Source organism: Lonchura striata, chromosome 23 (genome assembly GCF_046129695.1).
Source record: "Lonchura striata isolate bLonStr1 chromosome 23, bLonStr1.mat, whole genome shotgun sequence".
Classification (NCBI taxonomy): Eukaryota; Metazoa; Chordata; class Aves; order Passeriformes; family Estrildidae; genus Lonchura; species Lonchura striata.
This window is the reverse complement of record NC_134625.1, coordinates 4,848,614-4,989,759: the sequence shown is the minus strand read 5'-3', so window position 1 is coordinate 4,989,759 and position 141,146 is coordinate 4,848,614. Positions and strand designations below refer to the sequence as shown.

The 141,146-nt window shown below is 48.5% G+C and overlaps 3 protein-coding genes across 6 annotated transcripts in view; 2 read left to right on the top strand and 1 right to left on the bottom strand.

Annotated features, from left to right (window-relative positions):
- LOC110476556 (uncharacterized) overlaps positions 1 to 9,782 on the top strand; it is a 14,233-nt gene extending 4,451 nt beyond the window's left edge. Inside the window, exon 2 of the mRNA XM_021541632.2 lies at positions 9,629 to 9,782. Coding sequence (XP_021397307.1) covers positions 9,629 to 9,710 — 82 coding nt within the window. The 3' untranslated portion in view covers positions 9,711 to 9,782. The remainder of the gene's footprint in view (positions 1 to 9,628) is intronic.
- Positions 9,783 to 33,643: 23,861 nt separating this feature from the next.
- On the top strand, positions 33,644 to 106,867 carry GRAMD1B (GRAM domain containing 1B). Of its 4 annotated transcripts, none has more exons than XM_077788000.1 (19): positions 33,644 to 33,827; positions 62,104 to 62,314; positions 69,776 to 69,796; positions 79,028 to 79,112; positions 81,529 to 81,632; positions 82,334 to 82,429; positions 82,750 to 82,830; positions 85,378 to 85,493; positions 87,278 to 87,434; positions 87,997 to 88,186; positions 89,098 to 89,241; positions 90,669 to 90,787; positions 92,102 to 92,244; positions 92,837 to 92,940; positions 93,737 to 93,940; positions 94,088 to 94,178; positions 97,990 to 98,097; positions 99,764 to 99,881; positions 100,762 to 106,867. In XM_077788000.1, exons 1-19 carry the CDS (start codon positions 33,805 to 33,807, stop codon positions 100,849 to 100,851), a joined length of 2,205 nt encoding a protein of 734 aa, XP_077644126.1. In that variant the 5' UTR covers positions 33,644 to 33,804; the 3' UTR covers positions 100,852 to 106,867. The 4 variants fall into 4 exon arrangements, with proteins under 4 accessions (XP_077644126.1, XP_031362695.1, XP_077644128.1 ...); XM_031506835.2 differs by lacking the exon at positions 33,644 to 33,827 and adding an exon at positions 44,733 to 44,750; XM_077788002.1 differs by lacking the exon at positions 33,644 to 33,827 and adding an exon at positions 52,762 to 52,864.
- Positions 106,868 to 106,870: 3 nt separating this feature from the next.
- Positions 106,871 to 115,898, bottom strand: SCN3B (sodium voltage-gated channel beta subunit 3). The gene is made up of 6 exons (XM_021525829.3): positions 115,727 to 115,898; positions 114,163 to 114,326; positions 112,277 to 112,502; positions 110,613 to 110,751; positions 109,518 to 109,614; positions 106,871 to 109,088 (listed from the first exon to the last, which is right to left on the bottom strand). The coding sequence occupies exons 1-5, from the start codon at positions 115,779 to 115,781 to the stop codon at positions 109,551 to 109,553; spliced, it is 648 nt and encodes a 215-aa protein (XP_021381504.1). The 5' UTR covers positions 115,782 to 115,898; the 3' UTR covers positions 106,871 to 109,088; positions 109,518 to 109,550.
- Positions 115,899 to 141,146: the final 25,248 nt, after the last annotated feature.

Below are 141,146 nucleotides of genomic sequence, written 5' to 3'. Positions count from 1 at the left end.
AAAATCCTGAGTGATGTGAATTTTTTTTCCCCCTAAGAAACTGCTGATGCTGAAAAGTAAAAAAACAAAAAACAAACAAAAAATTATAAACAAACCACAAAACTTGCAAGATTAAGGTTATAGATCTTCTTCCATTATGGAAAAGTGACCCAAGTCTTTAGGGAAATTATGGAGGAGTTTCCTGGAGAAGAGGGAGCTGCTCCAGCCCTGGGCAGCCCTGGGGGGTTTTGGTCTCTCTGTTCCACAATGAGCAGCTCCAAATTTCGCAGTTCTCAGTTTTTCAGTTTTTGCAGAACTTTCACCTCGGAGGGGAGGAAATGGGGCTGCTCCTCTCTGAATTGGGAACTGGGTGTGTTCTGGGCTCATTTCTGCTGAAATTCATGATAAAATCTCATTTGTGTAAAGAACCGATGGCTCCACTGGGATTTCATAATGGAAGAGGCAAATCCTTTTTTTCCCCCCCATTTTTGCTTGTAACTGGAGCTGGTTAATTGAGGTTTTTGGGAGGAGAAGGGTTTTTGGGAAAGCTGTTGGTCTCTGAGGGAAGCAGCTGCTCTTCTCTGCTTTTGGTGGCTTTGGAAAACCCGTGAGCACAAACCTGAGTGATGTGATTTTTTTTTTTTTTCCCTAAGAAACTGCTGATGGTGAAAAGTAAAAAAACCAAAAAACCTGCAAGATGAGGGCTTTAGATCCTCTTCCATGATGGAAAAATGATCCAAGTCTTTAGGAATATCTATGTGGTGCCTCTTCTAATCCGAAATTTGAAAACACAGAGATGATGGCTTGGTAGAAACTTTTCCCTTTTTGAACCTGCAGGTTCAAATGAGGCCTAAAGTGCTCCCAAAAAAGTGATTTTTTTCTTTCTCAGCTGCTGCATGCCTGTCTCCCGGGGGTGCTGATGTGGTTTGTTGGCACTGCAGACTTCTTGCCATTTGTTTCTGGTAATCCGTGCCAAGTGACTGAATTGCTCCAGCCCTGGTTTTTTTTTGTTGTTTTGTTTTTGGCTGAATCTCATTCCTTTGTGCAGTAGTTTGTGGTTTTCTTTTAAAATATTTACCTTCCAGTATTCGTGTGGTTTAGGGCGACCAGTCACCCAAGAGTATTAAATAGGAGTGATTTACAAACAGCCCGGGACTGAAATACTGTTGATTTTATCTGGTCAGCAAATATTTGCCATTGGGTCATCTGAGATCTGTGCCTGCCGGTGGAATTTACCAATTAATTCCCATTTTCCTTATCTCAGCGCTTTTCCACGGATTCTGCTTCCAGGCCTTGGTAAATAAGATGTTGGTGAAAGGGCTTGTCTGGACAGGGTGGGAGGTTGGTGTTTATTATTTTGTGAAATGAATGAGGTGAGAGGAGAGGACTCTGGCCAGGCTGCCCCTTTTAACCCTTTGCAGCAAGGAGAGGTGATGATTTTACTGCAGGTTCACGCTCCAGCTCTGAGTGTGACACTGATTTTGGGGCTCTAGGTGACATTTATAGCCATACTTTGCCTTTTTTTGATCATTTCTAACGGGTTTAGACTGCAAGCGTGGCTTTACACCCTCCCCATCCGTGAGAATGAGTTAAGATGGGAAGATTTGGAGCAGGAGGTGCTTGTTTGGTTCTCAGGAATCTCTTGGAGACCCCAGAGCCTATCCAGGATTTAAAGGGGGTTACAACAAAGCTGGAGAGGGACATTTCACAAGGAAATGGGGTGAATTCTGTGAATTCTGTGATAGGACAAAGGGGAATTGTCACTACAGGAAACGTGAAAGCACAAGAGGTGCTGCTATTGCAAAGGCAACAAGGAGGAAATTTTATTTCTGACTCCCAACATTTACACTTCTCTAAAGGTGCCAGTGGATTGGAGGGTGAATGTGCCACCTCTCCAACCACACTGGGCAAAGCACCAGTACATCAAATTTCTCCGCCTCTATGAAGGAATTCAAAACAATAGGTTATTTCCAGGAAGTTGTGTGAGAAAGTTTTTTACAAGAATGAAAACTCAGAAGGCTTTAGAAAATCTTAAATCAGGGCGACAGGGAGTGGCCTTATACTGAAGGAGAGGGCAGGTTCAGAGGTGGGATATTGGGAGGAAATTCCTCCCTGTGAAGGTGATGAGGCCCTGGCACAGGTTACCCAGGGAGGATGTGGCTGTCCCATCCCTGGAGGTGTCCAAGGCCAGGCTGGATGGAATTTGGAGCACCCTGGGGTATGGGAAGGTGTCCTGCCCATGGCAGGGGTGGAATGGGATGAGCTTTAAGGTCCCTTCCAACCCAAACCATTCTGGGATTTTCCTCGTGCTCTGCAAGTCTGGCAGCCGGCAGCACCTGTGGGAATCTGGCTCTGGAGGTGTTTGGGCTTGGAATTTTCAGGCTGAAAGATTTAGTGATTTATTAAAAAAATACGGATATTGATCTAGTACCGATATCCAGCTGTGATGGACAGAAACTCTCTAACAGTTTAAAGTTAGACAGTGAGTGTTTATTGTGTGTGGGATCACTCCCAAATCCACACCGCAGCTTCCAGGTGATTATAGAGCCCTTTTATCCATACAAGTATTGAATACCCAAAATACAAATCCATATTCATCATTTTGGTACATCCCATTCCTCCCTTCCTCTGCTGATCACTCCAAAAGCCATTCAGCATGCGTGGTTTGTTCCTTGGAATGGGTCGGTGTCCCTTCCATGGGGAGGGGTCCCAAAATGAGGAAGTCAATGAAGTCTTCCTCCTTCTGACCTTTCCACCTTTCCAATGCCAATATGACAAATGAACTCTTGGTAGAACTCCCATTCCTTGTCTCCAGTTGGTTTCGGAACAGAGGAGGCCACAATTGTCTGATGTTCCTAAAAGCTCTTTGTCAGTTTGTGTATTCTTCATTATAAACCCAGCTAACTCAACATTGTGCTGACAAGCAATCAGTTATTAGTTAACTACTAACTCTTAACTTCATCAAGGCCTGCTCATTTATTTTAATTAACTCTGGTGAGGCTTATCTCTAACTCAAATCTTAGCTCTTCTAAAATCTCTAAATTCCTTAAAATTTACGTTTCATTAGGGCTGCCAAAGGACAACCCTGATGGGCTGGGACACCAAGGGGATTTCCGCCTGGTGTCCCTCCATCCCAAATTTCCTCCAGCACCAGGAGCCCCCGGCCATTTGCCATGGCTCAGTCCCTGCCCCACAGAGGGTTTGGGGTACAGGATTTTTCCAGGGGTTTGGGGTACAGGATTTTCCAGGGATAACGAGGCAGCAGGGATGGGAGGGATATTCCTGCTGCTCCCCGGGAAATCCAAGGTGGGGGATGCATTCTGCCAAGGAGGAGCAGACTGAAAGTGGGGAATTGAAAATTGAAATTGAAAGATAAAATTGTCTTTGAGGAGCTCCTAAAGGCCCCTGTGGGAAAACACTCACAGGGACTTTGCCTCTGCCACACCCAAGGCTTGGGTCTCAATCTCCTTTTATTGCCCTGTTTGTGCTGGCAAGGAAAGATGGGCCAGAAGAAGAATTTTTCAGAAGAAAATTTCCAGAAGAATTCATCAGGAGAATTTTCAAATGAAGACCCTTTGCACATCACCCTCTCAAATATTCCATTTTCATGATAAATCTTCTAGATTTACTTAAATTTAGCTATGGCTTAAAATTGTTTTTACACTGTCAAAACACTTTAAAAGGCATGATGAGAACTTCTTTGCCAGTTTGGAAGGAGCCATAAGTCACACCAGGTATTGGCACTGCCATCCTCTTTCTGGTGGCTGTTTTTCAGGCATCCTAATTATTTTATTATTTTATTTTACTGTTATTATAGATTTTAAGGCAAGTGGAGTCAAGTCTTTGTGCTTGAAGCTGTGAGAATAAAAAGAAGCCTTTAGTTGTTCCAAATAACCAAAAAATATTTGTAAATTTTAACTGAAACCTTGATGTGTTTGATTATAAACATATAATGTGTGTATAATTTGTTTGCATATGTTTCAATTCCCAAATCTGTCGGTGAAAACATTGATGTGTTTTGAATATTTTGGTAGATTTCATTTTTCGGTAGATTTTAAAACTGTTGCCAAAGTTGTTGAAAACATTTGAAGAATTTGTATCCCTGATTGCCAATTGTCAATTATTTGATTTTTTTTTGGAAGCAAGTAATACTGAACCCAAACGAATAAAGGCGTTAATTAAACAAAGTGAATACAAAAGACTCATCTGGGTTCAGAGCTGGAGTTCTCACTAATAGCTGGGATTTTTTTTTGGGATAATGCTCCAAACTCTTTAATTGATCCCATTTAGGGCATAGCTCTTTCTGTCCTATTTATTTCCTTATCCCACTCATTCTTCACTATAAAAAAAAAATTCTTGGATTAAAATTCTGCCAAAAACACCTGGAGGTATAAAAGCACAGTGGCTTTATCACCCACACGTGGAGGGCACAGGAGTTCCAGAAGGTTCTTAGTGTGCAAACATTGACCTGAGTGCCTGAACTTTGTGAAATTGTGAGAAATCTCTTCTGCTGGGAGAGCTGCTCAGCTCTGATGGGCTGTTCATGCAGAAAAACAGAAATCCTGGCTCTGCCTTATCCTCCAGAGACTGAAATCTCTGAATAAAATGCCTTTTCTGCCTTTTAAAATGAATATTAATAGTACGAAATCTAGTTTATAGCTCAGAACTTTCCAAGCACAAGAGAAATATTGAAATATTTAAGGCAGCAACAGTAAATTCAAATTTGCTTCAAACAAAGTGTGTGGGATCAGAACACCTGGGTTTAGTCAATAGAAAAATGGGGTTTTGTGCTTGGGTTTCCTGGGTAAATTGCTTGGTGGAGGAGTGCTAGAAGCAGAATCTTCAAATTTAATTGTTAAAAGGCCTGGTTAATCTGTGTTGAGGATTTTTCTTCATTTTCTAAACGAATCACTAATGAGTTTGCATGAGAATTAAGGAAAAATCACAGGGCACAAACCTCATTTTCATTTTCTTAGAAGCTATAGGGACAAAAGGGGCACCCTGGGCTGAAGATTTAAACCTTGTCCAAATTCAAGTTTATCACTGCTGAGCTTTGGAATGAGAGCAGCTTGTTTTGCTCATTTCCTGAGAGTTTTAGCCAGTTTTTTTGACATTCTCTGTGGTTACAAAATTGTCTGAATACTTCTTTCCTTGTTATTCCTCAGAACAGATCCTATCTCCTTTCATTATCCCATATTTTAAATTGTCACTATACTCTTCTAAAGGAACACTTAATAGCAGGTTATCCTCAAATGGACTGAAAAACATCACAAAAAGACAACAGGCTCTGCATTTCAACCACTCTGAGCATTTTAGTGAATTTAACAACTTCACTGCCTAACAGCCGGAAGGTTGAAATAATTTTATGTTGTGTGAAAAGCTCCCGAAGTTTTATGCAAAGCACAGCTTTCTGGAGGGACAGGTGGGTAAAAAGTGATTTTTTTCTCTGAGTTTTTAATTGCTCACGGTCTGGATATGAGGGGCTGAATTTCAATGAGCCGCAATTCCTGGCTCCTGTTAAATTTTAAACCTTCATTTGGAACGTGAACTTTATGGGGTGGATGAACAGGAGGAGGTCTAAGGTTCATTGTGGCTGTCCCAAAGGCAGTTTGCACGTGCTGCTCCCAGCACTGCTGGGCTGGGAGAGTCTGGGAATTCTCCTTGGGTAAGTTTGCTTCCATCTGCTCCAGCTCAGCTGAAATGGGAAGTTTGGGCGGGAGGGTTTTCTCTGCAGAAACAAGAAATTCGAGAAATAATCCCTGCAGTGCTTCCTCTGCGCAAAAGGGGAAATTCCTTTGGCAGAGGAGGGTAAATGTGGTTCCCTCTCTGCTCTTGCCCAGTCCCCTGGGCCATCATGAAGCTCAGAAATGCAAGAAAAAGTTTTATTTGCTTTTAGGAATGCATTGTTCTTCCCCAGCTGTTGATTTACAGCTGGGAGCCAATGCAGAATTCTCCTTCTCTTGCTGCAGGAGTTTTGTGCTTTCCTAAGCCCAGCCTCAGAGGCTGATTAAATTGGTTTTGCAAGGATTTTTTTCCCAAGGATCTATATTGGTTTTTCCAAGGATTTTTACAACTGTTGATCACTAATTTCACTTTTCTGCAAGCTTCAGCCTTCTCTCAGGACTGTAACAATGTCCTGTCTCGTGCTCTGGAGTGTCACAAAGAGTGGGCAATGCCAGGTGGTGTCTCCCAAATGCCAAATGTGTCCCCAGGCCAGGTGCTGCGCTCTCAGAAAGGTCATTTTTAATAAGGTGGAGCCTTTGATGGCCCCAGAGAAGCAGCTGGTCAAAATCAAGGTGGTTGAGGAAAATACTAAATGAAATTAAGATTTATTCCTTGCCAGAAACTGCAAATTCTTTGGCAAAAACAGAAGGGAGAAGAGAAAACCCGTCCCTTTGTTTTAATTATCAATTTAATTTATCAGTGATCAAGTCTAATCAGTACACTTCATGGAAACATGCTATTTGCAGTTTTGGTACTGTTTCCCCCAAAACTGTTGTGACTGGATAAAAAATTGCTGTTTAGAACAAAAAGGTGCAATTTGGTGGAGGTTTATTTCGTGCCATATTTGCATTTCTGCGATGTGCAGGTGTGTGTGCAGCGCAGCCGAGCTGTGAGTGCGAGCAGTGATATATAAATAAATTTGTTTATCATTTAGATCCTGCCAGCAGAGACGTTTATCCCAGTCTGAGCTCGCAGAGGAGTTTGTGCTGCTGCTTTGCTGAGATTTCAGGATGGAATCCAGCCCAGGAGCCCCTCCAGCCTCACCTGGAGGCAGAATCAGCTGCAGCAGGAACCCCCTGGAGCTGCCCCAGGGGGATTGAGGAGAACTCCACAGGATAAATGTGCAGGAAATTCAATTATCGCCCCCAAAACGCCCATTTCAGGGGGCACAGTGACATCTTGTGGGCTCAGCTTGCAAGTCTCGCCAGAAATTCAGCACTGGCTGCTTGAAAAGTTGATTTTTTTCTGCTCTTTTCTACTTCTGCCCAGGACTGGGGCAGGTGTAAACACCCAGCAGCTTGGGGCTGGGGTGTTTGGCTGTAAGAATTGATGAGCTGCTGTCCAGGTGATGTGCAAGGTCACTTTTGTGTTTCAGGAAGTTCTCAGGAAAGTGTCACACCTTGAGATTGACACCCCAAACTCTCGTGCTAGTTGTGAATCAATTTAAACTCGAGGCCTCCTGTTGGTTCCTCCTTTCAAGCCCAAATGTGGAACGTGAGTGTTGTGTTTTCCTCCCTCTGGGTTTACAGATGAGTGCTCCAGGGGTTATAAAGATGTTTTCTGTGATCTGGATTTACAGCTGAGTGTTCCAGAGGTTATAAAGATGTTTTCTGTGATCTGGATTTACAGCTGAGTGTTCCAGAGGTCACAGAAATGATTTCTGTGATCTGGGTTTACAGCTGAGTGTTCCAAAGGAGGTCAGACAGCTCTGTTTGTGTTTTTCTCTATCTAGATTTAAGATGAGTGTTCCAGAGTTTATAAATATTTTTCTGTAATCTGGATTTACAACTGAGTGTTCCAGAGGAGGTTACCCAGGTCTGGCTGTGTTTTCCTTGATCTGGATTTAAAATTGAGTGTTCCAGAGTTTATAAATACTTTTCTGTAATCTGGATTTACAGCTGAATGTTCCAGAGGAGGTTACCCAGGTCTGGCTGTGTTTTCCTTGATCTGATTTAAAATTGAGTGTTCCAGAGGTGACAAAGATCTGTTTTCTTCAATCTGGATTTAAAATTCCAGAGGTTATAAAGATGTTTTCTGTAATCTGGGTTTACAGTTGAGTATTCCAGAGGAGGTCAAACAGCTCTGTTTGTGTTTTTCTCCATCTGGATTTAAGATGAGTGTCCCAGAGGTTACAAAGATGTTTTCTGTAATCTGGATTTAAACTGAGTGTTCCAGAGGAGTTACCCAGCTCAATTTGGGTTTAAAACTGAGTGTTCCAGAGGTCCAAAGCTGTTTTCAACTGTTGTAATCTGGGTTTAAAATGAGTGTTTTAGAGGAGCTTCCTCAGCTCTGTGTTTTCCTTGACCTAGATTTAAAGCTAAATGTTCCAGAAGTCACAGAGATGTTTTCCTCAATCTGGATTTAAGATGAGTGTTCCAAAGGAGGTTACCCAGGTCTGGCTGTGTTTTCCTTGATCTGTATTTAAACCTGAGTGTTCCAGAGGTCACAAAGATGTTTTCTGTAGTCTGGGTTTCAGCTGAGTGTTCCAGTGGAGTTACTCAGCTCTATCTGTGTTTTCCTCAACCTGGATTTAAAGTGAGTGTCCCAGAGGAGCTCAGACAGCTCCGTTTTCTGTGATCTGGATTAAACTGAGTGTTTTAGAAGAAGATACTCAGCTTTATCTGTGTTTTTTGTGATCTGGATTTAATCTGAGTGTTCCAGAGGAGGTCAGACATCTATTTCCCCCAGTCTGGATTTAAACGGAGTGTTTTAGAAGAGGTAACTCAGTTTTATCTGTGTTTTTTGTGATCTGGATCCAAGCTGAGTGTTCCAGAGGAGCTCAGACAGATCTGTTTCCCCCAATCTGGATTTAAACTGACTGTTTTAGAGGAGGTTACCCAGGTCTACCTGTGTTTTCCTCAGTCTGGATTTAAAACTGAGTGTCCCAGAGGTCAGACAGATCTATCTCCCCCAGTCTGGATTTAAACTGAGTGTTTTAGAAGAAGATACTCAGCTCTATTTGTGTTTTTTGTGATCTGGATTTAAACAGTGTTTTAGAAGAAGATACCCAGCTCTATCTGTGTTTTTTTGTGATCTGGATTTAAGATGAGTGTTCCAGAGGAGGTCAGACAGATCTGTTTCCTCCAATCTGGATTAAATTGATCATTTTAGAGGAGGTTACCCAGCTCTATCTGTGTTTTCCTCAAACTGGATTTAAAATTGAGTGTCCCAGAGGAGGTCAGATAGATATGTTTTCCTGAATCTGGATTAAACTGAGTGTTTTAGAGGAGGTCACTCAGCTTTATCTGTGTTTTTTGTGATCTGGATTTAAGCTGAGTGTCCCAGAGGAGCTCAGACAGATCTGTTTCCCCCAATATGGATTAAATTGAGCATTTTAGAGGAGGTTACCCAGCTCTATCTGTGTTTTCCTCAGTCTGGATTTAAACTGAGTGTCCTAGAGGAGGTCAGACAGATCTATCTCCCCCAAGATGGATTAAACTGTGTTTTAGAGGAGGTTACTCAGCTTTATCTGTGTTTTCTATGATCTGGATTTAAAACTGAGTGTTCCAGAGGAGCTCAGACAGATCTGTTTTCCTCAATCTTAGAAGAAGATACTCAGCTCTATCTGTGTTTTTTGTGATCTGGATTTAAGCTGAGTGTCCCAGGGGAGGTCAGACAGATCTGTTTCCCCCAATCTGGATTAAATTGAGCATTTTAGAGGAGGTTACCCAGCTCTATCTGTGTTTTCTGTGATCTGGATTTAAGATGAGTGTCCCAGAGGAGTCAGACAGATCAGTTTCCCCCAATCTGGATTTAAACTGAGTGTTTTAGAAAAAGATACCCAGCTCTATCTGTGTTTTTTTTTTTGTGATCTGGATTTAAGCTGAGTGTCCCAGAGGTCCCAAAGCCGTTTTGTGAGCTCTGGGGGGCAGCTGAGTGTCCCAGGAGGTTGCCCAGCTCTGAGTGTGCCCGTTCTGTGTTGCAGCAGCCAGCAGAGCAGCCAGCAGAGCAGCCACGACGATGACTCTGCCCGCTTCCTGAGCCCCTCCGTGCCCGAGGACAGGTGAGTCTGTGCCTGGGAGCACCTGTGAAACCACACCTGCTCAGATGATTGGTTTTCCTGTTAGTTCTCACAGCTGCTTCACAAAAAAAAAAAAAAAAAAAATCAAAATATGGGATTTGAATTGGTCTTAGCGATGTCTAAAAAGGTGCATTTTTCATCCCCTGGAACACGGGACAATGAATCCAGCCAGAATTTTTGTCTAAAAACTGCATTTTTGAATTTGAAAATTGAATTTGAAAACTTAAATATGGGACAGTGCATCCAACTCCTGAAATAGCCAGAATTTTCTTTTGGGGCTCATTTCCCAAACTCCAGCTGCTGCAGCAACATCAGAAGTGCTGTGTGCTGGAAATTAGCCCCTCTGATCCTTCAAAACCCACAAATGGAATTTCCTGGGTGGATCCTGTCCTCAGCAGACACCTCTGAGCTTGGTTGTTTTGTTCACTTTTGATGTGTCGTGGCAGTCCTGCACTCTAGATTTAAGCTGGATTCATTTATGTGCAGCACCTGGGTGAGAACTGCTGTGAAGTTCCAGAAGAAACTTTAATTTGGGTTGATTAATGACCATTTCAAATTGCAGCATTGGCACAAAAGGTGTTGGAAACCTGATTTTTGTTGTTCATTTTGGTGCATGATTTATGGATGTTGCTTTGCTCAGAGCCACATGATGAGGAGTTTTGCTGCATCTTTAGGTCAACTTTTGAGCCTGAATCTGCTGAGTTTTCTTGTGCTGGGCATGAGCTGTGAGCCCTGAGTTATCATTGATTTATTTTCCTTGTGCTTCTCAGAGCCATCTAAGAAGAAATGTGATTTATGTTGGTTTAAAAACTGCATTTTTCATCAGCTTGAAAGTGAGAAGATGCATCCAGCCCCTGAAACAGCAGGGACTGATTCACTTGAGAGTGACTAGAAGGAGCCAATTAATATCCCAAATTAAAATTCCACATTCCACGAGGGGTTTTGGCTCAGAATCAGCACTTGGGAGTTGTAGCTCACCTTTTTCTCCAATTATCCGTCTCCCCATGGCTGTGGAGCCTGGACTAATTAACAAAACATCCCTAATTGACTGACAGGTAGCTGCAGGAAATAGAGTGGGACAGCAAAGCAGGGGGTTCTGAGGGCATCACCTCTGGGTGAGGTGAAATTCCATTTCAGCTGGAATTTCACAGCTCAAACAGGATTTGTTAACACAGTTCTGGGTGTAGCAGGAGGGAATCACTTGGAGGTGCTGCCCCTTTCAGATGGATTTTAAAGGAGCGTTTAGGTTGGTGATGACAATATTTTCCTGGCTGGAAGGAGCAGATTTCAGCAGCACAGGCAGATCTCAAAAGTATTTATGCAAAGCCGAAGCAATGCTGAGCCTACTGACCTCTTATCTTTAGAACCAGCAACGTTCCTGCTGCCTAAATTTAATTACAATTAACCTCTCTTTGCATGGATCCTAAAATTATCCACGTGATGGATAGTAAATTATCTTTTCTCCTGGTTTTTGGTCTCATTTGCTGATGTAATTCCCTCAGCCTCTGCTGGGACATTCTTCCTTTGGATATTGGTGGTTTGTGCTCATGAAACTTTACTAAAAAGTAACTCAAACACACTTTTTAATGTAAACTGGACAGGAGCTAGTGAGAAAGCTGACATAGTGGTTTGCTCTTATAAATAATACAGGTGAAGGTTGTTTCTGAGGTTGTTTTTGAATCTTTTAGATTCCCCCAGAAATTGAATGAGGAGGATTTATTTTTGCTGCTTTTAGTAGTATATTTTTTTTAACAGTAACAAAGATTCCTCCAAGCACAGATTTGAAGCTCTGAGCTTTTGTTTTGAAGAACTCCAAGGCAGTTCTGGTCCCTTACGCATTGAGTATTGTACACCAGCTCTTAAAAAAACCCCTAAAAACCCCACAGCCACCCAGGATTTCGTCAGAGCTGTAGGATGTGAGCAGAAAGGAGGGCAGGGAGCCACGTGCTGTGCCCTGGAAGGTGCACCTTGCCTTGGCACGCTGCCCTGGCATCCCAGAGGAGGGCAGGAACGGGAGGAGCCCGAGATGCTCAGAGCAGGGAACGAGCTGGGACAGTGCTGAGAGAAACTGCCCCAGCCAAAAGCAAAGGGCTGAGCTGATTCTGAGATTAAAAAAACCCCAAAAAAACAAAGAACACACAGCTGAGGATGGCTGGAATCCTCCCAGGCAGGATCCTCACCAAAGGCACTGCTGGTGGAGCTCCTTTCTCAGCGAGGCATTCCCAAGGGAGCTCCTGGAGGTTTTAGGAGCAGACTGAACATTTTTTCCCTGCTCTGGCTGCATTTGGGGCTCTCTGGCAACCCTTCCTCTGGAGCTGTGAGTGCTGCTGCCTGCCTGGAGGTGCTGCCATGGTGCAGAAGCCCTACCCTGGCACAGCATCCTGTGGCACGGTGGCCAGGCAGGTGTGCCACCCCTGCGTCTCCTGCCTGAGGAAAAAACTTTCCCTCTGCAAATCCATGTAAGTTCTGTCTCTGCCACGCCTGGGCTGTGCTGAGAGGGAGCCTCGCTTCGTTTTTGGGGTAACAATCTCCTTTCTGGGTGTTTGGAGGTGGAGGAATTTAGTGGGATGTGCTGGAAAGGGCACAGCACACTCTGGTGTGAATTTAGGGCTCGGTTCTTTGCTTGCTGATTGCTGGGTGAGTCACTTGTGTCCTATTTGTGAAATCAGGAGAATTCCTTTCTTACCTCGAGGGGAAACAGAGGTGGTGAATTAAGTCTGAGTTGCTCAGATGCTGAAACACCACTTCTGTGCAAGTGCTAATTCAGACAGAGGGTCCAAATAATTGTGCTCTATTTAAAATAATCCCAGGGGTGGGGAAGGCTGGGATTGAGCCACAGATTTGGGTGAGATGTGTGTACATAAGAGACCCCATAATCACTGAAAGGAGACAAAGTTATGCATTAATTACCTTGACTTTCCACCAAATTAACCCCAAATTCATGAGCCTGTCCCTTCTTGATCCAAGGACTTGTTCTGTGTCCGAGGCACCCATCAGGTTTAAGGATGCAAAGTGTGTTTTAATTAAAAATTAAGCTACTGAGGCAGAGGAAAGATCAGTCCTTAGACTCAGCCTAAGGAGGAGAGAAACTGTTGAAGAGAGGAGAGCATGGAAAACAAGGTTGCAAGTGGAGGAGAGGGAAGTGAGTGGCAGTTTATAAGGGACAATAAAAAACTATTTACACAAAAAAACCAAATAAATCAAACTTATTTACATTTACAGAGCTGTAAATCGAAATGATTTACACAGAGGCCATATCTAATGGAGGAAATAGGGAAGCACAGTTAACTGTAAAATCTCTGTCTTTGATATAGCCTACGTCTTATCTTAGTTCCTTAATCTGTGCAGCTCCTAATTCTGCAGTTCCAGGCTGCAGGGCTTGCTGTTGCTCTGAGCAATCTCATAAAGATTTCCCAAATAATGGATCCAAATTGACAAGACAGCTTGCAAGGGAATTGGGGGAAAGCTTGCAACAGAGACAAGCTGAAGAAATTCTGTTGCCTGCTTGAATTTTCCCAGGAAGTTGTGGGGAGAGCAGAAAAGAGGTCAAAGTTTGAAAATTGATAAATTCCATTTTTTTAATGTTCTTAGGGCTTGTTTATTCTGCATCTTTCTCCCTCTGTCCTTTTCTCTTTGGCACAGCATTCTGAGCCCCTTTTCCTGCAAAGATCTAGCACAGATCCTTGGTAGGAAGCGTCCTGATCCACTCAGACCCCTTTTACCCCTCACAGATGGATCTTCTTCAGGGAGGTTTTAAAACTGCTCTGGCCAGGACTTGGAGGCTGCTGAGCTCTCACAGGCTCCCTGATCAGAACCCAGATGCTTTTGCAATAACTTGGAATTGAGCTGGGATTTGAATCTAACTCCAAACTCTGAGCCAGTTTGACTTAATATTAAATACTGAGTTAACCAGAATGCTGAGTGTTTTGTTTTTTTTTTTTTAAACAATGGGTAATATTTAGATTATGTCCTTTTTCTGCCCCTTTCACCTCTGGCTGACAAGAGCAGCTTAAGCTCACCTCTGCTCCCCTTGGGTTGTGAGCCTGGCAGAGTCAGTGAATGAAAACACCATGTACCCTCTGTTCCTCAGATGCCACCAATGTTCTTTTCAGGATTTTTTTTGAAAGTTCTGGACTTTTCTGGGCTGGTTCTGACTCCTGTGGCCTGGTTTAGCCAAGATGAGACCAGCCCTGCTGTGCTGTGCCTGTCACTGGGTGCAGGGGGGGTTTCATGCCCCTCTTTTTCCTTCTCTGAGGCACTGGGCAGGCTCCTCACCCTCCCTTCCTGTTCCAAGAGCAGAGGTTTGTGGAGCCACACTTCATTCCAGGCTGGAAGCAATGGGTACCCCATCAGCTCCGTGTCCTGGGAACACTGGCATTCTTGGATTATAGTGGAGAAGAGGCTGGGATGCTTTCTGGGATGGACATGGTGGTGGAGAAGAGGCTGGGATGCTTTCTAGGGTGGAAATTATGGTGGAGAAGAGGCTGGGATGCTTTCTAGGGTGGAAATTATGGTGGAGAAGAGGCTGGGATGTTTTCTGGGATGGAGATGATGGTGGAGAAGAGGCTGGGATGCTTTCTGGGATGGAGATTATGGTGGAGAAGAGGCTGGGATGTTTTCTGGGATGGAAATTATGGTGGAGAAGAGGCTGGGATGTTTTCTGGGATGGAGATTATGGTGGAGAAGAGGCTGGGATGCTTGCTGGGGTGGAGATGATGGTGGAGAAGAGGCTGGGATGCTTTCTGGGATGGACATGATGGTGGAGAAGAGGCTGGGATGCTTTCTGGGGTGGAGATGATGGTGGAGAAGAGGCTGGGATGCTTTCTGGGGTGGAGATGATGGTGGAGAAGAGGCTGGGATGTTTTCTGGGGTGGAGATGATGGTGGAGAAGAGGCTGGGATGCTTTCTTTCTCAGTGTGAGTGACCCAAAGGTATTTCCCAGCGCTCTCTGAGTCTCCAGGTGTGGCTCACCTGCTTGGCAGTGCCCAGGCTTTGCTCCCACCAGAGCCCTGCAGTGGGGCAGTGCCCATGGCACAGGATGGGTCCCATGTTAGCGTGGTTGCCCTGCTCCCACGCCCTCTCAGGGCCGGTTTCCCAAGCAGCCCTTGCTGGGAGGTGCCAACTGGCTGTGGAGAGCAGGGTTGCTTGTTGAGGGGATTAATTCCGATTCGTTCTGCTCGCTCCTCCTTCCGCCCGGTACCGAGGAGAGAAGGAGCCCATTCTGAGAGGGGATGTGCGGCCACTCAGCCTGCCTGGGGCTCTCTGAGATGGTCTGAAAATGCTCCAATTGTTGGCCTAATCAAGGGCAAAAACAGGAAAGAGAGACAAAGCCATTGTGGGCTCCTGTTGCAGCACTGAAACATCAGTTCTGCTGTAAAATTAACCATCAGAGAGTCTCACAGAATTGAACCGGTCCCAGCCTCTCCCAGCCCGAGCTGGGGCTGTCAAAGATGCACAGAAGGAGGGTTCAGAGGGCAGCCTGGTGTTAATTCTGTTTGTGTGGCCAGGTTGGTGCAGGGAGGGGCTGCTTTGGGGTTTGCATTGCACACTTGGCAGTAAATGTCGAGGTCAGAGCTGCCCACCTGATCTCACGGGGATGCCTTGTTGAGCTGGGCTCTGTGGGATGCCTTTAGGGGCTTAGAACTCTCCTGCCAGCCTTACTGCATTGGTTTTGTGCTTAGAGACAAGGAGATTCTGAATTATCTCAGGGCCTGAAATAATTCCCATCACACCACAGCCCAACACCTGAACAGGAAAAGATTTTCACTCAGCATCAACTGAGTGTGCAGACTCCTGAAACCAGAGTGATTTAAATGCCTAAATAAATCCTTTAGACCTGTTGGAACCAAAATCTTTCCCATCCATCAGCCTGGAGTCCCCATGCTGGCATTGCCTGAGGGATCATCCATGGAGACACTGGAGAAACCAAACCTTCTGTTCCCACCTGGATCTGTGGGGTAGCTCATGCAGCAACCTATTAAAAATAACCTCTGGTTTCAGATAGAGCGGTGAAGAATGCACAAACCCAAAGGATTTGGGAATTTTGGCTGTACCAGTCATGCCAGCAGAATGAATGGATGCTGGAAAGGAGTTCCCTGAGAAAAAGCAGAGTGGGGGCACCCCCTCTTTGTGTGCCTGTCACAGAAACCCACCTTCCTTCCTGCTGGGAATATTCCAGCTGGGCTGGCATCAGAAAGCAAGATGTGAGTCACGCCATGAGGGTGCCTGGTGCTCCTGCTGCTGCAAAATAAAGGTCTGGGAGTGCATTTGTCCCTTGCTTCCACCCTGTGTGGGGTGACTGCTGAGTGCAGTGCAGTGGCACGAAGGTGGTGTTCAGGTGAAATGGGGTGGGATGGGCTGCAGCTCTTCAGGAACCCTTTTTTTTCTGACGTCTTTTCCTTGTGAATCATTGCAAATCCGGTTTGCTGTCGTGGCAAAACTATTTGGTTAATATTATTTTGGTGTAGAATTTCCTAGGGGATGTTGTGAGACCTGGTGTGCTGGTTAAGGGGAAGTGAAAAGTGATCTTAGACACACAGAACTCCATTTGTGGGTCAAACCAATAGAGAAGACAAATGATACGTGAGAATGCTCATGATAGAACACATCCCTTAGCTTCTATTGCAGCCAAAATCCAGTTTAAAAGGGGAGTTTCCCATTTCAGAAGTCTTCCTTGGAGGTGTAAATGTGTATCCACTTAATAAAACTGTAAAATGTGATGTCAGACATCCCAGCTGGACCACAGAGTCTCTTCTTGTGCTGAAGAGTCGAGTTAGCAGATGGAGCTGCTGCTGTCTGTGAGGTGTCAGTGCCATCTTTTCCCATTTTACAGAGATTTTTAGCTCAAAGCAGTGGAGTGGAAAGGGTGTCTCAAGGTAGGAGCCCCTTGGGTTGCTAGAGCTTTAATCTGCTCCTGCTTTTAATGAAATCTCAGAGATTTCAAGCTTCACTTAATCTTGGGGATGAGATGGGGCAAAATCTGTGAATTTGTAGTGACTTGTTTGATGTGCAGTGGGCATAGGAAGGATAAATGCACAGGTGAGGAGAAAGAGTGCAGGGATAAGTGAGACAAAACCCACTTGTGGAGCCAATACATTGGCAGGCAGGACTGGAGGGCAGGAAAAAATTTCCTTTTGTTCTCCCCCTTGAATGTTTGGAGGATCTGGGCCCACAATAAACTGGAGTTTGGCTGGTCACAGCCCTGGCTGAGGGAAGCTGAAGGCACAGGGGGATGCTGATCCTTCTGCCTAAGCAGCTGGAGGAGAAATTTGCTCTTGAGGCACACTGGTGCTGCCTCAGCTTTCCCTGGGACTGGGGCAGGTTGTGAGTGCTGGGAAGGGATCTGGGAATTGCTTCCTTCAGCTGGAATGCCTGTGCTGCTGTCCTTACAGAGACCTTTGGGTCTTACAGCCATCAGCTGTTTCTGAGTGCAGCTGCTCAATGCAGGGCATTTCTTCTCCATTCTCTGTGGGAACAGAAAAATTTCCCTCTCTGAACTGGGAATTCGAGGTGTTTTGCACTGGTTTGGTGAAGGATCCTCCTGCTCTTGTGTTGGAGAGATTGCTGTCACTGTGAGGCCCTGGACAGAGCAGCTCTCTCCTGACTTTGCAGTCAGCACACACACACACACCTCACCATGGCCTGTTCTGTGCTTTCAGTGCTGTAAATCTTTGGAATATGAAAAGATTTGCAATGGTTGCCTTGGGAAATATGAGCATCTTCACATTTCATAGTCAGCAGCCAAAAAGGAGAGGTACCAACCATTCAAGAGGAGCGTGGAACATCCTTTCATGGATTTTACCTCTGCAGGGCATCCCCTGGCTTCCCTCTGAGCTCAACATCCACACTTTTCACCAGTTTTTCTCCAATGTTTCAAGAGATTTGGGGAAAGCTGGGATAGTGGTAGTGGGCAGTCTGCTTGCTACATTCTGTCCTTGAGAATTTCATTCCAGTGACCATTACCATCCAACTCTCTGTTTCAACAGAGAATTCATTTTCAGCTCTCTGCATCTCAGCCCCCAGCAGCATTGCATCTGGCAGAAAGCTCCAAGGCAGCTGCTCCTTTAAACTGGAATTGCCTGTGATGGGAGAAATCTGAGAGCAGAGCAGAGCCCGGTGCCTCCTGCGCAGCTCCGGCTCCGTGGAGCTCCGTGCTCAGCTCTGCCCTCTCATCAGCCTCGTCACTGCTGCTTCCTCTGGGGCCAGGCTGCCGTGACCACAGCAACCCCCAAAAGCATCCCAGGGCTGCCCCATGGCAGCGCTGCACCCTTCCACGCTGGATTCCGAGGTCACGGCTCTGTGCTGCTTTGCCCCCTGCCCCACTGTGCGTGTGTAACCCGGCTGGGATTTTATCCTCTTTGGCTCCAGCGGTGTTTCCTCCCCTGCTGCTGCAGGGACGCTCCCTCAGGGTGCTGGGAGCTGGCCTGGGACAGGCTCCCCCCTTCCTGCCGATGACTGTAACCGTGTGAGTGCTCGCTGACCTCCGCCTTTCTTCTTCTGCTTCTCTGCCTCCCCGTCCATCCCCCTGGCCTGTGCAGAGTGTTTGTGGTGCATCTTGGTGACAAGGTGCTGGCGTGTGTGGGACAAGGTCAGGCACTGGGATGGCACCAGCCAAGCTCTGTCCTTGAGCCCCTCTGCTTTTTTTCCCTCTTCTCCTCCAACTTCAACCTAATTCTTTTCCTTGAGCTCTCCCTGCTGCCTGCTCTCCTTTGCCTTGATGAGCCCTGCCCCAAAGCTTTGGCTGCTGAGTGCTGGCTCTGCTGAACCCCTTCCTGCTCTTTCAGTGCCATTCCCATGGGAATATGGGTCTGTCTGGGGGTCTGGCAAAGCTTCCAGCGCTGTAAGAGTTCATTATTGCTTTACTCTGGAAAAAGATCTTTGCTCCAGGCTTAGGCTTCCTTAGTTTGGGCTTTCTGCAGCACCTGCCACCCATCAGTGCCCTGAGGAACCAGGATTGATGCTGGGCTCCCCAAGGGAGTGTGGCTCTGTGGGTTAGGGGCATCCTCTGCCTCTGCTCCTGTTGCCAACCTTTGTTCTGCCTTGTTGTTGATGCCACTGTCACCGAGAGAGCCCCTGAAGGGGCTGGGGGAGACTTTTGGTGCTGCTCTGAAATGCCTCTCTGCAGCCTCAAGTTGTGCTCTTTAGCTGCTTTCTTCTGTCTCAGGTTCCAGGGATGAAGATTCAGGATCTTTCTCCTCCCCTGCAGTCATCCCTCTAATGGCTTTTATTCTTAAAGCCAAAAAAATATCGTAGTGTGCGTTCTTCACCGCTCTATCTGAAACCAGAGGTTATTTTTAATAGGTTGCTGCATGAGATACCCCACAGATCCAGGTGGGAACAGAAGGTTTGGTTTCTCCAGTGTCTCCATGGATGATCCCTCAGGCAGTGCCAGCACAGGAACTCCAGGTTGTTGGACTGCATATAAAGATTTAGGTTGATGGATGGGAAAGATTTTGGTTCCAACAGATCTAAAGGATTTATTTAGGCATTTAAATCACTCTGGTTTCAGGAGTCTGCATGTTCAGTGTGATGCTGAGTGAAAATCTTTTCCTGTTCAGGTGTTGGGCTGTGGTGTGATGGGAATTATTTCAGGCCCTGGGATAATTCAGAATCTCCTTGTCTCTAAGCGCAAAACCAACCAGCCCACAAAATTTCTGCCCGAGGCAGTGACGTCTTGCTGCCTGCCCACAGTGGCTGCAAGTTCCTGGCAGTGAAGGCAGAAATTAGGAAATGACTTTCCTCTGAATTGACCAGAGAACAGGGATTTCTCTCTGAGGCGTGCCATGAGTCACAGAGTTCTCTGTTCTCTTTGCAGTGACTGAGCCTTTCCTGGGCTGGGAGAGGTTCTTGCACCACCTCAGGCAAAAGGAAGGTTGGGTTCAAGCAGGAAGGACAATGAGGGGAGGGAAAGAGCCAAAAGAGAGCACGAAAGCAGGATTTTTAAATTCTAATATTGCTCAAGAAAGCAGCAGTTACAATCTGAATCATCCCAGCTTCTTTGCCTTCCTGGTGCTGCCCCTCATTCTCCCTACACAAATATTCTTCCTATTCCCAAGTCTCTCTGGGGAATTATTTGTCTCCCTTTGATGCAGGGCTGTTTTCCTCCACTCTGTGATTCCAAGTAGCTGAAGGTGCTGTGCTGCTGCTCCACTGTTCTCTCCCTCCCAGGAGCCCAAACTCCAGGACAGAGGCTGCAGCCAGAAATGGCTCTCGGGCACTCTCTGCCCTGGCCATGGAACTACAGCTCCCATCATGCCTACAGATGGAGAAATGCATTTTTTTTTTTTTTTTTTTTTCTGGAAATGAAGCCTCATGTGACTTCCCAGCTGCTGCAGCACAGAGGGAGTCCCTGCTGAGGTTTTTTTCCCAGGGAGATGGAGGTGTGCCCTAGCTGGCAGATGCTGTGATGGCATCTGCAGCGCTGCAGATCACTGCTGCCTTCGGGGAGGACGCGGGACTGTGCCCACCTGCCACATTTTCCTGGGGATCTGTACACCTGTAACCAAGGTGCATACCAATGAAACTCTCTCCTCTTTCCATTCTGACATTCTCTCGAGCACTTCTTCCTCTCTCCCCATAACATTTCCTGATTTGTTTCTCATCTCCCTTCCCACTGGCTCTGTCGCTAACAGGTTTTGTTTTGCATGCATTTCACAGACCCAAACAGGGTTTTTTTTTGGTGCTTCCCTTACTCCTGCAGCCTTTTTTTTTTTTTACCATATGGGAGAATCACAGCGTGGCTGAAGTGGTGCTCACAGGCAGCAGGTTGAATTCTCTGCCTGCGGGTCATGCACCTTTCCTGGCAAATTAATCTGTCTGAGCCTCCTCAGCCCTTTGTTTGCACTGCATGGGCACTTGAAAAAGGGAATTTTTTAGTCCCTGGGAGTCTTTGAGAGGTGAGGCTGCTCGGGGGAATGTAGAGCCATACAGAGGATGCCCTGCTGGCTGTGAGCTGTGGCTGTTTGAAGGGTAATACTTACAAAAAGCAGTGTTCTCTAATTGTCAAGGAATTTTGGATGCAATTAGGAGCTCGAACTCTGGGCTAACACAACCATGGCTGTGGCTATTTATAGAGCCTGGAATTCCTACCCAGAGCTCAGGCATTTCACAGTGGGCTGTTCCCTTCCTCACTGGACTTCCTCAGGAGATGTTTCCTGTTTGCTTTTGAACTCAGGAGCTGCTGCAGCCACAGGGAGCCTCTGCTGTAAAGAGGCTGAAACGTGGAACTTCAACTTTTTCTGAATTGCAAAATTATGACTCTTTAGCTCAGGATTTGCTGAAGGTCCTTAATGAAGCTGTTGTGGTTTGGGTTTTGTTTTTTTTTGGTGTTTTTTTTTTTTTTTTTTTCCTTGCCACAGTGCTGTGAGCTTGGACAAAATTACAGAAGTAGAAATGTCATTAAGGGACATCAGTGGTTTAATGAAAGAGGGACTGGGGAGCAGAGTGTGTGGATTTGCTGTTTGTGGATCTCTGTGTCTGCACTGGATGCCTTAGGAGGTTGGAATAAGTGTTCAGGAGAGGGGTTTATGTCCCTGATAAGTCTGTATTTCATGGAATCATGGAATGGTTTGGGATGGAAGGGACCTTACACCCATCCAGTCCCGTGGCAGGGACACTTTCCACCATGCCGGGGTGCTCCAAGCCCTGTCCAACCCAGCCTTGGGCACTGCCAGGGATGGGGCAGCCACAGCCAGAGCCCCCACCCTGCCAGGGAGGGATTGCCCATCCAAACCTCCTCTCTTCCAGAGGAGTTGTGTGCTCTGAGCACAGAGGTGTGGTGTGCCAGCTTGGCTTTGTGCAAGCACGCATGAAACACGTGGCAAAATCCACATTTTCTGTGTGCCGAGGCAGGAGCAGGCTGGTGGCAGGGCTGTAAAATACTGAATATAATAAACCCCCATGGGTCTGATAGAGCTGTGAAATATTGAATATAATAAACCCCCATGGGTCTGATAGGGCTGTGAAATATTGAATATAATAAACCCCCATGGGTCTGATAGGGCTGTGAAATATTGAATATAATAAACCCCCATGGGTCTGATAGGGCTGTAAAATACTGAGTATAATAAACCCCCACGGGTCTGCCAGACCTGTAAAATATTTCATATACTAAACCCCCATGGGTCTGCCACAGCTGTAAAATATTGAATATATTAAACCCTCGTGGGTCTGATAGGGTTGTAAAATGCTAAAAATAATAAACCCTTGTGGATCTGCCAGGGCTGTCAGATATTGAATATAATAAACCCCTGTGGGTCTGATAGGGCTATGAAATATTGAATATAATAAACCCCGGTGGGTCTGATAGGGCTGTGAAATATTGAATATAATAAACCCCCACGGGTCTGCCAGGCCTGTAAAATATTTCATATACTAAACCCCCTTGGGTCTGATAGGGCTGTCAAATAGTGAATACCTTCGTGGGTCTGATAGGGCTGTGAAATACTGAATACAATAAACCCCTGTGGGTCTGATAGGGCTGTCAGATATTGAATGTACCAAACCCCTGTGGGTCTGCCAGGACATTAAAAACTGAATATAATAAACCCCCACGGGTCTTCCAGGGCTGTAAAATACTGATTGTACCAAACCCCTGTGGGTCTGCTGGAGCTGTAAAATATTGAATGTACCAAACCCCTGTGGGTCTGATAGGGCTGTCAGATACTGAATGTACTAAACCCCTGTGGGTCTGGTAGGGCAGTGAAATAGTGAATATAATAAACCCCCGTGGGTCTGATAGGGCTGTGAAATACTGAGTGTACCAAACCCCCGTGGGTCTGATAGAGCTGTGAAATAGTGAATATACCAAACCCCCGTGGATCTGCCAGGCCTGTCAGGTACTGAAGGCACCAAGCCCCGTGGCTCTGCTCCTGGGGCGGGCGTGTGACGGTGTCTGCGCCCCGGGCAGCAGCAGTGCTCTGCTTGTGCAGAGGCTGAGCTGCCCTCGGTGTGTCCAAACCCTGCCATAAATCCATTTGCAGCTCTCTGCCTGCTCCTGCTGCGTGCCTGAGCGCCGGGGGATGAATAAGCACTTTGAGGCAGCGATGTTCTCCCCTCAGAGGCTTGCACTTGCCTGCCTCCCTCACAGCCGGCTCTGCTCTGCCTGCCAGTGCCAGGGGAGCTGCGAGCGGCGCTCCTGGGGAGCCTCACGGCCTCAGGCTGATTTACAGGAGCAAAGCAGGTCAGGGGGAGCAAAGCAGCCTCCAGACTGATTTAGAGGAGCAAAACAGGCCAGGAGGAGCAGCCACAGCCTCCAGACTGATTTAGAGGAGCAAAGCAGGTCAGGGGGAGCAGCCACAGCCTCCAGACCGATTTAGAGGAGCAAAGCAACCTCCAGACCGATTTACAGGAGCAAAGCAGCCTCCAGACTGATTTAGAGGAGCAAAGCAGCCTCCAGACCAATTTAGAGGAGCAAAACGGGCCAGGAGGAGCAGCCACAGCCTCCAGGCTGATTTAGAGGAGCAAAGCAGGCAAGGGGGAGCAAAGCAGCCTCCAGACCGATTTAGAGGAGCAAAGCAGGCAAGGGGGAGAGCCACAGCCTCCAGGCTGATTTAGAGGAGCAAAGCAGGCAAGGGGGAGAGCCACAGCCTCCAGACCGATTTACAGGAGCAAAGCAACCTCCAGACCGATTTAGAGGAGCAAAGCAGGCAAGGAGGAGCAAAGCAGCCTCCAGACTGATTTAGAGGAGCAAAGCAGGTCAGGGGGAGCAGCCACAGCCTCCAGACCGATTTAGAGGAGCAAAGCAGGTCAGGGGGAGCAAAGCAGCCTCCAGGCTGATTTAGAGGAGCAAAGCAGGCTAGGAGGAGCAGCCACAGCCTCCAGGCTGATTTAGAGGAGCAAAGCAGGTCAGGGGGAGCAAAGCAGCCTCCAGACCGATTTAGAGGAGCAAAGCAGGCAAGGGGGAGAGCCACAGCCTCCAGACCGATTTACAGGAGCAAAGCAGCCTCCAGACCGATTTAGAGGAGCAAAGCAGGCCAGGAGGAGCAAAGCAGCCTCCAGACTGATTCACTGGAGCAAAGCAGGCCAGGGGGAGCAGCAGGGAGAAGCCGGGGGATGAATGGGTTGGCATGAAGTCACCGTGCTCCGCCAATCCGGGCAGGGCCACGCAGCTGCGGATGCCTCTCGCTGCTGGCACCGAGCGCACCTTTCCTGGGGCTCTGGCGCCTGCAGCCCGAGCTCGGCGTGCACCAGAGAGCTCCTAGGTCAGGCCCAATGGTGTGAGAGTGTTGTGTGAGGTGAGTGTGCCCCGGGGGACGCTGCTGAGCAGCCTGCGCCCCGCGTTCTGCTCCGCGCCTCTGGTATGGCTGTTCTGCACCACCGCTGCCTCACCTGCCTGCCTGTCCCCCCTCACTCTTTTCTTGCCTCCCCACACCCATCCCCCTGGTGTCTGAGCACTCCCCCTCTACCTGTGCACTGCCCAGAACCCACCTGCTTTCTTCCTGGCCTCCTGGCTCCTGAAATGCCCACTCGAGGTGGGTGGGCTGGGGTGTGGTGTGTGACTCTGCCTTCCTGCAGGGTGAGAGGGAGATGCAGGGCTGGCTGCAGGCTGGGCTGTCCCCTTTCTCTCTGGAAGCTGGGTAGTTCCCTGCTCACTGGAAGCTGGGTTATTCCCTTTCTCACTGCAGTCTGGGCTGTTCCCTACTCACTGGAAGCACGGTTGTTCCCTTTCTCAGTGGAAGCTGGGTTGTTCCCTGCTCACTGCAGGCTCGGCTGTTCCTGCTCACTGGGAGCTGGGTTATTCCCTTTCTCACTGCAGGCTGTTATTCCCTTTCTCACTGCAGGCTGTTATTCCCTTTCTCACTGCAGGCTGGGTTATTCCCTTTCTCACTGCAGGATGGGTTATTCCCTTTCTCACTGCAGGCTGGGTTATTCCCTTTCTCACTGAAGGATGGGTTGTTCCCTGCTCACTGCAGGATGGGTTGTTCCCTGCTCACTGCAGGCTGGGTTATTCCCTTTCTCACTGAAGGATGGGTTGTTCTCTGCTCACTGCAGGAGCTCAGCCTGGAAGGGAAGCTGGGAGCAGCAGGAGGAGGAGGAGCAGGGTCCTCTCTGTCCCTCAGCATCCCGCTGGACCCATGGGTGGTGGCAGGAGGGAGGATCTGGGGGTGTGACATTGACTCAGGTCTTGTGCCAGCCTCCAAACAAGTTCCTAACCTGGGGCCACCCGCTTGAGATGCTTTTTCTGCCCTTCTCTGGGAGGGCAGGATCTTGGGACTAACCCCAAAGTGACTTTCATTGTTCTCATCCTCCTGTCAGGTTGTTTGCCTTTTGTTCTTCATCCTCTTTTGACTTTCCCTTTCTCTCCCCTCCCTCCCTCCCTTCTCCCCTGCTGCTCTTTTTCACTGCAAGGCCAAGCAGAAAGCATGGAGACGTCTGATATGGCGACAGCAAAGGTAGGATGGAAATGCTGCCGGCCTCACTGTGCGTAAGTGGTTTCGCTTGGCACCTTCTTACTCTGTCTCTCAACCCTTTTCCTGCCCCTTGCCCACCCTCCCTGCTGCTGGGAGAGCCAGTGGATCAGTCTGCACCCTGCTGCTGGGCTGAGGATGGGCTTTGAACCCTGGCAGGATGTTACAGTCGTGAGGTTGGAGGGAATGCTGGAGGCAGAGGTTGGAGGTGGGAGGGAGGGAAATGGAGGGGCTTGTGGTCCCTCCGTGGCATCTGAAGAGGGAACAGGGATGCTGCTGGATGAGGGAGTGACACTAGATGGTGCTTTAGGGGCAGCTTTCCACTCCCAGGGACGGTTGTGTGAGGAGAAATTCCTTCTGGCAGCTTCTTGTCTGTTTTTTTTGGAAAGGATGTCGGGGGAGTGTCAAGAGCGAGAAAGTAATTCGAGCTTATGGATGCATCCACCCTTTTCTGTGAGCCTTCTCTGTTGCCTGTGCCTGGCTTTCACCGGGCTGTGGGCTCTGCTTTCCTGTGGGCTGGCAAACTGGGAATCTGGGAGTGGAACTGGGTGGATCCAGAGGGGTTTGTGAGGTGGGAATGGCCGGGAGGCCTGGGGAGCAGCAGGCTGGCACCGCTGAGAGGCTGAGCATCGTGGCACGGTGCCCTGAGAGCCAAGGGTTGGTCTCCTGGCCACCCAAAAGGACTCTCCTTGGGATCAGAGCAGGGGATGTGTCTGCAAAATGAGTTTGGGGTTTTATCTCACAAAGTGATGAAGCTCAGCGTGGCTGGAGGGAGCTTGTCTTTCAGGGCGTGGGGAAGGAACTATTAATTAATAATTAAAAATCTCTGCTTTTGAGGCTGCTCTGGCTGGATCCTCCAGCATGGCCACAGTGGCCTGCTGTATTCCAGGCAGAAATTCCTTCCTGGGCATAGAATTCCATGGTTAAACCCCTCACAGTTCTCATGGTTGAACTGGTCACACCTTGCAGGGCTCATAGCTAGAATCCCAGCTGAGCTTTCCCTGGCACATTTATTCCAGCTGTAACACTCCATCCTCTTCAATTCCACTTCCCAAAGCCTGGGTGATGCTGGGGAAGGTTTTGCCCCAGGACTGGGTTACTCCTTGATGCAGCATTTGAGTTTTTTAAGTGTTTATTAATAAATTGTATGCTGTGCTTCAGGATAAATGTTGCTTTATAAGGTGAATATATCCTCACTATCATATTTGCTGAAACCTCAACTGCTGCAAACCCTCTTCGAGCTGTAGGGCTTGGGAAAAAAAACCCACTGAGGGTGCTGAAGGGTGTGTGGCATTTCAGTTAGAGTTGTGGTGGCCTTTTGGGGAACTCAGTTTTATCTGTGGGTTGAAAAACAGACGTTTTCCATGGCAGAAACAACAGAGTCACTTGAAATTTGTTTTTCTCTGTACCTGTTTTTTGTAGTTTTTGGTTTTAATTAAAGGGAAATGTGACCTACAGTGTTAAAGCACCATCTTAGTGTGAATGTACTGAAAAAAAATCTATTTATCTTTTTGGAGAAATGGAAAACTGATTTGGGTTTGAACCTTCTAAAACAGATACAACTTGGGAATTAGTTATGTAGGCATTCCTGGAATGTGCACAGGTTTATTTCAACTTAACCTCAGCAAGTGCTGATCTTTAGTCCCCAATTCTTTATTTAAAACCCCAAAATTCTGTTTTCTTTGCTGACTCTGAGCCAGTTACCCTGTGAGGAGTTCAGAGCATTTAACAGGACATTGTTAATTTTGCTTACTTTCTGCTGAGGTCAGTCTGGAGGAATTTCTGAGGAGGTTGAAGGGATTTGTTTCCTCCTGCTGGAACACTCCAGCAGTGGCCCCTGGGATGTCAGGATGTTCTGCCACAGCTGCTCTCCACTCTGCCACCCTGCTGAGGCACCTTCCAGGCTGCCTCAAGAACTGGCATTTCTGCCATGCCAGAGGATGGTGTGTCCATCCCTCAAAAAAAAAAAAAAAAAAAAGGAGAAATGTGATTTTAATTCATTTTTCATCCTCATCTTGGGGCTTTTCAGAGCTCCATCCTGGGGGAAACATGTCCTCTCCTGAGCTGTTAGGGGGTGCTGAGTGCAGGCAGCCACGGTGCCTTTTTACAGCATCCCAGAGATTTTTAGAGATGATTTCCTTGGCTTTTAGGAGGCTGGGATTGCTTGGAGAAGTGTCTGCGAGAGAAGTGTTTGAATAAAACACTGCTAAATATTAAACTTTTACTTTCTGTGCTTCCAGCCTCTGTGCTTCCAGCTTCCCCCCAGGCCCTGCCCGGGGCGTGGCAATATCCTGTGCAAAAATTGCCTTTTTTTTCCTCCAGCACCAAGCCCCAATTCCTGCCTGCCTGTCCCTGTGTGCAGATGTTCCTGCCTCTGCAGAGGCCATGTCCAGCCCTGTTTGATCTGCACAGCACCATCAAGATTTGTTTCATCCAAGTAGGGGGCCAAGGGAAAAAAAATTAATTCTGCTTTTGTGTATTCCAGACCTAACTTTTTAAAATCCTTTTGACAGTTTGTACTTACAGGAAAACATCCAGTCTTTTTTTTTCCAACCCCCCCTTTTTTTTTTATTTTTTCTGCTTCTCCTGATCTCCCAAGTTTTCCTGCAGTTTGAGAAAGTTCTGCCTGGTTTTGGCTTTGCTGCTGTTTTTAGTGTTTGTGTGTGTGCTCCTGCTGCTTGATTTCCTCCTCCTGACTGGTGCTGGAGGCAGCCAGGAGCCCCAAGGGAGGTTTTATTAATGGAATTCTTCATCTGGACCAGGAATACTCAAAATGTTACTGGCATGAGGCCAAGATCCAAACTATCTTAATTCTTTTTGAAGTTTATGAGAATTTTTTTCCTGGGAGAAAGGACAGGCATGAGGCAGGACAACACAACCACATGAACTTGTCTTATTCTTATTCATTGTTTGTGCTGAGCAAATGATGCATCTAATTAAAAAATGAGATTCCCACCCCCAAATAATCCAAATGGAATTCTGATAAAATCATTGGATTTACAGCCTTTATGGCTGGAGGGGGAAATGAACCTCTGGTCTAACATCCTGTATAAAGGGTGAAAATGGTGAAAATATGTATTTATGGCTCTGTGAGGGCACCTGCACATCTTTCAGAGCTTCTGTTCAGCTCAGCTATTATGTTTATTTTCACAAAACATCAAAACAAACTCTTAGGAAACCCAGTGTTTACCCTTTTATGCCTATTTTTAATTTTTCTTAAGGAAAAAAGAATTTTTACCCAAATACCAATGCCTTGGGAAAGCTCTTCTGAATGCAAAACATGATCATGAAAGATATTTGCTACTTAAATTGACATTTATACAGATGAGGACAATGATGCTTTTTATAACCATTTCAAAATTCCAACCTGCAGTTGCACAGAGCAGTGAGAAGCAGGGATTTATAGGGCTTCCCTTTCCAAGACAGGGGCCAGAAATGGTTTTGGACCCTTCCACCCACAGCTCTGACTGGTTTTTTTGGTCCATTTTCCCCTTGCGTGGGATGGAGTAGGTAGATAATTAATCTGGAATTCATCTTGCATGTGACTGATAGGTATTCTTAGCTCTGAGGAGGTGGCTGTGCATAGCCCATCCCTCCTGATACCTACAGCTGCTTTTGGCTTGCCTTATTTTAACTTTAATACCTTTTTTTTTTTCCTTTTCCCCACTGGAATAGTTCCTGGGGGGAAAGTGAAGGGTTTATCCATGCAGCTGGAGCAGCTGGATCAGCCAGAATTTGGGGTTGGGAATACCTCAGTGGGGGTGAGCCACAGTCCCTCCAAGGCTCCTGCTTTGGGAGGATTTTTTGGCCAGCACATTACAGAGGTGGCCAGCCAGGCAATTAAACAAACACCTTCCCAGCCATCTCTTTCCTTGGATCATTTCCCCACCCCTCACGTTATTTGGATGAAAAAAAAAAAAAAAAAAAAAAAAAGGAAAAGTGCATGACTGCTTATCTCTTAATACCTTTCTTGCCTGAGCTTTGATTTCCAAACATGTGACTCTGCAGCATTAGTCTGTCCTAGATTTGCCAAGCTTGCAGGTCTCCTGACCCATTTTCCAGTGATTTGCCTTCCTCCTTGACAACCTGCAGGCCACAGTTGCAAAGCTGCTGGTGGAGAAAAGCCCAGCCTGTGGGAATGCAGAGCTTCCCTCTGGCTGCCCTGGCAGGGTCAGGAACCCCCTGGACAGAGCCCCCAGAGACACTGGCTGTGATCTCTGGCCATGGAAAAGAGTTTTCAATCTTACAGGATCAATTACCAGCTCTGAGTGTTTGATATCAGTAATAATTAAGTGTGGTACAGGTGCAAAAGTAAAATGTTAGGATTCTAGATGAGGGGTCCAAAGGGGACAAGCTGGAGGAAATTGGGTGTGCCTTGTCCTTTTTCTCCTTCTTCATGCCCTCCATGTCTCACTGTGGTGTTGGCATTTTTCTGTTGGTTCAGGCTGGGGACACACTGTCCAACGTAGGTGACAGATATTGGCACGTTCTTGTAAATGCAGCCCAGGGAGTTTCTGGTATTGAATGTTTGTCACATCCCACTGAGGGCAGAGCCCCACACGCTGCCCTGCAGGACAGAGCTGGGCAGGGCAGCAGAACATGTGAGAGATCAACAGAATAAACAACCTGGAAACCAGCACAGACCAATTCTGGCTTCTGCTTTGGCAGGGGGCTGACAGACAGAGACTTTCTACAATCTGGAATCATCAATACCTCAGATTCCAACACAGCCCAAAGCCAGGCCCAAGCTGCTGGAGGTGGCACCTAAGAAGGGCCAAGTCTGGGATTATGTGGGGTGGGATTTGAAGCTGTTTTTTCCCATGCTGTTTGTAATGGGGAAAGTTCTGTGCCTGACTTGATGGTTAAATGAGTGCATTTTGTTTAGAAATACACAAAAAACGTGCTGGAAAGTTGTTGTTGGACCAAATTCCCAAAGCAGAGATTTGGGGTGTCCCTACCTGCTCCCTTCAGAGCTCCTCATTTCAGTGCTACTCCCCCAATTTCTCAAACTTCACCCCGAGCTGCTGTTTCATTTCACCTGTCCTGAAATGATCCAAGCCCTCCAAAAGTGACTTTCTGCTGAATGCAGAGCTGGAGCTTTGCTGCTCTTCATCTCTTCAGGTTTGGGAGAACCAGGAAAAAATCTCTTTGTTGTTGCAAGGGCAGAGCTGTGGAACTGCCCCAAGCGCCCCCCTGGCCCCTGAGCAGTGACCAGGACAAGGGGAGGTGATTTTAGATTTTACAGATGGAGGTTTTCGTGTCATTCCACTCACAATTATCTGCAGCCACGGGGATGGGGGTGTGAGTGCAAAAAACAAAAAATAAATTGACAAAATAACCATTTAAAGCCCTTCAAGAGAGCAGAATCTTTATTTACACACAGCTGCCTGCTCTCTTTCCTCTACCACCCCTACAACAGCTGAATTCCTGCAGGATTTATAATCCTATCCCAGGACCAAACCCCATCAGAGCTGTGTGGAATAAGTGAGGATGTCCATCCCTGCACCACTCCCAGCCTTCACTTTTGGAAGAACTTTATGGCTAAATAATGAAATTATAGATTATTTGAGATACACTGCCCCACTCCCCACCTCCTGCTGCCTGCAGTGTGCTCAGATCCCGTGAGATAAATAAGAATTGCAGGGAAAATCAGCGTATATTGCGTGTAATTCAGTTTTCCATTAAGAAATCTGGTTTTCCATGAGAAAGTTTGGTTTTCCATGAGGAAATTCAGTTTTCCATTAGGAAATTCGGTTTTCCATTAAGAAACTCGGTTTTTCATTAGGAAAGTCTGTTTTCCATCAGGAATTTTGGTTTTCCATTAGGAAATTCTGTTTTCTATTAGGAAATTTAGTTTTCCACTAGGAAGTTTGGTTTTCTACTTGAAAATTCTGTTTTCCATTAGGAATTTTGGTTTTCCATTAGGAAATTTGGTTTTCCACTAGGAAGTTCAGTTTTCCATTAGGAAGTTTGGTTTTCTACTTGAAAAATTCAGTTTTCCATTAGGAATTTTGGTTTTCCATTAGGAAATTCAGTTTTCCATTAGGAAATTCGGTTTTCCATTAGGAAGTTTGGTTTTCTACTTGAAAACTTAGTTTTCCATTAGGAATTTTGGTCTTCCATTAGGAAATTAGGTTTTCCACTAGGAAATTCAGTTTTTGATTAGGAAATTCGATTGTCCATTAGGAAATTCAGTTTTCCATTAGGAAATTCGTTTTTCCATTAGGAAATTCAGTTTTCCATTTGGAAATTCACTTTTCCATTTGGAAATTCACTTTTCCACTAGTTTTCACAGCCTCAGGTGAACCTGGGGGCCTGACTCTCTCTCCTTCAGGAAGCTGCAGAGGGGATCTTTGTCAGGAGCTGTGGTGACAGGACCAGGAGAAATGGGTGCAAATTGAAATCCAGGTGACACGTCCCAGCTTCAGGAGCATCCATTCCAGGGATGGAGTTCTCTTTTTTGGCCTGAACAATCAGCTCATCCCTGCTCTGGGCTTGTCAGGGAATTGGAGTGGTGCTTTGGCAAATCCCCCCAGAAGCATCAACTACCAAATGTTGCAGCTCTGGCAGAGGGAGGAGGACACTGGGGCTCATTCTGCCTCTTCTTCCAGCTCCCCTGCATGGAGAGGACCTTGTGCTGGAAGAGAAAAGCAAACAAACCTCTCGCTGCAGAACAAGGCCAAGGGAACACAACCCACGTGTGTGAGGGGCCTTCACAGCTCCTGTCTGTTCTTGCTGGCCCCACAAACTGATTGCACACATGGGGAAGCATGGCCAGGGCTGAGGGGAGTCTGCAAGGGAGATGGAGAGGGGCTTTTATGAGAGCATGGAGTGACGGGGCAGGGGGGATGGCTTCACACTGACAGAGAAGAAGGTTAGACTGGATAATCAGAAATATTCTTTACTCTGAGGGGCATGGAGTGACAGGGCAGGGGGGATGGCTTCACACTGACAGAGAGGAAGGTTAGACTGGATAATAGGAAATACTCTTTACTGTGAGAGGGGTAACAGAGAAGCTGTGGATGCCCGGTCCCTGAAGTGTCCAAGGTTGACCAAAACGCTGTGGCAGGCGCTGTCCCTGCCGTGGCGTGGGGCTGACACCAGCTGAGCCTCGCTGTCCATCTGCACACCCGCGGCAGCCGCAGGGCCAGGGTCAGCTCCAGAGCCGGGGGCAGCCCCAAAGTCTGGGGCAGCTCCAGACCCAGGGGCAGCTCCAGACCCAGGGGCAGCTCCAGAGCCAGGGGCAGTTCCAGACCCAGGGGCAGCTCCAGAGCCGGGGGCAGCTCCAGACCCAGGGGCAGCTCCAGACCCAGGGGCAGCTCCAGAGCCAGGGGCAGTTCCAGACCCAGGGGCAGCTCCAGAGCCAGGGGCAGCTCCAGAGCCAGGGGCAGCCGCAGACCCAGGGGCAGCTCCAGACCCAGGGGCAGCCGCAGAGCCGGGGGCAGCTCCAGAGCCAGGGGCAGCTCCAGAGCCGAGGACAGCCGCAGAGCCAGGAGCAGCACCAGACCCAGGGGCAGCTCCAGACCCAGGAGCAGCTCCAGACCCGGGGACAGCCGCAGAGCCAGGGGCAGCCGCAGACCCAGGGGCAGTCGCAGAGCCAGGGGCAGCTCCAGAGCCGAGGGCAGCTCCAGAGCCGGGGGCAGCTCCAGACCCAGGGGCAGCTCCAGAGCCGGGGCAGCTCCAGAGCCAGGGGCAGCTCCAGAGCCAGGGGCAGCTCCAGACCCGGGGACAGCCGCAGAGCCAGGGGCAGCCGCAGAGCCAGGGGCAGCTCCAGACCCAGGGGCAGCTCCAGACCCAGGGGCAGCCGCAGAGCCAGGGGCAGCCGCAGAGCCGGGGCAGCTCCAGAGCCGGAGCAGCTCCAGAGCCGGGGCAGCTCCAGAGCCAGGGGCAGCTGCAGAGCCAAGGGCAGCTCCAGACCCAGGGGCAGCCGCAGACCCAGGGGCAGCTCCAGACCCGGGGACAGCCGCAGAGCCAGGGGCAGCTCCAGAGCCGGGTGCAGCTCCAGACCCAGGGGCATCTCCAGACCCAGGGGCAGCCGCAGAGCCAGGGGCAGCCGCAGACCCAGGGGCAGCTCCAGAGCCAGGGGCAGCCGCAGACCCAGGGGCAGCCGCAGAGCCAGGGGCAGCTCCAGAGCCAAGGGCAGCTCCAGACCCAGGAGCAGCTCCAGACCCGGGGACAGCCGCAGAGCCAGGGGCAGTCGCAGAGCCAGGGGCAGTCGCAGAGCCAGGGGCAGCACCAGACCCAGGGGCAGCTCCAGACCCAGGAGCAGCTCCAGACCCGGGGACAGCCGCAGAGCCAGGGGCAGCCGCAGAGCCGGGGGCAGCCCGGGGCCGGGAGGGGCCGCGGGCTCCGGCGCGGCGGGGCCGGGCGCTGCGGTGGCGAGCGGCGCGGGTGCCATGGCATGCTGCGGTCCCGCCGCCGCTGCACATGCTCAGCAGAGAGCCGGGCGGCTCAGCCCCAGCCCCGGCGCTGCTGCCGCTGCTGCGGGGAGCCCTGCGCGCCTCGCCGCGGCTCCGGGGGCGCGGGGGGCGGCCGTGCCCCGGCTCGGCGCATGGGGCTCGGCGCTCCCCGCGGCACGCTCGCCGGCCGGGGCTGCTCCAATATGTGCTGGGACCTCTGGAGCTGTCAGCGGGCAGACAAGGACACGGGCAGCGGATTTTCGTGGCTGTACTAATGAAAGGGTTCAAGCTCGCCTGGTAAGCGCGGGGTGGGGGGGATGCTGCGGCTCCCCTCCCTCCCCGAAATGGGGAAAAAGGGATGCGCTCCGCCAAGTTGCCGGCGCGGCCGCTGCGGCATCGCCGGGGGGATCTGGGTGCGGGGAGGGAGGGAGGCACCGGGAGAGGCTCCGGCGGTGCATGCGGCGCTGGGCCGCTGCTGTCCGGGCAGCTCCGCAGCCGCGCTGCGATGCGCGGAGCGCTCCGGCCGCATCCCTGCTCCGCTGCCGGGCTCTGCCTGAGCCGCATCCCCCGCGCTCGGGGTGCCTGGGCACGCAGGAAAACAAACACGGGCAGTTCTGGCCGGAGAAAGGTGGGGGGATAAAAAAGTGTTTTGGATGCTGCGTGCGTGGAATGGCTCCTGCTCGGCTTGTCCTTTAAACAGCGGCTTTTGGGGATGCTCCTCACTGGCGTGGTGCTGTAAGGACACAGACGGCAGAGTTCCAGGGAGCCCAGAGCTGCCAGCGAGGTACCCGAGTGTTCGGTAATTCTTTCATCGTCCCTGGATGTTTTGGGGGGAAACTCTCCAGGTTTGGCTAAGTGGGCAGTGAAAGAAAACATTGTGTGGGTGAAAGGCAATTGACAAAGCTCTGTGTGTGTGTGTGTGCCTGAAATGTTCCCGCGTAAGTATTTTGTTGGTCAAGTTTGTATTTTACAGGGTTAGTTAAATATATATGTAATACCTATGTAATAGAGGATACAATTTTAAATCTATATATAAAATATAAACTTGACCATCAAAGGCTTACATAGAATTCCGAGTATATCAAAACTATTTAAAATTTCTAATATGTCAAAACCACTTAGTTGGAATAAATAGGCTTTGAATTATGATGATGAAATTGATTTAGCCAGAACTTTATCAGATGGGAACGGTTCCACAGTTAACAGTGGAATGTGACTTCGTAATTTGGGTTGAATTGGATGACAAGGGCAATGCGAAGGCCTGTTTCTTTTCCTTAATCCTTTTTTTTTTTTTCTCCTGTAATGAAAAAGGAAGTAATCATAGACATAACAGCCTCCTTCTCAAGTGCGCTAGTTTGCATCAGGATGAATGTGGTGCTTTGAGATCCTCGCCTGTAAAGTGTGAGAAAACAGCAAAGTTATTTTGCATTTGTTATTTTACTTATTGTTGCTATTTTAATTTTATCTTCTTTTTTTCTGTGTAAAAAATAAAAGCACTACAGTATAGCACTAGGAAGCATCTTGTACTGGGCCCCAAGGGACAGACCCGAGCCAGGGATGACTCAATAGGTCATCTCTTTTTCTAATTTCTCTAATTCTGTCTTTTATTTAATTACTCTGAGAGCCTTTGAATTTTCCCTGTGTGTACATGGCTGTGTGTCACACAGGCTGTACAAATGATACAGATATTAGCATTTGAAAATATTATACTATTTAATTTTTTTTTTTACTTAAAAAAAAAAAGAAAGCCTCTCTCTCGCAGTGATCTGCTGCCTTGTGTGCTGAGGAGTTGCATAATGGCTCAGTGGAGTAGCAGGAGAGCAAAGCATGTGCTGGAAATGCTGGGAATGCTGGGATGGAGCAGCTCTGCAGTGACATGGCCCCTGCTGCATCCCAAACCCGGCCGGGAGATCGCTGCGTGCCGGGGCTGGGCAGCTCTGACCTTCCCTGCTCCTCCCAGTTTATCCCAGTTCATCCCAGTTTGTGCCGGCTCGCCATGCTGGAGCATCCCGGTGTTGGGGCTGGGCAGCTCTGACCTTCCCTGCTCCTCCCAGTTTATCCCAGTTCATCCCAGTTTGTGCCGGCTCGCCATGCTGGAGCATCCCGGTGTTGGGGCTGGGCAGCTGTGACGTTCCCTGCTCCTCCCAGTTTATCCCAGTTCATCCCAGTTTATGCCGGCTCGCCATGCCGGAGCATCCCGGTGTTGGGGCTGGGCAGCTGTGACGTTCCCTGCTCGTCCCAGTTTATCCCAGTTCATCCCAGTTTGTGCCGGCTCGCCATGCTGGAGCATCCCGGTGCCTGTGCGGGAGGAGCGGGGAGGCTGGAGGGGGTTCCTGGGGACATAAGCAGATTACAGCGCTGGGGGAAGTGCTGGCTGGGCTTCAGCAGGTGACGCTCTTCCCTCTCTGATCCTCGGCCTCCCGGGGGCTCTGGGAACAAAAAATCCCATAAAGTTCCCCATAAAAATGCCAATCAGTTCCCCTGGAATCATTCGATAAGTGCAACCCAAGCTCTGCCTCTTCAGCATCCCCCTTCATCCCAGTCCCAAAATCAAATATTCTGATTGCTTCCCTTATTTAATTATACAGCATTCTGGATCTCTGCAGCTGTCACTCTGTTCCCCCTAGATTATTTTGCTTATTTGGTTGTGCTTCAATATGCAGCACAGGAGGGTGAGTTAGGGATGTTATTTCAAGTCCTGCTTTGCCCAAATCTGTGTGTTTGTCCCTGCTGGATGGATGGGAGGAGCACAGATTTAAGGACAGAAAGAATGCAGGGCTCTCTGAGCCTGCTTGGGGTATTTAATGGGGGCTGGACATCCTTCATGCAAAATGAGCTTATAGGGTTAATGTTTGTATAAAGAAAAAACATCCAGTGCGAGGCCTGCAAACAAATCCTCTGGTCCTTGGTGCAGGAGCAGCACTGCTGGGGTTAACCCAGATTTCCTCCCAGAGCCATGCTCAGAGAGACACATGATTTCTGTCTGTACCAGGGAGGGACAGAAAGCTGTCAGCAGCAGCAGCCTGCTCTGACCCTTAGGAACTGGACCTTTCCCAGTTTTCAGTTTTCCCTGTCTGAAAACCTTTCCTGTTTTTCAGACCCCACGTCCATCCCGTGCTGTGTGACGACACCAAATCGCAGTGTGTGACATCAGGGAACCTCTGAGCCTGGCCTGGCTCAGGCTAGCGTGCTGCTCCCTCACGCCATGCCCTGCATTCTTGCAGCACCCACCTCACCCTGCCCAAAATGATCTCATCCCCAGGTGGCTGGTGCTCCTGGGGACAGCCAGAGGGGCTGGGTGACACCGGTGTGGCAGTGAAGGACAGGCTGTCCCTCACACTGCTCCAGCACAGCAGTGGTGCTGCAGCCCCCGAGGGTGCTGGCAGGACAGATGACACCAGCGATTTGCCTCATCACAGCCTGGTGACTTGGTTTAATTGGTCATTTTCGTGTTTTAATGCTCTCTCCGTCTTTATATTGTGACCTGGTGTTGTGAGAGCTTTTGCCTCCAGGCTGACATCAGTGTTATCTCACAGCTCCTCAGGGACTCTAATCAGCCAGGCCTCCAGCTTTAAATCTCTAAATCTCAGAAAGCCAAAAACCACAGCAGCCTTTCCCTCCCCTTCCATCTCAGCCTCTGCTGCCTGCCCTGCTCTTCCTTCTTAGGAGTTTTGGGGAGCTCCAGCAGAGATGGAAACTAATTTAGATCTTTGATGAAAAATGGAAATCTAATGCCAGAAGAGCATTGCAGGGACAAAAACAAGCTGGTAGCTGAACTTGATGTCCCATAAATGGGAGCAGAGTAAAAGTCTGCTCATCTGATTTTCCTTCTTTTGTGGTTCCTTCTGTATTGCTTGTGCTGCTGTGTTGGTTGGAATAGTTCTGAGCTGCAGAACCTGTGATCTGGAACCTACAGAGAAAAGAAGGGCCAAAGGCTCCACTAAAAATAAATCTGTAATTCATTTTTCTGCTAGTGCCTGTGGGTGAGGAAAAAAAAAAAAACCACAAAAAACTCTCAATGTTCCAACACCCTACTTATCTGAGGGAAGGATCTATTATGTAGTTGTGGGGGTGGGATGGGAACTAGGTAGGGTTGCAGAACAGCAGAGCTAAAATTAGAAGTTGTTTGATGTCAGGGAGCAGTGAAGATTGACTTCAGGCAGTTTCACTTCTGCATTCTGGAGGCTGCAGGGACCCTTTGTGCCTCCACCAGGCTGGCCCTGCCCTTCCCTGGCTCTGGAAATCGATGTCTCAGGCTGTGGAAGAGGGGAAGGAGGGGTTCCTGAGCTGTCCCACCCCGCTCTGCTCTTTGCCGCTTCTTTGAGATGTAAAATAACAGGTTGGTGAGACAGGGACAGGAGGGATGGCTCTGTCCTCACTTCCAGGCATCGCTGTGACACACAGGGGTGACAAACGTGGGTGTTTGGGATTCGTGGCTCCGTGATTACCCAGGAAATGATGAAGCTGCTTAAATCACTTCCAACTGCATGGTGAAGCTGCAAAGCCTTAAAGAACGTCTGCGTGCAGCGACGATGAACTTCATCCTGTGGTACTGCAAATGATCCCGAATGAAATTGGATTTCCAAATCAATTCTTCCTCAATTTTTGGAGAAGATTCACAAAATAGTTCTGTTAAAGTTACGTAATTGTGCTGCTGTGCCCATTGTGCTGTTCGACCTTCACATTACAGGTTCAAATGTTGCATTTTCCATCTTTCCTGTCTTCATTGATTCTTCTGCACCTACATCTTCTTTTATTCAGGGGGAAGAAATAGGTGCTGATAATCCCCGGCTAAAAACCACCAGGGCTGACCCACATACATATAAAATATGGTATTTGGGAAAGGAGAGGCCTTAGCTCCTTATGAATTCTGCAAATGGAGCTGAGGAATCACAATGTTCCTGTTGGCTGGTGCTGCGGCAGGAAGAGCAAACCTCATTAACGGGTCTCTCATCTTCCCCTGCATCCAGAACATTCTGACCTGGCCATACGTCCTGAATGTTCTGGCTGTCCATAAAGTAAGGTTTTTATCCTTTTCCAGCAAGAAGATGTCGTGCCAGGTGCCTGGAGGAACAGCTTGGAGCAGCCTTGGCAGGTTTATTCTGTAGATGGCTCTGTGAAGTCACTGAGGGGTAATTAGCAGGTTTTGTGCTCATTTCTCTGGCCTTGGTGTTATTTTTTCTGTCCTTTTCCACAGTGGGAAGCCCTAGGAAGCAGTGAGTAGCCTAATCCGAGTGCAATAAAGCCAAGGAAAAGCTTTGCACACAATTCCCTTGGCCAGGCTGTGCTCGTGGGCACCAAGGGAGGCAGAAATAGAAGCAGCATCAGCCCAGCACCAGTTTTTGTCCTGCTGCACAGTGCCACGCTGGATTAATACCTGCAGTGGCAACAGGCTGTGAAACACAAGTTTTATTTTAGTAAAAGTATGAAGTTACAGTGGAAGGACACCATTTGGAATAAAACCAAGGCATTTTCCAACCCTTGATCTGAGACTGGGTTTGCTGTGTGATAATAGACTAGCAAAAGCATCCCTTTAATATCTTTGTTTCTTGTGTGGTTGGTTCTTGGCATCAAGTTTTGATTTAAATTTGGATAAACATCTGTAATTTTGTCCTCTAATATGTATGTGAAGATTGAAACCACTCTGAAGACAGGCAGACAGAGCAGTTCTTTGACTTAGGCCATGAAGAAGCTGCACTTTGCAGAGTTTGCTGCAGCACCCAGAATCTCTCCCCCAGATCTCTCCTTGGGCTTCGGATTATTTTGGCTAATTGAATCCAAATAGTTTGTTTTGATGGGAAATTGCCTTCCCCTCTTATCAGATAGCAAGATCACCTTTCTTTCCGTCTCCAGGCCTCAGAAATGTCAAGTGAAGGGCAAACTGGAAAGGCTCAGGAATTCTGCAGCCTTTGCTCACTCAGGGCCTGGAGTTGAGGAGAATGAGGCAGCAGTGGGGCTGTTCCAGAGATTCTTTGCCCCACTGAAAAGCCTGAAAACATGGAAAATTCAGTCAGGAAGAGATAAAACGTGGAGCTGAGGCTGCTGGGTGCTGTTTGAGTGCTCAGTCCCTTCCAAAGGGAAGGAAGGTGCTGCCTGTGGGAGCTGGGGGTGACGAGAGGCCCTGATTGTGCCTGGCTCTGTCGTTGACCATTTTCATCCTGATGTTGCCTGTGCCCCACTTTCCCTGCCTGCAAAATGAGGCAAAGCAGTCTGCCCTTCTTTCTCCCCCTTCCTGGAGCAGAGAATTTCATGGGACAAGTGCTGGAAGGAGACAGAAATCAGTCTTCCCTTTCTTCTCCCCCTTTCTGGAGCAGAGATTTTCAAGGGACAGCTGCTGAAAGGAGCTGTTGGACAGAAATCAGTTGCCCCTTCCTTTTCCCAGTTCCTGGAGCAGAGATTTTCATTCCCTCATCTTGGGAAGGAACTTTTGGACAGAAATCAATCTCCCTTTCCTTCTCCCCCTTCCTGGAGCAGAGATTTTCGAGGGACAGCTGCTGAAAGGAGCTGTTGGACAGAAATCAGTCTCCCTTTCCTTTTCCCAATTCCTGGAGCAGAGATTTTCATTCCCACATCTTGGGAATGAGCTGTTGGACAGAAATCAGTCTCCCTTTCCTTTTCCCCATTCCTGGAACAGAGATTTTCATTCTCACATCTTGGGAAGGAGCTGCTGGACAGAAATCAGTCTCCCCTTCATTCTCCTTCTGCCTGGAGCAGATTTTCATTCCCATATCTTGGGAATGAGCTGTTGGACAGAAATCAGTCTCCTTTTCCTTTTCCCAATTCCTGGAGCAGAGATTTTCATTCCCACATCTTGGGAATGAGCTGTTGGACAGAAATCAGTCTCCCCTTCCTTTTCCCCATTCCTGGAGCAGAGATTTTCATTCCCTCATCTTGGGAAGGAGCTGCTGGACAGAAATCAGTCTCCCCTTCATTCTCCTTCTGCCTGGAGCAGATTTTCATTCCCATATCTTGGGAATGAGCTGTTGGACAGAAATCAGTCTCCCTTTCCTTTTCCCCATTCCTGGAGCAGAGATTTTCAAGGCACAAGTGCTGGAAGGAGCTGCTGGACAGTGTCCCACGTTTTGAAGTGTCTGATTCACCCCGTGTGTGTTGATAGTTGTGTGGGACTGAGGAGAAGCACTCACATAGCTGGAATTTCTGCTTCATTTCTGCTCAGCAAGTGGGCAGGGGCAAGGCCTGGAAGAGGCAAAAATTGCCATCAAAACCTTTGTGGTGCTCCCTGAAAAATCATTGTGTCCTGGTCAAGGCCTCTTTTGCTTTTTCCAGCTGAAATTCCAGATTTCTCTCTATTTTAAATATTCCTTTTGTTGATTGAGTAGCTGCTGTGTTTTTGCTTCCCCAGAACTCCTCTGAGTTCAGGCCCTGATTAGAAAGTCCATGTTAATGCATTATTATTTTAATTGATGCTTATTTATGACTGTTAAGTGCTAACTTCAGGATTTTGAACCTGTTTGAAGTAAATTGTAGAAGTTGCAATAATATATCCAAGGATAGAATATCCAAGCTCAGGAAATGGAAGCACCAAACCCAAAATGCTGCACAGAACTCATTTTTCTTCTGGGTGCCCTTGCAGAGCCATGTGCTGAATACAAGATGCTGGAATGTTCTCTGATCTTCTCCTTTCTGAAAGTTTTTCTTTTGGCCAGATTTAGGCCTGTGCTGTTGATTATATTTTGCATTTTCCAGTGGTTTATTCCCCTGTAACCATTTTTCCAGGACAGAATGCTCTCTGTGGTCACAGCCAAGTGATCCAAGGGCAGATGCTCTGCTTTTTTCCCAACTAAAAAAAGATGCAAAATGCTGCCACTCTCCTTTGACAATGTCACAGCCACTCCATGCATGTGGCAGACGAGCAGAGAAAGAGGAATTTGTGGATTTTTTTTTTTTTTGGGGGGGGAGATTCATATATTTGGAGTATATATTTTGAATAATTTTCAAACCACTCAGAATACCAGGTTTGGTAGAATGTGGTTTGGACCACAGCTAATTTCAGGCCTTGGATTTGGAAGGAGAAAAATGGAGGAGAAAATGAAGGGGAATGAAAAGGACTTTGGGGGGAAAATCAGGTGTATTTTGAGGAGTAGCAAAGATTTGGTAACGGAAGAAATGTCCAGATATGCACATCCAGTTCAAGAACATCTCCCTCTAATTAGAGTCATTCCCTTAATGAGATGCTGAGCAAATCAGGCTGTGCTGAAGGGACAGGAGGAGGTGGCCAGGCCGAGCATTGCAGAGCTCATTTGCAAGCTGCAGTGAGGACACAGAGATGCTGTGAACTAAAAGGTTTGCATGGAGACAGAGGAGTTTTAGAGAGCTGCTGGAGAGGCAGAGCTGTAATTTTGGTGTATTTCTGACCCCGCAGGACCAGAAATAAAGCAGCTCTGGAGATGTGGAAGAAGTGCCCTGTGCTCAGGAGGGGATTGGCTTGTGGCTGTGCAGCCCTCAGAGCTGGAATTTGGGGTTTTTTTTCAGAGCTGTCAGCTGTTAGAGGAATGTGATGCACAGCCTGATGCACATTTTGGGAATGAGGTTTGGGAGGCAAACCCGTGCTTTGCTGTAGGCCATGAAAGAAGGATGTGTCCTGAGGCCAGGGCTCACAGAACCTGAGCAACATTCAGTGCCTGCCCCAGGGTACTAAAGCTGCAGCATTGCTTCAAATACCTGCTGTAGTATTTTTCCAGCAGGAAGAACAAGTTCCCCATGGATTCTTTTCAGTTTTAAAAGCAGCTGATAGCACAACTGATCTGGGAAATAGAGCTGTTTCTAAAATTGTGTTGTTTTACAGCAAAAGAGGCTCTTGAAAACAGAGATTTGATGTGCTGGGAGATTTTCATGCTCCACCTCCAGTTTGGAGGAAGAAATTCCATCCCAAATAGTCAAGATGGACAAAGGGTAGAAGAAAGAAAGTGGAATTAGTCCTGGTTTGCAGATGAGGCTCATGGAGATTAAAGGTGTTTTTCCTTTTAATTGTTTATGAATAGCTGTGTATTAATTCCCTACTGGAAGCTTGGCTAAGGAGAGCAAAAAATTGTTATAGCTAAAACAATTCTCTAAAGAGAGCGAACTCTACTGAAGTAAGAGCCAGGATGAGAAATGCAAACATCCATCCCTATCTCCTGCACTTCTCACAGGGGACTTGCCCAAAGCTTGTGGGCTGAACCCTTCTGACTGTCCCAAAACCACCTGAATCCTTGTAACTGTCCCTAAACAACCTGAATCCTTAAAACTGTCCCAAAACCACCTGAATCCTTGTAACTGTCCCTAAACAACCTGAATCCTTAAAACTGTCCCAAAACCACCTGAATCCTTATAACTGTCCCAAAACCACCTGAATCCTTGTAGTTGTCCCAAAATCACCTGAATCCTTATAACTGTCCTAAAACAACCTGAATCCTTGTGATTATCCCTAAACAACCTGAATCCTTGTAATTGTCCCAAAACAACCTGAATCCTTAAAACTGTCCCAAAACAACCTGTGCCTTGCTTGTATTTGGAGATACCACAGTTATCCTGAGGACATCTGTTCTTTCAAGGATTACAGCCCATATTAGGAATTTGGGATGATTTGGATGTCACTTTGCAAGATTTCCCACATGGAACTCCAAATCCCATGGATGTCTGTGTGTGTCTTGGAAGTTTAGGGGACAAAAATGCAGCAAGTCAAAACAATCCTTGAAATTGTAACACTCAACTAGCCCTAATTTTGCAATCATAGCTTGTAATCAATGTAAGTAATTTAGAGTCCTATATTGCTGCAAACTGGGCCGCTGCCTCTTTTAAAAACTGGAAATAATAGTTTTAAATTATTTAAATTTAAAACAATAACTTAAATTGTTTTAAATTGTTTAATTTTAAAGAATGGAAAGCAGAACTGGAGGCTAAAAAAAGTGTGATATTATTGAGGTATTGTCCCATGCTCCTGCCAATGGGGTGTCCTGTACAGGGCCAGGAGCTGGACTTCAATAATCCTTGTGGGTTCCTTCCAGCTCAGGATATTCTGTGTTCTGTGGGTCTGGTTTCTCTTTATTAACAATTACCTATTGCTGTTCATGACCATGACAAGTGAATGAGTTTGTCCCACTTCTCTCCTGCTCCTGGCTGGGAGGATTTGACTCCAGCCTTGTTTCTTTCCCACAATTTCATATAATCCCATTGCTCATTGTTCAAAAAGAAAACAGCCCCAAACCTTTTTAGTACAGCTTCTCTTTCTCTTCAATATTTACATTCTTCAAATATTTGTTGACCACTCCACTTTGTTTACCCTTCAAGTTTGTTTTCACAAACGAGCCTCATGAGTGCCCTGATGTTTTTGTTGCTTTCCTTTGAACTCGTTGCTCTGTAAGAAAATCTGTCTGGTTCTTTGCCACCCTTCTAAGCGTGTTCCTGGTTGGGATTAACTGATCATACAGAGCAAATATTTCATCATTTATGGGGGGTGACTGATCAGCTCCGAGTCACATCATCCTCTCTGCTCCTATATCATGTCACAGGGACATTTTTCATTTGCTTTTTGCTCTTCCCTGTCCATCTATGCTTCTTTCTTGCTTTCTGAATTCTTTAAATTGCTGGCTGTGGCTTTGTTTCCTCTGCTGCACCTGCCTGGAGTAGGTACAAAGCCAAGGGCAGCAGCAGGGTTGCGTTCCTGCTTTCCCGGACGGGAATCAGGCACAGCCTCTGTTTATTTTTCTCCAGGCAGGTTTTTGAAGTGTGTTTATATACACTTTCAAGATGAGTCACATTGTTACCTTCTGCATTGTAGAACCTCCGAGGAGAAGGCCTTTCCCGGAGCTTGTATTTGGAAATACCCGAGTGTTGAAGGCAAATATTTCTATTTATTCTAAATATTTCCTGTTGCTGCCTGATTTCCCTAGCAGGGAAATCGATGCTTTGTGTTGCCTGAGAAGGTTTAGGAGGCTCAGGGTGAAAAGCCAGAGCTTTGTGGGAGCGAGGAAGTGGAATTTCGAGGTAATTGGGATGTTTATGTCCAGGCTGACTGCTCTGCTCCTTTGGCGTCACAGAAGTGCTCCCTGGTGGTTTGCGCCGCGGGGATATTTAATCAAGCTCTGCTCGGGATGCCAGGGCCCTGCAGCAGCAGCGAATATTTCATGAGGCTGTGCTCGGGCTGCCAGGGCTCTACCAGGGCGGCAGGACCGATGGGTGAGGGCACGAGAAGAGCAGGAATCCTGCAGTTTCTCCTCGGTGAGGGCAGCCGGGAGCAGCCGGGGTTAACCGGGCGATGCGGGACATCCTTACAGCCACGCTGGGAGCTTTTCTGCCAGCTCGGATGCCAGAGCCGGGCAGCGCATTGCAAAGGCGGCTTTGTTCCGGCCATGCCAAGGCGTTAGCAGAGCGGGGAATCTTTTTGTCAACTGCTTTGAGATGCCTCGGAGCAGCAGCAGCGAGGTGCCCGGGCGGTTCCGTGGTGCTCCCCCCGGCAGGATCGCTGCGGGCCGCGGGGAGCTCGCAGCGGAGCGGGGAAGAGCCGCAGGCGCCTCCCGGGAAGGGCGATGCGCTAACAGGTGGCCGTGGAATCCTTGAAATCCTCCTTTTTCATCTCTCAGGCAGGCGGGGGAATCCTTCCTTTGTGTGTGTGTGTGCTGGGAGGTCAGGCGGTTCCTCGGGAAAAAGGACGCGGGGTTGGGATGGAGATGCTGGGGTGGAGATGCTGGGATGGAGATGTTGGGGTGGAGATGCGGCTGGATGGGGGAATGTGTGTGGGGGTGGAAGCGCTGTGGGGGGAAAGCTGGGGAAAACTTAAGGTGGAGAATTGTTTGTGTTGGGTTTGAGGTGAAATTTTGGTGCTGCTGATCCCTTCTGTCTGCCCCTGCAGTGACACTGGAAGTCCAGTGGCAAAACATTTAACTCTGTGCTGAGGGAAGAAAAGAGGGATAACTAATGGAAGCACTACTGTGATGATTTCACAGGGACCTGTAATTAGGGTGAGCTCCTGTTTCTGATATTTTTCCTTGTGTGTAGGGCAGCCTTCTCTGAAAAGCTGTTTTGCTTGTCCCTTCATCCTCCCTGAAAAGGGGAGCTGATCCTGCTGAGATGCACTCAGGTCCTTGTCTGCCTGCTCTCCCCAGCCCTCAGCACGGTGCTATAACCCAAATAAATGCAGGAGTTCCTTTTATTAGTGCTCCATCTCGGAGACATCTGCTGGCATTATTGATGTGCCTGTTAATCTTCATTTTCAAGTGCACTGACTGCTGGATCCATTATCTGTCAGTGCAGAGCAAAGGCTTCTGGGGTAAAAGATGCCCCAGTGTCGCACTACGACACAAAATAACTCACACATTCACCCTGGATGTAAAAGAGAGAAAAGAGGAAACTTTATTTCTGGCCTTGCAATATATAGAATTCTAAAAGTGACAGTGGATTGGAGGATGAAATTGCCACCTCTCCAACCACAGTAGTCAAACCAACAGTTCGTCAATTTTCTCACAAAGAAGAATGCAAAACAATCATTATTTACATGATAGTGCATGAGAAGCTCTAGTAGGAATATGTAAACATCAGAAGGTATAGAAAACTTTTAGAAGAACTTTAAGACTTTTAAAAGAACCTCAGTGCAGGAGGACAGAACATGCAATGCACAGGAAAAACCAGATGGATTTAGTGCCAAGCAGGGGCTGACAGGGATCTCCAGGTGTGTGAGTGGTGCATGGTTAGAAATTCCAGAGAGTGGCAGCTCAACCATCCTTTCCCACTGCATCATTCCAGACTGGCAGCTTCCAGGTGGGATCTGCTGCCTCTCCGTGGTGCTGTGTGCTCTCCATTTCTCCTGACATCTTTCCTGCAGTGCCTCTCCGTGTTGGGACGGGATTCTCTTGGCCTCAACCGACAGGGAAAAACTGGTTTGCCTTGTGCTGCTCTTCCTGTTCATTTTCAGAGATCACACTGATTTAAAGAAGGCCAGAATTGCATTAAACACCCTCGTGGGCATCACTGTTTGTGAGCTGAGAGCTGTGCTTTCCTCAGGGATTTGGGACAGACCATGGCAGTGGGTGATGAGGAAACTGCCTAGACAGATTCTGGCCGTGCTACAAATGCCTGTCCTGGCTGGTGGAGGCTCCAGCTCTCGCTCCAGCACTTGTTGATGCTGAACCTCCCCACCCTTCCATCCATCCCTGCACCTCTCCTGCTCCTGGCTGAGCCTGGTGTTGGGGACAGCAGGTAGGGCTGTGTTTCCTGGTGAGGTGGGACCTGCTGCTGGTGAATGTCTTTAATTCTGTGTGGTTCCTTTTGTGCAATTAAGGAGAGCTAATTAGCTCCTTTTAGTGCAGTCTCCTTGCAGAGGTAGCTGACCTCTTGTTAATCCTGGATTAAGTTCTTACTAAGAACTGGCTCTTTGTGTGTCCCAGTTAAGATGTTGACACTTTGTTCTCTCTCTCCCCTTGTTCTCCTCCTCCCCCTCTTCCTCCCCATGCCTGTGAGCACATGATTCCCTGCCTCCTCCAGCCCCCACTGCTGGAGGAATCCATGGACTCTGAAAATGCCACTGCCAGCTCAGAAACAGTTTTGCTTGGGCTGGCACCTGTCTAGGAGCCCGTTTTCCCCAGGAGGAAAGGGAGAGTGCTTCTTGTTGCTTGACAGGGTGGGAATCCTGTGGGGTTTGAGGAGTAGCACCCGTGGGCTGAGCAGGAGTTATCAAACAGGACCAACACCCCAGGCAGAGACTCCCCCTGTCCCGTGCTGTGCAGTCAGGAGTCCACCCATTCATTCCTAAAGAGAGTGAATGGCAGAAAAACAGATGCGGATGAGCAAAAAAGCAAATTAAATATGTGCAAAATGCTAATTATCACCAGGCTACCCACTAGTGCTAATCCTGCTTGCACATCTCGAGGTTGTTGCACTGAGTTTTCCCTCAGTTTCCTTCAGTGTTTCTTGCCATTTCTGATGTCATGTCTTTCAAAGGCAAGGCTGGAAATAAAATGCAAGTGTGTCCCCCTGGCTCTGTTCTGAACTCAGCTGAGAAGCAGAGATGTTGGGGAATAGCTCTCCCAGTGGCTTTAAGTTTTCAAACCAGATCATATTAAAGGTGGGCAAAGAATGACGGGGGAGAAATGAGAAACCCTACATGAGGGTGCACATTGCTGCCTGACGTTCTGCAGACAGATTTTAAAGGCTTCTTTTTGTTCTGCACCGCTGGTGTGGCTTACAGGGAGGGTAGGATTGCTCTGGAGAGTTGATCCCAGCCCCAGCTGATGCTCTGCAGGCCTGGACATCCAGGCCCTGCTCTGTGTCCCATGGATCTGTCACCAGTCCCAGGCTTTAATTACTCGGCCAGTGCCTCATTTCCTCGGGGCTGGGAGATGCAATATGCATGACAGTGCTTGTGTTACAGCAGCAGAGCAGCCCTGCAGGCACTGCACTTTGGGCAGGGAGGAGGTGCTGCCTGTGGGACACCGAAGAGCCTGACACAGATGTGCCTGAAATTGGAGCATCCTCCCAGGCAGGGATCTCCAGATGTGGCTCTGTGTGAGAACCCCGGGCTTGGTCTGGGGTCTTGTCTGGTGGAAAAGTCTCTCCTCCAACCCGAGCTTCCAAAGAAAGGCTCAGCAGTCTCTGTTGTTGGGTCTCAAGTCAGTTTATTGCAAGTTATCTAAAAGATTTTCTTCTGGGGCTGCTGTGGTTTGCTCACAGCTCAGGCAGAGGCACACACACACCCTGACATCCTCTCTGACCCCGACTGCTTCTTCTCTCCCCACCCAGGGCTGCTGCTGTCTTTTATATGATATTTTACATATTACATGGTTACAGTTTTTCCCCAATACCTACTACCTATATTACAAAGTGCTTTTCTGCTCTAAACCAATCTGTGAGTGCCAACATCACCGAGAACATGGAGGCAAGGAAGAAGAAGGAGGAAAAACAGGATCAGCCCACTTTCCTCCATCTTAGAACTTCTGACCCCCATGTACAAAGTAAAAAGCCCCCTGTACAGGTGCTAAACCCCCCCTGTACCATACTAAAAAAATTTCCCCTCTGTTTTGTAACTACTTTTACTATCCTATCGAACCCTTTGTGACTGCTTGTTCCACCTCCAAAGTTGGTACCTCATTCCATGGCTCAAACTCAAAATCACAGCTGTTTCCAGCTGCCTGCCAGGGTCTAAAATGCCTCTGACCAAGGCCTGGAACCTCCAAAAATGTCTGAGGGACATTTTGAGTTCCAACAGCTCTGGTCCTGCTGTAGGGCTTGGTAGAGCTGTGGTGTGCAGGCTGGGGGTTGTGCCGTGTCATGCTCAGCAGGCATTGTCCTTCACACATGAAATAAAGTCCTTGTCTTGGGTCTTGAACAGCAGACTCTTGCAAGCGAACCCAGCTGACATAAAATGCATTCTTGCAGCTCTTGAACAAGACAGGAACTTGCAGCTTTATGTCAAGAAGAGCTTCCCTAAAGGCTCCTAAAGGTCCTCTCTCAGTGCAGTTTTATTTAACTTTTATTACCATGAAAAAAAACTGTCTTCAGTGCCAGGAATGGTGCTGCAGAAATATAAAAACTGTTTGTCCATCCAAGAGTTTTGGGTGAAACTTTGCAGATGTGACCAAGTTTGTGAAGCTTTTGAGGTGCTGCGTGGTTTTCCAAATTCCCCATAACTCTGCTCCTTGCAAACCATGCCAGATAATCCTAAGAAGATTTTCTCTAAGTAAATATTGCATTTTTACTACTGCTCTTTCAGTGCTTTTGGGAGAAGGACTTTTGTTTGGTTCATCTTCTCTCCTGACAGTGTGAAGGGTGGGTTAGACCTAACCTCATGTCTGTGCTGCCACTCCATGACCTGCTTTGAGCCTTTGTGTGTTCCAGATCTGAGGTAGCCATTATATTGAATTTATCATTTTGGGTCAGTGTAACTCATGTGACTGTTGAAAAATAGCATCTGTTCAAACCTCAAAATTCACCCAGACTAAGCATATCAAAATTTGTGGAGGCTGAGAATTATGTTTTTAACTATTTTCTTGCTTTCTGGAAGAGAAAAAAAAACCACTGAAACATCTATAGGCTGTCAAACAAAATGGGACCATTCAGATATCTCATTCCAAGTGCTGTGGAATGCAAAGTGTGAGGCTTGAATTGATTCTGGTTCGAGGTACAGAGCAGTGTTTGGGAGAACACAAACCCTTGCTTTAATAATGTTTGCCACAGATGGGTAATTGAGCCTTGAATTAGTTACAGTGGTTAGTTTTGTTTGCTTCCCAAAATAGGTTTCTCTTGTCTGGTCAGGATTCATCCAGCTTCAGCTTTCAGCACTTCCAGCTGATACCTGGTGGGATCAAGCCTGGATTCCAGGTGAGCATTTAAATCTTGCCATTCCTTGGCCTCCAGGCTGTGCTGAAAGGATGCAGTGCCACTGCCTTTGGTTCTGGTTGCTCTTCTCTGAGTTTATCCACATTATCCACTCACTGAACCTGGGTACAATCCTGGCCATGCTGTTTCAGTGGGAGTCACACCATCCTTGGCTCTGCTCTGCTCATAGAGAGTGGGAAAATTCGAATTTAAAATGTCATTTCCTCAAAATACCTTTCTAATTCTCCAGCTGGCAAACTTTGGGAGGCATTTGGAACAACAAAACTGACCTCAGGCTGATGGATGCAACAAACTTATGAGAACAGTGGCACTTAAACAGTGAATTCACGTGCACCTAGGTGTAATCTCTGAGTAACATGAGGTGATGGTGGTGTTGTGGTATCCAGGCAAAGGTGTGTATGGTAGTGCTGTTTTTAGTTTAAAATCATGTGCAGCCTTGGAATCGCTCTGGTCTGAGCCTGCTGGAGCACCTCCTGCTCCCACTGATGGGAAGATGCTCCTCTGGGAATTAGCACTCAGAGCTGGGACTGATTGGCAAGAGAAGAGAAAATGCACAACCCTGGGTGTGGAAGGGGCAAAATGCAACAAGAGCAGCAAAGGGCAGAGTGATCAGCATTTGCAGCATTCAAGAACAGCTCCTTGTGCTGTCAGTGGGGGTTGTTCACAGCACCCTGAGCCCAATAATTCAGTGTAATTCCACACGTGGACACTTGTGCTCAAATCAGGGGTGTCACTGCAGTGCCAGCTCAGTTCTGCACTATTTCCTTGCACACCCAAGGCCTGATTTCATAGGCTGGGAGGCAAAGTGCAAGATGGGTGATTGCTTTGCTCTCTTTTAATCCTTCAGTTTAATTTTTATTGTACTGAGAGGGATTTATTGTCCCTTACTTATTGTATTGAGAGGGACTGAAGTCTATCTCCTTATTCTGGCATAAATATGTCCCCAAGCAGGTTTGGAGTGATACAGTGTCCTCAAAAGAAACACCACCTACTAACGCTGAAAAAGCTGTAAACTTTGCTTGATAATGTTTCTTTAAAAATCCCAGGCCTGTTTACACATGGATAAGCATGGCAAAAGAAACAAACAAAAAAAGAAAAGAAACAAAAAAAAAAGAAACCAGATTAGCTTCCTAGACGGAGCCGGCTAAATTGAGTTGAGGTCACCTTAACTCTGAATGAGCGTTGTTTAATTCAGCTCAGATAATCCACGTGGCCACTTAATTAGGGTTTAATTTTCCTGCCCGTTCTTGCTTACACGCTTTGCAACTTTCTCCCAGCAGCGCGTGTGTGGCAGGGAGGACAAAACACAGAGCTTCCAACCTGGTGGATTTTAATTCCTAGGGTGTGTTGATGTCCTTGAAAAGCATTTAGGGTCACTTTTTTTGGGGGTTCCTTGGGGGAGATGCAAGCAGGGTGTGGAGGGAGAGAGGTGGGGACAAACACATTTCCAACCTGTCGGATTTTAACTCGTAGTGTTTAAATATTCAAAAAGTGCTTGGGGGTCTTTTTGGTGGGGGAGATGCGAGTGGGTTGGGCACATTAATGAAAAACGGGGAGGACAAATATGGGACAGGTTTCCAACCTGTCGGATTTATAACTCGAGCATTTGTTCAAGCCCTTGTAAAGCCTTTGGGGGTCTCTTTGGTGGGGAGATGAGAGTCGGGCAGGCATTCCTGGGTGCATAATGTAAAACGGGGAGGACAAACACAGCATTTCCAACCTGTTGGATTTTTAACTTGTAGCGTTGTTCAAGCCTTTGGGGGTCTCTTTGGCGGGGGAGATGCGAGTGGTACATTGTGTAAAACAGGGGGGACAAACACAGTGTTTCCAACCTGTCGGATTTTTAAAAACTCAGCGTTTGTTCAAGCCCTTGTAAAGCCTTTGGGAGTCTTAACTCGTAGTGTTTAAATCCTCTAAAAGCGCTTGTGGGTCTCTTTGGTGGGGGAGATGCGAGCGGGGCAGGTACATTGTGGAAAATGGGGGATAAACACAGTGTTTCCAACCTGTCGGATTTTTAACCCGCAGCATTTTCTCTGGCCTTTGGGGGTCTCTTTGGAGGGGGAGATGTGAGTGGAGAGGAGTGGGCACATAATATAAAACGAGGAGGACAAACACAGCGTTTCCAACCTGTCGGATTTTTAACTTGTAGCGTTTGTTCAAGCCTTTGGGGGTCTCTTTGGCGGGGGAGATGTGAGCGGGTTGGGCACATGATGTAAAACTGGGAGGACAAACTCAGCGTTTCCAACCTGTTGGATTTTTAACCCGCAGCGTTTTCTCAAGCCTTTGGGGGGGGGTCTCTGGCAGGGGAGATGCGGGCAGGGGTGAGCTCGTTATGTAAAACGGGGAGGACAAATTCAGCGTTTCCAACCTGTCGGATTTTTAACCCGCAGCGATTTCTCAAGCCTTTGGGGGTCTCTCTGGCGGGGGAGATGCTCGCGGGGCGAGCAGGGGTGAGCGTGTTATGTAAAACGGGGAGGACAAACTCAGCGTTTCCAACCTGTCGGATTTTTAACTTGTAGCGTTTGTTCAAGCCTTTGGGGGTCTCTTTGGCGGGGGAGATGCGAGCGGGTTGGGCACATGATGTAAAACTGGGAGGACAAACTCAGCTTTTCCAACTTGTCGGATTTTTAATCCGCAGTGTTTTCTCAAGCCTTTGGGGGGGGGGGTCTCTGGCAGGGGAGATGCTCGCGGGGCGGGCAGGGGTGGGCTCGTTATGTAAAACGGGGAGGACAAACTCAGCGTTTCCAACCTGTCGGATTTTTAACCCGCAGCGATTTCTCAAGCCTTTGGGGGTCTCTCTGGCGGGGGAGATGCTCGCGGGGCGGGCAGGGGTGGGCTCGTTATGTAAAGCGCTGCGCAGGCGTGTGCGCGGAGCGTGTGCGGCCGCACCGGGCAGCATCACCGGGGGGACGGGCATGGGCACGGCCGGGGCAGCGTGTCCGGTGCCCGCAGCGCCGCGCTGGCCCTGAGAGAAGCCGGGCAAGGGCCGTGCCATGCTGCAGGAGGTGAGTACCCTCCCGGCTGGCCGCACGGTGCATGAATGAATGAACCCCCGCGAATGCCGAGCGATCCCCAGTGAATCCCGCCCGGCTGCTGCTGCTGCGCCGCTCCACGCTCCCCAATGGCTGCCAGGTTAGTGCTGTCGCTGTCACACGTGTGTCACTCGGCTCCTGCGGCTCCTCCATCGCACACAGGCGCGCTCCGGGCAGATTAAAGCCGGAGTCCATGTTGGTTGCTGCTGCTGCTCTCCGTTCGGGGGACTGGAAAGCAGGCGGCGTGACATCATGGTGCAGAGATGCTTCGTTTCTTTTCCTTTCCGCCGGCTGATCCCTTTTATTTATTTTTTTTTCCATTTTATTTTATTTATTTTTTTTTCCTCTCCTTGTTCTCTCCCCCCACGCACGTGCCCTGCCTCTCCTGCAGGGCGGAATTGCTAAAACAGCCTTTTCGATTGTTCGGAACAATGGGCAAATCTGATTGTTTGGCTTCTTTTTTTTTTTTTTTTTAATTTTTTTTTTTCTTTTTTTCCTCAGCTTTCATTCCCCTCACCCCTCCTCATTTCCCCTTCACGCCCTGCTGTGTCCCCCATCCCCCATTCCCACTGTCCCCCATCCCCCATTCCCACGGGGACAGTTATTCCTGCCATAACATCTGGGTCCAGGGGAAGAGGGAGGCAGGAGGGGGTCGAAGCTGGATGCGTCACGGAGCTGCTGCAGGAATATGGTTGGATTTGTTTGCCCATGTGCTCTCCTGCCTCTACAAGGGCTCGTGGTTCCGCTCTGCCTTCCTCTCCCGGTGTTTGTGTATTTGCACGGATGGGGAGAGGCAGGATTTGGTTTGTGCCGCTTTTTCAGGCTCTGCTCCAGAGTCTGTACAGGTGGCTTTTTTTTAATATATTTTTTGGCAAGGGAGAACAGTAGGAAGTGAGGATTCATTGCACTGTGTGTGTTCACAGACAGGGAGAATCTGCTGAGTGCCCTAAAAAATAGCTTTTTCTTAGATTCCTGGTGGCTGGCATTGTCCTGTGCATCATGGAAATGCTGGTTCAGAAAAGAGAATATATTCTTGTCCCTTGTTCCATTAAATCACAAGCATCTGCAGGAGAAGTGGGTAGATTTAGGATGCAGCTTGTGATTTTGACTCAGTAGGATGGAAACTTTAGGTCAAATTTTCGGGATGTATTTTACAGCAGTGCAATAACTTGGAACCCCCAGCATTCTTCTCCAACATTTTCTTGGAGAATCCCTTATCTGATAAACAGCTGGATGGAGCCCCCATCTGATAAACAGCTGGAGGGAACCCCCATCTGATATACAGCTGGATGGAGCCCCCATCTGATAAACAGGTGGATGGAGCCCTCATCTGATAAACAGCTGGATGGAGCCCCCATTTGATAAACAGCTGGAGGGAACCCCCATCTGATAAACAGCTGGATGAAGCTCTCATCTGATACACAGCTGGATGGAACCCCCAGCTGATACACAGCTGGATGAAGCAGAAGGGAATCTGTTAAAGGGGGAGACAAGGTGGAGGCAGGTCCTCAGGACAAAGGGCATTTGTGGCTCTTGCACTGAGGGGGTCTGACCCTCTGTGGTTGTATCTCTGAGCTGGCCAGTGCTGCTGCATGGCTGGAGCAGAGCAGGGGGGGATGACGGAGGGGATGGATCACAAATCGTTGCGTTGTTATTTTCAGAAAGGTGAAGGGAGGAAACATCAAGGGCTGAACAAAGGCAATTTGTTTGATCCCAGCTTTGACGATCACAGCGTCTTCCATTAACTTGTGAGGGCTGTGCTGACGAGCTGTGGGAGTGAGTGGGAGGATGCAGAGCTCCAGCTTTGTCTCCTGCTCCTGCTGCACAGCGTCCCTGTCCGCCCCCACGGGCTCCCAGCCTTCCTCGAGCCTTCCTCAGGCTCGCTGCCACCAGGGCTGGTGTGCTCAGGGGGACAGTGCTCTGCTGGGGATAAAGTCCATGAAGCCTTGCTGGAGTTACAGCAGGGAAAAGTGCCTGAGCTCCTCTGGATGGAATCTGGGAGTCCTATCACACCTACATCCCCACCCAAATGTGGGCCTGGGTGTTCATCATCAGCTTCGTTGCTTTATCTCACTCTCCCTTCAAATAAAGCAAATATGACAGCAGCATTGCACCCCCAAAGAACTGAAAGATTCTGATGTTAGCTTGGAAATGACAAGGATTAAAATAAACAGCTTGGATTTATTTTAATTTTTATTTTTATCCTTTGAGCTGTCAGGTTTGCAAAATTTCCCGCACATCAAAGATGGTTTAACAGTGTCTGTGGTTGTTTTGTTTATTTTTTAAACAAGTCTTGTGAGCTCTGTCCTGCCCCAAGTTCCAGACTTGGAGATGTTGACGGGAGCATCAGACATTGCTGTTCTTGCTTTTAATTACAAAGGCTGTTGACTTTGTGGTGGGGAGGAGAGGAAAACAAAGCCTGGATCTGTTCTTCCTTGGGAAGTACAGCTGTAGAGTGGGTGACCTGCAGGTGACTGTGATGGGCTGTGTCTGTCACCTTCAGAGGGATGTGAAATTCTTACTTCTGCTATTTCCCCTTCCCTGCTTCCCAGATTTCTTTGTATTATCCATCATACTTCGTTTTACGTGGCTTGCCTTCCTTTGGAGCAAATGGAATGATAATAATTTGTGGCTGAGGGAGCGGTTTGGGGTGTGATTATAACCCGTGGTGGTTCCCTGCGCATTAACGACCCTTCCCAAGTTGCGACTGGTGCGTTATTTGATTTATTATTAAGATCTCTCTTGTTGCATTTCAGAAACATTTTCCAACTTCTCCTCGGGATTTTTGCAGTCACTCCAAGCAGGAAGGCAGAGCTTGCTTCCAGGCTGGCTGAGGGGGAGTTTCAGTGAGAGATGAGGCCGTTTGTCCATGGGTCTGTCTCCAGTGGTAACCAGGATCGGGTGATGCAAGGGGACAATGACATGGTTAATAATGCATCTGCCCATCCTCGCGCTGCTGGCTGTGGGCAGAAGGCAAATTCCTTCCTAATGCTTGCAGTGATTTGCTAATCCTCTGAGGCATAATAATTGCATTAATTTTATTTCATGAATATGTAAACATGTGATTGGATGTCATGGGAGGACAGCATTCTGTGAAATGTCAAAATAAGCAGAGTAAATCTTAAACAAAGCTGGACTTTCCTGCTAAAAAAACATGCAGACGGCAGAGTATTTTTATGATAATTTTCAAAGCACTTGTCATGAAACACTCCTTGGTTTCTGCACAGCCCTGCAGGTGTCATTGCTTTTTTGACTTACTGCTTTCTCTTTTGTCTCTCTTGCTGGGAGATGTAATAGAAATAGAACATTTTGTTATTGCTTGTAGAGCAATGGCGGGCCCAGGGAATTGCTCCAGGATCTGTGCAGGTTTTCATTCTTGGATTATCAATTTGAAGGGAGTGTAGGTTGGTGATCAAAAGTTGTTACCATCTGCTTGCTGTTTGGGAGACTGCATAATGAGCTTCTGAATCTCCTCGTTTTCCACTGATGTCAGACTGGATGGCAGAAAAGTATCTTTGTAGGCGTCTAATTAACCCCTCTAATAGCTGTTTCTGAGGAGAATTAACTCTTTTCAGTGCTACAGCCAGGCCTGAGGTGCCTTCTTGACCTTTCTGCTCTTTTCCAGACTATCAGCACAAGTTTTGTGTTGTCCTCCAGGATCTCCTCTGGTCTCGTTCAGGGAAGTGTAGGCACAGGCTCGACTTTGCACAGCCATGGATTTCAGAGAGAGAGGGTTCAATATGTGCTTCAATATGTGCATCTCTGCTGCTCTGGGGACACATTGCTCAGCACTTCCAGAACTCAGCTCAAATTGCAGAGCAGACCCCAGTTCTGGGCCTGGAAGAGCTCGTTACCAGCTCGGTGCTGCAGGGAGAAGTGAGTAATTGCAGTGTGACTCTTGGAAAGCAGATTCTTTTGAGAACTGAGAGGACACTTGTAGGCCTTTAAGCTTTCCAGATCAGGAGTTGGATGAGGAAATCCAAGGGTTGAGAAATGCCTTGTAGGGAATGGTGTGGGTGGTGTTTTTCTGCCCCTGAGAAGCTGGTGGTGGCCACAGCTGTGTACCTGAGGCTGCTGCTTGTTTAGCTGAGCTGCTCCAGTTGCAAAATTCTTCAGTTCTTTTCCTACTTCTGGCTGAATTCTTATTCACATCCTGCAAGTGGCAGACCCAGAGGGATTTGCTGTGTCACAGGTGCTGTGCCAATGCCCTTCTGGAGCTGGCTGCTGGCTTTGGGGCACCTGTGGTTTGGGTAAGAGCTGCTTGTGTCAGTCCCAGGGATGGCTGTGGTTTCAGAGCTGCTGGGATGGACAGACTTTTGTGTCACTTCAGGATGCTTGCGGGTCATTCTTGCAGAATGCATTTAGCAGACTGCAGCAAAGCCAGGTTTCTTGTGGAAAAATGAAAGCGTTGTAAAGAGTTCCTTTGTGGTTTTAAGGACACCAAGCCCAACTCGTGGAATATCTTTCCCAGAAGTGACTGCTTGGTGCAGTTCTGTTCATCACCTGGTTGAGACCCTTACAGGGAGTGTTCTGTTGGAGGAGAAATTTGGCCTTTCTGTGTCTTGCCTGGTGTCTCAGGGGCTGGTCCATGCCTTGCCAAATGTTCTTTTTCACCAGCTGAAGGAAAGTTTGTAGACTCCCAGAATGGTTTGGGTTGGAAAGGCCCTTAAACATCATCTGTCCCATGGGTAGGGACACCTTCCACTCTCCCAGGCTGTTCCAAGCTCCATCCTTGGAATTCCAGGGACAGAGCAGCCAGAGCTTCTCTGGGCACCATCTGCCAGTGCCTCCCCACCCTCACAGAGAAGAATTCTTTCCATTTATCCAACCTAAATTTCCTTTATTTCACTCTGAATCTATTAGTCCTTGTCCTATCACTAAAATTTCTGCTAAAAACCCCTCTCCAGCTCCAAGATATTGGCAGGCTACAGATTGTTTCCTACACTGCTGCAGATATTGATGCTTTTCCTCCACATCTGAGCAGAGTTTGGCCCCTTCCCATCCGCACCACGCTTGCTGATGGGGTTTTGATGAGGTTTTCCCTTTAGGGACAGCAAGGACATAAACCAAGGAGACAAACCCAGCCTTCTGTGCCTTCAAATGCTCTGTGCAGGGTTTTTCACCTCGGAGCAAAGGGGCTGCTGCTTAGGTGGGCTTGTTTGTGTTCCGTCCCTCACTTAACCTGTCTCATCTGCTGAAGGCTGCTCTGCAGGGGGACGTGAGGCCCTGAATGCACTCTGGGCAATTAGGTCTCTAAAGCGTTATTTATTACAATTATTTTGGTTGTTTTTTATTTTTTTTTTTTTTCAAAGTGGGTCAGGCTGTTTCAGGCGTTGATTCCTGGTTCAATTGCAGGCCGTGGTCGCCATGGCAACTGCAGAAAGCGTTCGTCATGGCTGTGCCTTGGGCTGGATTCAAACTCCAGGGAATCAGCAGCAGGGAGAGCTCGGAGGGGCTCGGGGCAGGGGCAGCCCTTTCTGTGCTTTCTGTGCCCATCCTCGCTGCCACGGAGCTCAGCTAACAGAGTCTTCCTTTGCTCTCCCTGTGGAGTCCTTCATGCAGAAATATTCAGCTTTTCCCAACCATCAGAGAGCAGGAGGGGAATTCAGCCCTCCTGGGTTTGAGATTTGTGCCACTGACTTCAGGGAGAGCCAAAGAAGGAGCCCTTGATGTTGTTTCCTCCCCCTATTTCAAAGGTGAGAATCCACACACACCTAACATGATACATGTGGATGGGTTTATTTTTTTTGGAAGACAGAATCTGCCCAAGGTTGTGCTTGGCACAGCTGGCACCAAAAATTTTGGCTGTGGCAGTGTGAACTGGGCAAAAATAAAATTGCCAGCTCTAAGCAATGATCTAAATGATCTAAAACATCAAAGCTGATGCTGCTCCTGTGCAGCTGCAGTGCTAGGGCATGCTGGGCTGTGATAAAAACTCACCTTCTGTGGGAACCCAGAGCTTCCCTCTGGCTGCCCTGGGACCCTGGCAGGGTCAGGAACTCCCCTGGACAGAGCCCCCAGAGACACTGGCTGTGATCTCTGGCCATGGAAAAGAGTTTTCAATCTTACAGGATCAATTACCAGCTCTGAGTGTTTGATATAAGTAATAGTTAAGTGTGGCACGGGTGCAAAAGTAAAATTTTAGGATTCTAGATGAGGGGTCCAAAGGGGACAAGCTGGAGGAAATTGGGTGTGCCTTGTCCTTTTTCTCCTTCTTCATGCCCTCCATGTCTCACTGTGGTGTTGGCATTTTCCTGTTGGTTCAGGCTGGGGACACACTGTCCAACGTAGGTGACAGATATTGGCACGTTCTTGTAAATGCAGCCCAGGGAGTTTCTGGTATTGAATGTTTGTCACATCCCACTGAGGGCAGAGCCCCACACGCTGCCCTGCAGGACAGAGCTGGGCAGGGCAGCAGAACATGTGAGAGATAAACAGAATAAACAACCTGGAAACCAGCACAGACCAATTATGGCTTCTGCTTTGGCAGGGGGCTGACAGACAGAGACTTTCTACAATCTCAGAATCATCAATACCTCACATTCTGACAACCTTGAGGAGCTCTGTAAGACCATAAAAAGACTAAAACAGCACCAAGCATTTTTCATTTTGAGCTCCACCTGCATGCTGTGGCAGCTGTACCCCGGTTTTGAGCTGCTCGTTCTGAGCTTTAATTAAGGAGCAGCAAAATCTCACAACTTCAAACTGAAAGCAAACAGAGGCTGGGCTGAATTTGGCTTGGTCTGTACAGAGCTGCTCTGAACCCAAGCTCAAAGTGAAACTGTGAACTAGCACAAAGTGAAAATGAGATGGAGGTTGTGTGTGGTAAACTCAGGTTTTATAGAGCTGTAGAGGAAAAATTAGTACATGTGTTCACACATGTGCTAGTCAGGGACATGGCTTCCAATTCTTGCCTTGTATTTTTGGGGACCTCGCACATAACCAGCTTATGTTGTCTCGAGCACACTGGGGGCAAGCAGGACCTTGGAATTTAGAGGTTTTAACTAGAAGTCTCCTTTTTCTACAGTCTATAAAAATGGCAGTTCAGAACCATTTCCATCTCTGGGACTGCTGCTGCTGAACTTGGAGTCACCAAGATAGCTCTGCTGGGCTGCCAAAATTGAGTTTAGCAGGAGAAGGAGCAGCAGGAGCACAGACACCCATTTTGACTGGATCAGCTGAAAATCTGAGAAGGAACCTGATGCTTTTTTAATACTTCAATAAACTCAGCCATCCCTGATAATTTTACTTCGTGTTATACCTAAACTGTGGCAGGCAGTGCTTCTGGGAGAATGGTCCAGATAATTTTTTTTTTGTTTTTCTTTTGCTTCAATTATTATTTGGAGGGATTAAATCTTGAATATTGCTGCAGTTATTGCTGCACTGGTTTAGCATTCAATATTCCTGTGCCTTGTCCAGGGAAAGGGAGGGCACAGGACAAGATGATGTGACAGTATTTCCCTTGGGGATGTGCCATTGCTCCTTGTCAAGAGCCCCAAGCCAAGGGGGAATTGCTCTGCACTGGAGCTGCCTTGGGGTTTGGGTGACATTTGAACAGGTTTTTATTGCTCTATATCTATATTTCTCTATATATTTCTATATCTATATTGCTCTATATCTATATTTTTCATCCTACTGGGTATAAACAGGGGACAGAGCAGAGTTTAACTTAATCCACCTTCCTGCCTACAGAACATTTTGCACATTTTCCCAAGCCCATCCAAGATCTGTAGGAAATTCCACACTTGGTAGGGGTGAAGGCGTCCTCTCAGGGGCTCCTGGGGAGCTCCATGCTGCTGTTCCTGCCTGGTGCCAGCTCCCAGGAAATCTGATTCTGGCCCTGTTTGCATAAGCAGCTTGGCTGAGTGCTTCCTGTGGGCTCTTCAGGGAAAGTTTCATCACTTGTTCATTGACACAAGCAGTAAGCAAATAAAGGAGAATTTACAAGACCAGTTCATCCAAAACCAAACCAATCCAAACCTGGGGACTGCTGGGGGAGTGTGTTACACTGGCTGCTCATATCTAACTAATGCTTGTAAAATGGTTTTGGCATCTTCAGAGGTAAGAATGGATGGATATGGTTTTTATCTGGGAATTAATGGAACCTCAGGCACGTGTTCAGCTCCTCAAGGAAGAAATGATCCATTTGGAGTACCTTGCTGTGCATCATTGTGATTGCTGTGTGCAATTTGGCTTAAATTAAGAGCCTGATTGTAACAATTCCCTTAATTCAGTCCCTTGCAGTTGTAATTCCTCCATCCTTTCCCTGCTGCCCATGCTGTCAGATGTGGCCTGTTTGGTGTTGCTCATGAGATAAGAGGCTCCTGAAGAAGTTAGCACAGATCCAATCCGTGCATCAGGCCCCTCTGTGACCAGCTGGAAAAGCCTTGAGGATGTCTGGTCAGAAATAGATTTGGCTCCTGAAGGAAATGAGTGACGGAGGGAAAAATGGGTGTAGTGTGTGGTATTTTGAGGAGTCTGGCAGGAAGGAGAGGCATCAAAAGAGAAGGAGCAGTGAGGAAATCCGAGTTTTCCTGTTCTGTATTAGTTTGTACTTTACTGGCTTGCTGATCTAGGTGTGCTGGGGCATTTGCTGAGGAAAGAGAATGAGAAGTTCCATTCCCCTCATAATTTCTGTAAAACTCAGACAGGCCTTGCTTTTCCCATTGTGAAAAAGGAACTTAATTTTTTTTTTTTTTTCTCATCACAAAGGCTCTTGGGTCACAGCAAACCGTTTTCATGCCCAGCTCTAACTGGTATGGAAAAAGCTGGTTCTGTACAGGAAATGTTGCATTGAATGTCACCACGACTCCCCAGCGTTTCTGATGCCCTTTGATAGGGTGTTTTCTGAAAGATGTGACCCCATTTTCATGCATCCTGTTGAGAAGAGCTGCACTAATAAAGGAGGCTGTATTGAGAACGTGCTGACTCCTCTGTTGTTCTTGAGCGCACATTGGATTTTTCTAAGCTCAGGTCATCGTTTGAAACTCTGAGAGCCCACCGGAGCCTACGAGTTCCCTCTCGCGAGCGTTGCTCTGTGGTCTGAGGGGCTGAAGGGTGGTTGGAGAAAGGCTCTGCCAGCAGTTCCTCCAGCCGTGCTAAAAGAGAACTGCCCAAACCCACGGGGGGCTGCGGGTGGGTTTGCTCAGGAAGCAGCTCGGGGTTCGGAGGTGCTCTAACCCCGCTCTCTGTCCCCTTCCTCCGCCCTGCAGTACCGCCAGTAACTCCAACCGCAGCACGCCCGCCTGCTCGCCGATCCTGCGCAAACGCTCGCGCTCGCCCACGCCGCAGGACGCCCCGGGGGACGCCATGGTGGAGAAGGGCTCCGACCACTCCTCGGACAAGTCGCCGTCCACGCCGGAGCAGGGCGTCCAGCGGAGCTGCTCCTCCCAGTCCGGCCGCAGCGGGGCCAAGAACTCCAAGGTGAGGGGCGAGCAGAGGGCGGTGGCTCTGGCCTCTGCCTTCTTCTTCTTCTCTGGCTCATTTCCCTCCCTCTTCCCCCATGGGATTTCTGAAGGTTCTTCTAACTCGGAGTCCTCAGACATCAGCACAGCTCTGAGGCTTCTCTAGTCAAGGTCCTGTTCCTTGGAGGCTCCATGGAAAGCCCCTCCGCCAGGGATTTTCAACAGACCTCAAAAATCTATTGCAATTACTTTTCATCACCTGGATCATGAAATAAATAAGGTTTCCCCTGTGAAGGGCGTGTGCATTTCCCCAGTCCTATCCAAGCCCTCTGGGATCATTCAAATTGCACAGAATCAGTTTTCCAACCCTCTGCCCATTCCTTCCATGGCTGCAGTGTTACGGCTGGCTTGCCCAGGATACCTGATATTTTCCCCCAGGAAGGTTTTGTGTCTTTGGACCAGATTAGAAACAGCCTTGTCTTTGCTGTGCAGGGGAAGAAGGTTTCAGGTTTGGCTCTAGGTTTTTGTGTGAGCGGTGGGGCCTGGTAAATCACACACAGGAGCCTGGGGTACCAAACAAACCTTTGATTATAAACCCTGGTATCAGTGATGTGTCAGCTGTCAGGAGCACTTGTGTTTGCCCAGATTTTTGAAGTGGGATGTTTCAGCCTGAGTAATTTCACAGGCAGAATTCTGATGGCTTGTATAAAACGAATTGTTAGATCTTTGCCTGATTTATTGCTGGATTGTGTCACAGACCAGAAATCTTCATCCCCTCCCCTCCGTGGCCACTCCGCAGAGGGAACAGGACTCAGTGGCCCACATTCTGATGTCTCACCACTGTGGGGGGAGTCTGTGAGTTCAAAAGAGGGGCCAAAAGGGTTTTTCAAGCTGAATCATTGGCGTTCTGAGGTTGCCCTTGAGGTCAGCCTGGCTTCCTGTGCACGCAGTGACCTACAAACCCCGTCCCACGCTGGGTGACACCCTTGGCACGGGGCTGCCAGCAGTGTGTTCCCAAAGGGAGCCGTGGCATGGCAGGAGGGTGCAGGGCACGCTGTGCTCGGAGCCACCCTGGGGGTGCTCCCAGGGAAAGGGGCACCTTGGGAAGGGGAACACAGAGAGGAGCTGCATCATCCTGGCCCTCAAAACTGAGATCATGGGAGTGAGATTTTTACCAACATGGTGACTGCTGAAGCTGAACTTTGATTCCTGGTGCTTTCCACAAGGAAGAGGGGTTCAGTGCTCTCTGTTGGGTGTGTGGGTTCTCCTTCTCTTGATCTGTGAGGTAATTTTTCTTCTTTTCCCTAATTTCTCTCTTTTCATTCCTGCATGCTTTCTCTCCGATTAAGTCACACAAGCGCCTCTCCAAAGTAAGCCTTCTTTTTTCTCTCCTGTTCCCCACTGTAGAGCTGTCTCACCACTCAGGAACCCTCCCTGTGGTGCTGAGTGCTGACCCCAGTCAGGCATTCTCCTGCTGTGGCTGTGAGAATGTCAGCAAGAGCTCAGTCCGTGCCTGTAGCTGGAAGCTGGGCTCACTTACATCACTGGCATCTCGCTGGTATTTGCTCACACAGACTGAGAACTGACCTGTTCATCACACACCTGCAGCTGCTTCCAAATCATTTCAGCCTTTCAGTTCTGCTTTCCCCTCTCCCTGCTGTCTTTGCCAGGGAGAAATCCTCTAGAGCTGGACAGAACCACGATCCCTTTTTTTTCCTTCTTCCTCCACGATTTCAGAAACAAGAGTTGTTCTCCATGACTTCTTCCCTGCTTTTCATGATAAATAGCGTTTTTGTGGCCAGTGATCTCAGCTTGCTGCCCTTGCAGGCTCTGCTGTGTGATGTAAATATTAAAGATCAGTGATTTCAAGTGAACCCAGCTTGAACCTGGTAGAACAGACCTGTCCCAAATGAATTGTGAGAATTCATGGGCTCGCTCTGAGAGGTGATAAGTGGAAGATCCCTCTGTGGGTGCTTGAATTGGAGATAAGATCATCTGGGCTTTGATCTCACACCTTTGTGCTGTCCTCAGAAGAGTGGAAAAATCAGAAACACAGGTGGGATGTTGTTGGAGAAAGTGCCAGGCTGTTGGCATTTCCACTTTATGAAAGCAGAATGGCTTGGATGGCTTCACAAAAACCCACAAAATCCTTGTCTTGGCCTTTCCCCAGTGGATGCCTCAGGTTTTCTTCTAGGCAAGTTCTCAGAGAGCAGTGCTGGCTGACTGTCTTCCCTTGGTCGTGGTCCTTGTGACCAGCCTGACCTTGCATGGTTCTGCTGGGAGCTTCTTGATGTCTTTTTTTTTAGACAGATTGTCTTGTGCTTGGTATCTGTAGCTGGATAAGTGAGAGGAGCACTGTGGGCCTGAAGTCTCGAGGTGAGGTGTGAAAGAAGTGCTGTGGAAGGTCTGGAGTAGCAGGAGTGGCAGGATTGCTGGTGAGTAGAGGTGTGTGGGCCAGGACAGGCTGTGGTGAGCTGGAGGTGCAGAGGATTTTTGGAGAGGGATTGGTGGGAAGAAGCCTGGATCAGGGGGATGTCTGTGTAAAATGGGTGTGCAGTGCTGCTCTGAGGTGCCTGCAGCCAGCCTCTCTTCTCTGAGAGGGAAAAGCCCAAGCACCATGAGGCAGCTGGAGAAGCCCAGATGAGTTCAGAGGGAAGGGGATCCCAGGCAGGACCCCCAGCAGCCAGTCAGAGCCTCCTGCCCTGCTCACACAGAATATTCTGAGTTGAATCCACGAGGATTCATTGAGTGTGCAGCCTGGAGCTCTGTTCTGTGCTCCACAAGCTGCTTCCTCTGGCACAAATGAAGAATTTTCAGGCATTGAACCCCCTGCTTCCCCCCACACTTATGATTCTGTTGTCTGCTCATACAGGGATAAGTTAGGAACAAAAAAACTCCAGGGCAAAAAGATTCTAAACTCTCCTTTCTCAGCCTCTTCTCCTCTCCCCACCCATCTCCTGCAGGAAGAATGGTTTGCTTTCCCAACCTGTCTGGCTAATGAGGTGGAACAGCTTGAGCCCATGAGTTTGCTGCTGTGTTGGTACAATTGCTGACAGATCTGCTTCAGCTCCTGCCCTCTTTTGTCTGTGCTCTTCTGTCGTGCTGCAGCGCTGCCGTCAGAGGGAGTGCTCCTCCAGGAGTTTAAAACACTGGAATTGTCTCAGGGAGTGCTCCTCCAGGAGTTTAAAACACTGGAATTGTCAGAGGGAGTGCTCCTCCAGGAGTTTAAAACACTGGAATTGTCACAGGGAGTGCTCCTCCAGGAGTTTAAAACACTGGAGTGCTGCTCCAGGAGTTTAAAACGCTGGAATTATCACAGGCACTGCTCCTCCAGGAGTTTTAAACACTGGAGTGCTCCTCCAGGAGTTTTAAACACTGGAAATGTCACAGGCAGTGCTCCAGCTGGAGTTCTTAAGGATTGGAATTGTCACAGGCAGTGCTCCTCCAGGAGTTTTTAAACACTGGAATTGTCACAGGGAGTGCTCCTTCAGGAGGTTTAAACATTGGAGTGCTCCTCCAGGAGTCTTTAAGCACTGGAGTGCTCAAACAGGGATTTTTAAGCACTGGAGTGCTCAAACAGGAGTTTTTAAGCACTGGAATTGTCACAGGCAGTGCTCCTCCAGGAGTTTTTAAGCACTGGAGTGCTCAAATAAGGATTTTTAAGCACTAGAGTGCTCCACCAGGGGTTTTTAAGCATTGGAACTGTCTCAGGGAGTGCTTCTCCAGGAGTTTTTAAACACTGGAGTGCTCTATCAGAAGTTTTCAAGCACTAGAATTGTCAGAGGGAGTGCTTCACCAGGGGTTTTTAGGCGCTGGAGTTGCATCCTGGGGGATTCTTTCCCAGAGCTCTCTTTGCCACCCTGACCCCACCACTGTGCCACAGACCAAGGTCTGACTGAGCCTTAGGCTTTCTGGGACAGCTTTCCAAACTCAGGAAAAACCCATCTTTCTGCTGGTAACCAACAATGAAATATGTATTTTTTGACTATTTTGCTCTTGCCCAAGGATAAAAGTGGTTTCCTTCAGATTCTTCCCAATGCCTGTAGCTAATGGTGAATACTGATGATTCGTATTAAGTTAGGGGGAAATTAAGAATTTCGGTGCAGTCCTGGGGGCTGTAGAACAGTTCAGGTCATGAGGGATCTCAGGAGGTCTCTGCTCAAAGCAGGGTTTAACCAGCTTGGTCTAAACCCTTGTCCAGCCACATTTTGCAGCTCTCCAAGGCTGGAGGTCCCCCAGCCTGGCCAGACCCCTGCTCCAGTGTTTAACCACTCTTGTGAACAGGCTTTTTCCTCCTCTCCAAATGGAATTTCCCCTGCTGCAGCTTATGACTGTTGCACCTTGTCCTTCCAGTGTGCCACGATGAGAAGAGTTTGGCTGTGTCTTCTCATCCACCCCTCCCACCGGGTGGGACAAAGCCCCTTTAGGGAGTAGGGAATGAAATTCTGATCCTTTGGGGCTGGGGTGAGGGTTTGGGGGAGAAATTCCATCAATTTCCTGGAGTTATGGGCATTTAGAAGCCGGGTGGGCAGCGTAGCTTTCACAGGAGCACAGATGAGGAGAGAGGGCTCCAGAGTCTGTTCTGAGCTCTGGTTCTGTGCCTCTGCTTGCCCTGGTGGGAGGGGGATTTTGGGGTGCTCCTAGAGCTCTGTGGCACACCATTCACTGGGCAGAAGGGTTCTGTTCCCCTGGGAGCAGCGGGGAGTGAGCTGTGATGCTGCTGGGAGGGAGAAGCTCTGTTTGGAGCTGTCAGGTGAGGTTTGGTGTGTGCCCTGTGTGCCCTGCAGAGCTGTAACCTTCCCCAGCACTGCACACAGCTGTCAGGTCACTAAACGGTGACTATTTAGAGGCAAAAAGTCAAGGCTTAGAGAAAATATTCCATTTTTCACACTCCCCCACAGCTCTGCCTGGTTACAGCCCCCTTGTAACCACGAGCTCTGCTCTGTGCTCCTGTAGCATCATCTCTGCAAACCTGTCCCATCTTCTCCCTGTCTGTGTGCAACCCCCTCCTTCTGTTACTTATTTATTTTCTCTTTTCAGTTCTAATGCTTATGGTTTCTTTTTCCAGTATGACAGACTTAACCTGCTCAAAGTAAGAATATGTTTTTCCTTTTTCTTTCTTTTTTCCTCCCCCTCTCCATTTTATTGTCTCTTTATTTTCACAGTTTGCATCTCCCTCTCAGTGAGTTTAAAAAAAACAAAGATAAATTAGAAGGAGATTTAAGGGCTGAGGTTGTTTGGATTTTGGTCAAGTCTGTTGAACTTGGTGGAGACAAAAGCTGAGGTTTGAGTGTTGGTATAATTAAGGATGTTGGTAAAATTATAGACCTCAGTATAATTACGGATATCAGTATAATTTTTTTGTGTGGAAGAGCTTAAAGAAGAACCTGCAGAGCTCCTTTATAGGGGACCCTTGATTCAGGGAAATTCAAATGTGAGGAGGGGAAAAAAAATAGTTCTGCAATGAATGCAGGAGGGGGGGACTGAAATCCTGTAGGGCCGTGCTGACACCACAGCACGGGCACCCTGATTTAGGAGGCAGAGTGACAGCAGTGCCTCTGCTCTGTGTGTGCCAATTATAGTTTGATTATGAGCTTTTTTTCCCCAGGAATTTCTGAGTTACGCCTTTTGCTCATTAAGGCAGACAGATGGCAAAACAAATCTGCAGGAAAATCACTCCATCTCAGGCCCTGTGCTCCTGAGGACAAGGTGCTGTGTGCATGGCTCAGATTAATTACCCTGCTTCTTTTTTTAGTCTAGTCTGGGTTGCATAAGGCTTTTTTCCACGTCCTACTTGCAGGGAGGGATGACTTCCACCCAATCCTTTATGAATGGATCAGGTGTGGCCAAGTATGGAAAAGAGTGGGAATTAAGAGGAAATTCCTCAGGTTGGAGGAATGAGTATGGGATATGAGGGATATGAGCCATGCTCTGTGTTCAGTCCCCAGCTCATCTCCTTTCCCTAGGATTTGGGGGGAAAAGGGGGTGTTCCTCTTTTTAATGTAAATTTTTTGTATTTTAGCCTGTGTACTGTGTTACTGTGGGGCTTTTCACGGGAGACTGGGAGCTCTGCAATGGATCCTTCAGAAAGGTTGGCTCCAAGAGTGGGATCCAGTGAGGTTTTGTGGCTGGAGTGGCTCACAGGGAACTTGGAGCAGGGAGATCCAGGGGTGGGAACAGAGCAGCCCCCCTGTCTTCACAGAAATCTGTTCCAATCTGACCTCATCAACGCTTCTCCTTCCCTGTGGCAGAACACCCTCTGTGCCCCTGGTGGGCAGTCTGTGCCCCTGTGAATATTCCAGGGAATTCCCAGTGAAATTCCTGCAGTCTCTGTGGTGAGGCACAGCACAGAATGTTTCCCTTCCTATTGCAAACTGTCTGCAAAGCCTGGAAAATTCTCCAAGGTCAGAAGCAAGATGGCTTCAGAGGAGGAAAGGCAGTGAGATATTGCTTCTGTCCTTGTTATCCTCAGCTCCCACTGAAGTGTTTGGGACAGGGGACAGCACAGCTGGAGCTGCCCACCCTCGGTGGGAAGGGCTCTGGTGCCCCCAGGCTTCACTGCCATGAGGGAAATCCCCCCAAAAAAGGGGGATTCCTGTGTGTGCTGGCAGCTCTGGATGCAGGAGCTCAGTGTCCTGCTGCTGGAAAGCCAGGCTGGCTGCAGTGGGAAGCTCATTTCTTCCTCTCCCTGCAGATAAATCTCACCTCCAGCTGAAAATTGACTTTCCAAGCTGAGCCAGCTCTTTTGTGTGCTCCAATGTGACGTGTGGCCTGTCCTCTCCAACCATCTGAAATGCCATGATAAGGATGGGGGAAAAAAAAAATCACATGTGCTGATGATGCAAAACACTGTGCGCTGAAACGCTGAAAAAAAAAAAAAAATCCCAGCCTTTTTTTTTCCTTGCCTAGCTTCTTTAGCAATTTTCTACAGCACTGTTCCTGGCTCTGTGTGTGTGTGTCTCCCTTTTAAAATTCAAAATACCCTTGGAACTTTTGCCTTTTGTGAGCCAAACTGTGTCCCTGCCCTTATCAGTGCTCCAAGGGCTGTTGAGGGCAATGTGAGTGTTACCAGCTGGGAGAATGAAGCCCCTAAAGAGGAGGCTGGCAGTGATGACGTGATGGTGATGGTGTGATGATGATGATGATGGTGGTGATGATGAGCTCCTGTGTTGCTGGCTGGCACTGCTGGTCTGCAGACAAGGTGGCAGCATGTCTGTGTGTGTGTGCATGTGGACATGCACACCTTGGCCTGACCTGTTTCCCGTTCCAGACTCCTGCTGCTGGATTTGTCCCTTGCTCCTGTACCTGGGGATAACTGTGCTAGACCACACTGGGAAACCCATTGAAATCTTCTGTTTAATCCCACTTTCACTTCACTAATGATCCCAACCAGATTGGACCTGCTTTCTCTGTCCCTCTTTCTTTTTGATCCTAAGATCTCTGTGCTAACTAATGCTTCTCTTTTATTTTGTCCTTACAGAAAAGCCAGAGTTGGTATAATGTAAGTACTCCCGTTTCTCTTGTCCCTGGGTGGCTGTGGGCTGGGTGGGGGGAAGGTGCCAAGGGGCTTTGCAGTGGCACTGGGGCACTCTGAGCATTTCCAGAAGGAGGAGCTGGAAATGGCTCAGCACTGGCAAAGGAGGGCTGGCATCCTGAGCAAAGGGATGCCAGAGACAGAGAGCAGAAGCTTTGTCCTTTTGGTCACTCTGGTGGTGCTCCCCACATCCTGCACCTCTGGTGTCCCAGCACGGGGGCAGGGATGTGGTGACACGTGGTGACAAACAGAGCTGCCACCCTGCAAACCCTTTGCATCTCTCAGGGCGGTGTGGGGACCACAGAGGAATTATTTTCTACCAACCCCAGAGAAACACCAACCACCCTTTGCTTCTGCCTTGGTGTTTTTTGGTTCTGCTCTGGGCACAAAGTCGGTGCCACCTTTGCACGGTCGGGCCCCTACCCTCGAGGCTCTGAAGTAGCCATAGGCAAATGCAGCAGCCATCCATGGTCAGCCACAATTCCTGCCCTCCTGCAGCCATCCAAAGCAGGATGGGGGCCAGCAGAATGTGGGATTTTGGCTGAAACAGCGAGGTGGGGTTTGACAGAGGGCAGAGGCAGAGTTAGGAACCTGCTGGGTGTGAACAGCACAGGCAGGAAGAGACCCCAGAGGCAGAGAGGGACAGAGGCAGTGAATGAAAGAATAAGAATGTTTTACTTTAAGAATAAAATACAAACCAAGGCGGGCCAAACTGGTGGAGAAGTGGCAGATAAAGGACTGAGCAGATGCCCCAGTCTGACCTGGCTGCTGCCAAACCCTGTCTGTCACCAGGCTAGAGGTGACTTTGGCTCTTACTGCTTCTGCCTGTAGCTGCTGAGCTCCATTCCCTGCTGCATGATGCTTTGCTGTGCTCTGCTTCTGTGGGTCTCTTGTGTTTTCATGTCCTCTCTATCTTATCTTTCTGTTCTCTTGTTTTTCCTCCATATATTTTCAGCATGAGAGACAGTACATCCGGAGAGTAAGCACTGGCTGCATTTTTTTGTGGTTTTCCCCACCCCACCCCATTATTTTCCTTTGTAAACAAAACAAAACAAACCCATTTTCTAGTTAGCAGAGACATTCTGGCCAGATAAAAGCAGCAGTGTGAAAATATGGATGAGCCACAGACTCCAGGAAGTCAGTCAGTCCTACTTGGCAGTGTTATTTCCATTAAAAATTTGCTAATGCAACTCCTTGATAGAGTTTCCCTTTTCTGCCAGCTCCTTCCAGGCAAATTTTGGCAAAGTTTTCTGCCATTGGGACCATTCTGGTTTCTCCATTCCTCTCCCCTCTGAGGGCAGCTCTAGAAATGGATCAGAGGAATTTGCCTCTTCATGAAACCTCACCATTTCCTTTGCTCACTTTCCCCCACTCTCATTTTACACAAACCCCACCGTGCCCAGGGCAAACACCCTCCACACTGTTCTGTGTGCCAGCTCAGCAGCCCTGGGTGCCAGGCACTGTGCAAACCCAACCCAAAAAATAATCCCTAAAAGATCACATGGGCCTGGAAGATTTGCAGGGCATCACCAGTTTTCATTTTTTTGCTGCTTTTAACTGGTCTTTTTGTCTCTGAAACACTGCATTCCTCTTTGCCAGTAGGAACCCTCCCTTTCCCCTCTCCTGGATTCCCTTTTCTCTATTTTTTTTTTCTTTTTTTTTCTTAAGATGCCACCAACTTCTCCTGCCTTGTGTGTCCTCCTGTCGATCCCACCAGTGCTTTTTTGGGATTGCCATCCCTGCCCCGTGGAGAAGTGGGAGGAAAGGGGTGAAGTGAGGTCGTGGGTTGGTTTGGCAGAGCTGCCCCTCTCTCTGGTTGTGCTTTCTCTGCTTGGCTTTGCAGAGGACAGATGCAAACTGGTGCAGGTGCACGGTGAGATTGAGAAGAGAACCCCAGTTTGGGAATAAATTCAATCAGAGTTTTGGGGTTTGCTTTGTGTTCTTGTCCTCGTGGTGGAAGAGCAGAAGGTCAGTAGAAAGGAAAAATCCCTGAGGTGCTTCTCAAACCTTTAGTGAGGAACTGTGTACATGGAGATTTTGGTTTGGAAATACTGTGGTTTGTAGGGGGGGAAAAACTCAGTTGGTCACTTGTGGTTTAACCATCAGTAGTGTCTGCTTTGGGCTGTGTGTCTGCGTGGGGAATTCTTGCTAATTCATTTATTATTTAAAAAAAAAAAAATCATAAAAACAGACCTCAGGCCTTAAAGCTAAACTCCCTTTGTAGTTCTGTTTGCTGAAATAGAGATGTGCCTTACTCTGTAGCCCTGAGGTGCTCTGAAGGTGGGAAATTGGTGTTCTGCTTCCCTGAGGACACCAAGGAGGAGCTGCTCTGTCTGGGCTGTTGGGAGAAGACACTTGTCACCCAGCAGATGCCATTCAAGTGAGAGACAAACTGGAGATATTTTGCTGCCAGGGATAAAATCTCTCTCATTCTCTCCTTTTCTTCTCTGGGTTTCGGGCAAAGGGCCCCATTTCTGACCATGGAGAGCTCTCATTTCTGTGTCACTGAGCCTGCCAAATTTTCCATGCTTTTCCTGCCTCATTCTGCCTCACTTGGGCTGTGAATCCTTCTAGTTCCCTACTCCAAAATCAGGGTGTGTGTCTCATTATTCTGCAGCATTTCTGCTGCTCTGCAGCAAGGCTTGCTTCTTAAATTCAGCACCAGGCATCAGGAGAAAAGAGAATGAATATGATGAACTTGAAAAGTTAAAGAAAACACAGTTGACACCAGGGAAGAAATAAGATTTAAATCCATGATATTTTCACTTTAGCATTTACATCCCAAGGCCTGCCTTGCTCTGTATTCCTTTATTTTTATCTATCACATGCCTGAATATTTTTCTTCTTCCTTTAACTGACCTGAGCAGTGAAAAGACACCAATTGTCTCTTTCAGCTGTTCCTAAACATTAGAATATCAGAAATATTTGCTGTCCCAGTCAGCGTGGGCAGATCAGTAGGAGCCCAGTCCTCCCCACCTGTGTTTGGGAGAGCAAAGTCTGCACTGAGGATTTGCAGGGAGTGGCACAGGAGCCCTGCTCCTGCAGCTCTGCCAACAAATCCATGCACACAGGGCAGCCCTCGGCCTGGCAGCAGCTCAGAGTCTCAAAAATAAACCCAAAATGCCAGTGGGGAGGCAGGTAAAGGGGAGAGGCCAGAGTTGTCCTCTGGGGAAATGCAGGGGAAGGCTGTGCAGGAGGAGCTGGCTGAGGATCTGTTGTGGATTGTGATGCTGCAAACGTTCTTTGTGGGGAACTCTGAGCAGGTCTTGAGCTTCTGGAGAATACCCAGACATCACAAGACTGGTCAGAAATCAGCCCTGGCTGGTCTCAGAGTGCTGTGTCTGCTCTTGGATACCACAGTGGAGGGGAGGCTCAGCTGCTGAAGGAGTGAAACGTTCCCTATAAAGGCAGAGGGGAATTGTGCCTCATTTTAGGGAGAACATCAGGAACACCTTTCCCAGGGGTGGCAGCTGAGGCTCCCTCAGCAGCAGCAATCATGGGAACGGAGTGTAATGCCAAAATCCAGGCCTGATGAGTGAGCAAGGTGTTGAAGAGCCCTTTTCTCTGTAAATCAGCACAATCACCTTTTAACTCCCCAGTAACCATTTCATAATGGTGAACTCCCAGTAATAACTTCATCAGATTATTTCTGGAGCAATGTTTAGCTCCCTGTCTTCCAGGTATTTTCATCCTGTCGGATTTCCCCCCTTTTTTCTGTAAATCAACACAATCATCTTTTAACTCCCAGTAACCATTTAATCAGATTATTTCTGGAGCAATGCTGAACTCCCTGCCTTTCAAGCACTTTTCATCCTGTCAGGTTTTCCATGACTTTCAGTGTGTGGATTACCAGTTGCTGGGTTGTAGAGTCACTAAATCAGCAGTAAACTCTTAGTGCAAGCTTGTGTGATGATGAACTCAGACCCATTTTTCAGCCCAGACCCCAGTGATTACTTTGAAGCGCCTTCCTCTGCTTTTCATTCACTTTTACAAAGAGAAAAAGGAAAAAAATTGGAAAATCGGAGCAACCAGAATGGGTTTAGAGGAGGTGCTGTTGGACAGGTGGCCACTTTCTTTGCTGGTTTTTCACACCAGCCCTGCTCTCAGTGGGGTCTAAACTCTCCCACACAAGCAGGAAACATGTTTTGTTTATTCCAGTAGTTTCTCAGAAGCAATGTAAATCACAGAAGTCCATCAGTCATGAAAATTGGCTGAGATTTCCTCCCCGCTCTCCTGTGTGCCTCGTGCCATCTCTGCTCCCTGTTTTCTGTGCTGTCCAAGACTCAGCATTCCTCAGGTTTTGTGTTCCCTGTCCTGTCCCTTTCCCCAGCAGTGTTTGCTGGGAGTTTCCTGTGGAGGATTTGTTGTGGAATGGGGATGTCGCCTTGTGGAGATGCCACCTCGGGGAGATGCCACCTCGGGGAGTGACCCCTGTGTCCCCATTTCCCCAGGAGCGGTTCCCTCACCTGGGCAGTGCCATCCTGTCCCGTCTCTGTGTTTGCAGTGCAGTTAATGTTTGCTGCCTCCAGCTCCAGCTCAGCTCTTCCCACCGCTGCTGGCACCGCCTCTGCAAACACAGGTGGCTGGGAGAGGTTTTTCTTTTAATTCAATCCCATTTGGAGTTTCCAGCCAAGGGGGTCATTCAGTAAAGCAGTGCAGGTGGCTGTAATGCCAATTTTTTGTCCTTCACAGGCTCCAGAATGTGTTTTTTTTAGTTATTCCCTTATCTTGGGGTGCAGATGGATGCACTGCTACAGAGCTGAGTGGAGACACCTCTGTGCCTCAGTGATTTGAGCTTGTCAGTGAGCAAATTGCTGCCCTGGCCTGGAGCAGAGCAGAGCCGCTGCAGGGCTGGGTTGGCTGCTTGGTGCTTTTTGAGATCTCTGTGCTCACTTCTGGAAGAATGAGGGGTTTATTTCAGTGTTTGCTCGCAGCTGAGCAGATCTGGTGCCCTGCTGTGGGCACTTCTGCACCTGGGCAGGGAGCTGGAGAGGCTGGACTCAGGGCAGAGGGGCACAGGGAGTGCCAGAACCCAGGAAATCTCCTGGACCTGCAGGGAGTTCATTCAGCCCTTCATTTGCAAAGTGACCTGACTAATGAATGAATCCTAGAAAATCCTATTTTTTGAGGGAGAAGAGTAGGCTCAAAAATACACTCAGAGGTGCAGCCCCTCAGGATTTCTGCCTGTGTGGGCCTCCCATGGCTGGTTCGTCCCAGACACATCCTTTATTTTGATTTATCACACGCCTGAATGTTTTTTTTTTTCTTCCTTTAACTGACCTGGGCAGTGAAAAGACACAGAATCACAGAATTTAGAGAATCACAGAATCACCAGGTTGGAGAGACCTTCAGGATCATCAAGTCCAACCCAGCCTCAGCACCTCAACCAAACCCTGGCACCCAGTGCTACATACAGCCTTGTCTTAAACACACCCAGGGGTCGTGACTCCAGCACCTCCCCAGGCAGCCATTCCAGAAAAGGTTTTTTTTCTGTAAAATACTTTTTCCGAATATCCAGCCTTATTTCCCTTGGTGCAGCTTAAGGCTGTGTCCTGTCATTCTGTCAGTTCCTGGAGAAAGAGCCCAACCCCAGCTGAGCACAGCCACCTTCCAGGGAGTTCAGAGAGTGACAAGGTCACCCCTGAGTCTCCTTTTCTCCAGGCTGAGCACCCCCAGCTCCCTCAGGGGTTCCTCACAGGGTTTGTGTTCCCAGCCCCTCAGCAGCCAATTGCCTCTTTCAGGTGTTCCTAAATATTAGAATATCAGAAATATTTGCTGTCCCAGTCAGTGTGGGCAGATCAAGGGGGGCCCACCTGCGTTTGGGAGAGCAAAGTCAGCGCTGAGGGTTGCAGGGAGTGGCACAGGAGCCCATGTGCAGGGAGTGGGACAGGAGCCCACGTCCCAGGCTCCCCTCAGCTCCTCAGCACACTCTGTCCAGCAACTTTCCATGACAGGAAACATCTGCTGGGAGGCAGGGCTGGGTTACTGCCGGGCATTGGCCGCCAGCGTTCCCGGCTCCAGTGACTCCCAGCGTGTGCGAGTCATTTTGGGATCTTCCCTCCCGCCCCTTCCATGAGAAGCACAGAGGCTGAGGCTGCCTTGGAGAGCAGAGGGGAGAGCCTGAGGGGGCAGAATCGCTGCTTTTCTGCTTCCCAAGAGGGGACAGCTGAGCTCGGAGCTCTTTGCCTCCTGCCGGGTCGTGAGTCGCAGCCGGAGCTGTTTGGGGTCGGATCTGGCACTCTGGATATTTGGGGGCTGCTGGTGCTGCCCTGCTCACAGCTGCCAGGGCTCCTGCAGGGGATGCCCGCAGCAAGAAGCCGCTGAGCCTGCAGCAGGAGAGCACAGAGGGTGCCCAGCAGCACAATCACCCCGATGAGCCTCTCTGGGAAAAGTGCTCCGGAGGGCAAATCCTGGCTGAGATCCTCAGGGCACCAGCTGGATGTGGGCAGGAAAGCAGGGGAAGGCACCTAACGTCACCCAAACTCCTGCCGAGCTGCACCCCTCTCGACTTTGGACGTAAACAAGGAGCAGTGGGAGCAGGAAGAGCAGAGTGGAGCCGGGGAGCTGGGCAGGAGGGAAGGAGATGGATTCCCTGCTGGAGTGTGGCTCCCTCTGGGATCTTTTCCTGGATCAAGAGCTGCCGTGGCTGCCGTGGGACCCAGAGGCACTCGTGGACTTCTCTCGAGGAAATGCCAGCCCTGGAGCTGATGAAATCCCAGCTGTGAGTGTCTCTAAACGGAGCTGTTTGCACCCTGGCAGATCTGCTGGGTAGGACAGGTTTTAGCTCCTGCTGAGCTGGGCTGCACTGAGCCCAAAGCTCAGCCCTGCAGGGGTTATAATCCCTTTTCCCTGCTCCGTCCCCCTCCTGTCTGCTTGTTCCTGGAAATCTTGGGCTTGGGCTCCTGCTGGAGCCCTTCTCAGACCAAGATCTTTTCCAGATGTGCAGGCTGGGAGTTTGGTAAGTACAATTCATATTTCTGTCATCAGCTGGTTGGCAGGTTTTACTCCGAGTGAGATCCCTTCCTCTGGGCCCACGGGGCTGGAGCAAGTGTTGGAATATTCTGTTTCTAGTGCACTAAGAATATTCTAGAATATTCTGTTTCTAGTGCACTAAGCTGCTCTGAGGAACAGGGAATGCTTTTGGGGGTGAGGGGTTGTCTGATTTGACAACCAACATCAAATCTGCCGTGATCTGACATTTTCTGATCTGACAAATTCTGATCTGACAAATTTATTTGCTGTGCTGAATCCTGTTTTCTGGGGTAAATCCTCCGTTTTCAGGAGTAAATAACCTATTTTCTATGCTGAATCACCTGTTGTCTGGGATAAATCTATTTTCTGTGCTGAATCCTGTTTTCTGGGGAGAATCCCCTGTTTTATGGGGTAGATCCTCCATAGCTTTTTGCAGTGCTGTGAGGCTAATTCTAAATTAACTCTGTATTCCTCCCACCCCTGTGGCTCCACCACCATTCTTAAGCAGAAACTGCCTTCTCTAATCTCAGATTTTCGGGGCCCTTGCTGGAACATTCCCACATTTCTGCCCTAGGAGATCACTGCCTCTGGATTGTTGGATAAAGAGGGGAAATGTTGTGCCCCAGGTGGCTTCTTCTCTGCATTTGTGGGAGAAGGAGCATTGCAGATTCTCTGGGAGGTGTGGAATTGCAGCTGCCTCTGTTCTGGAGCCTGCAGGAGGAGTTGTGGCTGTCGGGAGCAGCTGTAGGAGGTGTGGGCTGTCACCATAAACCCCAGAGAGGAGCCCGATGTCCCTCCAGCCCCGTTTTCCCTGAGCCCTTCCCTGAGGCCAGGGCACAAAACAAGGGCAGGACACGGGTCAGGACCCGGGAGAGCCTTTCTGGAGGATTTTGAGAACTGAGAAGCCTTTTGAGAAGTGAAGGAGAGGGGTGGGCAGGGGGAACCCTGAGCTCTCGGTGACAGTGGTTGCTCAAACTCCTCTGGCAGGCCTGAGTACTCATTTTCTGGGGCAAACCCCCCATTTTCTAGAGTGAATCCCCCTTTTCTGGGCTGAGCTACCTGTTTCCTGGGGTAAATCGCCCATTTTCTCTGATGAATCCCCCTTTTTCTGTGCTGAATCTCCCATTTTCTGGGCTGAACCACCCGTTTTTTGGGATAAATCTATTTTCTGTGCTGAATCCTGTTTTCTGGGGTAAATCCCCCATTTTCTGGGGTAAATCACTTATTTTCTGTGCTGAATCACTTGTTTTCTGGGGTAAATCTATTTTCTGCGATGAATCCTCTTTTCTGGGGTGAATCCCCTGTTTTATGGGGCAAATCCCCCATTTTCTGGGGTAAATCACTTATTTTCTGTGCTGAATCACTTGTTTTCTGGGGTAAATCTATTTTCTGTGCTGAATCCTCTTTTCTGGGATGAATTCCCTGTTTTCTGGGGCAAACCCCCCGTTTTCTGGGGTAAATCACTTATTTTCTGTGCTGAATCACTTGTTTTCTGGGGTAAATCTATTTTCTGTGCCGAATCCTCTTTTCTGGGATAAATTCCCTGTTTTCTGGGGCAAATATCCCATTTTCTGGGGTGAATCAGCTATTTTCTGGGATAAATCACCCGTTTATCGGGATAAGTCACCTATTTTCTGTGCTGAATCATCTGTTTTCTGGGGTAAATCCATTTTCTGTGCTGCATCCTGTTTTCTGGAGTGAATCCCCTGTTTTCTGGAGCAAATCCTCCACTTTCTGTGCTGAATTCCCCATTTTCTGTGCTGAATGCCCCATTTTCTGGAGTAAATACCCCATTTTCTGGGATACATCACCCCTTTTCTCTGCTGAGTCCCCCATTTTCTGGGATAAATCCCCCATTTTCTGTGCCGAATCACTTGTTTTCTGTGCTGAATCCCCCATTATCTGGGGTAAACCCCCCATTTTCTGGGATGAATCTCCTATTTCCTGGGGTAGCTGCAAGCAGAGCACACGTCCTACCTTGGACAGAGAATTCCTCTCTGCTGCAGCTTTTCCAGCCTGGACTTGGCTCTCCCAAGCCAGGTTCTCCTCTTCCTCTCACTCCCTGCCCTAAAAACCCAAACCCTCCCATCGCTGGGCTGTGATGGGAGCTCCTCAACGCCTCTGCCCCCCTTCTCCTGGTGTCCCTGAGGTGGCCCTGCTTCCCCCACTCCTGTCCCAGCTGTCCTGGCTGCCCCTCTCCTCACCAGCCCCTTTATTTTTTGGCAGGTGCTGAGCCCCACGTACAAGCAGCGGAACGAGGATTTCAGGAAACTCTTCAAGCAGCTCCCGGACACGGAGCGCCTCATCGTAGGTGAGTGTTGCCCTGATTTCTAAAAGTGTTACGTTTGCTTTTGGAAGTTTTTGAGTGCTCATAAAATTTCTTTAGCCTTCTAATAATGTTTACATGTTTGAGAGTCAGAGTTCCCACACTATTTCATGTATAAATAGAATAGTTTACATATTTCTAAATAGAATAGTTTACATATTTCTCTGTGGGTAAAGAGAAATGATCGATTGATCTTTAGACCTGTGTAGTTAAAGAAGCGGTAATTCCATCCTCTAATCCATAGTCACCTTTGGAATTCTATAAATACCATATGTTTGAATAAAACTGGGTCTTTTTCTCTTTCAAACTTAGCAAATTTCTGTGTACTCATTTCGTGTCCAATAGTGACAGGTAAGGGCAGCCCCTGAGGAGCTTTGGGGAGGAGAGCAGCACATATCCAGCCAGGTTTTAGTTCTTGGACGGGAAATCCATCCACAAACACCAGGGATTTATGTCCAAAAAGGAGACAGAGGAGTCCTGTAACTTTATTGGAATCAAGGGAGAGGCCATGGGGCATTTGCCTTGGGGTCTCTCCAATTTTTAGAGGACGCAGCCTCCTTTTTATCCCATTTTCCCAGCCACATTTCCCTTTCTTCCCCATTAGCTGAGTTACTTGAGAGGTTCAGACTTCCCTACTACAAACCCCTTTCTAATGTGTACCCCCCTTTTTATTTTGTCTTTTCCTTGTGTCAATCAGTGGAATTCCTATGGAATTTGTGGCTCTTCCCATTGTTTCTTTCATCTCTCAGTGTCCAATTTTATTTATCAGCAGCCCCACAGTTTGTTTGGAAAAACAAATCCCTCTCATTCTTTTCATTCATTCATCAATGAGATCCATCCCTTTGTTTCTTTTATCTCTCAGGGCTGGGTTTGTCTCCCAGCAGAACCACAGTTAGTTTGTAAAGAGAAATCCCTCACTCCTTTCATGTCCAGACATTGCCACTGACACAAGCCTGGAGCACAGGCAGAGCCCCATTTCCAATGGGTTTTGCATTTTCTGATGGGTTTTCCTCATTCGGTGGGGGGATGATGTGATCTTTTCCTCCCTTTTTCCTCTCCCTTTTCCCAACACCCCTGCTCACCCATGACTGCCCTTCCCAAACCTCACTGCACAGCTGGTGAGGTGGATTGGAACTGCAGGGGAACCTGCGGGGAAGAAATGCTGATGTCTGACTCCAGTTCAGAATACTGAATGATTTCTTTATTATAACTATGCTATAATGCATTAATATACTATTTAAAGGAGATACTAAAACTACAAACCTACTTTTTCTAATTACCATATCTAACTCCCAACTCGTGCCCCTCTCTGAGAGCCCAGCCCCAGGTGGGTTGGATTGGCCACCAGGCTCAAACAATCCTCACCAGAATCCAACCAAGCATCACCCCAGGGAAACAATTCTCCACACACATTCCACATAGGAAAAACAAGGAGCAGAAATAGAAATTGTTTTCTCTTTCTTTCCTCTGTGCTCCTCTATGAAAAAATCCTGAGAGACAGAAGAATGTGCCTGCCACAGAGATTCCTCTGCTCCTGTGTCTGACAGGACTGGTGATCCCTTCCTGTGCCCCACACTGCTTAAACTGGGGGGAAAATGCACACTGCCACTGAGAGACAGAAAGGAAAAGACAGATGAAGCCTGGAAATAGCACGTGGGATGCTGCAGGGTGAGCAGCTGATAAGGCAGGACCATCAGTCAGGGACAGAGGTTGCCTGGGACAAGGCCTTGGAGGAAACAGCCCAGTGGACAGGCAGCAGCTGGGGCTCAGCTCCTGCTGGCCCTGCCTTTGCCTTGCAGAGTTAATTTCTCTTGATGCTCATCCTCACCTTTAGGCTCTCCTGATGCCTTTTTTTGGGCTTGCCTGGAAACAGAGGCCAGACAAAGTTTAAAGCATATATTTATTAAGTGGATATATTTTAATGAAGGGCCTTCAGGTACATTAAAGGCAGTCAAGGCCCCCCAAGGGGCTACATCCAAAATGGTCACGAATTTTTCAGACAATTATAAGTTTAGTCCATTTGCATATCAGGGGTTAATTGTCTAATTACAGCTTCAGGTAATGAAGTCATATTCCCCCAGTTTTCTTCCCTTCCCAAATCTTTTTTCTTTTGCTGTGCCTCTATTTAATGTCTGCTGCTCCACTAAACCCCATTTTATACTTTATATACTAAATTCCACTTTATACTTTTTGGGACCTGAGGCTGTAGGGTGTCCTTGAGTTTCAGGCCCAGAGGAGTTGTTTTGTCTGACGAAAACATGAAGAGTTAAGTACACTTTATATGGAGTTTAGAGTCATGCACTAATGCACCACAGGATTTGAAAACCACAAAAACCTTAAGGCATCAGTGGCACCGTGTGGCTTTTCTGCTCCTCACTGACCACGTGCTGTTCACCCACAGATTACTCATGTGCCCTCCAGCGAGACATTCTCCTGCAGGGCCGCCTCTACCTCTCCGAGAACTGGATCTGCTTCTACAGCAACATCTTCCGCTGGGAGACACTGGTGAGGCTCTGCCACTGCTGCTCACCCTGGGGCTGTGCTCACATTGGCTTGGGAAAGGCTCTTCTGCTGTCTTTTTTAAAAATTTCTGCCTTTCCTGGTGTTTTTCCCTGCTGGGAGACACTGGTGAGGCTCTGCCACTGCTGCTTACCCTGGGGCTGTGCTCACATTGGCTCTTCTGCTGCCTTTCTCATGAATTTATCATTTTCCTGGTGTTTTTCCCTGCTGGGAGACACTTGTGAAGCTCTCTCACTGTTGCTGATTTTGGGGCAGTGCTCACATTTGCTTTGGAAGGGCTCTTCTGCTGCCTTTCTCATGAATTTCTCACTTTCCTGGTGTTTCTCCATGCTGGGAGACACTGGTGAGGCCCTGCCACTGCTGCTCACCCTGGGGCTGTGCTCACATTGGCTCTTCTGCTGCCTTTCTCATGAATTTCTCCCTTTCCTGGTGTTTTTCCCTGCTGGGAGACACTTGTGAAGCTCTCTCACTGTTGCTGATTTTGGGGCTGTGCTCGCAGTAGCTTTGGAAGATTCTTCTGCTGCCTTTCTCATGAATTTCTCACTTTCCTGGTGTTTTTCCCTGCTGGGAGACACTGGTGAGGCTCTGCCACTGCTGCTGACCCTGGGGCTGTGCTCACATTGGCTCTTCTGCTGCCTTTTTCATGAATTTCTCCCTTTCCTGGTGTTTTTCCCTGCCTGGTGCAGCTGACAGTTCGCTTGAAGGACATCTGCTCCATGACCAAGGAGAAGACAGCACGGCTCATTCCCAATGCCATCCAAGTTTGCACTGACACTGAAAAGGTACTGAGGCCACCCCTGTGTGGCTGGCAGGGCACTCAGAGTGTGAGGGATTCTTCCAAAATGGGAAAAGGGCTTGTGCTGAGCTGGGCTGAGGCTGGAGCTCAGATGGGGGGTGTGGGGCCAGGGGAAATATCCAGGTTTTACAGCAGCACATCTCTAACAGAGCTGTTCCAGTGCTCACTCCCTAGTGAGAGCTTCACTCTGTGCTGGATGGACGGCTCACTCCAGCTGGAAAGTGACCCCAAACAGCCTTGTTGTGTTTTTCTCCTGTTTTGTGGCTTTTCCTGAGCTGATTTTTCTCTCCCTCTCTCCCCATCCAGCACTTTTTTACTTCCTTTGGGGCTCGAGACAGGACGTACATGATGATGTTCAGACTCTGGCAGAATGCTCTGCTTGACAAGGTACAGAGAGAAAGCTCAGAGCTGGGGTGGGATGGAAGGCTGGGGATGGATGTGGGCAGGAGCATCACTTCTGACTGAAAAAACACCTAGGGACAGCAAACACAAGTGTTTTTGGGCAGTAGGGACATTAAACACAGGCAGTTTTGGGCAGAAGGGACATTAAACAAATGGTTTTGGGCAGTAGGGACATTAAACACAAGTGTTTAGGCAAAGCAGGCTCATGACTGCAGATGCAATTCCCTCTTTTTGCAAGGATTTTTTTTTTTTTTCTGGTGTTAATAACCCCTTTTCTGGGGTAAATCACCTGTTTTTGGGGTTGATCACCAATTTTCTGGGGGAAATCACCAATTTTCTGGGGTAAATCGCACACAGTAAGTGCCACTCTGCCTCTGCTGAGGAATCAGGGTCTCAGGAGGAAATTTTTTTTTTTTAAATTCTTGTAATTCCACAGTGGTGCAGCCCCCAAGAAAGTGGTTCAAAAAGCAGCAGGAATAACTCACTGTGCAGACAGAGATCTCAGTAAATCTGTGCTCCAGGAGTGTGGAGGTCCAGACAGAAAATGAGTGCTCAGGGCATCCCAAATCCAAGGGAGAGCAGTTGTGGGTGCAGGGTGCCCTGGGTGAGGGCTGGATTTTAAAATAAATCTGCTCCTGTTGTGCCAGAGGCCCTGTAAATCCTGGATTTGATCCAAGTATCTGTTCCACAGTGGGGAGAGGATTTCTGGCCTCCCTGCAGCACTAAACTTGATGTTGCAGTGCTCCCAGCATTTCGGGGTGTCCAGGCTGGAATTCAGACCCTGCTGGAGGAATGAAGCGCTGGGAATACCCTGATTTATTAAAAAATCTGGATATTGATCTAATACTGATATCCAACTGTGACGGACAAAAACTCTCTAACAGTTTAAAGTTAGACAGTGTGTGTTTATTGTGTGTGGGATCACTCCCAAATCCACACCGCAGCTTCCAGGTGGTTACAGAGCCCTTTTATCCATACAAGTGTTGAATACCCAAAATACAAATCCATATTCATCATTTTGGTACATCCCATTCCTCCCTTCCTCTGCTGATCACTCCAAAAGCCATTCAGCATGCGTGGTTTGTTCCTTGGAATGGGTCGGTGTCCCTTCCATGGGGAGGGGTCCCAAAATGAGGAAGTCAATGAAGTCTTCCTCCTTCTGACCTTTCCACCTTTTCAATGCCAATCTGACAAATGAACTCTTGGTAGAACTCCCATTCCTTGTCTTCAGTTGGTTTCAGAACAGAGGAGGCCACAATTGTCTGATGTTCCTAAAAGCTCTTTGTCAGTTTATATTCTTCATTATAAACCCAGCTAACTCAACATTGTGCTGACAAGCAATCACTTATGAGTTAACTACTAACTCTTAACTTCATCAGGGCCTACTCATTTATTTTAATTAACTCTAGTGAGGCTTATCTTTAACTCAAATCTTAGCTCCTCTAAAATCTTTAAATTCCTTAAAATTTACATTTCAACCCTGTCCCAAAAACTGGGCTGGGATTTAGGAGGAAAAGGATCACCTTACCATGGGCAGTTTTCCTGATCACACGTGGATGTGCGTTGATGTGTGTGGGAAGGAGGTGGAACAGTCACAAGGCTTTTTTTCCCCCCCTGATGCTTTTGGCTGCTCCTGTGGGGAGCTAGATTAAAAAATTCAAAAATTCCTGCCTTATCCCATGCAGTTACTACGGGAGGAAATTCAAGCCAGCAACTCAGAAAAAGTTCACTGGGTTTGTTTCCCCCTCATTACCAAAAAATCTTTGTTGTTGGTCATAAGTTTCTTCGGGGTAAAAATCCCCTTTCATCCCTGTACCACATCTTTAAATCACAAGTTTTCCTGCCCCATTTTTCAGAGCCCCATGTCACAGTCATGTGGTGATCACTGACCTGCATCCCTAAAATCTGGGCTTTTTTTCTATGGTTTTGATAATTGATTTTCTTTTTATTTTACTTTTTTTTTTTTTTTTATGTTTCACAGGGGTGTCTGCTGACACAAACTCCTTTTGATTCTTATATTATATTATATAATACTTAATTTATAATAATAAATAATAGTAAACTCCATAAAATGGGATTTCACAGAGCTGAGCCCACAGCGGGGCTCTCCCCTCAATTTCTAATAATTAAATAATAGTAAACTCCATAAAATGGGATTTCACCAAGCCTGCCCATAGCAGGGCTCTCCCCCCAATTTATAATAAATAATAGTGAACTCCATAAGATGGGATTTCTCTGAGCCTGCCCGCAGCGGAGCTCTCCCCTCAATTTATAATAATTAAATAATAGTGAACCCCATAAAATAGGATTTCTCTGAGCCTGCCCACAGCGGGGCTCTCCCCTCAATTTCTAACAATTAAATAACAGTGAACTCCATAAAATAAAATGAACTCCCACAGCAGGGCTCTGCCCTGGGCTCTCAGCCCCTCACTCCCCGGGGGTTCAGGGCACAGCCGCTGCTCCCGGCAGTGAATCCCCTTTCCCGGTGTGCTCTGGCACTGAAACCTCTCCCGCTGACCTGTGTCCCGCCAGCCCCTGTGCCCCAAGGAGCTCTGGCACTTCGTGCACCAGTGCTACGGCAACGAGCTGGGGCTGACCAGCGACGACGAGGACTACGTGCCCCCCGACGACGACTTCAACACCATGGGGTGAGTGCGGGGCTCTGCGGGGCAGGGGGATAATTAGCGTTGACTCCCTGATTGCAGAGGGATGGCCAATTGCTTTATTGTATCATAATTAGCATTGACTCCCTGATTGCAGAGGGCTGACCAATTGCTTTATTGTATCATAATTAACATTGACTCCCTGATTGCAGAGGGATGACCAATTGCTTTATTGTATCATAATTAACATTGTGACTCCCTGATTGCAGAGGGCTGACCAATTGCTTTATTGTATCATCTTATATTATATTTAATAGTTAGCATTAACTAGTAATAATTAGCATTGACTCCCTGATTGCAGAGGGCTGACCAATTGCTTTATTGTATCATCTTATATTATATTTAATAGTTATCATTAACTAGTAATAATTAGCATTGCATCCATGATTGCAGAGGGCTGACCAATTTCTTTATTGTATTATCTTATATTTAATAGTTAGCATTAACTAGTAATAATTAGCATTGACTCCATGATTACAGAAGGATGACCAATTGTTTTATTATATCGTCTTATATTTAATAGTTAGCATTAACTAGTAATAATTAGCATTGATTCCATGATTGCGGAAGGCTGACCAATTGCTTTATTATATAATCTTATATTATATTTAATAATTAGCATTAACTACTAATAATTAGCATTAATTCCATGATTGCAGAAGGCTGACCAATTGCTTTATTCTATCATCCTCTATTCTATTTAATAATTAGCATTAACTAGTAATAATCAGCATTGACTCCCTGATTGTAGAAGGCTGACCAATTGCTTTATTATGTCATAATTAGCATTAGCTCCATGATTGCAGAAGGCTGACCAACTGCTTTATTATATCATCTTATATTATATTTAATAATTAGCATTGACTTCATGATTGCAGAAGGCTGACCAATTGCTTTATTATATCATCTTATATTATGTTTAATAATTAGCATTAGCTACTAATAATTAACATTAACTTCATGATTGCAGAAGGCTGACCAATTGCATTATTATATCGTCTTAGATTATATTATTCTATACTAATGACAGAGGCTGGACAGAGCTGAAGAATAAAGCAGGAATTTATTAAAAGCATCTCCTCCATGGATGCACCTTGGGCAGCACAAGAGCCCCGCCAGGGCTGCACCCAAGATGACCCAAAATGGTTCCAAAATGGTCCCAAAATGGTCCCAAAATGCACGAGCGCTCCCGGGGCTCTCCCTGGGATCAGTTCTGCTCCATTGGCACCTTGGAGTTCATTGTCCCATTCCAGCTCCAGCCCAGGCAGTCCCATCCTGCTTGTTTTTCTCTCTCCAGCCCACGGTGTTTGTGCTCCTGGGCTGAGGTTTGGATCATTTGTCCTTGGTGCCCAGCTGGAGCAGGAATTGTTTTGTGTCCCTGCTCTGTGCACAGAGCTCAGCATCTCCTCATGTGAAGCTCAGACTTACAAACTAAAGCAGCACAGAATCTGAAAAATATAAAAGCTGAAACTTAAGGCACACTGGGACGGACTGAAATGGCTGCTGAGCCAGCTGAGCAATTCTAGAAATGCCAAAGCACCCCACTGGTCACAAGGCCAGGCAGTGTTGCACGGCCAAAAAATGCTGATGCTTGTCAGTCCCTGTATAAACACCCAAAAAACTGGGGCTTGCTCTCTTCAGCACTGAGCCATTCCTGCTTCTGGAAGCCTGGAAACTTGATAGAAACATTCTCACTTGCTCTGTGTGTGCAGCTGTAGCTGTTGTGAGAGGGGTAACCATAAAAACCTGTGTTCTCTGTGGCGTCCCAGCTACTGCGAAGAAATCCCCGTGGAGGAGAATGAAGTCAACGACAGCTCCTCCAAGAGCAGCATGGAGGCCAAGCCAGAAGCCAGCCCTCAGCTGCCAAAGAAATCTGTCACTGCCAGCACCCTGACCTCCACGGGCAGCAGTGAAGCCCCAGCCTCGGTGAGTTTTCTCCCTCTCCTGGCAGCAGGAATTTGTTTTCCCTGAAATCCAACACCCCGTGGGTCGTATGAGGTTTGTTCATCCTCCAGCTCCTGCTGATTTCAGTCCTTGGTCGGTGATTTTGTCACTGGGACTCTCAGCAGTGAGAGCATTTTCCTTTCTATACTTCTGCATGAAAAGTTTTGGATATAAAAGGGTTATAATTCCTTCCCTGCCTTCAGTTATTCCCTGGAAAACAGTGTGTACCCTCCTGGTATTATGGCAAAGCAGACCTTGTTTAGATATTACCTCAGGTTCTTTTAGCTTATTCAGGAACAAACCCAGTATTAGACAATATTGTGCTTGTCTGAGCAAAAATCCTGGTGGTGTCCAGAGCTTCAACACTGATTTTTTTGAGAGGAGGTTTTACAAACAATGTATGGCAAATGTCCTCCTCTCTCTATTTAATTTCCAGATGTCTCAAGGAATATTCAGAAATTGGCTCGCAGATGTGAGGTATTTTGAAATAAAGCCCATTTCCAGGTGCTGATCTTGCCCTTGTTGTGCCCTGTCCTTGCTGCAGTTCGATGGAGTGCTCCCAGAAGAGGAGGAGGCAGTGGCAGAGAGTCCTGTGGAGAAAGACCTTGGCATTGCCAACATCATGGGAGAGAAGATCGACATCATTGGCCCTGTGAACTCCCCCTCCCTGGACTTCAATGACAACGAAGACATTCCCACAGAGCTCAGTGACTCCTCAGACACCCACGATGAAGGTACGTGGGCAAAGGCCACTCCATCAGGGCTATTCCTGCCTTATCCCTTCCTTCCCTGTCAGGGGATGGAGTGGTGCCTACTGAAATCTTTTCTGGACCCTGCAGATGCAAAGAATTCCCATTGTGGGCTGCAGAAAGTAAATGTGTTTACATTTCAGGATGTGCCTAAAAAATTTAGGGTGTCCCTAAAATAAGCAGTGTAATTAATTGTCCCTTCTTATGTCCCAGATTCTTGCCCTGGCGTTAGTGCAAGAAAAGGGTTCTGTTGCCTTATGAAGGCTGGCCTAGAACAGAGCTGGGCAGAGCTAAAGCATAAAGCAGGGATTTATTCAAAGGATCTCCTCCATGGATCCACCTTGGGCAGCACCAGAGCCCAGCCAGGGCTGCACCCAAGATGAACCCAAATGGTCCCAAAATGAACCCAAGGTGAACCAAAATGGTCCCAAAATGAGCTCAAGATGAACCGAAATGGTCCCAAAATGAACCAAAATGGTCCCAAAATGCACGAGCGCTCCCGGGGCTCTCCCTGGGATCAGTTCTGCTCCATTGGCACCTTGGAGTTCATTGTCCCATTCCAGCTCCAGCCCAGGCAGTCCCATCCTGCTTGTTTTTCTCTCTCCAGCCCACGGTGTTTGTGCTCCTGGGCTGAGGTTTGGATCATTTGTCCTTGGTGCCCAGCTGGAGCAGGAATTGTTTTGTCTCTGCTATGTGAAGAGAGCTCAGCATCCCCTCATGTGAAACCCAGACCCACACACTGAAGCAGCACAGAATGTGAAAAGTATAAAAGTTAAACCTGAGGCATCAGTTGAACTCCCTCCTTTAGATTTCTTCTGAAATATTGGTGCTGTGGAAGCACATTTTTCATCACCTGGAGGGTCATGGCTGGACCTTGAGGCTCTCTTTCCCCACAGGGGAAGTCCAAGCCTTTTACGAGGACCTGAACGGCCGCCAGTACGTGAACGAGGTGTTCAACTTCAGTGTGGACAAGCTCTACGACCTGCTCTTCACTGACTCCCAGTTCCAGAGGGACTTCATGGAGCAGCGCCGCTTCTCTGGTGAGCTGCTGGAGCTGCCCAGGGCTGCAGGGGAAGGGCTCTGCCTTGGAGTGACAGAACCCTGGCCTGGTTCAGGGGTTCCGTGTGGTGGAAAAGTCTCTCCTCCAACCCGAGCTTCCAAAGAAAGGCTCAGCAGTCTCTGTTGTTGGGTCTCAAGGCAGTTTATTGCAAGTTATCTCAAAGATTTTCTTCTGGGGCTGCTGTGGTTTGCTCACAGCTCAGGCAGAGGCACACACACACCCTGACATCCTCTCTGACCCCGACTGCTTCTTCTCTCCCACCCAGGGCTGCTGCTGTCTTTTATATGGTACATTACGTGTTACATGGGTACAGTTTTTCCCAATGCCTATTACCTATATTAAATGGTGCTTTTCTATCTTTTATATGGGACATTACATGTTACATGGTTACAGTTTTTCCCCAATGCCTATTACCTATATTAAATGGTGATTTTCTATCTTTTATATGGTACATTACGTGTTACATGGTTACAGTTTTTCCCAATGCCTATTACCTATATTAAATGGTGCTTTTCTACTCTAAACCAATCTGTGAGTGCCAACATCACCAAGAACATGGAGGTGAGGAAGGAGAAAGAGGGAGGACAGGGCAGGCCCAAATCCCAAATCCATCTTAAAACGTCTGACCCCCATGTACAAAGCCAAACCCCCCTGTACAGCACTCCAAAATTCTTCCCTCTACTTTGTGACTACTTCTACTCTAATATCTAAACTTTTGTGACTTCTTGTTCTTCCTGCAAGGTTGGTAACTCATTCCATGTTTCAAACCCAAAATCACAGCTGTTTGCAGCTGCCTGCCAGGGTCTCAAATGCTTCTGATCAAGGCCTGGAACCTCCAAAAGTTTCTGAGGGGCATTTTGAGTTCTGACATCGGAGGTACAATTTTGCCTGTTTGGATGACATTCTGAGCAGATTTTGGGATAACATGGCCTGTGCTGGTGGTAGCCAAAAGCAGCAGGACTGTGTGCCCATCTGGTTTCATTTTCCAACAGCTGGAAGAGCGTTTTTATGGAAAAAGCTGATTTTCTTAATATTTTATCATCACGTAAGGCCTGATCTTCTGTTCAAGGGTTAACAGTCTGAGGGAAAAGCTCCACACCTGACATGGACAGAGCTGCAGAGAGAATCCTTTGGCATGTCATAGTCCTTTCCCTGTAACTGTATATTTGCTAAGGGAGATAAGTCCCCAGGCTCTCCCCATTTCCCTGCACTTGAAAGAGGTGAAAATATTTACATTTACCAAAGGAACTGTTTATTTCACACTCAGCTGAGCTCTAGAGCAGCCAGGCTCCCCAAGGGGAAGGAAATCCCATCCCCAGCTTGGTTATGTGGCTGTGCCTTTCCCCAGGGGACTGACCAGAGATCCCTCCCCAGTTACTTGACTGCAGTGTTGTTTTGTCCTCTCAGATATTATCTTTCACCCCTGGAAGAAGGAGGAAAACGGCAATCAGACCAGAGTGATCCTGTACACCATCACCCTCACCAACCCTCTGGCCCCCAAAACTGCCACAGTCACTGAGACTCAGGTAGGTGACAGTGGAGCAGGGCTGGAACACTTGGTAGAAACTTCTCTGAGAGTTATTTTCTTGTCCTGAGCATGTTTTCATTATCCCTGCCCATTTTCCTGTTCACATTTCCTTGGTTTAACTTGCTGCCCAGTATCACTGCAGCCATGAATAGTTAAGCCAGCAGTGAAATTTGGGTTGCAATGAAAGCAGCACAAATTTCCCACCAAAAGCAGCTGAGTTTGTGAACAAGGCAGTGTTTTTCTCACCCAAACTGGTGTTTATTTGAGCTGTGCTCAGCTCAGCAGATATTACTCAAGGAAGTCAGCTACTGCCTGACCTGTCCTTCTCACACCCTACAGGGTGTTGTGGATTTTTTATTGTGGTGAGGACAGTGAGATGATCTATTTAAAAAGATACAAAAGGGAAAATCTTCAGTGCACTGGGAGGGGCCAGGCTGGCTGTATCTAGCAGGGAGGAAAAGCCTCTTTCCATGTCCAGAGATGTGTTCAAGTGGCCAAGGGTAAATACCGAGAGTGAGCTTTAGGGATTGCTAAGAGAGAGCCAGGAAAAGGGGTCTGAGCACCACATTTCAGAGAGGAGGATGCCAGCAGCAAGGTGGGACTTGTGAGGAGAGGGGCTGCAGAGAAGGAAAGGTGAAGGGAGCAGAAAGGAAAAGGGAGAAGAACGGGATGAGCAAAGGGAACAGCACACTCTCAGCTAACAAACCATGGCTTATGTAATTCTGGTTTGGCTCAAGCACCAAATCACCCCCTGTGTGTCCTCACTGCAGAGCTGAGTGGGAGCAGCCTGCAGCAAAAGCCATGCTTTGTCCAGGGATCTGTGCTGAGCTGTGTCTGTCTGTCCTCTGGGCGAGCTTTGCTCTGGAGCAAAGGGAAAAACACACCAGGAGCACTTCAAACAAGAAAGCCATGTGCTTTTATGGTGTTTAGAATCACAGAATCATTTATGCCAGAAAATGTATTAGCTAGAACTTTTGCTCAAACCTCAGGTGAGTCCATGACAAAGCAGACACCAGAAGAGAGGTCCCAGTGAGCCAGTCCCCCCATGGCACTGTGTGTAACACCTCTGTTACAAAATCCTGGAGGCAGCAGCTGAATGCCCTTTTTAAAATGTGCCCACGAGAAGCATCTGGGTGAAACCCTTGTTTTCCTCTGCCTTCCCTTCGGGGTGAGCTGCTCACAGCAGAGCTGCAGAGGCAGGGCTGGGGCGTGGGGGTGTCTCCTGTTTGCCAAGTGCTGCTGGAGGTGCCAATCTCTCCGAGCAGCCTCCTGACCACACTCAGAGCTGCCTTGCATGCTGTTTTTCCTGCAGACAATGTACAAAGCCAGCCAGGAGAGCGAGTGCTATGTCATAGATGCAGAGGTGCTAACTCACGACGTCCCCTACCACGATTATTTCTACACCATTAACCGCTACACGTTGACTCGTGTCGCCAGAAACAAAAGCCGACTCAGGTACCTCTCCTGGAGAGGGAATGATGGGCAAAAAGCACTTTTGGGAAGGGGTTTTGCTGTTTGGGTGTGTTAGGAGGGGTTGAGGGGTTTTTTTCGTTGTCCTGTTGCTGGGACATTCCTGTCACCAAGAATAGGGGCAGGATTTTCACCTGCTGGGTTGATGTCAGTGCAGAGGATTTACAGCTGCATAAGGGAGAGGATTTACAGATTTTTCTTGCCTCTCTCTTAGATGCAGGGGTTTGCAGAGCTTGTTATCTGCAGACTGTGATAGACACAGGATGAACTTGCTAGGACTAAGCAGAGGAATTGGGTACTGGGCAAAGTTATATCCATGTGACTCTGTGTGACTTCAATAATGATAATCTAAATGTCTGCCAAATGGCCCTGCAGCACTCTTGGGAGGGGCTCTTCCTGCCTTTGGAAGGACTTTTCCAGCAGTGCTTCTCCTCTGGAAGCATGAAGGGCTGAGAGCATTCCAGAAATAACAGTGTACATGATTATTTCCTGGATTTACACTGACAAAAGTGGTGAATTGACATCACCCCCAGGAAGCAAAACCAGGAGAATATGACTGACCTTCTCCTCCTCACAGGGTTTCCACAGAATTGCGCTACAGGAAACAGCCTTGGGGGCTGGTGAAATCCTTCATTGAGAAGAATTTTTGGAGTGGCCTGGAAGATTATTTCCGTCACTTGGGTAAGAGTGGCAGTGACAGTGGCACTCGTGTTTCCCTGCGAGTGGGCAGCATGATCCAGCCTTGGGGTGGTTTACAAAAGGGGCTACCACAGCTGGAGTAAATTACCTGCTGGAATTAATCAGGGCATCAAATCCTGCTCCCTGTCAGGCACTTTGGGGTCAAATTTTGGTAAAAGGTGCAAGGAATGTGGAACACAAATCTCTCAGACCCTGCCAGCTGCTTTGGCCCAGCTGATGCCTTTTTTGGGGCTGCCTAAAAACAGAGGCCAGACAAAATGAAGAGAATAAAAAGCAGTTCTATTTATTGAAGGGCCTTCAGGTACCTTTAGGGTAGATGAAGCCCTCCAGGACTACACCCAAAAATGGACAACTGGTCACGGGTTTTCACACTTTTACGAGTTTGGTCCATTTGCATTTTGGGGGTGAATCTGCCAATTACAGCTTCAGCTAATGAAGTCATTGACCCCAGGATTGCTCTCCCCAAACTCAGTTTTGTTTCCATTTCTGGCCTGAGGCAGTGAGGTGTCCTTGACTGCCAGGCCTGGAGAGGAATTGTTGTGTCTGCCCAAATGGGGAAGCAGCAGCTCACACTGGATATGGAGTTTAGAGTTCTACACTAAAGAATTGCAGGATTACAAATAGATGGCAAATATAAAATAAAGAATAACAAAAACATTAACTAAAATAAATAATAACTAAAATATTAACTCAAATAAACTAAGTCATCACAGCAGAGGGGTTCAACCTTTCTCTCCCTGCAAAGCCACACTTCTAATGCTCCCCCTTGGTGCTGCAGAGAGCGAGCTGACCAAAACAGAGAGCACGTACCTGGCTGAGGTGCACAGACAATCCCCCAAAGAGAAGGTGAGCAAGCAATCCACGGTGCGGCGGCGGAAACGCGCCCACGCCCACCTGAGGGTGCCACACCTGGAGGAGGTGCTCAGCCCCGTGACCACCCCCACGGACGAGGAGGTTGCCCATCGAATCAAGCACGTGGCAGGTGAGCAGGGCCCTGGGGATGGGGACAGACGGGGGTGCTGTCACAGAGGGGCAGTGCTGGGGTTGTTGGGGTGAGCTGGAGGGGTGGGTAGAACAGCAGGGGTGGCTCTTCCCTGTTTCCCATCCCAAATGCATCCCATCTCCTCAGGTTCCACTCAGACACGGCACATCCCCGAGGAGAGCCCCAGTGGCTTCCACCTGCAGAGTGTCTCCAAGCTGCTCCTTGTCATCAGCTTTGTGTAAGTGATGATTTTTCCTGTTTTCCTTCCCAGCCAACATTAAATACCTTTGGTTTATCTGTGCTCCTGGAGTTCTGTGCTGACGGAACCCCGGCCTGGTTTAGGGGTTCCGTGGGTTGGAAAACTCCCTCCTCCAACCCATGCTTCCAAAGAAAGGCTCAGCAGTCTCTGTTGTTCGGTCTCAAGGCAGTTTATTGCAAGTTATCTAAAAGATTTTCTCCTGGGGCTGCTGTGGTTTGCTCACAGCTCAGGCAGAGGCACACACACACCCTGACATCCTCTCTGACCCCGACTGCTTCTTCTCTCCCACCAGGGCTGCTGCTGTCTTTTATATGGGACATTACGTGTTACATGGGTACAGTTTTTCCCCAATGCCTATTACCTATATTAAATGGTGCTTTTCTATCTTTTATATGGTAAATTACGTGTTACATGGTTACAGTTTTTCCCCAATGCCTATTACCTATATTAAATGGTGCTTTTCTATCTTTTATATGGTACATTACGTGTTACATGTTTACAGTTTTTCCCAATGCCTATTACCTATATTAAATGGTGCTTTTCTACTCTAAACCAATCTGGGAGTGCCAACATCACCAAGAACATGGAGGGAAGGAAGGAGAAAGAGGGAGGACAGGGCAGGCCCAAATCCCAAATCCATCTTAAAACCTCTGACCCCCATGTACAAAACCAAAACCCCCCTGTACAGCACTCAAAAATTCTTCTACTCTGATATCTAAACTTTTGTGATTCTTGTTCTTCCTGCGAGGTTGGTAAATCATTCCATGGCTCAAACCCAAAATCACAGCTGTTTCCAGCTGCCTGTCAGGGTCTCAAATGCTTATGATCTGGACCCAAAACCTCCAAAAATGTCTGAGGGACATTTTGAGTTCCAACACCGTGCTCCCTTCTCTCCCTTCCCCTCGGTTTTGCCCTTGTTTTAGCCAAACATGGGCTTTGCAGGTCAGTTCTGGGAGTCCTAAAGGCAGGTCTGGGACCTGGCTGGGACAGTGACAATCAGGACAGAGGCAGCTGTGCTAGAAGAGAGGACTCAATAACTACAAGAGAAGAAATCCAACAAGTATAAGCATTTTATTTTTAATTTTTTTTTTTTTATGTCAGGGATACAGTTTACAGATGCTAATGACATGTAGAAGCTCTGTGTGTGCGGGTAATTTAAAACAAGGAATTTAATTGCTGACACACCAGCTGCTATCATGGACAATGACTGTGCAAAGCTCTCTGGGAGTCACTGGGCTGCCCCAACAGGGCTCAGTGTCTGTGAGGATTCTGTCACATATAGTCAGGCAAAACTTTTCCATTCTGGTTCTGGGCAGCGATTTTGATAAGAGGCACAGCCAGAAGGCAGCTGGACCCGTGAGAGATGAGATTTCTGCACAATGAGTACAGAAACAGCTGAAGCACAGGGGATTGGAGTGATTTCATCAGCTCAGCAGTAGGATCTGTTTGGTTTGGGTCTTTCCTGCCACACCTTTCAGGATGGGTGGGATGTGTTCTCCATTCCCAGAGCTGGGAATGGGTCCCTCACATCCCTGTGGCTCAGTTTAATACCAGAGGTCACTGTTTTTACTGTTCTCTGCCCTTGGGCTGACAGCAGACTTCACTTAGTGCTGCAGTGCTCACTGGGCAGTGCTGTGGAGCAGAACAGCCTAAAGCAGTAATCCAGGCTTTTCTGACCTGGGCTCAGCTTTTCCTTAAGCTCCTCTCAGCTTTTAGAGAGGTGGGGAGAAGCTGGGATTTCAGGGCTGAAATGACAGCTCAAGGTGAGCTCCTTTCTGTGTTCCCTGGTCCCAGAGGGGGCACAGACACTGAGATTTGCAGCAGCACCCAGCCAGTGATGAATGAGGTGGTGTAAGGTACTGTCATGATGAGAACACAGCACAAAGGTACCAAAGCTTTGTGCCAGCCTCTCCTGACAGCTTCACTTGGGTCACAGAGCCCTCTGTGATGTTGCCAGAATATTCCTCTGGCCACTTGCCATCCTCCTGACTGAGCTGGTCATAGTGGGCCATTCTTCCAGCAAAATAACTGCACTATTCAGAGCCAGGCACCAGCCTGGCATTTTGGAATCTCTTCCTGGGGAGGAGCAGAAATGCCCCTCTGCATGGTGGGGGTGAGAGGAGCCGGGCAGGGCATGGCTGGGGTGTGTTCCCAGTGCTGGGGTGGGAATGGGGAGGATGTGAGCAGTGTGTGTGTGTGTGTGTGTGTGTGTGTGTGTCAGAGCCTCACTGGGAGTGGGAAAAGTTGGATGTGAGCACTTTATGTGTGTGTCAGTGTTCACTGGGAGTGGGGAGGATGTGAGCATTGTGTGTGTGTCAGTGCCATGATTTGAGCACTGTGTGTGCCAGTGCCTCACTGGGAGTGGGGAAGGGGAGAAGGCTGGGTGTGAGCACTGTGTGTGTGTGTGTGTGTCAGTGTCAGTGCCTCACTGGGAATGGGGAAGGCTGGATGTGAGCACTGTGTGTGTGTCAGTGCTCACTGGGAATGGGAGAAGCTGGGTGTGAGCACTGTGTGTCTGTGTGTGTGTGTGTGTCAGTGCTCACTGGGAATGGGAGAAGCTGGGTGTGAGCACTGTGTGTGTGTCTGTGTGTGTGTGTGTGTGTGTGTGTCAGTGCCTCACTGGGAATGGGGAAGGCTGGATGTGAGCACTGTGTGTGTGTCAGTGCTCACTGGGAATGGGAGAAGCTGGGTGAGAGCACTGTGTGTGTGTGTGTGTGTGTTGTGTGTGTGTCAGTGCTCACTGGGAATGGGGAAGGCTGGATGTGAGCACTGTGTGTGTGTCAGTGCTCACTGGGAATGGGAGAAGCTGGGTGTGAGCACTGTGTGTGTGTGTGTGTGTGTGTGTGTGTGTGTGTGTGTGTGTGTGTGTAAGTGCTCACTGGGAATGGGAGAAGCTGGGTGTGAGCACTGTGTGTGTGTCTGTGTGTGTGTGTGTGTGTCAGTGCTCACTGGGAATGGGGAAGGCTGGATGTGAGCACTGTGTGTGTGTCAGTGCTCACTGGGAATGGGAGAAGCTGGGTGTGAGCACTGTGTGTCTGTGTGTGTGTGTGTGTGTCAGTGCTCACTGGGAATGGGAGAAGCTGGGTGTGAGCACTGTGTGTGTGTGTCTGTGTGTGTGTGTGTGTGTGTCAGTGCTCACTGGGAATGGGAGAAGCTGGGTGTGAGCACTGTGTGTGTGTCTGTGTGTGTGTGTGTGTGTGTCAGTGCTCACTGGGAATGGGAGAAGCTGGGTGTGAGCACTGTGTGTGTGTCTGTGTGTGTGTGTGTGTCAGTGCCTGCACAGCCACCCGCTGTCCCCAGGAGCTCGGCTGTGCTGAGGGAACTTCACCAGCAGTGCAGGCTCACGGATCCCTGTCTGTCCCTCCTGCCTCTCTTCCCTCTGCTCCTTTCCCCCCTACCTCTGCACTGCCTGAGCCTCCCCTCCAGCCCAGTTTGTGTTGGTCCGTTTCTAACCTGCAGCTGCTCCGTCTTTTCTCTTCCCTGCTCCCATTAGGATCTGTTTCAGGTACTGTCTCTCTCTTTTTTTACCTCTTTACTCTCCCATTTCCCTCCCTTTCTCTGCATTCAGCACATCCACTCACCCAGCCTGTTCTGTCTGTCTGTCCTCCTGGCTCACACATTTCCTCCACGAGGTGAAGTTTTGGTTGCTCACTCGGATGAAATCCCCACTCACAGCATGGACTGGGCCTCAGGCACCTTCCTGAAGTCCTGGGTGTTGTCCCAGGTGCTCCTGGCAAGCAGTGGGCTGGGGGATGCTCCTGAAGTGGCTCTTCCCTTGCTTTCCTTGCAGTCTGGTGCTGCTGGTCATTCTCAACATGATGCTGTTCTACAAGCTCTGGATGTTGGAGTACACCACGCAGACGCTGACGGCGTGGCAGGGCCTGAGGCTGCAGGAGAGGTACAGCCACACCTGCTGGGGCTCTCCTTGGTTTTCCTGGGTGTCAGAGGCGTTCCTGTCACACCAGAGCTCTGGGCTCTCACTTTTGGGTAAAACAGGTGAAGCTGAAGGGCTGTGTGCATCTCCCCTGCAGCTGAAGAGCAGAGTGAAGGCAACAGAGGATGCTCTGTGAATAAATGTTCAGCAATTTTGGGTTGAGGAGGTCACTTCCCCTCCTTTGATGGCCAGAGGATGCTCTGTGAATAAATGTTCAGCAGTTTTGGGCTGAGGAGGTCACTTCCCCTCCTTTGATGGCCAAAATTTTCCCTGTATGGGAAGCAGCACCTTAGAATGGTCCCTTTGTATCAGAGGAGAATTTGGGGCTGGGACACACGGTCTGTCAGGTTTGTGTTTTGGAAGGCATGGATGCACATGTGCTGCCTGAATGATCTCTGGTCTATTTTTAGAGGCTGAGAACATCCTACATCCACTTTTCTGAGGTGTTTTTGTCCCCTTGTGTCCCTTTTTTGGAGTCCCAGTTGCTCCCTTGCTACACTTCAAGCATTCATAGCCATGTGCTACCACTGTCTTGGAATTTTTTGCCCTATTCATGTCATTTTTCCTCATTGGGAAAGGGAATTACTATGTTCCCCATAGCAGCCCTTCTACACAGATAGATACTTTAAGTGATTATAGATACTTTAGGTGATTTTATCTTTCTGTGGTGCTCTTGGCAATTTTTAGACTACTACAATAGTATTTAAGTGCAGAACTTACATCTGGTTGCACAGTGTGATGTGCAAGTGCTGGAATTCTGTGGGTGGCTCCACGTGGGTAATTTTTTTTGCTGCAGCCACGACTGCTGTGGAAGCACATGAATCCATCCAAGCACCTGGAATGCTTCCATCTGTCCTGATTTCCCTCCCCTCAATTCTGCTTCAGGGGTTTAAATGGGCCTGAAGGGAAAGGCTTGGAAAACAGAGCCAGAGCAGCTATTGCTCACAATAAAGGCAGAAAGGGACCTGAGGGCACTGAACATGAGCCAGCAGTGTGCCCTGGTGGCCAAGAAGGCCAGTGGCTCCTGGCCTGGACAAGGAATGGTGTGGCCAGCAGGAGCAGGGAGGTCACTGTCCCACTGGTGAGGGCACACCTCGAGTGCTGTGCCCAGCTCTGGCCCCTCAGTTTGGGAAGGACCTTGGGACACTCGAGCACATCCAGGAGGCTGGAGAGGGGCTGGGAACACAAACCCTGTGAGGAACAGCTGAGGGAGCTGGGGGTGCTCAGCCTGGAGAAAAGGAGACTCAGGGGTGACCTTGTCACTCTCTGAACTCCCTGGAAGGTGGCTGTGTTCAGCTGGGGTTGGGCTCTTTCTCCAGGAACTGACAGAATGACAGGACACAGCCTTAAGCTGCAGCAAGGGAAATACAGGCTGGATATTAGGAAAAGTTTTTTTACAGAAAGGTGATAAAGTTCTGCAATGGCTGCCTGGGGAGGTGGTGGAGTCACCATCCCTGGGTGTGTTTAAAACCAGCCTGGATGTGGCACTGGGTACCAGGGTTGAGCTGAGGGGTTGGGGCTGGGTTGTACTCAATGATCTTGAAGGTCTCTTCCAACCTGGTGATTCTGTGAAAGGGAAATCTCTGTACAAACTGTGCTTTTATGACTCCTGCCTGTGTTTCTGTGGCAGGTTACCCCAGTCTCAGACAGAGTGGGCCCAGTTGCTGGAGTCCCAGCAGAAGTACCACGACTCAGAGCTGCAGAAGTGGCGCGAGATCATCAAATCCTCCGTGATGCTCCTGGACCAGGTGAGACTGCAGAGCTGCAGGCAGGGCTGTGACCTGGGTGTCACTGTGTCCTCCCAGTCCTGCTCCCCATCCTTCAGCATCTCCTGCTGCCACCACAGCCCCTCAGGTGTGCCAGCTCCCTTAGATCCATCTCCTGCTGCTGGTGGGTACCACAAGGGCCACGGCTGCTCTCTCCCATCAGAGGGGTCCATGCACATCAAGGAGAGAACTCTACAGGGCCAAAAACCTCATACTGGCACATTCGGTATTTAATCTGTCATCCCAGTTTGGAGAACAAACTGGTTTGAGCTGAACCCTGGATTTACATGCAGCTTTCAGGGAGGAAGGGGACACAAAAGCCAGGAATTTCAGGATGTGCTCCCCAAAAAGCACACAGGGCTGTTGAGAGCACAGACCAGAAATGAGAGCTGCTCCCTCATATGTCCAGGAATTTCAGGATGTGCTCCCCAAAAAGCACACAGGGCTGTTGAGAACACAGACCAGAAATGAAAGTTGCTCCCTCAAAAGGCCCTAAATAGGAGCTGTTTTCCCCTAAGGAGAGAAAACGTAGGGAATATTAATCCATGTCCTTATCAGACAGTTTCAGCAGGTCACCTGGGTGTAGATAAGGATAGACTTCAGCCTTCCTGGCTGCTCAGCACTGTCCTGCTGGTCACACAGGTGTTTATTCTTACCCTGGACTCTGCTCACCCCTTCTCCTGGAGAATGGTGCCCCACATTCCCAGTCCCCATTTGTGCATCCCAGCCCTGACTCTCCATGCCCAAAACCACAATTATGATATCAATACACAGTTATTATGGATTTATACAGGGAAAAAGGAAATCCCCAAGTTCTCTCCTCTAGGGTAGCACCACAGTGGAGAAATCTCTTGTCTTGCAGATGAAGGATTCTCTAATAAATCTCCAGAATGGCATCGGGTCCCGGGACTTCGGGTCAGATCCAGAGGAGAAAAGGAAACGTTTCCATTAACAGGCAGGAATGCAGGAGGCCAGAGGACGGTGTGCAATATGTGTAAATAGGATATATAAATATATATATAAATATATATATATATATATATATATATATACAGATATAAATATATATATTATATACAGATTTTAAGAGAAAAAAAAAAAGAAAAAAAGCCTAAAGAGGGGAAGGAGCGACCTCCAACACTGGCTGAACTGGAGGGTCTCTGGGAGTGTGGGGGGTGTGTGTGTGGGAGGGCTGTGCTCTCCCAGCACTGAGGTGTGCTCAGGGCCGTGCCCAGCTCTGCTCCCTGGGCTCGTGCACTGCTCCTCTGTAATATTCCTGTCTGTCTGTCTGTCTGTCTGGTCTGTTTCTGTTGTCTCAAAGGGAAGCATCAGCGTGAGTGCCCCCCCTGCCCGTCCCCATCCCCTCCCTGCATGGAGATCCCTGCTTCACTCTGTTGCTGTCCCACAGGGGACACTGTCACCTCCCTCACCGTGCTGCCTTCGGGGCACAGAGGTTTGGCAGTCGCAGTCAATCCCTTGCAAAACTGCTTTGGAGAGGAGGGGGAGCTGCTGGGGCTCTGTGGAGGGCAGATCCCCCTGGCAGCCTCTCCTGGGAGCAGGAGTTTGCTGTCAGGGTGGCCAGGCTGGCTCAGAGAGCAAAGCACAGAGCTGCAATCCCTTCCACAAACCCCCTGTGCTGCAGTGAGAGCCAGGGCAGTGTCTGCCTCCCAGGTGAGTGGCACCTGTGACAGTGTCCCCTTGCCCTGTCCTCTGCTTTCTCTGTGCTTGGGCCCCTGCCACTGAGCCACCCCTGTGCTGCAGGTCTGCATCGGTGCTGGAATCACCACGGTGGGAGGACCCAAATTTCAACACAAAACCAAAATTAGGGTTGATTTGCAAGCACTCCCATTACCCAGCTCAGCAAATCTCTCTCCTGTTTGTTCACCCAGCTCTTGTCCCAGAACCTGTGAGGGAACAGGGGGAAAAACAACAGCTTCCTTTCCTTGCCTGGGATAAATTCCATAATTGTATCTATGCAGCAAGAGCCATCACTGTGGTTATTTACATGACTGCATCTGTGGAGCAACAAGGCTTCCAAAAATCCAGGAGAGGTCACAGGGAGGAAAGGAAAAAGGGCCCATCCGAGGGTGGCAGGACAGAGCTGCTGTGAGCACCTGAGGGGTGTCTCCATCAGCTGGGTTCTGCAGCCCTGGGAGGCAGCCAGCTGGTAGAGCTGCACTAAAAAAAAGCCAGTGTGCATTTTCACTTGTTCTGGGGGATAATTCCAAACTCCAGTAGCAGCCAGATGGGGAAGAGGAGCAGCTTGTGCTGTGCAATGCACAAACTCCACGGGGCCTGGGGTGGGGAAGCAGGCTGCTCCTTCAGGTGTTTAATAAAGGCTTTGGTCTCTTCCCCAGCCAGGTGGGTTAGGGAATGTCAGTCCCACTTTGTCCAGCACTGGCGTTTTTCCACCTTCTGACTGGCAGGAGGGAGGCAGCTGCACGTTCCCAGTTTGGAAATGGTGCAGTTGTAGCTCCTCCGGGATCAATAATTGGTCTCACACCATTCTGTAGCACAGAATATCCTCAGTGCAGCCTGAAGAAAACCCTCTAAGCTCCCACTTTCCAACCAGGGAGAGGCACTGGATGCAGGAATAACTTGCTGATTTTTCCACATGCCTCAACCTGTGCAGGAGCATGGATGGAGCCAGGCTATCAAAAACATTCCAGACTGTGAAAGCAAAGTCCAGTTGGGGAAAACCTGAGAGTAAAGGCTATTTATGACTATTTATTTAATTTAATGCTGCTGACTACTGTACTGCTCCCTGACTTTCTTCCAGGGAGGCTGCTGAAATGGCTGCTGTACCATGAATTGAGGTGCTAGGGCCTGGGAAGGCCTTTCTGGGGCTCATTTTCCCCACTGTGACTTGCCAGACTGTCCCAGAGTCCCCTTTCCCCTTTCAGTCACTCCCACAATTACTAAGCACACAGAATTCCCTTGCTGCTGCTGGAATGCCCCTCTTCTAGGATTTAATTTCAAGCAGCAAGCAGGACGACCCAGAGGGAGCCCTGGGATCCACCCTGCCAGGAAAGAGGAGCTGGGATGTGGGGTCTCCTCCACCTGGAGACAGAGAATTCAGAGAGGGTCACAGATAAATGCTGCTGATCAGTGTTTGTTGCTCACATCCTCTCTGTTAGGGAGGCAAGGAGCCCTTTTTGTCATCCTGAGTCCTTTCTGCTGTGCAGATTCCCAGCTGATGTTCCCTCAGGCTGGGCCCCAGGGACAGAGCTGCACAAGCTCTGTTAAATCAGGCCAGGCCAGGCACTGAAATTTGTCCTACCTGCACATTAAAGTGGGGTTTTAACCTGTTTGACACCTATCCTGACACTCAGCAATGTGAAATCCCTCAGGAAGAGCACAAGGGCAGAACCTGGTGCTGCAGTGCCCTTCACACTGAGGGAGGTTTCTCTTTGAGGCCTTTGGTTTTTTTTGTAGTTATTTCTTTTTCCCACTCAGCAGCCAGTCTGGGTTGGAGTTGGGATGGGATTCACAATCTTGTTTTGCCTCTTCATCTCTCACAGTAGTAGAAAAAGGGGAAAAGTAAAGTCTTAAGGCACTGAGGGTGAGGGTTTAAAGAAAACCTTGGAGGGTTTTCACTTCCTCTGGTGAGCCTGGATAGGAATCAGCTGCCCCTGAGCAGTCCCAGCTGACAGGTTAGTTCCTTCTGGAGTCAATTTTGGATTACATTTCCTGGAGGGATCAGTAACACTTTCTAGAAGTGAGAGGCCTGAATAATGTTACAGAGGGAACAGCACTCACAGCCAAGCCTGGCTTCCCCCAGCAGGGTTTTGCTTCTCCCCTTGCTCACTCATCAGAAATCCCCCTGGATTCTTCCCACAGCAGGTGCATTTCCCCTCCCAGTCTGACCCTTCCACCTGCACATCTGCTGGGCTTTGATTTGCGGGATCTGAACAACCACAAAACCAGGGATTTTTAAAAATATTTTTATTTTTTAAAAGGCATTTATCCAGCCAAGCATGCAAAAGTAATGCCAACAGCTTGTAGGCTAATTCCTGCCAAGGAAGATGCTTCCTATTGGGAAGAGGGAGAAGGGGGAGCAGGAGGCCCTGATCCACCAGTTTGTGACATCCTCACTGATCTGACCTTGCACAACCTCACCCCTGATAAATACACACCTTAGCTTAGTTTATCTTAGAGTTCTGGCAGCTGGGATGAGTGGATTTGAGTTCTGGATAACTGCTGTGCAAAGAAGCATTCCCTGAGCAGATACCAGAGTTTTCTACAGCAGCACCTGCCTGTGAAGTCTCTGAAGGACCAAAAACCAGGTTTTTCCAGGTGGTGAGCTGCCCGAGGCAGGGGCACTGCTGGGCCTGCACCCTCCAGATGGTAAATAGGGAAACAGAGATAGAGAGGCACTTGCAGTGGGGAGGAGTTAGCTGTGGTTAACAGGATAATGACCTTTTTTGGGTGCTCTGCACTCCAGGCACTCTTCAGTGACAAAACTGTGCCATGAACTCATACTGACTGATACTAACTTCTGTCTGACCCCTTCCTGCCTCCCTGGGTCCTCTGGGAGAAGAGAGGCACACGATGTCCCCTGAGCTGCCTGTGTGACACAGAGGCTGCATTTACAGCTGTCCCTGTCTGCTGGGTGACACCTGACCCTGCTTGGATGCTTCTGATCTTAAAAACAGAAACCTCAGGCACAGGAAACGTCTCTAGTGCACTATGACCCTGGGCTGGGAGAGGAAAGGTTTCAAAGCACAAGGCTTTGCTGGATTTAGAGCCCTGAAGGCACAAAACTGCCTCTGAGATAACAGGGCAGGTATTGGGAGATCCCCTCTAGGAATGCTAATCCTTATCAGACAGCTTCAGCAGCTCACCTGGGTGTAGATAAGGACAGACTTTTCAGCCTCCTTGGCTCCTCAACACTGTCCTGTAGTCACATAGGAGTTCATTCTTACCTTTATGCAGGAAGGTAGAAGTTTCTTTTCCAGAGAGTGGCTGGAGACACTTTTGGTCAGGGTACTTGAGACCTTTAGGACCTGCTTTGGTGTGCTGCAGCAGCTGCTCTCCCCAGGAGCACAGAAACAAACTCCTGATTTACAGCTGGAGCTGCCTGGTTCCACCTTACACAGAAAACCAGCCTTAAAATCACTGTTTAAAGCAGCAGTGCCTGCCTCAGGGGGGGCAGCTCTGTCCTGCCTGCCCAGGCAGCTGCTGCCACCCCCAGCTCTTGACAGATCAGTGCTTTCTGCACTGCCTGCTCAGCTCCAAGGGGCTCTGCCCACGGATCTCTGCCAGGCTGCCACCGGCACGGTCCATGGCACAGCCCCCTGGACTCTGGCTTTGTCTTTTCAGTCTCAGCACCACCAAAAATACCTGCCAGGGGCTTGCTTAAAACACAGCTCAGAACAGAGACTCTGGAACCAAAGGCCCCGAGGGAAGTGGCTCACAGAACACCTGTGCCAGGGTGGTTCCTGTGCTTATTTTCCATCCTGTTCCCCACTGGACACACTCTGATCTCTGTGGCTCACAGGACACATGTGCCAGGGTGGCTCCTGTGCTTATTTTCCATCCTGTTCCCCACTGGACACACTCTGATCTCTGTGGCTCACAGGACACATGTGCCAGGATGTTTCCTGTGCTCTCTGGTCTCTGGCTCACAGAACACCTGTGCCAGGGTGGTTCCTGTGCTGATTTTCCAGCCTGTCTCCCACCAGGCACGCTCTGATCTCTGTGCTTTGCAGTCTCTCCAGCACGAGTCTCTCTGTGCCATAAAACCTCTCTTTTTTCTGGATGTGCACACTGGCCAAATGCTCTCGTGTCTTGGGTGGCTGTGCTCAAGGCCATTCCTTGGTCTAGGCAGGCAGCATGGGCTTCTCTTAGCACGGATCCATGGCATGCCACACCCTCCTCCTCTCCCACACGTTTTTCAGTGCTTGCTCTGGCTTTTCCCTGTCCCCTGCCCTCTCTGCTGATGGACAATCATTACCTGTGTCATAGATGGTCTGACCTGGTGCTGTCCCTGCCTGCCTTCCCCTCCCGCAGTCTGTATGCTCTTCAAGTGAATGTGTTTTATTTTATTTCGTTTTTCAGTAGGGAAAAGGACTTCCTTCTGCTGAAGGAATTATATTTGCACATGGCTCGGGGGGGTTCCTCCTCTGGCCGTTTCTGTTACCTCACTCATTTAGGCCAATTCCATTGCTAATGTTAAAGGCCACCTTCCCTGACCCCGACCCCGCGAGTAGGGAGGGAATGAACCCCGATGTGCAGCTCAGCTCCTGGAGCTGCCCGGTGGAATTAGGATGTGGGAGAGCAGCTGTTACAGCTCCATCCAGCAGGGAGGTGGAGCCTGTGCCATGCACGTCATCCTCATCTCCACATCCCCACCTCCTGGGAAATGGCCCTTGGAGAGCAGGGATGGAAGCACCGACCTGGCTCTGGGCTGGACGCGGAGGGAGGGAAGAGCAGCAGAGCAGTGGCAGCATCACAACCTCCCACGAGCAGCCTGGCATGGCCATGGCACCTCTGGGGCATCACCATTCCAGTGGGATTCCATCTCCCACCACGTGCTCCAGGGCTGGAGAAAGCTGCTAAAACCCCGGGCCGTGTTGTCCCCAGCCGTGTCCCGCGATTCCTGTGCACAAGTGATGATCAAGGAGGCTCTGCTCTCCTCAGCCTGCGACCACCAGAGGCTTCCCTGCTGGAATCCCCTCCAGAGCCTGGGGAGCAGGGAGCTGATGGCTGAGGTGACTCTGGGGTGGGTGGGGGAAGGATTGTGGGTTTGTTTTAGGAGTTGTCCCGACTGTCAGAAACTTTGCGCTGTGCGCAAAAATAAAAAAAACAAAAACAACAACACAAAAAAAAACCAACCCGTGGTTGAAAACGATACTGGAACGTACGTGCTGGAATGTAGGAATTGTACAGGCTCTGCAGCCAAACTCCGTGTAAGTAGTTAGTACCATGGAAGTACGGTATCAATTAAAAAATCTATCCAACAACCAGCGTGGCTCTTTGTTCTTTTTATTATCCTGCCTATTGCAGAGTCTCCTCTCTCATTCTAAACATACACAGAGTCTTTGCCAGGACCGTCTCTTGAAAAATCACCAATTTTTAAATTTTTATACTTTTTTTCCCTGCGAGATTCTTCAACAGAACTTTGCACCTCCTGCTTGGAACACTATGTGGCAATGGTCACCTCTGTCTGCAGGAACTGGGAAAATGAAAGGTTTATCCAAAAAAAAAGAGCATCCAGAAGATGTCTGTGGGATACAGGGAGGTGCAGGACAAGGGGATGGCCCTTTTTTACCACCTGAGGTAGCTCTCAAGAACTTCTTGGGTTCACTCCTGTTTTGATTTAACAGTATGACACCAGAGGGTTGTCTGTGGTTCACAGGAACTGAGGAGCAAAGCTGGAGTGGGAGAGAGGTGTCCTAAAATTCACCATGGGCTCAGTGCTGGAAACCCCAGAGTTATACCCCAGTCCCTCTGTTGAGTTCAAGATTCTGCCAGGCAAACTGGCATAGGGAGAAAGATGACATCCAGCTGAATTCAAAGAGGAGATGCTTGGATATTCTTCTGGAAATCCTTTTTGGATATTGGGTTTTTTGGGAACTGGTGCCCAGACTTCATCTGGAAAATGTGCTCCCCTTGCCAGGCTTGGCTGGCTTTGGGAGCAGTCCTACTACCAAGACAGCACTGGAATAGTTGGCTAAAGTCGACACCCACTCTAAAAAAAGGGTCTTGAACAAGTGCCAGTTGGAAATCTGGCCTGAGCCTGAATTACAAATGGGGTAATTTCCGTGATTTTAGCGAGCACATAAAAAGCAGCAGAACAAAGCAGAGGGGATTCCGTGGGTGGGGAGCATGCCTGGAGTCACGAGCACATTGGAACTACTTAAAAGTGGGGCAGAATTCGTCAACTCTGGCAAAGCAGCACAGGCTCCATTGCAGCAGGGATGTCACAACTCTGCCATGCAACAAACCCAAACCTTCCCCACCTGGTTTTACAGCACAATCCCACCCTGGCCAATGGTTCTGCTTTTCCCTCCCTTCCAATCCCAGCTGTTGAGCTCAACTGATCTGCATTGAAGGGCAGAAAACAATTTTTATTCTGCTTAACCCTCAGAAAAGCTATGTTTGCATAGGAAAGATGGAATTTCCAGGGTGATTCCTTGGCACCAGATCATTTAGGATAAATCCAGACTATTTATACTGGTGATTAATTACCTCAAGAGAGAATTAGGGTTAACTGGGAACAGTGGGTGGTTTCTGTCTATCCCTCTAGATGGTGCTGCTACAGCACCAGAGAACCATCACAGTTATAAAACTACAACCATTTTGCTAAGCTGTGAGGGCTTTGCATCCTATTTATTTCTCCTGCCTACCAGCATGAGGCTGCCTTCCTTTTTGGGGTTTCCCAGAAAAAGGTGAATCCCCTGCCTTGTCCTGCTGCAGGTTCCTCCTGCCACTGTGTACTCCAGGAGCAAACCTGCTGTGCCAGGCGGGTGGAAGGGGATGAGGAGTTTGACACTTGATAAATGAGGGGGATACAGGGGATTCTTATACTTACATCATCCTGCTTCCCAAAGCAGGAATACTTCAGGATCTGTATTCTCAATTCCCTCCAGAAGAAAGTGTGAATGTGGCACAGGGATCTGTGCTTCCTACTATACATATCTAATTTTAGTGCATTACAGTCCTCACCCTACTCTGCTTGTGCATGGACAGCCTAAAATTCAGAGTGATTTCATTAATTAATTACATTCTTCCTGTTTTAACACCAAGAAAACTGCTTGGGCCGCAGTATGTGGTGGATTAACCCCCTAAGAGATCCTTGTTCACAGTCCTGCAGCTCAGAGCAACGTGCCATATGTACCCTTAACCTCTGCAGTGGAGAAGTAGCATATTTAGCAAATCAAGGTGGTGGTGAGAGCAGCTAAGAAGTGACAGGAAACATTTACAAAGCCATTGAGGTGACGGTGGAACTGAAATTGGGGAAGGAGCTGTGCTGCCCACACCCTGTGCCGTTTGCTCAGCATGCTTCCACAGAGGAGTCCTTCAGCACCGGGCTGGCAGCTCAGGTGGGTCACAGGACCAGAGTCAAGGCTGTACAGAGTCCAAGGCCAGTGGAAGAGAATTTACACTTCCCCGTGTTCCTCCCGACGGCGCAGAGCTCCCCTCAAAGCTGGCTGGCGTGGCGTGGTCCTCCTGCCTTCAGAGCCCCTGCAAGGGAGACAATTCCTCTTGGAGCTCACAGGAGCGAGGAGGGCAACAGAGTTAGCACAGGAACTGACGGGAGGTGAACTGAGGGTGAAAGATCCAGATTTTAATCTGTAGCACACAAACTCCTTCCTAAAACGTGTTTCCTTTGGAGATAGAGCCCTCAGAGTCCTCATGGCACGGGCCCCGTGTGCAGGGGAAAGTGAAGATTCCCAATTCCTCAGCAGTAGGTAAATGAGGCATAAATACATCCTGTTGGTTTGGGGGTTCAAACAATACCAGTACACCCCACACCTAAAGACACCTGTATGGCTTCTAAGGTTGCTGGGGAAGCTCCAGAGGAGCTCTGCCACGCTCCAGGAGTCTCCAGCCCTGGCACAAGGAAGCGAGGGGTGGACAGACACAAGGAGTCACCACTTCTTCATGACCCACCTTGGTGCCGTTCACTCCGCTGCCTCCCCTCTGCTACTCCTCCACAGGCACAGCACAGTTCTCTTTGTTTTCCGATGGAATTGCCAGATAGTCTGTCCTGTGGTTAGAGGGAAGGAGGAAAGCACACAATGTAAAGCCCAGTTTGGGTAAACTCACCTTTGCTGAACGCCTGGAAGCATCTCTGAGGTAACAAACATCACCTGTAGATGCTCACAGAGGGAAACTCTGGCATAGGCAGGAGCAAACACCGAGTCTTCCCTGCTCCACAATCCTACACACCCAGCCCAGCCTTCCCATGGACAAAGAGTGCTCTAACCCTAGCCAAGTGTGTGGAAAGGTGAGAATGGGGCAGGATGAAACCAGACCTTCTAGGAGAGCATCTCCACATGGGCCAAACCTGGAATACTTTTCACTCCCTACCTGGTGTGTGGTGTAAGGGGGCACAGTCTTGGTGCTCCTGAACACTGCAAGGAGTTTGGACAGAGCAAACTGATAGAACATGAGGACACAGTCTCAAGCTATGTCATGGAAGGTGCAGGTTGAATATTAGGAAAAAAATTTTCACTGAAAGAATAATAAAATACTGGAATTGTCTTCCCAGGGAGGTGGTGGAATCACCATCTCTGGATATGTTTAAAAAAAGACTGGATATGGCACTTGGTGCTATAGTCTATTGAGGTGTCAGGGCATGGGTTGGACTTGATCTTAGAGGTCTCTTCCAACCTCATTATTCTGTGATTCTGTGTGAAACGCCAACCAGCCCATGCCATAGCAAAGTTCAGTCTTCCTGCAGTCTTCCAGCCTGTTTTAATCACTACTCACTTTGTCGACATTATTGAGGATTTCTGGCAAACTGCACAGGGTATGTTCCATGTTGTGGACACTCCACAGGCACAGATTGCTGCTGGTACAGAACCAGTTCCTTGGGGTTTTACAGTACGTGAGGTCAGGCAGAAGGAATTAGTATTACATGATTTATTCAACCATCAGGAAGAAAGAATCACCAATTTTAGACCTGATTCTCCTGTACTAGCACGGGTCTATACACATTTGAGAGCTCAGGACAGATCTCACCTCCAGGGGTTCTACACTTACGCGTTTTCCTGGGCAGCTTCCTCTGCCTTGGAGACCTTCCTGTAGCAATAGATCATCTCAATCAGCAGCCACAGCGTGAGGAAGACCAGCAGAATATACATCATAATTTCTGAGATGACAGAGGTGAAGTCTTCTCCAGCTGCGAATAAAGTGAAATAACCCCTGATCATTTCCATGCAGCTCCAAGGATTTTTTTTTTTTTCCCCACCCTTGTGTCATCCTTCCTTGTCAGAATCTCCAGGTGCCTTTAGGCTGTGAGGGGGCAAACGAGAGGGACCTGCAAGCGGCAGGGATCCCAGAGGGATCCAACACGCACAGCCCCGTCTGTGCCACCCCCACACCCTCACGGCTTGCTCACCTAGCTCATCTTCACCCCTGGTTCCTCCCCGTGTCCCGCTCGCTGGTGTTACTCGGCTCTGCTGTGCCGCCAGTGCTTTGGAAAGGATCAAACCCTGAGGTGCTGGTGGGGGAGAGGGAGGGGAAGGGGCAGAACAAAGGGATGAACTCCCGGGCCGCTCCGGAGAGAGCAGCGCAATCCCCTGTGCTGGCTGTAACATGCCGGGATTTCAGCACCGAGCCCAGCAACACCCAGAGGAACAGAAGGACTCAGGAGCACCACAAGGGAAGGAGGAGAAGCAGGAGATGGGTATCAAAATGGAGAATGAGTCGTTGTTCCAGGAGGGAGCGGGCAGCAGCAAGGAAACGCTGCGGCTCCCTGGGAAAGGCATTGCTGGAACATCCAGCGCCGCCGCGGGAGGAGCTGGAAACCTCTGCTCCTCCCTGCCCAGCTGTGCCCAGCTGTGCCCAGCTGTGCCCAGCTGTGCCCGGCTCACCGCGCCTCCCCACACTCACACACAACCAGCCTGGGCCCAGAAAGAGCCTCCAGCCATCAAACAAGCCACAGGTTTTTCCTCCTGTCCTAGGGTGATGTTATGGTGTTTGTATCTCCAGTCGTGTGTTCTGGTTGTGTTTGATATTCTGTTCTGTGCTCTCAGAACTGACTCTGAAAGTGAAGGTTTGTTTTGTCTTGTTATCAGCCGGCTCACCTCCCCCCATGCTCTGCTGTCTAGAAAAGGCTGGTGCTGGCTGGCTTGCTTTTGGCTTGCTTGCTTGCTTTGCTTGCTTCTGCTTTTGCCTTTGCTTCCTAGTTAGTTTAGCTAAGCAGTCCAATTCTTTCCCTGCACTGTTTCTTTTCCTTTCCTTTTCCTGAATACCATCCAGCCTGCTCCGGACTGGGACCTGGAAACACCGAGGAACACCCAGAGCCTGCACTCTGTGATCTGCAGCAGCCATCCCCAGTGCTCACTCCCAGGAGAGACTTTCTGGATTTGTTCATCTCCTCAGAGTGGTGAAAGAGTTTTGTTGTCACCTGGTGTTGTTAATTTTCTTTGGTGCTGGGGAGTGCTTTGTTTGTTAAATAAACAGGTTCTTTTCCACTTCTCTCAGAGAAAAGTTTTTCCCGAACCAGGTGGGTGGGGAGGGGCCGTGGGGGTTTGTTTTCTGGGGGCTCCTTCCAGAGGGTTTTCCCCAAATTTGCCCGAAACTAGGACACCTCCTGAGCAGTGTTTGTCACTGCCAAACTCAGAGCCCTTTCCGGCAGCGCAGTGACAAACTCCATCCCTGGGTGACACCCCCGGCCAGTGACGGCACGGAACACCTCCTACCCTCCTCCACCACGGTGAGGTGGATCACCCTGGAGCTCTGGAAGAGCGGCCGGTGGATCTCGAACTCGAACTCGCGGGTGATGTTGCAGGTGTAGATGCCCGAATCGTTCAGGGTCACGTTCACCACAGTGATGGACACGTCCTGCATGTCTTTGCTCCCGTTCCACTGTATCCGCCCGCTGAAGCGGCTCGGGAATTCGTGGTTTGTTTTCCTGTACTCGTAGATCTGTGAGGAAATGAAGAGAAATAGATATAGAGATCTGTGAGGAATAGATGGATAGATAGAGAGATAGAGACATAGAGAGATAGATGATAGATAGAGAGAGAGATAGATAGGTGATAGAGATAGATAAAGAGAGAGAGATAGATAAAGAGAGAAATAGAGAGAGATAGAGATAGAGAAAGATAGAGAGATAGAGAGATAGATGATAGAGAGATAGATAGATAGATAGATAGATAGATAGATAGATAGATGATAGATAATAGATAGATAGAGGGATAGATAGAGGGATAGATAGAGAGATAGACAGACATATAGATAGATTGATAGATGATAGATAGAGAAATAGATAGATAGATAGATAGATAGATACATACATACATAGATATATAGATAGATAGATAGATACATAGATAGATAGATACATAGATAGATACATAGATACATAGATACATAGATATATAGATACATAGATACATAGATAGATGCATATATCGATCTGTGAGGAAATAGAAAGGGATGTGCTGGTTAATCTCTGCCTCGGACAGCACCACGGCACCAAGCAGGGGCAGCATCCCCCTCCAGCTACACTCAGGGATGTTCTGAGCTCCCTTGGTAACAGCAGCTATTCATGTTCCATCATCCTTTGCCTCAAAGTATCAGGTGACTTTACAAAAGACAGGAAAATGAGTGATCAGGAATCCAGTATCTCCACCAGAGAGGGAGAAAAGCTAAGGCACAGCAAAACACAGATGCACGTGGGCACAAAAAATCAGCAGTGGAACAGAAAGCTGGGATTCTTCATGCCTAGCAATGTGCCTGTGTCAGATCACCTGAGGAAAGAACCACAGAATATCCTCAGGGAAGACCAACAGCCCATTTTGGGAAGCCCTGGGGTATTGAGCTGAGATGGAAGTGCTGCAGGGCAAATATGACAGTGTGACATTCTGGCTGACCACAGTCCCCATCGTGACCCTGCTCACCCCAGCTCACTTTGGTTGGCGTTCTTCGGGTTGCCACTGGCAAATGGATCCCCTGGGACCCTGGAAGTGAATTCCCATCTCTCATTCCTTAGCCTGGTCCCTTTAGTTCTCAGACAGGAGAATATTTGTCATCCTGTGTGGCCCTGCTCAATCATAGCCATTGATTTAATGCTTCAGACTCAGATAAAATAGCTAGAAAGAAGCGTGCACTCAGCCTTTATCTAGTTCCCATTTCACCATTCTCTCTTGAATTGCAGCTGCTCCTCATCTGTCCAATTTCCATTTTGATTCACTCTGAAAATCAATTTTACCTTTTCCTGACAGGGATCCAAAGCAACTCCCAGAGATCCTTCTGGAGATGGGATAACACTGCTTTCTCTGAGGCAAAAAGAAGTAAATCCTGCCCTGCAGATTTATTTCACCTCCAAAAGAACAGCTTTGGGATTCAGAACTGATTCGGACAAGGGTGCCAAGTGTCAATCTTATTTAACATCCTCAGATACTGGGCTTGAGGTATTGAGGGAATGGGACTGGAAACTGGCATTGATTAATCTACAATCTAAATGCTGGAATTCAACAACTGATTCCAGCTTTTCCTGCCAGGAGTTCGTGCTGTGCCCGGGTGTGGAAATGGGATAAGCAAGGAAAGAAAGGGAAAGGACTCAGCTCCCAGTGGTACATACAGGCTCATCCTTTCCCCCGTTGGGCCTGTAGAACCATTCCACCACCGTGCTGGCCGTCACCTCTTCCCTCTTCATGCAGGAGATGCAGAGCAGCTTCATGTCCGTGCCTTGGACAGCCTCTGTCTCAGATGGGACTTCCACACACACGGAGGAACAAAATCCCGCTGCGGGAGAGGAGAAGCAGACAAAGAAGCATTAAGACAGAATTAGAGAAGCATCACTTATTCACATCTTGGCATTAATGTCCCTAATGGAAAATGGCTTGATTTGCTACTAGCGCTGTCTGATAACAGATTAAGTCTCAAATGTCAAATTTTACCAAGCTTCCTTCTCCTGAGATATTAATAATTCAGAATAATTAACAGAGGGTGATCTCTTCACACAGATTCACCTCTCCAGCATCTGCTTTGCCACAGGTTTCATCTTTCTCTGGTAATTAATGCCACTATAAAGGCATTGTTCATTGCCTCCCATGCATGCTGGGCATGCTCCTGTTAGAGCAGCAATTACAGTCTGGGATGAGGAGAAGCCCAGAATTCCAGAGTGGAGGAACAGCTCGCTCTTTGTGCTAAGTTGGAAGGTCTGGATGCTTTAATTCAGCAAAACTGGGAGGGTCCAGCACCCTTCCTATCCCTGGGCTCCCTCACCACTACAGGGAACCGAGGGGCTTGGACGGGAGTGAATTTGGCAGCAGGAGGAGTTATTGATTTCCCAGGCATTCCTGCTCAAAACGCTTCCAATCAGAGCTGTGCTAAGGCTGGCAACTCTCAAATCCTGCTCTTGCAAAGAGGACAGAAATCGTTGCATGTGAAGCCACACGCTCGAGCAGAAAGGGATCGCTTCAGCACCACATCTCCGAGCAAATCCCTGCTGACATTTGTCCCCTGGGCTGAACAATCCCGGGCTCTGTCTGTCCAAGGCTGTCTCCAGAGCCCAGACGCTGACTTTGCTGGCTGCTCCCTCCTCCCCAGCCTCTGAGGCACCATTAACCCACTCTCTCAAGCAACATATTATCCCGGGACTATTCCTGGAAGCAGCCTGGTTCCAATTCTCCCGTACTACCAGCTCCACGGACAGCAGCAGCTTCCAGGGGGAAATAAGGGAAAGCTCCTGGATCCTGCTTTACTCTGAGAAACGAGATCTGTACACACAGACAGGCACCCACACACAGGGCTGAAGGCACACGCACATCGAATGTCGCAAAACCACCCAACCTCTGCTCGTGGCAGGAATCAAACTGCAGCTGCAATCGATTGATTAACTCCAGTTTACACAGACTGCACGGGAAAGCGGCACTAAAACACCTCTTAATGGGCTGCACACCCTCCCCGAGGCAACTCGATGTCGAATTACGCTGCAAACCCCAGACCAGCAGCAAACAGTAAGGGACCAGCACATGCTTTATGCTCGGCGCTGAGGTGTTTTCAGTCCCTCACACCCACACCGACTCCGCACGAGGGTTAATTCCCTTCTCCCGACAACAAAAGCCCGACTCGGAGGGCAGGCGCGAAGGGAGCATCCTCCCTTCTTTGCAGCGGGTGGGAGAGGGGATGGCAGCACCTACCCCAGAGCAGCAGGGCGAGCGCGGCCGCGCAGAGCAGCCGCGGCAGCGCAGCCATTGTTCCGCCCGGGCTCCTCGGCAGGATGCTCTGCCCCCGCTCCCGGCGCAACAGGATGCCGGGCGGGCGCGGTCCGGGGGCTGCGCCGGCCGCGGGGGCGGCAGCACCGCGGACAGAGCCCGAGCCCGAGCCCCGAGCCGCACGGACCGAGCCCGGACAGCTCCGCGGCTCCGCGGCTCCGCGGGCGCGGCCGGCGCTGCGCAGGGCGCGGGCGGAGCGGAGCGGGAGCAGCGGCGGAGCAGCGGCGGAGCAGCAGCGGTGGATCAGCAGCGGTGGATCAGCAGCAGCAGCGGTGGAGCAGCAGCGGTGGAGCAGCAGCAGCAGCAGCGGTGGATCAGCAGCAGTGGATCAGCAGCAGCAGCAGGTGCCCCGCACCGGGAGCGGCTCCGCGGGGCGCGGTCGCGGCGCTTTTGTTGCGCGGGCGGCGGAGCGCAGCGCCCGGCGGGGAGGATGCCGAGGAGGAGGATGCCGAGGAGGAGGATGCCGAGGAGGAGGATGCCGAGGAGGATGCCCAGGATGCTGGAGGAGCCCCGGCGGGGGGCACGGCCGGCACATGCGCGGCCGCCTCCCCCGGCCCCGGGCGCGCCCGGCTCCTCCCGGCTCAGCGCAAGCAGCCCGGGGCTCCGGTGGTCCCGCGGGCAGCGCCCAGCTTGGCTGCAGACACCACACGGAGGATATCACATAATCGCGGGGTGTTAAGGCGTTGGGATGGAGCTTAGAGCTCAGCCGGTCCCACCCCCTGCCATGTGTGGGGACAGCTCCCACCGAGCCACATCCAACCTTCGAGCACGTCCAGGGCAGCCACCACCTCCCTGGATGCCCTGTCACCGCCCCCACAGCAAAGCTTTCCTTCCCAAAATCTGAATTTCCCCTCTTTCCATTGGTACCCCTCACTCCTCGTCCAGTCTCTACAGATCAGCATCACTGTCCTGCCTCCAAAAAAAGCCAAAGGGTGGGAGGGAAATGGGGGGGAGTTATCCCTGCGGGGTCACAGGACGGCCTCTGCTGCTAATAGGTTTAATACTAACAGTTGCACGGCTCTGAAGGTCACAGTGGGAAATACTGGGAAATCCTCTCGCCTCATGTTCCTGCCTGATTCCAGGGAATTTAATGCCAGCAGCAGGCTGGGCTTTCTCTCCTTGGATGGGAGCCACCGTGCCCTGGAGGGTTCCTCCAGCTTTGAAGGTCACAGTGGACAGAGAGGGGGAAATGAAACATTTGCTACATGTGCTCTTTTCTGCAGCTCCACACACAGCACAATCTATTGAATTAAACCTGAGCATGAGAATGACACAGGAGTGACTGGCAGTGCCAAAACTCAGCGTGCAGGTGGCCAGACCCACCCAGAGATGTTTGCAGGCAGCAGAAAATCCAGCTCCAGCTGTACTCAGGCTCTCAGCTGGGCACACGCTGCTGCTGGTGGCCACTGCCCCAGCTCTGTGGCCTCCTGGGGATGAAATCATGTGGGATCAGGTCCCTGCACTGCTGGAGCGAAGCAGGCACAGAACAAAGCCAACACTTTTCCTAGACATCACCTAATTGTGTTTGTGTCAGCAGGCTGCATTCATCATCTGCCAGCGGCCACACACAGCAGCTGCCTGCACGTCAGCCTGCCCAGGCTCCTGGGGCTGCTCCAAGCAATTCCCAGCTAAGGACACCCTCCTGGTGCCTCCTGCTTCACTGTGCTGACTGCTCTCGTTGCTCTGCCCTGGTCCAGCCCACAGCTGACTGGGATTCCCGAAATCTTTACAGCCTGAAGTATCCCAGCAGGGACTGGCCAAAGCCACGTGCTGGCTGTCAGGTTGTCCTCACTGTTCCCTCTTGCTCCCGAATTTCTTTGGCTTCCTGTGCACTCTTCCAGCAGCCCACCAGAAGAAAATAAACCCATTTCATGTATACCTGCAGGCACCAGGTGTGACCAGGGAGAGCAGCACCTTGCAGGTTGCTGATGCCATCATCCCGTCCCCCCTTAGAAGTCATCCAGCATGGATATACAAATCTTAAAATCTGATTTCCTCCCTGGGAAGGCAAAACAGCAAATGCGATACCTAGAGCTGCATGAAGGACATCAAGCCATTTCTTTTGTCCCCTTGTTATCATCACAACATCACAAGGGGAAGGGCAGGTTAAGCCACAAGGATTTGCTCCTAACCCTTCTGGAACAATCCACCGTGTGCAGAGCAGATGAGTGCTGGGGGCGGGTTTTTTATAGCCCCAGGAGCTGCTGGAAAACGTCCCTGGCTGTCTCCTTTGACAACCACCTGTTCCACAGAGCAGCACGGAAATCAGAGCTATTCCCAGGCAGGCAGGTGCCCTGGCAGAGCGCAGAGCAGGGATCAGCAGGGCTGTTTGTGCTGCTGCCACTCTAATTACATCTATTACAGAGAATCCTGCCAGGGACGAGACTCAGGGGCCAAGAGGATTAAGAGGAAGCAGCAGCTCAACCACACTGACTCAGTCAGAGTCACTGAGTGACCCCCAGCCCCTTCTGCTCCCGCCTGCTGCTCCTCGGGTAGAAGCAGAAGCCTTTTCTCCTCTAACCCCAGGCACCCCAGAGCCTGCCTGCCAAACAATTCAAATGATATTGGCAAACAAACATCCTGAAAAAGTAATGAGTTTTCCCTCAGAATCACTCATGTACCAACCTCAATTACTTCATTCCAGACCAGCGTTGTAGCTGCTATTTAAAGAAGGGAAATGGGGCCCTGAGGTGAAGAAAAACCTCTGGTGAAACTGGCCTTGGATTTGGGTGGATTTTGAGATGAAAAATTACATGTCAGGGTGGTCATACCCTCTTCCCTAGCTCTGGAGAAGTTTATTCTTCACCTCGAGCCTACCACACACAAGATCCAAGGTGATTTGCAATAAACATCTCTAGTCCACCCAGATTCCTAACCTGCCACAAGCTGTGCTGGGTTTTGCTTTCAAAGCAAACCCCTCCGGGCTCGCTCAGAGAGGCTGAATGAAAAGATAACATCGTTTCACTCTTGCCACAATCTGGGTTTAGCTGGGAATCTCTCCAGGACAAGCAGCAAACACCTCCCTGCCCTCATGAGGAAAACTCACAAAGAATCGGGATGTCACACTCAAAACCGCTTTCAATTCTGAGCCCTGCACAAGGGATGGAGGGCAGGGATCCTTCCAGCCCCATCCCACGCCAGGACGATGCAGAAGCTGCTCCTTCCTGCAGGAAAACTCACAAAGAATCAGGATGTCACACTCAAAACCGCTTTCAATTCTGAGCCCTGCACAAGGGATGGGGAGCAGGGATCCTTCCAGCCCCATCCCATGCCAGGACGATGCAGAAGCTGCTCCTTCCTGCCCTGCCCCAGCCCTGTGCCTGCAGTGAGCTGGCTGCAGGGCAGGGGTGGCCTTTAGGGCACTGGAAAGGGATGCAATGCTGAGAGAGAGAGAAATCTTGACTGCTGAGGGAGAAATCTCTGCAAGAAGAAGCCCAACTTATCATGTGGGGGTTGCTATGGCAACCCACCCAGTTAATGCTTCACAGGAGGAAAAAAAAAGGAGAAAAAAAGGCTGAAAAGGCTGGCACTTGTGCACAGGCACAACAAGACGAGGAGATAAAAATAATTTCAGCACCCTGCCCCCACTAATCCCTCTCTGTCATGGTCCCTGAGGCTGGGACGGGGCAGTGGGCACAGAGCCCTGCGTGTCTGGCTTCCTCTGCCATCCCCATCACATCAGCCAGGGGACACGGCAGAGCCACCGCCGGCATCAGCTGCTCCCACAGCCTGCCCTGCAGCCCCCAAAGGGAGGGACCCCCTTTGTGCCCCTCACCCTGCTCCCCCCAGCAGCCTCCAGCCAGGATGGAGCGAGCAGGGCTGTGCAGAGGAGCCCCCAGGATGATGGATGCCAGCTGAGAGATGCTGGGTTGAATAGATGTAGGCGCCCTTCCCACGCGCTCCAACACCCGTGCTGCACAAATCCCAGCAAGGGAGGGCTGCTCTCTCTCTCTGGTTGCTTTCACAGGGTGCCTGGGGGCTTAGAAAGGCTCGTTCAGTTTTCTCTTTTCACACTTGAGGTTTAAAGTGAGTTCCCTGCGTACCTGCCAACACCTGGATCCTCTGAACGCTCTAAACTGGAGGCAGCTCCAGCTTTGCTCTTCACACACCTCTGCACCTTCATTTCCAGCTGATGCACAGCTCCAATGCTGAGGACTCGATCTGCAGTTTCCAGGTGCACCCAGCCCCTTCCCAGCCAAATTCCAGGGCTGGATGGATCCTCATGAATGCCTTTAGATGCAGGTCCCCAGAGTGCCTCTGCTGCCCAACAAAAGTCACACCTGCATTTGTGTTGCTCTTTTGGATCCTGGATACCGAGAGCTTTGGGTTAAAAGTGAAAATCATTTAGTTGTCATTTCTTAATTGGATATTTTGGCCTTAAAAGGCCTTGTAGAGAAGGGTAGTGAGCCATTTTGTAGCTTGTTAGTAGAATGCTGTAGAACTCAGGACTGGTAAGACTGTGATATAAATAAGAAATAATAAACACCTGAGTCTGAACATGAAATACCATCTCGAGCACTTCCATCCCAACCTTGACAGAGGCAGAAAAAAAAGCCAAAACCCAGCATTGCATCATTTTTTTTGGCCAATCTACCTCCCCATGGAGTGCAACAGTGTGAATATCCCCATGATTCCCAAAAACTCTGCTCCACCCTGAGCAAATCCGTGGTTTCTGTCACACGCACCCTGCAGGACCTCTCTCTGTTAGGCACAGATTGAGCTTGTCCTTGATTTACTGCTCTCCCTGCTTCCCCCCAGGGCCCACAAGTCACAGTTCCTTTGCCATCCTCCTCTGCCAGGCACAGCCCTGGTGTGTCCAACCTCCTCTCCTTATCCTTGGCTCTGCTTTTCCATCAGCACTTGGAACCAGGAGGGCTGGATTTCAGCCAGCAGCAAGAAGAGGCTGCCCCTGCCAGCAGCCTGCCCTGCCTGTGAGCATTCCCAGAGCATTCCCAGAGCATTCCCAGAGCATTCCCAGAGCTCTCCCTGCCTTCCAGAGCCAGGGAAACGCTTTCTCAAGCGAGGAGCAGCCTCCTGGCAGGCAGAGCTGCGCATGCACAGGGCGCTGGCAGGGTCAGGGATTCCTTGGAAGAGCAGCCACGCTCCGAAGGCTGGGCTGAAAATTCCCCCCTCCCTGTGCACAAGCACGGAGCACATTCCTGCACGCTGCCAGCACGCTGTGGCCAGCAATTCAATCAGCAATTTTTATTTTTTCTTTTACCTCCCACCAAGACCTTTAACCCAGGCCATATTTAGAGGAGTGTTATTGTATACATGCTGGAAATTCTACGTCCTGGTGTTGCTCCAGGTGCTTTTGGGCTTTGTTTCCTGGGACTGGATGCCAAGAAAATCAGGCACGGAGGGAAGCCTTTGTGTGCTGGAAGTGAAGGGCTGCTTTCCCCATCCCAGCCTAATGAGGTGGCACTTTCAGATTTGCTTTTAGGCCTCTCCTCAGCTCGTTCACCTCAGCCCTGGATGGAAAGCCATTAGTGTGTCAGCTTGCCACACATATTCATTCACATCTGCTCATTTAATTTCGGGATTCGCGCTGCTTGTAAAACGCACAAGTGCATCAATTATTCCAGCTCCGTGCGTGGATTGTGTTTTTGTGGAGGAAATGTTCAGCAAATGTCGCTGTCTTACCTTAGCTGCTGCTTTTCCTTAACCATGAATAAAGGAAATAAAGCTGAATCTGCTCCCAGCTGTCAGTAAACATGGACATAAATCATTCCCACATCCCTTAAAAAGACCAGGAGACGTCGCAATGGAGATTTTTGGTAGGATGCTCCTTATTGCTTTGCACAGTCCAGTCCCCCGTTGTGAAACAGAAACTTTTGGGGATTTTGGCTGTTTTGCACCCTCCATCTGGGGGCTCCCAGCTTTGTCCTCCTCGTAGCACATTGTCAGCCTCTTTCACCGAAAATGACAAATACATTTGTAATAAATTAATACATTTGAAATAAATTAGACACCAGAGAAGAGGAGGAAGAAGGAGGACAAGGAAGGAGGAAACAGTTTCCAGCTTACATACGACAGACTTGAAAGGTCTTCTTTTTTCTGTCAGTGAAGAGCATCTCCCTGGTCATACTTAAAGCTGCTGTGTAAAACAGCAGAAGCTACCCAGAGCTTTGAATCTGTAAAATCTCATTTTCTTTCCCCAAAACACTAATTTTCCAAAGGGAGTTCCTTGCTGACACTTCAGCATCTAAGCAGGCACCTCCTCCTGGCTGGGTGTTCTGCTACAGTCTGTTTATTGTGTATTGGAAATAGTCAGCTTCTGATTGTGATAATGTGAATTATAACACCTGTATTGTATCACCCTTCTCATGAGACTGAAAATGGAATTGAAACAAACTTTAAGGAATTTAGAGATTTTAGAAGAGCTAAGATTTGAGTTAGTGATAAGCCTCACTAGTTAATTAAAATAAATGAGTAGGCCTTGATGAAGTTAAGAGTTAGTAGTTAACTCATAATTGATTGCTTGTCAGCACAATGTTGAGTTAGCTGGGTTTATAATGAAGAATATAAACTGATAAATTGCTTTTAGGAACATCAGACAATTGTGGCCTCCTCTGTTCTGAAACCAACTGAAGACAAGGAATGGGAGTTCTACCAAGAGTTCATTTGTCATATTGGCATTGCAAAGGTGGAAAGGTCAGAAGGAGGAAGACTTCATTGACTTCCTCATTTTGGGACCCCTCCCCATGGAAGGGACACCGACCCATTCCAAGGAACAAACCACGCATGCTGAATGGCTTTTGGAGTGATCAGCATAGGAAGTGAGGAATGGGATGTACCAAAATGATGAATATGGATTTGTATTTTGGGTATTCAATACTTGTATGGATAAAAGGGCTCTGTAATCACCTGGAAGCTGCGGTGTGGATTTGAGAGCGATCCCACACACAATAAACACACACTGTCTAACTTTAAACTGTCAGAGAGTTTCTGTCCATCACAGCTGGATATCGGTACTAGATCAATATCCATATTTCTTTAATAACTCAGAAATAAATTCAAATATAAACTCAGAATAAATCCATATTTCTTTAATAACTCAAAACAAATCCCAGCGCCTCCCAGCTGCCCCGTGGGGGTCAGGAGAGGCGCTGGCAGGGCAGGGGATGCTGGCGGCCGGCAGCGCTGCCGCATTCCCGGCAGATAGCGCTGTGCCCCCGGGGCCGGGCTGCGCTCCACGCCCGCACCCAGCCGCGGCTTCGGGCTCACCCCAGGGATCCCCAGCACCCACAGAAACTCTACACACCCCTAAATGTGCAGCGCAGCCTTTCTAAATCCCAGGATTTAGTGGCTGAGATGCTCAGCTGGAAATCGCTTCTCTAGGAAAACTCTAATTTATCTACCAGATGCTGAGCATCCTGCATGCCTGCATCCCCAGCTGCTGTGAATATATCAATTCTCTCAAAAAAATACCAAAAAAACCATTGAGGGTGCAAATCTACATGGCAAATAATCAGCTGCAGTAATTAATATGTAAGTGAGCAAATGGAAATTGTCCCCTCTCAGGTCAAAGATTTGAGTTCTTGGTTTAGCAAAGCCAAGAAACTTCTGCGACAGAGCAGCTCTGACACATCCTAAAAGCATCTGCCCATAAAGGGCCTGAGCGATGCATCATCATCATCTCTGAGCAACCTTCAGGATTAGATTTCTATGGCACAACAAAAGCATGAGGGATGCAGAAATTCCTCTCCAGCTGAACCCTGGCACCCGCTACCAACCCTGCCCCGCTCCACGTGCTTGCCCTGCTCCTTGCTCCTCCTCAGCCTCCCGCAGGAATGGTTTTCTCAGGAATAACTCAGTTCCTCCAGCAGAGCATCCCCGGAGCACAGGCAGCACACAGAAATCTCTGCAGGTCACCGAGGCTGCTGGAACCAGCCCAGCCTCTCCTTAGGCCAGAACTAAAAATTGGTGCCAGCTGCCAGCCATGTGTGGGGGATGAATCAAAGGATCCAGGAGCATTCCAGGCCCTAATGGTGCTCTGATTGCCTGCCCTGCCCCAAATTTAACAACAGCAAAAGCACTTTTTTGGGTGGTACTTTGGAAAAACTGAGTTTTCTTCTGGTGCTGGAGGTGCTCCAGGATAAAGGGACACCCGTGAGGGTCACACCTGATCACCCTCACACACAGAGAAATGCAGAGTATCAGCACCGTGCTCTCAGAAGGTTTTTATTATGAGCAAAAATTCCTACTAATGGGGAAAAAATGAGGTTTTGTTTTTGCTGTCCTGAGAGAACAGTGAAATTTTTTCTGCTACTTTCCTATTTTCTTTATTCTAATGCATACATTTGAATCTTAAAGGTCTCTTCAAACCTTGTGATTCTTTCATTCTGGGAATTATCAAAATGGAAACCATTTGGGCTCTAATCTCTTTTTCTTCCTTATTTGTTTTATTCAAATTATTTCCCCATTTCCTTATTTCTTTTATTCGGCGCCAACGGATCCTTGTGCAGGTACAACCAGCCAGTGATAACAGCTGAGCCGTGACAGGGAGCCAGACATTTTCATATAAAAATGGGAAACTTGGGAGCATCCAGAGGGCCAGAAAAGCCCAGGAGGAGGTGAGAGGTCACTGGTGTGACCCACAAAGCACAGCCATTCCCATTCCAATGGCACTGCACACACAGCCCAGCAGTGTCGTAGTTCAGATGGGGACAACACAGAGCAACACTGCATTTTCAGAAGGTTTCAAACCTGTTTTTATTACAGCATGCATGCTTTTTAGACATTCTTACAAAACTCTTCAGTTTACACTTAATTCATTGGTCAGGAAATGCAAACAAAGTGCTCGTTGGAATAGGCAGCTGCAGGTTTCTCTTAATTATCTCTTATTTATCTTTTATTTATCCTTCTTTCTTTCTTGGTTTCTATGTCAAGGACCTTGGTAAAGAATTCTTTCAGGGCTAAACGTGGATCCTCTTCTCAATCTTCTCTCTGGCTCACAGAAATCGCTGTAAAGCCTCTTCCACACAGCAGGACAGGAGTTATTTATTGAATTCTGGCCATTCCTGCACTCAGGATGCTCACAGCACATCTACAGCACCTAATTCACCTTTCTTCACTCAGTGCAAACAATCCTCGATGACAAAGATGTCTGGAAGAACAGTTTTCATTGGAAAACCCCATAAAATAGAAGATAATATTTTATGTTATCAGGCTTTTCTGCACAGGGAGGCTGAGGGAGGCAGAGCTCCAAACCCTCAGGGGTGCTGAGAAAACCATGGAGGAGTGTCCACTTTTTTGTCACAAATATGTTTGAGCAAAGCCTTTGGAAGGGAGAGAAAAAACCCGACGTGTTCTATAAAATACATAAGCTTTACGCCAGAAATTTCATTTCAAAAAGAGCCAAGCAATGAACCATAAAGGGAGCCCTCACAGACGTGCTTAGCCAGCTGAGCAAAAATGGAGTGTGATCTGTTTGTCTGGCACGGATCAGGTTCTCATCTCCTGCACCTCATATCCAGGTTCTCCACCACAGAGGGCAACTCCCTGCCCCTGGACAAAAGTCCTTCCTCCTCCTCCCTCCCATCCCGATGCAAATCAGACAAGCAATGGACACATCACTTTCCAAGAAATGAGGTGCTCTAAAAAAAGCATTTTTCTTCCGCACCAAAGGCATCACCACCCTTTCCCAGCACCTCAGGGCAACAGCACACAAATAAATATCAGCGCTGGCTGTTTCTGTGAGAACTCAGGCAATCAAGCACATTAGTGCACGCTCTGAAGGCACAAGGATGAAGCCATTTCTGAGATAGCAGCAAGGAAAATTCACACATCCTCAAGAAGAGCTGGAAGCTCATCTCAATTTGCAGAAAAATGTCCTTCCTCTAAAATGCCAGAGCTCCTCAGCTGGAATAAAGAGTATTAAGTATTAAGAGTATTAAAGATGATTTTCTGTTGCACTGTGATACAAAATAACTCACACATTCATGCTAGATGTAAAAGAGGGAAAAGAGAGGAAGTTTATTTCTGACCTCATAAGATACAGAATTCTAAAAGTGACTGTGTATTGGAGGAAGAAATTGTTACTTCTTCAGCCACACTGGTTAACTTAACAGTTTATTCATTTTCTCTTCGCACAAAGAAGAATGCAAAACAATCATGATTTACCTGACAGTGTGTGAGAAACTCTAGTAGAAATATGTAAACATCAGAAGGTATGGAAAACTTTTAGAATGCCTTTAAAACTTTTTAAAGGGCAGGGTGACAATTTTCCTTCCCCAGCTCCTCTGGGTCCTATAAATATTGAATTTGAGCTACAGAGACAACGCACACAAGGAGGGTCACTGCTGCTCCTCCGGGCACTGGGTGCACATCCATCCATAAAATAATCAAGCCCTTTATCTCCTGAAGGCACAGAGTGTCAAACCCTCCCTGCCAGGAGGAGGAGTGGGAGCAGGGGTAAATCAAGGTGAGGTGATTTGCTCAAGGCCACACATTAAACCCAAGCTTGGGGTGAGGGCCCTGCGCTTCCCGTTTCCTGCTGTAATGACCAGTTTATGGCACCTCCGCCCCCACAGTGACCCCCATTCCTTCATTGCTGCCCCATGACCACGCCAGGGCTGCTTTAGCAATGTCAGTCTTTCGCCTTCATCATTCATCTTGCTCAGCAAAACCTCCTCACCTCATTTCCCTTTCTAGGCAGAGCTTTACGGGCTCTTCCCCACCTCCTAACACACTCCCGGGGCAGACAGGAGCCAGCACACAGCAGGGAGCACTTTAGTGCTTTAGAGCACTGAAAACTTTTGTCTTTTTGACTTCAGAGAGGCCTTGACTGACTGGGTTCCAGCACTAAAATCAGCTTTCCTCTTGGCAGTAAGTTTCATTGTGGTTTTTGTTCTCTTCCCATGCATTTTTCCTTCCTGGGGCATCAAATCACCTGCATTTCATGATTTGCAAATTATTAAATATGAAAATAACCACAATTCTCTATAAGTTGGCTCCATGTCCTGCTAATTTAGTGTTTGCCAGCAAAAAATGCTCATCAGGCAGCTTGAAAGATCTTCTGTGACTCAGACTCAGCATGGAATGCAGCAAGGCTGACCCCAAACCTGGGAATCCATGGCATGATCCCAAACAGGTTGAGGATTTCAGGGAGATCTGGAAATCCACGGCATGACTCCAAACACAGGCTGAGGATTTCAGGGAGATCTGAAAATCCATGGCATGACTCCAAACACAGGTTGAGGCTTTTCAGGAAGATCTGGGAATCCACAGCATGATTCCACAGGCTGAAGATTTCAGGGAGATCTGGGAATCCAAGGCATGACTCCAAACACAGGCTGAGGTTTTTCAGGAAGACCTACTGCAGCCAGGAGCATTTCCAGCAGAATATAGATCCTCCTGTGGGTTATTTTAGTCTCAAAGCCAAAATGCTGCCTCAGGAGGTCCATACAGGACAAAGCTGTGAGGAGCAGCTGCCTCCTGGTCCTGTCCTGGTTTTGCTCCAAGCATTGACATTGCCACCAAATGGATCTGCTCACTCTGGCAGTGGCAGCATTTCCTGATCCCATGGAAAGTCTGTCCCAGGAAAAAACAAGAGCTCAGATCACTTGGAAGGGCCAACCCAAACCCCAGCCCTGCCTGACCCAGCAGATCTCAGATTGAACCATGGGAAGTACCTGCCTTAGTTAACTAGTAATTAATCAGAGCAGGAAAACTCCCCAGCTGCAGGATAACATTGCTAGTTCATAATTCCTTATCTCCAGCTGGTTTAGAGCTAATTTAAACCCACTTTCTTAAAATAATAATAATTTATGCTGATCCCTTCAATGTAATTATTAAGAATTTGAAAAACATAATTCGGTTTCGATTCCACCAACTCATATTTCACGGGGGGGCTCTACACGCCTGAAAAATCTCCCTGAACACCAAAATGCAAATTCCTTTCAGCTCCAAACGGCAGATTGGATGTGCCAAACTGCATCCAAGAGCCGAGCAGCTGCTGGGAGGAAACTTCAGAAGGGAAAAAAGCAGGAGAGAGAGACGTGACTAAAGCAGGCTGGGGGAGAAGACAGAATTCCTGCTCTGGAGAAGTGCCTGGAGAAGTGCAGCAGCAGACCCCAGCACTCACCTCGGCAACAAGAAAAGCTTCTTGGCAAAGGAGGTGTTTGGTTGCCTCTAATGAGGTCAAAGCCAGCCTTGGCTTCCACTGGAATTTCCTCCTGCAAACACAACAGAGCTCCCCAGCCTTTGCCTGGAGCTGCTCACGTGTGCTGGAGGTTCTTGTTTTGGAGCTGTAGGAAGTGGGGAGGAAGCAGCAGCATTCCCACCAGCAGCTCCCTGAGCTCTATCACCCCCCTGCCTGGGAATGCTGTCCCTGAGGAGGCAGCTTGGAATTGGGCACGGAGAGGAGCAGCAGGGCAGAGAGGGCACAGCCGCCTGCCAGCCAGGGCTGCACACACAGAACACGCATGCTCTGCTCCACTGGGGCTTTCCAACCCTTCCTATCAGCGGGGAAATTGATAATTTGCTTTTTCTTCCAGCAAATTCTCCTGATAACCCCAAATCCAAGCCACTCTCACACCCTGGTTGTGCTGCTCATTTTTCCCGTTTTCCCACTTCCTCACTGCTTGCAGGCAGGGTTTTTCCCAGGTGTTGAATTTGCAATCCACACCTTTATCCTTGGGGTTTAACAGCCTGCACAGCCCAAGTCAGCAGGAGTCAAATTAGTCTAATGGGAATGATGTCTGTGGGTGTGAGAGGATTTATGGCACTGAGACAGTGACCAGACCATGGAGCACATCCCCACAGGGTCACAGGAGATCCCTGCAGGCAGCAGAGTGTTCCCAGGGAGGCAAACACCTCAGAACTGAGATGAATTCCCAGGAAGGAGGGAGGGAAGACACAGAGAAGCAAAGAATCAGGCATGGGATTCAAAAATTAGGAGGCAGCACCGTGCTCTGTGCCATGCTCCAAGGCAGCCCTGACCTCCTCCAGGTTACAGAAGACTCTGCTGGAATCAATGCCCAAAAAATGCCCCAATCTCATCTGTCCCCAGGAAACAGGCTCAGAACAAACTGTGACACACATTTGGAGCAGCAAGGGAGTCCTGAAGGAGGCCTGGTCACTGCCCCGAGCCCCAGCGCAGGCGCTGGCAGCCCTGGGAAGGGATGATGCCATTCCCAGACAGGCACGGACTGGGAGGCCAAGCTTTGTGTTTATTGACTTATAAAGCAAGAACTGCAAGTAGGTCAGAAGGCAGGACACCCAAAAGGTGGAGAGAACCATCCTCCAGCCCCTCCTTCCAGGAGGGCTCTGCCTGCTGGCTCTGATGGGTGGTTCTGCATCAGCAGAGCTGGTTTTTAATGAAAAACCAGGAACTGTTGGAGCCCCAGGCTGCAGTGTTCTCTCCCAGGCAGTTCAGCCCTCAGGAAAAAAAAGGAAGATGTTCACACCCCACTTCCTGGGGGCCCCAGGCAGAGGCATGGAACCAGCCCTGCATCAGAACTGAATCAAAAATCAACCCCATGTGCAGCAAAGCAGAAGATTATAGCACCAGAGCCAGCCCAGCAGTCACAGCTTTAAGCTATTCTTCCTGAATGCCCTACATAACAAACCCAAACAAATTAAGGAATGAGTAATGAATAGGTAGGAGGTGGCAAAGCTTGTTTTGGTTCAGGAAAGGATTCCCATCCCTTGCTTGGAATCTAAATTAGATTCAATTTAGATTAGAGTGAGGCAAGGCCAAATTCCCTGATGAATGAGTTGCTGCAGTAAATCACTCAGATTTTGCAGCTATTCTTCAACAAATGTGTTTTTTCTTTTTTCTTCCTCTCCTTTTGTTTCTGGTCCTGTCAGCCCCATGCCACAGCCCTGTTCCTCTGGGTTAGGATATCCCTTTTTATCTCCCTCAGAAAGGGAAGAACTAATTTGTAGTCTGCTAGGAAGAGAAGGTGTTCTTGGCCTGATAAGTGGATTATCTCCCTAAACAAGCTCTGTAATGCAACAAACCCCACACACTCACAAAACCAAAGGAATCCATCACAACCAGGGATGTAACACCCAAAAGTGAAAGCTCCCTCTCCTGTACAGCACACCCAGTGCCACAGCCAGGCTTTTGCTGGAGCAAAAAAATCCAGGGAAAATGCACAAAATTAAATCCATATTCAGGCTTGCCGTGGCTGCAAATGTATCTCTGAACTCACAGTAGCATTTGTAGGGTCACAGCACCTGCATGTGATTTCTCTTCCAGCTGCAAAGTGTTAACAGTCCAGTTAAAATTGAACAATTTTAACTCTTTAAAATTGAAAAAGAGAAATTATGTCAGGAGTGCAGCAGGAGAACACCCCCCAAAAAGGTGGGAATTGGGGAAATGGAGTCACTGTCCCCCAGGAGCTGGGCCCTGCTCAGCCTTTATCCACTTGCTGCAGCCCAAGCTGGGGATTTTTACCCTGCTGACACCCAGATTATCACTGGAGATGTCAGTGATATCAGCTACGAGATCCAGCCCCTCTCAGGAGGAACCAACAAGGTGGAGCAAATTAAAATAGAAACTGGGCTGAAACTCTTCAGCCTCTGAGTCACCCCCAGAGGAAGCCAAGCAGGCAAAAATCACCTGCTGGTCCACAACCCTGGACCTGACAGGGCTTCAGGAGCCACCTGCTGCCACAGAAAAGAAACCCATGAATTTAAGGGTTGCAGGAGATGGTTTCCATCTCATTCTCCCTGGCTGAGGGGTTTGTGTGATCCCAAAGGCTGCTGCTGCCACAGAAAAGAAACCCGTGAATTCAAGGGTTGCAGGAGATGGTTTCCATCTCATTCTCCCTCACTAAGGGGTTTGTGTGAACCTAAAGGCTGCTGCTGCCACAGAAAAGAAACCCATGAATTCAAGGGTTGAAGGAGATGGTTTCCATCTCATTCCCCCTCACTTGGGGTTTGTGTGAACCCAAAGGCTGCTGCCACATTCTGGAGACTGGAAAGCTCCTGGCTCCTAATTTGAGCCCACAATCAAGTGCCTGAGGTAGCTGAGGTGATTTGGCATAAGCCAGGGATTTCTCCAGGGATAATCTGTCCCTCTCTGATGGAAAATAATGAAACTGCTGGATTTCACTGGCCCAGCTTCCTTTGGAGCCACCCTAATTTCTGCTTCTCCCTCAGAGAAGCCAATTTCACAAAAGGCAGCTGCAGAAAGACAGAGCTTTCATTTTTAGTGCTTACCTTGTGCTTAAACACGCTCCCTTAGGCAGAACCAGCCCATTCATCATCCTGATGAGAAAAAATACCCAGAATTACTTCTCAGAGTACAAGACATTTCCCACAGGATTGGTAATTAATTAAGCCTGATTTTCTTCATGATGCAATTTTCCTTTTCTGAACTTTGCAAAATTGTTTCACTGCTGTGTTGCAGCCTTTGTTTCCTGCTAGCATTGCATATAATTCCTCCTTTCTGCTGGTTGGTTTCACATGGTGGTAAAATTATGCTCATTTTGTAGTATCACTTCAGTAGCTGAATAAATTCCTTCAGGGTGATGCTGCAAGACAGCAAGATCTGAATGCAATGCTGATTTTCTGCAATAACCTAATAAAACCAGACATTGTTCCAAGAAGCTGGTCTCTTGAATGGATGCCCAGAAACTTCTGGAATTATTAATATTAAAATACGTTATGTTAAAGAGTAATCTGCAGCCTAAACTCCTACATGTTGGGAAGCCAGTGCCAAGCAGGGTAAATTTTCAGGGTTCCGCAACAGCTAAATTGAAAGTATTATTCTGTGCACATGAAATATCAAAGTATCTGACTTCCTTTCCAAGGAGGAGAGCACTACCTCATGTATTTTGATTTGCTGTGATTACAGTTTTCATAGGAGAGAGAAATAATAATAATAATAATAACAACACACATTTTGTATATTTTTTAGTCATCCCACTGCACTCTCTGTGCTGCTCTGCAGTTTAAAACAATCCCAAGGAGCTAAAGATGGAGTTTGTTATTGGTGAGAAGAGCATGGTTCATGCCCAATAAATCCCTGGGTCAGTGAATGAGCTGTGCCCATCCCCAGAATTAAATGGATGTCAGCACCAAGGGTGAAAACTCAAACATTCCAACCCGGGTGGCACAAGAGCTCACACAGGATTAACCATGGCTCTTTCCGTGGTTTTTAGGGCACTCTGTGCAATCAGATCCCAGAATGCTGCACCTTCCTCTCCCCAGAGTTTCCTGAGCTCAGCTGCTCTGGAAGGGGCTGAGCCCATCCAGTCACAGATTCATCCAACCCTGTATTTTCCACTCATCCCAAGAGCCTGCTGCCTCATCAGCAGAGAGGGCCAGCTCCAGAGCAGGCTGGAGCCAGCCTTTCATCATTTGCATTTCAGCACTGCTTTCCCATCTGCAGAGTGCTGTGCACACACCAATTCCTGAGGATTAACCCCGGCACGGCCGCTGGGACCCTGCTGCTTGCAGCTCCATCCCTGCCCTGTGACCCCCAGAACCCTCACACTGCCCTGGGAAGGGTCTGCAGGCAGAGACTCTCAATAATCATCCACACTGGCATCCCAAATTCATCCAGGTTGGACACTGCAGCAGCCCAGTGCTGCGTGGAGCTCTGCAAGGGAAACACAACAAAGCTCATTTGACAGGATAACTCAGTTAGCCCCTGCTTTTTCCCTATTTTCTCAGGGTTATCAACAACATAAACTTCTTTTGCACCTCACAGTCCTTCACTTTATTAAGCTCAGAGCACCTCCTGTAATTTGGTTCTCTTTTGACTCCTCTCTACCACCTCCAAAGCCATGGAGCAGTTTGTTCCAGGGGACGAACAGCCTCCTGCACACTGGGAACCACTTGGGTCAGACCCACCACCAAAAGGACTCTCTTTGTTTTCCCTCTCCTCAAAAGAGGGCAGCTTTAGGTTGGATATTCCAAAGAAATTCCTCCCTGAAGCTGTGGCTGCTCCATCCCTGGAAGTGTCCAAGGCCAGGCTGGAGCAGCCTGGGATTGTGGAAGGGGGTGGGATGAGATTATTTTTAAGATCCCTTCTATCCCAAACCAGCCAGGGATTCTATTTTGGCTGCCAGCTCCCAACAGAGTCACTTATTCATCACAAAACCTCACACACGAGATGGATTTGGTGACACACAGGGAGCTTTTCATTCATCCTTAGCTTTTCCACAAATCATCTCAGCCCTGATGCACTCAAAATATTTGCCACTTGGAGCAAAACTTGATGGGATTTGCCAGATCCTCTTCCATTAAAAGTCAGCATTGACTGCAAGCATTCCTGCAGCAAAGCAGTGTGACCAGCACAAGCTCAATCCCCAGGAAAATGTGTTCCCAGGGAGGCCAAGGAGCTGCGTGCTCCTGCCTGGGGCTGGCTCAGACACGTCTGAACACACCAACCAACCCAAAACTTGTTTTAATATTGAAACCATGGCATCTGGACCCACCCCTGTGCATTTGTTCCTCAGGACAGGAGCTGGCTGCCTGGGATGCTCCACAGGGTGATTTTCATCTCCTCTCTGCCTGCCCTGCTGCTTTCTTCCTCTTGGCTACAAAGACAACCTGGGTGACGAGTGCAGAGTTAAATCAGAAGAGCTGCACCCCATCCCAGCAGTTCTGTACCCGTGTTCTGCAGCTCTTTGGCAAATTAAGCTGGAAAAGACACAGAAATGAGGCAGGGAGGAGAGTCAGGGCTCCTCCTTGCACTGGGACCCTTGGCTGAGGGTCACACAGGGAGAGGACACAATTCCCAACCAGATTTTCTGGCTAATTCTGCACAGGTCACTGCCTCTCCTTCCTCTGCCTGCAGAGTGGAGATGATGCTCCCAACTTCCTCTGCCAATTCCTCCTTGATTTACTGATGAAAAGAACCCCAATCCTAACACAGATGTTACTTCTCACTCACTAAGGGCATTTTAAAATGCTTTTTTTAACCATGACAAAAAAACCTGTGACCCTCCCCAACTGAGCAGAGTAAAAACAGATCCCACAGATGAGATGTACAAAACAAGAGCTGCAGGGAGAAAATCTAAACCCAGCTAACCTTTTCTATTTAACATTTCAGGGCTGCCCAACACAAAATGCTTCACTAAAACAAGGCTAGGAAACACCAAGGCACATCCTGCAGCTAAAAATTCTGCATCCTTTGTGGGTAGAAGACCTTTACAAAACATTATCCACGTGATCCCGAGCCACTTCCAAAGCCAGGCAGACTGAAAATCAGGGAATTCACTGCTAGCCAAGCCCCAGTCCTGCAGATTTATGTATTTCCTACTGAAGTGACTTTATTCAGGTGGTTGGACTGGTTCTCAGCAGTGCCTGGTGTAAAGCCATTTTCCCAGGAGGAAAGGAGGGCAAAGGTGAGTTTGGATTTTCCTGCAGCACGAGGGGCCTCAAGGTTGAACGTGGGAGGTGCAAACTGCCCAGGGATGGGGCCAGCTGAGGTTGGCACTGCTGGGCACAGCTGGAGGCTCTTCCTCTCTTCACAGCCAGGGCAAACCCTGCCTGGGGCACCTCTGCCACCTCCCAGGGCCTCGGGAGCAGCTGGCACTCCAGGGTGTAGGAATCTGGGGTATTGATGATTCTGAGATTGTAGAAAGTCTCTGTCTGTCAGCCCCCTGCCAAAGCAGAAGCCAGAATTGGTCTGTGCTGGTTTCCAGGTTGTTTATTCTGTTGATCTCTCACATGTTCTGCTGCCCTGCCCAGCTCTGTCCTGCAGGGCAGCGTGTGGGGCTCTGCCCTCAGTGGGATGTGACAAACATTCAATACCAGAAACTCCCTGGGCTGCATTTACAAGAACGTGCCAATATCTGTCACCTACGTTGGACAGTGTGTCCCCAGCCTGAACCAACAGAAAAATGCCAACACCACAGTGAGACATGGAGGGCATGAAGAAGGAGAAAAAGGACAAGGCACACCCAGTTTCCTCCATCTTGTCCCCTTTGGACCCCTCATCTAGAATCCTAACATTTTACTTTTGCACCTGTGCCACACTTAATTATTACTGATATCAAACACTCAGAGCTGGTAATTGATCCTGTAAGATTGAAAACTCTTTTCCATGGCCAGAGATCACAAACTGTCTCTGAGGGCTCTGTCCAGGGGGGTTCCTGACCCTGCAGGGTCCCAGGGCAGCCAGAGGGAAGCCCTGTGTTCCCACACCAGGGAATGGCATTCCAAGGGAATGGATCCCTTCAGCTCTGCCTTAGGGACCCACAGCACCCCAAACCTCCATAGTGAAATGTTTGGCCTTCCAGAGGCAGGGGAGGATTTTCCCTGTGAATTTCTCACTCTCACAGCACCAGTCCTTTCTCCACATCCTCATTTTACCTTCAGCTGCTGATGTCCCACCCCAGAGTGCAGCACCTCAGCGAGGCACGGGGTGGAAGGATGCTGTGGCACCTCGGGGTGCTCTGACAGCTCCCAGCCCCTCCACGGCTTTGGCAGACATGAAACAAGTTTTTCTTGACCCCAAGTATTTTCTGCAGCAGGCCAAGTGCAAGTGCAGGTAGGATTTCACACTGGGCTGTGCAACAAACCCACGTGATCCTCAAATTCCACAGGGAAAATGCTGTTTGCAAGCTCAGATCCCAGCCCAGTTGTGCAACACCTTGAACTATTTCAAGACCATTTTCTCTGACCCCAGGAGCCTTCTTTGAATTTTGCTCAAAAGCACAAACATGACCATTGCAGTGACAATGTAATTTCTAGAGGATAGAATTTCCAGAGGGTGGGATTGCAGGAGGAAATACAAATGAAAAATAAAATACACATTGTCTGAAATACCTTCTCAGAATGTATGAAGGGAGTGAGAGAATGTTTTCCTTACTTTCCTTGGAAGCAGCCAACAGAATTCCACTGTGATGATAATGCATGGAAATGAGAAAAACACAATAAAAATAGGAAAATAAGGAAAAGGGGGAAACAGCTTTCTCTTGAAATGCTTCCATAGATGCTTTCCGCTCTGCCTGCTCCGGGAGCAGCTCCACAGAATCCACACACTTTTCTGGGAACGCAAACCCACAAAAATAGCTTTAAACCCATCATTCCTCAACGTGGCTCACTTCCTTCTCCCACTGAGCCCCTGAAACCCACACTTCTCAACACCCTGCTCAATTCCTGGCATTTTCACTTCGCTTCCTCCTGCAAAGCTGGCAGTGCCAGGGCTGGGGGTGGCCGAGGTGAGGCTGTGCCAGCACTGGCAGCTCCTGAGAGCCACGAGCCGGGCCAGTCCCAGCCTCTGCAAGCCGTGACTAAAGCCCTGCCTGGCTCTGCCAGCAGCTGTTGCAAGCTGTGAGCCAGGATTTTGGCATTCCCAGCTGAAACCCTGGCCACCTGTGGCCTGACAAAGTGACAAGTTCAGCGGGGTGACACGGCAGGACATGGAAGGGGACGGGGCTGGGGTGACCCACATCCAACTGAGTCAGGTTTAATCCCTTTCCAGGTCACGCAGCTGGTAAACATCTGGCTGTGGCACCTCAGCCACCTTCCAGGGGGAATTATCCTGCCAGTCTTGTCCTGCTGAAGCAGCTGGAAATTGTTTGTGCAGTCACACTGATACACTGACCTGCTTTCCATCCCAAAAACACCCCCAAAGAGCCACAGAAATGAGATTTTATAGCAAATCTTTGTCCAAATGTTGTTGTGTGATTTGTTTGTGCAGTCACACTGCTGCACTGGTTTGCTTTCCATCCCAGAACACCCCCAAAAAGCCACGGAACTGAGATTTTATAGAAAATATTTGCCAAATAATGCTCGGTTTGGTTAATTGTTTTGGAAATTAATTGTGCAGTCACATTGTGGCACTGATTTGCCTTCCATACAAAAACACCCCCAAAGACCCATAGAACCGAGATTTTCTAACAAATCTTTGCCCAAATAATGATTGGTTTGGTGAGATTTTTTTGTGATTTGTTTCTGCAGTCACACTGCTACACTGGTTTGCTTCCCATCCTTAAAAAGCCACAGAACTGAGATTTTATAGCAAATCTCTCCTAATAATGCTTGGTTTAGTTAGATCGTTGTGTGATTTGTTTGTGAAGTCACATTGATACACTGACCTGCTTTCCATCCCCAATACACCCCAAAAGTGCCACAGAACCGAGATTTTATAGCAAATCTTTGCCAAACAATGCCTGGTTTGGTTAGATTTTTTTGTGATTTCTTTGTGCAATCACACTGTTGCACTGGTTTGCTTTCCATCCCCAAAAAGCCACAGAACTGAGATTTTATAGCAAATCTTTGCCCAAATAATGTTTGGTTTGGTTAGATTGTTTTGTGATTTTTTTGTGCAGTCACACGGCTGCACTGATTTGCTTTTCATACAAAAACACCCCCAAAAAGCCACAGAACTGAGATTTTATAGCAAATCTTTGACCAAATAATGTTTGGTTTGGTTTGATTGTTTTGTGATTTGTTTGTGCAGTCACACTGCTGCACTGATTTGCCTCCCATACAAAAACACCCCCAAAAAGCCACAGAACCGAGATTTGATAGCAAATCTTTGCCAAAACAATGCCTGGTTTGGTTAGATTTTTTTGTGATTTCTTTGTGCAGTCACACTGCTGCACTGGTTTGCTTTCCATCCCCAAAAGAGCCACAGAACTGAGATTTTTTTAGCAAATCTCTGCCAAACAACACCCAGGTTGGTCCCACATGAAATCAGGAGTAGTTCTTGGCCACCCAAGCGATGTTTTGGTGAACAATTGGCCCTGGCAGAGGCTGGCATGTGTTTCTGTGGTCCCTGGGCAGCAGCAGGGCTGGGAGCAGCTGGGACAGGGGTGCCCCTGCACCCCAAGGGGACCCGCTCCAAGGTCCCTGTGACCCCGAGGATTCCCGGATTCCGGGATGTTGGGGTGCCTCAGGACACATCCCACATTCCAGGGCTTTTACGAGCCTGCCCACTTCCTCCCCTGGCTTTGCAGAGGAGCTTTGGGGTCAACACACCCCTGAAAAAATCCCATTTTTCTTCCTGTGCGTCCAGCTTTAGCTGCACAGCGGCTCAAGCTCACATCCCTCCTTTAACCATCCCATTTTCCTGCTGGCATCCCAAAGAATTCCTGCCTCTGCCACCCTCCGGGCTGAGATGCCTGGCAGGAATGAGGCAGGGTTTGTGCTGGAGCAGCAGATTCTGATTGCAAGCTCAAAACACTCTGAGCTCCTTATCCTGCCCATCAGATAATATTTTAAAAGGAAAAAAATTATATAAGTAATATAATATAATAAATATAATATAATATAATAAATAAATATAATATAATAAATAATATAATATAATATAATATAATATAATATAATATAATATAATATAAAATACATCATATATTATATATATTACATCATATATTATATATTATATATATTATATATATTACATCATATATTATATATTATATATAATACATAATACATTATATATTATATATTTTACAATATATTATATATTTTACATTATATAATATAAATGGTCCTGATATATTATATATAATATATAACACTATCCATATTATCTATTATATGTATTTTTCATATTTTATATAATTTAATATATGAATATATATAATAAAAATATTTCTTTAATAATAAATTTACATATATACTATATTATATTTTAATAATACATATTTTAGAAATAAATATATAATATTTAATAATTTAATAGATGTTTTTAATAAATAAATATACAAATTCCTATAAATCATGGAATGTTGGGACTATCACCATGTTTAAAGAAAGTTCTCTGCTGTTGCACCAATTTCCAGTCCTGGCTGCTCCTGACAGCTCCAGGAAGTTACAAGGAGGAAAATCAATTTTCTTTATGTTTTTTAAAGCAATGTGAATCCCGCAATGGTTTATATTTAGGAGCATGAGGAAGCAGGAAGAGAAAATATTAAGAAGAGTGAAATAGTCCTGGATGCTGTGACTCGCTCATGATTTGTTTTTCTTCTTCGCAGACAGAAAACATCAACAGAAAATTGACTCTCAGTGATATTCCCTCTAAGATGAATTGTGCAAAGTCTGATGTTTTGAACTCCCTTTGGGCAGGCAGATTAAATTAAATTAAAGACAGCCATGACTTTTTGATGGCCCACATGAAAGTGTTTGAAATGAGCAGCCTTCAACCTGAAAAAGTGGAAATATTGCTGGAGAAACTCAGAAACCCTGAGCAAACAAGGGCTAGAGGTGAAAATCCAGTCACCTTCCCCAGGATTCATCAGCTCTTCTTCAGGGGACGGGAAGAATTAGAGGAAGAATAATAAAAATGGGAAGAAATCCATGGATAATAATAATAATGTGAAGAATAAACAGAATAATAGCAATGGGAAGAAATCCATGGATAATAATAATAATGGGAATAAGAGGAATAATGGGAATAATGGGAATAATAATAATAATAATAATAATAATAATAATAATAATAATAATAATAATAATAATAATAATGGGAAGAAATCCATGGAAATATATAGACATGAAATGCTGAATTCCACCTGTGCCATCTCTTTGTGGGCTTGAAAAGGCCGAGGGAAAAGCCAAATCCTTCAGGGAAATCCCAACCTTGCCCTGAAATGACCCAAAGCTGTGGTGGCTGTGCCAGGGCTGCAGGGACACCAAGTCATCATGGCGTTTACAGCGAGGTTATGGCACAGCTCAGCATTTCAAAATGCCAGCCTGGAAGCTGGGAATTAAACCTTTGCTCCTCAGCATTTCCTACTCGTCTTTGATAACAAGAATAGAGAAATGAGGGGGAAAAAAGCAGAGAAATTGAGATTTTCATGGCTGGGAGGTGAATGCTCAGACAAGGAGTGGTTTACAGCCAATGCCCAAATTACCACTGTCCAAATACCACTTAAGCTTTGCCTTAATTTGGCTCCTGGGAGGTTTTTACAGGTGCTTGGCTCATGACTTGTGGCCTCCGAGTTACGGTTTATCATCTTTGGGTTAAATTAAGGACAAAAACAGGGAAGATTTAGCACTTGTCTCTTAGAGGGAAGGGGGATTTCTGCTCTGCACTCAGCAGAAAAACAAGGAACCCTCAGAAATTCTCTCCTGGGTAGGGGATGGACGCAGAATAAACTCTCAGCGCCTTCCACTTGTCTGACTGGAGAGTTCAGGGTCGGTTTTATCCTTGGCATTGAGGGAGGGAAATCAATCAAACAAACCCCAAACAAACCCGACAAATCCTTTCTCTGTAGAATCACAGAACGCCAGGATGGTTTGGGTTGGAAATAATCTTAAATCCCATCCAGTCCCATAGCAGGGACACCTTCCCAAGGTTCTCCAAACCCCATCCAATGGCCTTGGACATTTCCAGGGATTCAGGGAACGCCACGGCTTCCCTATGTCAACCTCGCAGGGAAGAATTTCTTCGCAACATCCCTTCGAAACCTTCTCCGTGTCAGTTTGAAGCCACTCGCCTTTGTCCTGTCACTCCAGAATTTCTCTCGCTGGGTCACTTCATGCACACCAAGGTCACAATGGAGCCACCCCTGGTCTCTTCTGCAGGAAAAAGCTGAATAATCTTCAACTTCTCCTCATCCCGCAGCCTCCTCTGGCCTCGCTGCCACAGCTCCACGTCCCTCCCGTGTTCGGGCGGCACTGCGGGGCAGGTGGCGGGATGTGCCGGGACACCGAGGCGGATTCGGGCTCATTTCTGGGGAATTTGGGGAATTTTTGCAGGAATTAGCGAGGGAAGCGCTGAGCGCAGCGAGTCGTGCGCCCTCTCCCGGCCTGCCCGGGAAGTGCAGCCAGCGCGCACCACCCCCGAGAAAAGCAAATTGAAGCAAATTTAAACAAACTTGCGAGAATTTAAGCAAAATTTAGCAAAACTTGGCATCGATTTACCTCCCTCTTTGCGGCTTCAGGTCCTTCCGCCGCTCATGCTCGTCCTGCTTCATCCAAGACATGTAGACAACACAGTAAAGCTCATCAGGCAGAGGCACTGCATTCTCCTTACCCCAAAATGCTTTACAGACATTCACACTTTTACTTCGAAACCTGAAGGAATTTGACAATCTGAGCACTGGGAGCAGCAGCTATGAGTTAAGAAATGTGGCCTCACTGTGCTAAAAACATCCAAACACTCTCCTGGCTGTCTTTTTTTTCACATAGGATCCAAATAGGTCTTAATTCCAGTGCATAAATATGAGACATAATAATCCAGAAGGGCCACGTTATTTTTCTAGACTGATCTTTAGGAACCAGCAGAACACTGTCTCATTCTCCCCCCTCACAGGGCCCAGCTGTGACTGTTGTGACACACCAGGAGCACACGTGACAATCCCAGCCTCAGGTATGTTCCTCTCAGGACATGCCACGTCTTGCAGGGCACGGAGCAGGATTTGGTTTTGGAGCAACCCTTGCACAGAAATTCAGCCTGAGTTCACATCTGGGC

Excerpts from the sequence above, each read along its gene's own strand:
- GRAMD1B (XM_077788000.1), top strand. The coding sequence starts at position 33,805 with ATGAAAGGGTTCAAGCTCGCCTG. Across the intron at positions 79,113-81,528 it reads CACGGAGCGCCTCATCGTAG|ATTACTCATGTGCCCTCCAG; the intron begins GTGAGTGTTGCC and ends GTTCACCCACAG. Across the intron at positions 82,831-85,377 it reads AGAATGCTCTGCTTGACAAG|CCCCTGTGCCCCAAGGAGCT; the intron begins GTACAGAGAGAA and ends GTGTCCCGCCAG.
- SCN3B (XM_021525829.3), bottom strand. The coding sequence starts at position 115,781 with ATGGCTGCGCTGCCGCGGCTGCTCTGCGCGGCCGCGCTCGCCCTGCTG. Across the intron at positions 112,503-114,162 it reads ACGGGGGAAAGGATGAGCCT|ATCTACGAGTACAGGAAAAC; the intron begins GTATGTACCACT and ends ATTTCCTCACAG. Across the intron at positions 110,752-112,276 it reads CCTCACCGTGGTGGAGGAGG|CTGGAGAAGACTTCACCTCT; the intron begins GTAGGAGGTGTT and ends CTTTATTCGCAG.